Source organism: Scomber scombrus, chromosome 2 (genome assembly GCF_963691925.1).
Source record: "Scomber scombrus chromosome 2, fScoSco1.1, whole genome shotgun sequence".
Classification (NCBI taxonomy): Eukaryota; Metazoa; Chordata; class Actinopteri; order Scombriformes; family Scombridae; genus Scomber; species Scomber scombrus.
The window spans coordinates 22,288,010-22,432,188 of record NC_084971.1 but is presented as its reverse complement, the minus strand read 5'-3'; the positions used below and the strand labels follow the sequence as shown (position 1 = coordinate 22,432,188).

General features: G+C 40.2%; 5 protein-coding genes across 8 annotated transcripts; 2 read left to right on the top strand and 3 right to left on the bottom strand.

Moving 5' to 3' along the window:
• Positions 1 to 39,595: 39,595 nt before the first annotated feature.
• On the top strand, positions 39,596 to 80,674 carry lef1 (lymphoid enhancer-binding factor 1). 4 transcript variants are annotated; one of them, XM_062431125.1, is made up of 10 exons: positions 39,596 to 39,796; positions 41,937 to 41,997; positions 43,252 to 43,379; positions 61,631 to 61,763; positions 65,832 to 65,922; positions 67,871 to 67,990; positions 68,838 to 69,000; positions 69,823 to 69,930; positions 71,759 to 71,807; positions 80,595 to 80,674. In XM_062431125.1, exons 1-10 carry the CDS (start codon positions 39,596 to 39,598, stop codon positions 80,672 to 80,674), a joined length of 1,134 nt encoding a protein of 377 aa, XP_062287109.1. The 4 variants fall into 4 exon arrangements, with proteins under 4 accessions (XP_062287109.1, XP_062287110.1, XP_062287108.1 ...); XM_062431126.1 differs by having other exon boundaries at positions 39,596 to 39,800; positions 41,941 to 41,997; XM_062431124.1 differs by having other exon boundaries at positions 39,596 to 39,805.
• A 2,389-nt stretch (positions 80,675 to 83,063) lies between these two features.
• On the bottom strand, positions 83,064 to 88,250 carry hadh (hydroxyacyl-CoA dehydrogenase). The gene is made up of 8 exons (XM_062429116.1): positions 88,091 to 88,250; positions 86,694 to 86,822; positions 86,450 to 86,607; positions 86,162 to 86,288; positions 84,126 to 84,215; positions 83,963 to 84,035; positions 83,524 to 83,640; positions 83,064 to 83,376 (listed from the first exon to the last, which is right to left on the bottom strand). Exons 1-8 carry the CDS (start codon positions 88,205 to 88,207, stop codon positions 83,258 to 83,260), a joined length of 930 nt encoding a protein of 309 aa, XP_062285100.1. The 5' UTR covers positions 88,208 to 88,250; the 3' UTR covers positions 83,064 to 83,257.
• Positions 88,251 to 91,024: 2,774 nt separating this feature from the next.
• On the bottom strand, positions 91,025 to 95,606 carry LOC133996166 (cytochrome P450 2U1). The gene is made up of 5 exons (XM_062435740.1): positions 95,059 to 95,606; positions 93,572 to 94,222; positions 92,798 to 92,959; positions 92,001 to 92,168; positions 91,025 to 91,350 (listed from the first exon to the last, which is right to left on the bottom strand). The coding sequence occupies exons 1-5, from the start codon at positions 95,483 to 95,485 to the stop codon at positions 91,169 to 91,171; spliced, it is 1,590 nt and encodes a 529-aa protein (XP_062291724.1). The 5' UTR covers positions 95,486 to 95,606; the 3' UTR covers positions 91,025 to 91,168.
• Positions 95,607 to 97,572: 1,966 nt separating this feature from the next.
• sgms2a (sphingomyelin synthase 2a) lies at positions 97,573 to 106,969 on the bottom strand. Its single transcript, XM_062426064.1, has 7 exons — positions 106,965 to 106,969; positions 106,286 to 106,369; positions 100,751 to 101,248; positions 100,238 to 100,355; positions 99,578 to 99,731; positions 98,834 to 99,000; positions 97,573 to 97,758 (listed from the first exon to the last, which is right to left on the bottom strand). The coding sequence occupies exons 1-7, from the start codon at positions 106,967 to 106,969 to the stop codon at positions 97,573 to 97,575; spliced, it is 1,212 nt and encodes a 403-aa protein (XP_062282048.1).
• Positions 106,970 to 107,089: 120 nt separating this feature from the next.
• Positions 107,090 to 125,100, top strand: papss1 (3'-phosphoadenosine 5'-phosphosulfate synthase 1). The gene is made up of 12 exons (XM_062437416.1): positions 107,090 to 107,338; positions 108,579 to 108,693; positions 108,808 to 109,043; positions 109,532 to 109,670; positions 112,865 to 112,983; positions 113,270 to 113,383; positions 113,572 to 113,683; positions 115,708 to 115,913; positions 118,376 to 118,511; positions 118,853 to 119,121; positions 121,054 to 121,283; positions 123,846 to 125,100. Exons 1-12 carry the CDS (start codon positions 107,270 to 107,272, stop codon positions 123,982 to 123,984), a joined length of 1,884 nt encoding a protein of 627 aa, XP_062293400.1. The 5' UTR covers positions 107,090 to 107,269; the 3' UTR covers positions 123,985 to 125,100.
• Positions 125,101 to 144,179: the final 19,079 nt, after the last annotated feature.

Here is a 144,179-nt window from a genome sequence, read left to right as displayed (position 1 = left end):
GATTTGCTTTATTTGTGGAATCTTATCTTATGCTACATCATGTTAGGAATCAGCCACTTCTGGACAGTAGCTGCTCCTATAGCGAGGTCTCACTTCCTGTCATCCATCTCGTGTCTCTCTGAATGAACTCAGTGATATTTAAGAGCCATGAAGATAAAGGCACATGGCTAAATTGCTAATACCATGAAGCAGTTTACTGGCTTGGACCGTGCTCTCTTGATGCTTTGATGTACGGACATACAAACCTTTATGGCTACTGGTGGACACACCACCTTAGTCAACCCACGCTTCAGGACTCAAGTGTTTGCGCTCCTGCTCGTAAATCGATGTGTGTAACAAACCCAACAATGAACCTGCTTTATCCGAGCTGTCCGAGCTGTCTGTTCCATTCAAATTTGACAGATGAGGAGGTTGCGAGGCTGCAGCCCTGGCTCTTGTGGCCCTACCTGTACAGGAGAAGCCTCTCCCTCTGATGTCTGTCTGTAAATTGACTTGCCTTTTCAGGCTTTGACCCTGATGTCTGATGTAAGACCCAGACACCCACACATCAAAGGGAACTGGGGGAGGGTGGGAGAATGGACTTCTATTTTGGAAGAAATATTGACTTTAGGCATTGAAGTGATGAAGCATCCAGCTTTTCGTATCCTATGTGAAATTACTGAATCTAAAAAATTTTTTTCTTTAAATCAAACCATCATAAACTATCATGGAGAAGGTGCAGTGTTTTTGGTTGCCAAAACACGAATTGGTTCTGTTTTGCATTATTTGGAAATTTCTCCTGGATGGATGTAAGATCAAGACCAATGATGGGTTTATTTTGTTTTTATATGCTTGGAGATTTGTGCTCTGGTTCATTACATATGGTTTATTCATCATTTTAACCATCCACAGTGCTGTGGGGAGATAGATGAAAGATGTGCGAAGATGTCATAATAAAAATTAAAAAAAGAAAATAGTGAAAAAAGGTCCTTCATACTTTCCAACAGTCCAAGAAGAGATCTGTAAATCTCCTATTTTGCTAAACAACAGTCCTAATCCAATCCACGTTCACTTTATAAAGATGAAAGACACATACCACTAAATAAGACCCAAGCATGTATTTGCATCCTTTACAAAGTAAAAAATATAATAAACAATTTACTGAGGTAAAAGTAGAAAAGTATTATCAAGAAAATCTACTTTAAGTATCAAGAGAAACCTGTTTGAGTTACATTATTATATATGATACTATTTGCTATTGAGCTGGTAAAGGTAGATCTAATTTTGGCATTTTTTACTGTTGGGATGTTTAATCTTTAACAGTGCTATGCTATGCACAGGGCAATTCTGTAGGTACAATCTTAAATCTGCAAGGTGTTGTGTAACTATAGCTGTCAGAAAAATGTTATGTAGCAAAAAATAAACATTTCCCTCTAAAATGTAGTGGAGTATAAAGGAGCAGACAATTGGAAATATTTAAGTACCTGAACATGTTCCTTAAGTAAAGTAAAACTAGTTTCCATTTGAGAAGCTGAAACTTACAAATATTTAGCAGTTATGTCATTTGGTGTCAATTGACAAAATCAACCAAACGACTACAAGTTTCAACACTAGTTTACAGTGTATACACTCTGAATAGATCTTTATCTGAATAACCGAAACCAACCTCCTGCAACTCTTTTTTCATGGATTTGGAGTTTGAGAGGCTGGATTGAGAGTGGAGGAATATTGAGCCTCTCCTCCTCCTGCAGTCCAGTATCAACAAACGGGACCCAGCTGTAGTCACTAGAGACAGAGGCCACCTGCTGCTTGTCCTGCAGGCCCACTCTGCTGCAGCGTAAACATACCTGCACTGCTTTGGGACCGGGACATCAGGGAGAAGCGGCACACACACACACACACACACACACACCGACACACACACACACACACACACACACACACACACACACACACACACACACACACACACACACACACACACACACACACACACACACACACACACACACACACACACACACACACACACACACACCACAGTGCACAGAACAAGTTACTGAGGCCTACAGGTGCTGATTTCCCTGATTGCTTAGGTCAGAACAAGGATTTGCTTCGCTAGATTCCAGTAAAGTCTTAGTGAGAGGAACTGTGGTGAGTCACACACACTGCCAGGAAAGGCTGAACTGGCAGTGCTGTAATATTCGTCGAGTTAACATGCAGTTAACGAGCACATCATTTTAAACTTTAAGTCACATTTACGATAGATATATACATAAACATTCTCACATCAATTAACATGCAGTGGTTTTTACCAATAACAGCAATTTTCTTTGCTGTTAAGGCATTTTCTTTCTTTTTTTGTATTGCCTGAGTGACTGATGAATCACCTGAACCAGTTTAGAGAGTAATTAAAAGTGGTGAGACTGCAGCCGCCTCCACATCACCACCTCTAGTGCTACCACACACAAACAGTAAGAGAGAGCTAGACTAAAAAAAACAAAAAACGTAACAGCACCAAAGATAACACTAAAGCCCCTGATGACGCGTCTTTACATGCTCACACACACACACACACACACACACCAATATGAGCACACACATCTAATAGTAACACTAAAGCCCCTGATGACGAGTCTTTACACACGCACACACACACACACACACACACACACACACACACACACACACACACACACACACACACACACACACACACACACACACACACACACACACACACACGAGCACACACATCTAATAGTAGTACTAAAGCTCCTGATGATCTTTGTTGTGAAAAGTTAGCTGAGACTCTATAGCCATCTTCAAGGTTCAGTCAGCCGCTGTGCTCAGAGAGGAGTTTGCGGGATGGAAAAGCATTTAAGCTGGATTCACAGTGGGGATCTCCACAAAGCACGCTCAGTAGACAGCAAAACCGAGTATTATACAGCTTTCTTTGAAGAGTGGGAAATACCAGTTGTTATGTTTCCCCAAAATAAGCAGCGAGGCACACTGTGGGTTTGTACCTTCAATTTTTCTCCTTGTACAAATAAAACTAAACATGGGGAAAACGCAAACACACACAGCCATGCATGAGCACACAGGAAAACTCTTTTAGATTCAGGGGCACGCTGCATACATGGAAAAGCCTCAGTGATTTACTGCACATGTACACACATACACACACATGGCAAACCGCTTCCTAACCCTTTACCGCTAACTAGAGTGTAGCAACCTGAGAGTTATGTCCCTCCTCTGACTGCTCCTCACATAATCGTCAGCTGGCTGCTGCCTCAGCCGCAGTGCTGCCTTGCTCAGGAGCCTCCGGGAAAATAGGCCAGCCAGCCACCTGTGAGGTTGGCTGGCTGGCCTGTTGCCAGAACAGAAAACAGATATGAAAGCTAGTACCTGTGAAGGCGTCGCACTCTAGTGCAAACCATACACACCAACACTTGAACACACGCACACAAAAGGGAAGATAATTCCCTTGCCCACATGAAAGCGGGAGGCGGTGGGCAGAACGCCAGGCAGCACTACCTGGAGACAAAGGAGCAGCACCTCTGGGGGGGTTTGATGTTCATCTGGGATTCAACATGCTGATGGATCCTGCCTGTAAGGGGGAGAGGGAGGTTGGGCTTGTGTGTGTTTGTGTGTGTGTACGCAGATGAATATATTTGAGCCTGCAAGCGATGTGTGCTCCCAGCATGCTGCAGCTCCGTAGTCTGCAATTAATCTCTCCGACATCAGGCATTCCCCCAGGGGGGGCAGATTTCTCTCTGCTGCTACTGATCTCCGCCGCACAGTGGGCCTGGGGGTGTGTGGGCGGTCTGAGAGCTCACCCAGTCTACTCAGGCAGGAGGGGATCCACCTGAGACATGAACACTGACACAACTCACCTGGCTTGGCGTGATAGATAGTGTGATGTAAGATTAGTTTTGATTGTTGGTTAATAAAGTGTAAGAAAGCACTTTAAGTAATGTCATGACATTGTTATTTTCCTCATTATTATGAGTCATTTAACTTGATGGTTTTTAACTGACCTGCTTGTTGAAATGAAAGTCTTATTTTTGAAGTACAAATACAAATCATTGTCATGTGATCACTTTGGCTCTCCAAAATACAGTTTCTTTTTTCTGAAGCTAAGTCAAACAACCCAGATTTTAGTTTGATGACAATGCATTTTGACATTATCCGATGGGTTTTAAAAAGGCTTTTATGAACCCCTTAGAGTTTGATGGTGTCTCAACTTTTAGCGTTTTCTTCAAATGATCCGTCAACATGAAAGTCACCAGGATTGGAGGCACAAAGTTTTTACACATCAGCAATGAAAGACACATTTGTAGGAACAAATATGAATCCAGTCGTACATATTTGTGTATATGATCTATCTTTAATGTCTTGAAAAGTACACACAAATTCACATGTTACAAAGCATTACTTTCTTCAGAATAACATTATAATTTTATAAAAGTGGTGAGTTGAAACGAGATTGAGCAAAATGTTGCAGTCGCCTTTAATCAATAGGTAAAAAACCTGTAAACATTATTCCTTTTAAAGAGAGAAAATACTGTTACAATACATGTAGGCAAAGCTCTCATTCAAGGCTGCAACTTACAATGATTTTCATTGTCATTATTTTTCTCCATTAATTATTAGTGGGTTTATAAAATAGGAAAAATAACAAATAACCAAGATGACAACTTGCGTTGTCGAACTAGCAGTTCAGTACTCAAATATATTCATTTTATTAACCAGCAAATGTATAATCGTTCAGCTGTACTCTCATTCTTATAATATCAGTGATAGCGTTATACTGAGGAGTGCAAAGCTAGAAAGTTTTAAAACCAACTTTCTACAGGCTAAAATACCAGTGATGGGACCTTATCACCTCTCTCTGTTTAAAGGCATTGCTTTGGTTTTATGGATGAGCTGTGCAAGAGGGAAAAATGACCTTTACACAGTTACATAATCTGAACACGAGCAAAAATTGGATGATGCGCTGGGAAAACAATGCACCTTTCTGCCTTCCAAGACTCTTGGTTCTGTTCCACATACGGCACAGCTGACTGATAGCACCAGTGGAAACAGCGGTGGTGCTGCTGCTGCTTCAGCTGGTGCCAGATAATCCTGTGTTTATGTTTACATGTGTATATTGAAACATGCACAGTGTCACTCCACATCAGTACAAAGGACCTGTGATGTGAGGATTACCACACCGAAGCCACGCGGTGCTTTTGGTTTCATGCGGCGGGACGATGGCTGGCTGCTGCACACCACCAGCTTCTACACTGTCCTAATGATGTTGTCTGAGCACTGAGGGGTGGGGATGTAGGGGGTGCAGGGGGAAAATGGGGGAGGGGGATGTTACTTATCTCCACTGCTCCGCAGCATTTCTCTTAATTAAAACTCCTATCTGTGTCTTTGAAGTTCATAATGAGTCAGTTTGGTTACGTGGAGGAACAGGGAGAAAATAAGGCCAGGGCTGATATTTATGCTGTTATTTCTCCACCTCCGATTCCTCCTGGTATTCAACACCATATCGAATGTATGTTATTGCATGTTGTGCAAGGGAAAAGGGTATTGTTGCCTGTGTTGTAGAGTCTCTTATTTAGTTATTTACATGAAAACAACCCAGAGGAGCGACGATGTAAGAAATGAGGCTGATAAAAAGGAGCTAGTGCTGCTCATTTTTCATTATGGGATGTGAATGGGTTTAATCTTATCACTGGCTGCTCCTCACAGCTTGTGCTGATCTCTCTCTCTCTCACTGCACACTCCTGCTTTCACAGGCCTTTCAGATTACAGTCAAATATTACAGCCCGTGACCAATCTCCAATTAACCAAATGTTGTAGGGGTATAGTATCACCCTTGGCTCCTTTCATGCTCCTTTAACGCCTTTTCAACGGGCTTGAATATTTTTCACTTCTGCACTATGAAATATCGTTCTGTTAAAGCCTCCTTACTCTTCCGCACGGCACCAATGGAAGCTTAACCTAAATAAATCAGTCTTCCTGTAATGTATTCTAAATCAGCTTGGAATTAATTGAACCTCAAAATTGTATTCCAATCAAGTAAATTACCACAGTATCCCAGTTTTGAAAGGCTGACCAAGGAATTTTAGTGTCTCTAATTTTCGTCGCAAACTACCAGGCATAATCAAGCATTAAATGAGCTGATCTTTTGACAACACAGTCTACATGCATCTTGCTGGTTTACATGCGTCTCCTTTGTGTGCGTTTTGACGTGCCTTGGCAGTGGCATCACCGTGACGTTTTATATCTCTCCTCTCTCCTGTTTATGCTTCACCCTTGTGTCCATATCCTGTCAGTGTTTTAAAGCAGATAGGAAAATAATTAGAGGCTAAAACGCTAAGCATCATGGGTAGGATAAATCACAGCCAATAATGACAACCAAGATGCAAACTGCTCTGCCAAAATTTGCATTTCACATTGATGAACAGATTGAAGAATCTCTGGCTGGGAGACTATAAATGTTTTTAACAGTGTGATTCTTGTTGACCTGTATGAGTTGAAAGAACACAAAACATTTCGTTTCCAACTATCTGACAGTCTAATTTTTCTTCAAGTCTTTTTTTTTTTCTCACAAAGAGATGAACCTCACAAATAACCTGAAATCTTTCGCCCACTTCTATCCTAAACTCCAGCTGTTCAAAGCTGGCATCTTCTCTGTTTTCTATCAAGAAAAGAAATCAGAACCTTCATGTCCATACACACTGGGTGTGAAACTCCAGATAGCATTTTATTTATTTCTGTATTTTCTACTCGAGTCGAGAGAACTTCAAAAGGACACTGAGATAGTTTGAAGCACGTTTGATGTCACCAGGGACAAATATTGCAGCTGAGACTGTTGCAAAGTTTGGTGAGGTGAAAAGCTCAATATGAGACTTACTATACAGCATATGTCTTCGGGGAAAAACAAAATTATGTCTTTGTGCTTGAAATGAGTTTGGATTCAATTTATAATATAGCTGAATTTACTTTTCAAATAAGCATGTCTATTTTTTGTCTGTTTTTTGAGTCAGCATGTCAACTGAGAGTCACTGTCAGAAATGTGGTTGACAGACTGTGTAGCTCTATAAAGACTGAGCTCAAAATGATTAATGCAGGAAGGGAGACTGTGAGAGTTTTATGGATTTCAGGCAATAAATTAACTATTTGAACTTCTATAAAATATAGTTATTGGCTACAGTATGTGGCTCTTAATTGCTATTCTAATTGTTTTCCATGTTTGATGAGTTCAAAGGCAGATTTGATCAGTTGGAGCCACTGAAGTTTCACATTTAGAAGCTTGAACTGTCATGAATTATCTGTCATGATGCTGTAAATTTACAAAAGTCTATGAACAAAGTGTAGAGTTACTAAATGACTCTTAATGCAGTCCCGCATAACAAAGCTTTAAAATGTGTGTATGCTATTGTGTGTATACTATTGTATTTTTCAGCATGCAGGCGAAAGAAGAGTTTTTGTTTAGATTATATATAACATTTTAATATAAGGGAGTACAAAGATGTTTGTAGTTTGATAACGCTCAAAATGTTTGATAATGTTCAAAGTTAAGTTAGACATATTGTTGTCTTCTCGACTAAGTTAAAAAAAAGTTGAGAAAAAAATAGAGCATGAGCGAGCTGAGAGCGAGAGAGAGCAGCGGTGGTTGAGCAGGCTTCATAGGTTGCATACTAAAGCACAATAAACAGGCCGACTCTGTTGCCCATGCAGGAGGCTGCTGCATTACCAGATGTGGTGTGATTTTTGTGTATAAATGGTACTAAATCAACATCCTCTTTCACACGTGTAGTCTGTCTCTGAAATGTTCAGGAACATTTCCAGCATGGGGTCATGTTTGAATGGCAACAGGGTTCGACATACTGAGAAATATTTACTGCCAATTTTCCACCTTAAGACTTAGTAACATTTCTAGTAAAATACCTATACGGCTGTGTTGTGAATGAAAGCAGTTACGTTGCAGGGAAGGGAATGTCCGTCTGACAAAAGATGCATTCACATGTAGTGAGCAAACCCATCATAAGACTCCACTGAAAAGAGATGTTGCTAGTTTTTGAATGTTATAATTTAAGTAACATGTTCACACTCTTTTGTTAATGTTTATTCACGTGACTTTAACAGTATTGCTTTCATAAAGCCACATTGATTATTCAAAGCTCTGTCAGACGCTCAGCCACATTCAAGCTGATTTTTCAAAATCTTCAATCTGATGGGGCTTTCACAACCTCACCTAGCGGCCCACACTACCAGCTCACAAACTCAGATCAGACTATCAAACTATGCAGTGCAGATCAAATATGGATCATTGCCTATTGCTGGCCTTTAATGTTTTCAGAAACATATTTTAGTGTAATGGTTAGCTGTAATATGAGAAAATTTGCGACCTAGCCATCATGGTCAAGATGGTCGTCGGGAGGACAGGGAGGGACACGTGCACTAAGATGCACATTTACATTCACTCACATGTACTAACATGAACCAACTTCCAAAACAAAGCTTGGGTAACACACAAAGAGGGAGTGTGACTTCATTCTCTACTCAGGACGTCATTTCTTCACTATATCTTTACATTGCATATAGTTATTTGCTGACGTATAGTGGGGCTGAATGTCATATGTTGCACCTTAAAGGTAGAAAATAGTGATTATTGCAGCTTTAAGATAATTAACTTTGTACTCAAAATTAAATTTTAAAAATGATGGACAGAAGAAAGCAAAGTTGATATGTTTATGGTTGATATCTCAAAGGCCAGGGCTCCAGCCAATACCAGATTTTCCAGCACCTCTATTACTGACACATACAGCCCAGGGCTGGAAATTGCCTTTTTGTGTCCAGAGGCAGAATTCAGTGGAGCATCTTGAGAAAATGCATCTGCAAGGACACAGAAGTCCTCTTCAGGTCTAAACCTTTGATCCTTAAGAGACCCCCACCTTCCTTTTACCCCTTAGGTACTGGCATCAGTGTAATTGAAGATCATTACCAACCCACAATGCAACCCTCTCAGCGACCGTCTCCATAATGGAAATGAATTGTGTGGCGCAGAGCAGCTCACAACAGCAGAAAATGGAAGCCAAGAGGTAGAAGGAGTGAGGGACGTATTCCAAATTGAAATGAAGTGGAAATATCCTGTCCGTGGTGCCATTGGTTAGCCAAGGAGCCGAAACGAGCAAGATTACTGGCTTACATTTGTAGCTCCTCAGTGTTTTTGTTTTGTTTCGCTGAAGTGGGGTGGTATAGGGGGGTTGTGCGTGCACTTCAAAAGAATTTGTAACAAACCTAATTCATCTGAAGCGTAGGATGAGCTGGTAAGAAAGATGAAAGATGAAAGTGAGTTGGCATGGAAACAGAAAGCACATCAGTGCTCGCTGGCACACAAAAGGGCTGCCTGTGTTGCATGTTGCATTTCTGCGGGAAGGGATCCAGAGAGGCTTTAAGTGCTATCATGACCTTACAAACAAAATTAGCCAATTATGACTAACTAGGGTGCTCAATTTCCACTTTTTTATGAGACCGTGCTTATCATGTTTTTCTCTATTTTTACATAGACCTATAATCTGGAGCATAGAATCAACATTTTTGTTACACACCTTCGAGTATATTTTCTCCACACTTGTTATGTTGGAGTGTAATGATCAACATGAGAGCAAATCCAAGACTTCCAAAACACCTATTAAAGTCATTCCATCTCAGTTTCACTCTTTCTTCCAACCCGTCTGTCCCCATCCCTGCTGTTATCACTTTTCATCTTATCTTAGACGCAGGTGAAATATTAATTGGAAAGCAGTGAGAGGCCATATATCTTTTTTTCCCCATTTGATCTCAGGTAGGGGGAATTCCACAAGTTGCTGGCGCACAGACCTCCAGTGCTGCTGTTGCTGCCACCACCCAAACATACAAGCACACACATGCATGCACATGCACGAACATACAAACCTAAAGAACACACTTAAGTAAAGTCACCAGAATGCAATAAAAAAGTGAACATCACAGAGAGAAAGTTTTTTCTGCTAACTACAGCAGCATTCACAGAACAAACACAGTCCATGCAACAACAACAAAAAAGAAAAGAAAACATTAAAGCAAGACAATCATTTCCAGAAAAGCAAACATTGTACAAGACTGTTGCCCCAAAACATTTGTGGTCAGAACATTTGAAACAAAGAGGGCTTCTAAACAGGTAAACCGCCAGGACACAGTGTTTACCTTTTCATGTTCTCTCTCCGCAGAGGAGTTTGATCTTTTTCTCCTGTATATCCCGCAGTGTCACAAACACAATGCAGTGTCTCGTAGCTTCAAAGGCCCATTGGTGACAGGTTCAGGGGGAAAAGATCAAATATTCATTTCTAAGACACAGAATGGAAATTTAAATGAAATACAGTGAAAATAGGAAAATAACTGCTTGTGTCACTCGTGACAGGGACTCACTCGTGAGGGAAAAACCTTTTGGCTCTCGTATTTATAACATTGTTCATCGTGGTGACAATGGCTGTTTTTTCTTAAATTTGCTTGCACAGAGTAATTCATCCTCAAAATTAGTTCTTTGTTCGCAAGTCAGAGAGGCAGACAGACTGTGAGTGTGATTTTAATTATTACTTCCATCTAAAAACCTTTTTCATCACGTCATGAAACCTTGGGGTTTCTCACTCCTCACTGTAGCCAGCTCTTTGTGTGAAAGATTGCAGGCTTGTTTTGCCCTTAATTAAAACTTTTCGGTTTGTTGCTTGTTATGGCACCAAATGTTCTCATCATATCATCACATTAACTGGCAATCCTCTCACTTTTCCGCTTGCTGCATACCATCAACAAAATATCCCTCTGGGCTTCCATGGCACGCCCAGAGAAGAGCTAATTGAATTAAACTGCATTAATATGACATAGTGTATGTCCCTCCAACCAAAGAACATCACTCTCTAATGCCCTCATGTTTATGATTATATGAGATATTGATTCCAGCACTTAAAAGAGATGTGTGCGTTTTATCACATCTCCCAAACAGCTCTCTCATGATTGCTTGTTTACAGCGAAACCCGTCTAAATCGTAAACACAGATAGCAAACTTATGCATACAAAAATTCCCACAGCAATTTGAATACCAATCCTCGGCAAACACCCTTTTACTCCTTCTATGCTCTTGCAGAGGGAGCAACTTAATCTCTCTCCTTTTAAAAGGAGAGCCGGGTTGTCAACTGAAAATATGGGCGGGCTGCGAACCGATTGCTCGCTGAGTGTTTCATCAATATGGCAACGATAACAGCGGGGCTGACCTCATGAAGCCGCCAAAGCCCAACTTCACAGAAGGAGGAGGAGCTCCCTCCACTTCTGTTGAGTGTGTGAAGAGGTGGAGGGCTTTAGTGGATTATTGTGATCCCTGCCTGGCTGGCACACTCAAAGGAGCGTCAGTGCCGCAAGTCAGGATGTAAAGATGATCCGTCACTGCTGTCATTGTTTTCCCGATGTCAATTTGAATGTATATTTTCACTTAAATGTGAGCATCATTAGCCACAGGTATAGGTAAGAGCTTAAAGACATTTCTTATCCTACAAGTTGCAGAACAGCTTCTAAAAGTCACAAAAGTAAAAGAAAACACCAGAACAGTTAAAATTAATTTGCCGCCTCTTTTTCTACTGCCCTCTGCCCTGTTCTCATCTTCCCCTCACTGCACTATATCATCCCTTTCCCCCCTTACATTTTGTGTATGTGTGGATGCATCTGAAATGCGAGAGACTTGCTCCAGCAGTGGGGAAAGAGGAAGGGAGACCAGCCGGCACATGTTGAAAGGCATGGCTGCTCTTTAATGTGGCTCCAGCTCGGGAGTCCTGGGCCTAATGAGGTGCCGTGGAGCTCTGCTGCTCCATCTCCCATCGTCTACCCAGCAGCAGCCCACATACTGCCACCGATGCACCATTCAGGATCATTAAGGAGGTGCTCCCAAATTCCTCCAGGGACTCTGAAAGAAAAGCACAAAAAAAAGAAAAACCCTGTCCTGAAGATTGGCACACAGGAGTTTGAGTGAGAACTACGCTTCAGTTTGCCAGCAGACCCACCCTACTGCCAGCACACACAATCATTTACACACAGACTCATCTTTGACCAACAGTCTGCAGCAGCCCTAGTATTTGTCTGAGTGTAGAGAGGTGCAGCTGTGGCATGGTTCCCCTCCGCAATGTTTATTATAAAAACATCAGAGATATAGTCTAGATATCATCAATTTTGGTCCTGCTTTTTGATTATGGTTCTTTCTGATTCTCTGCTTCTTACTTGAGTGAGAACAGAAACCAAAATATTTTGAAAGCCACAATAATTTTCAGCAGATTTGAGCACTGAATTGATTTTGTAAGTATTGTACATACAGTAAAATAAAGGAAAACATGAATATTTTCTCCCCATTTGGCAAGTTGAATCCTGTTATGACTATTACTGATTGCAACTAACATTTCCTTTGATTATCAATTAATCTGACAACAACATTTTAATTAATCAACTATTCATTTAGTCTAAAAGATGTCAGAAGAGAATGAAGGGTCCGCAAATGTCACATTTTGGAGTTTAAGTTGAAATGCATTGTTTCAATTCAATACTTTTTTGTCCCCGAGGGGCAATTTAAAAGGCATGAGGAGCAGCATCATTAAAAAAGGACAAACAGAACATCAAACAACATAAAATCATACAAAGTGCTATAGTCAGTATTTTCAGTTTTTGTTAAACCAACAGTCCAAAACCAAAGAAAATTCACTATTTACTATCACTGACAATAAAGAAATGCAGCAAACACTCACAATTGAAAAGTTGAAACTGGAGATTGTTGAACAATGCAATTTAATTATTTTTGCCCAATGATAAAATAGTTGTGTATCACTACTCTCAGTAGAGGCTTAGCTACACCTATGCTGCCACTATCTCCTGTCTGCCATAATGTACTCCACTGATAGATGAAATGCAGCATGTCCAAACTTTGTTTTCAGAAATCAATAATCATGCTCCTAATAAATCAGTAGTAAAATTCATATCAATTTTAGTGACAATCCAGTTCGAATGCCATACTTAATAACAAACCCATTGCAGAAAGAATACCATGCATTGCTAAACAGCTCAAAAACCTGAAAACTCTCTCTTTCTTTTTGTTATTATCTAATTGTATTAGGGTTTGAGCAAACCAGTGTTGGAGGCTTCATGAGAACATTTTTAATATAACATTTCAGTATGGTCTAATTGCTGCTTTGTAAATATCAAGTGTGTGTGTGTGTGTGTGTGTGTGTGTGTGTGTGTGTGTGTGTGTGTGTGTGTGTGTGTGTGTGTGTGTGTGTGTGTGTGTGTGTGTGTGTGTGTGTGTGTGTGTGTGTACTCTGACAGTACTCTCTCAGATTGTTGACCTCCATTTGATGATTTCCACAAATGTATAGCTGTAGCTAAAATTGTAGAAGTAAAATTATTGCACCACTTGATGTGCTGTGAATCTACTACTGCAAAACTTTACAGTGTCTCAACAACAACATCAAAGTCTGACAGTGTAAAAAGTAAAAAATCCTGAGTAGAAAATATTGCGGTTATTTTTCAAGACTGCGCCCATATGTGTATGTGTCTGTATATGCATGTGATGCTGCTGCTGCTGCTGCTGCTGCTGCTGCTGCTGCTGCTGCTGTGTGACAGTAGTATACGGCCCAACGAACAGGATGAATAATCCCCAACACCATCAACACCATCAAAGGATCCTCAACTAGGGAGCTCAGGCCATGACAGCGGCACATACAGCGAGTCTCCTAGCCTGTCTCATACCCCCTGGGGACAGCAGAGGCCGAGGAGAAAGGGAGAGAGAAATAGAGAAATGAGGGAAAAAGACGAGAGAAGAGAAGGGGGAAGGAACTGAGAGGGGAAATTGGAAAGGGGGAGAAAAGTGGAGAAAAGCAGAAAAATAAAAAATAAAATAAAGAGAGTTGGTGGTTGAAGGAAGATGATGTGAGCTGCAGTATGTTCAGGAGCATTTAAGGGCTATTCCTCCGGGTGATGGAGATAACATGTGGTAGATAGTGTTATGTCAGTTTTCTATATTAGAGAGTCCTGACAAAAAACACTACACCATGTCATTATAAAGAGAGACTTTAAGCAGTTTACTGAGCAGGCTTTTCTCTGTGATTTATTTCTCAGTGATTTCATAAGATTATGTGCTCTCCCTGACACTGAATTAGCTATAAGCCATTTCACAGATGTTTTAACTCCTTAGCAAGTAAACATGCTCCCTTTAGGAAATACAGGTCAAAAAAATAGATTCAATCTTTGGTTCACACCTGAAATCTCAGAAATGGTTAAGGGTTAAGGAATGTAGCATGGGCAAAAGCACGAGGCTCAAAGTCCTCTACGGACTGGCAGATCTGTAGACAGGTGAGAAACTAATGTGTCAGGGCAATTATAAATACTAAGTTATGTTATTTTGTTCATACCCTGCCCAATTGAAATAGTTAACCAGCAAAATTCACTAATCATGCTTACTTCATGCCCAAGCTTTCTCGAGATGATGCGCTTGTCTCAGAAAAATAACAAATCTGTGACATTTTTTATAGTAATTTTATTTGGTCTGGTCAATCCAAATCTATCTACAGTTACCTTAGTCGAGGATGGGAGCAGTTGTAATAGAAATTACCCTTTTGGTAAAAAGATTTCCGTTAGATAGTTCTCTCTTAAGGAGGTATTTGATGCTTTGGCCTTAATTGACCACCCCCCAAAAAAGCTCTAGAAGCAGACCTCTTGAATGCAAGACTCTTACTATTGGTTGCAGCTATTATAGCTTATCCTATAACACATATTTTCAATTTAACTCTTTTATCAGTGAATATTCAGTGTGGAAAGCAGCACATGTACCGCCTCTGCATAAAGGGTGGTGACACCAGTGACCCAAATAACTAACATCCAATCTCCAAACTGTCAAGTTTAGCCCAAATCTTAGTAAAGCTCATTTATAATCAAATGTGTCAATTTCTATCTGAGCATTGCACTTTAGTCTGGTTTCAGACCTGGACATAGCACTTTGACAGTATATAAGGTAAATTATACCGTTTGTTCTCTGGATAGGAAGGAGTGTTGTATTGGCCCATTCATTGATTTGTCAAAAGCATTTAACTCAGATCAGTTGGTTTTGACACAAATGTAACTGGTTTCACTTTGCAGAGCATCATTGGAAATGCTCTCAGTTGGTTTCCCCTACTTAAATTAAGGCTACACACACCTACCTACCTACCCATCCGTCCATCCTGACTGTGGACTCCTCAACCTTTCTATTCCCAAGGTTGACCAGCTGAAAGTAGACAAACATAAACATCATAAATCATGCATTTAACCTGGGCTTCTAACCAAAAATCGTGGATCCACACTGAATTAAACGAAAATAGAACTGATAATCACACCTAAACTGCACCAACAAAGCTTAAGATAGCCCTAAATTACCAGATGCAAAGGTACAGTGACACAGTAGAATACTATTTTCATGTCAGATGCCAAAACACAGTGTATAATACCATTAAGGAAGAACTACAAGGCAAGACATCTCTGTTTAGTTATCACAACAACAAATGTTTTATCCCCCATTGAGGCATTTTCCAGATAAATAGAAAACACTTTTCACCTTACAAAGTAATCTACTACAAATGTTTGCTTGCATGTGGTTGATCCTCTAACACAGAGCCTTGCCTGTTTAAGTTGTTTTGCACTCGTATAACTTTTTTGGTGGATGATCCTGGGTTTGCTTTCATGCAGTATTGTTGTTTGAGCACAGCCTAAGCAGGTGTTCAGACTCAAATAAGCCCTGCATTAAAAAAAACACAAGTGGTTGCAGTGGTGGGGGCATGTTTCTTCAGGTACAACTGAAACATGATAGACGATCCAGGAAGTCCAGTTTGAGAGAGAGCTGCATTTTTTTCATGCAGTGCTGTTGTCTGTCTGGACACAGCCTAAAGCTGTCAGTTTTCCATTGTGGAAAGAGTAGTGAGCTAAACTACCAGTTACTCTACATTACAATAAATTAAACTCCACTACACTGAAGCTATCACCCAGAGAAATGTAGTGAGCTAACCTACAACATGGCAAAAGTAGCTTGCTTCATCTAAGCTTCATTATGCTTTATTATTATTATTATTATTATTATTATTATTATTATTATTATTATTATTATTATTATTATTATTATTGTTGTTGTTGTATTTTATGAGTGCCAGTTTATTTTAGTATGCCAACCCTAATAGCTATATACATTTCAAGCAAAGAATTGAGACTTGATTTCTCACAATTTACTGCTGGTGAGTGATAAAAAAACTTCCCTAAGTATATTTCAGAGGAATCCCCCCCCCCCCCCCACCCCCCACCCCCCCATCTCTCCCCTCTATATGCATTTACTTGTTTTTGTTTGTATCTTGCAAGGAATCAAGTGGCTGCTTGTATTTGCAGTTACTGTCATAGTCAGAGTACCAGTTAAAACTGCAGTAGAGTGTAGAGGGTTGATCAGAGCTCACTGGGTCACTGTTGACTAATAAGGACTTCCCGTCGCTCATACAAATACTAATAATGTAAATGTTATAAATGAGCTCCCATAATTTGTTACAGTCACAGTCAGATGACAGTAAAAAACTCACTTTCAGATATGCAATATTAATGTTATCAGTCTCCTATCAATAAGAACAAATTAATTGTCAATATTTGGTGATAACCATCTGTGGGGGTTCTGTCATAATTTAGCATTTGTATATCAATATTAATATTCATGCTAATTCCAACTCATAGACTTCAACTTCTTTTTGTCTGTTAATTATTGTCAGTCCTACAACCAGCCGGTTTGGTGTTGTGCAATACAAAATGGTGTATTGTGTGTTACACTTTGTGATTATAAAAGCAAATAGTGATTTGTTTATTCTCATTTGTATGCCTATCGCATGGAGCATGGAAAGTTAGCAAAGAACACTAGCCCCAATGTTAGATCATGCTAACAAACTAAACCACCTAATAACAAAGGACATCATGATCCTACTTACTGTGGCAGAACGAGGACCTACTTAAGTGAAATTGGAAGGATTACATCCATGACCCAACCAAGATTTAGGCAATGTTTTGAGATGTACCTAGCTGCATTCGTTGCTGTCAAGAAACCGCTTGGGTGATGAAGCGGTGCATGTTTTAACTTCATATTTGATGCAGATACGGACAAGATGAAACTGGATAAAATAATTGAGAAGTTTGCGGCTTACTGTATACCTAAAAGAAACGTGATATTTGAGAGGCACAGATTCTTCACATGGATCTACAGAAAATGGTAGGAACAGTTTGTCAATATGTGGCTGAGCTGAGGAACAGAAGCAAGATGTGTGAATTTGGAGGACTGACAGACTCATTGATAAAGGACAGACTGGTTTGCGAGATTCTAGATAATAGTCTATGGGAGCAAGATTTGGACCTGGAAAGAGCAATAAAACTGTGTAGAGCAGCAGAGACAGTAAAAACACAACTGTTCAGTGAACAGAGATGAGACAAGGAAAAACGTGGTCTATGTGGCACACAGCATCCTTCCAAAAGATGTCAGCATATGGTAAAATATGTAACAACTGCAACAGAAATAACCATTAGGTCCCGTGCTGTAGTAATCAATCCCAACAAAGCAAATTCCATACAGTGGACGAAAGTGATAAGTGACAAAAAAACAAAAACAAATAAAAAAGGACTGGATAACGACACAGTTACGAGGACACATTGGAGCAGCACTACTTCTGAAAGGGAAATGCGCGGTGAGAATGACAAACTAGGACAGAGGGCACACACTTCTATTCATAGTGGTGACAAAGAATGTGCAGGCCATACTTGGTTTATAAAGACTGAACCTAGTAGAAGAAGTGAAGGAGATACAGAATATGACAAACTTATAAAACAATACAATGACCTATTCCAGGGTCTTGGCTACTTTCCCGGAGAACAAACAATCAGTGTGGAAAAAAGTGTGCCACCAGTCATTCATTCAAACCAAAAAGTTCCATTTGGTCTTCTAATGCCACTGAAAGCAGAATTGGACAGGGTGGAAAGTCTGAAAGTGATACAAAAGATTGATGAACCGAGCAAGGTAGGTGAGTTCCCTCGTTGTTGTGAACAAAAAGAATAGAAAGCGTAGAGTCTGCATGGACAGAGCAATTAGGAGAGAACACTTCAAAACTCTCTTTCAAGAGAAGAAATATTGTCACAGTTTGTGAATGCAATGTACTTAAGCAAGCTGGATGCATAATAAGGATTTTGGCAACATAAGCTGGACGATGCAAGTTCAAAACTGTGCACATTTAACAGTTCATTTGGCAGATACAGATTCCTTCAATTGCCATTTGGCATCACTTCAGCGCCTAAGGTGTATCACAAGGCAGTCCACATGATCTATGAGCACCTGGAAGGAGTGGATCCATCAATGGATGACATCATATTATGAGGAAGCACAAAAGCTGAACACAATCCTGAGCAGAGGGCATCAGACTAGATCCAAAAGAGGTGTCAGCAATTGAAAACATGCCAAGGCCACAATGCAAGATGACAAAATGAGCTTTAATGGAATGATTATTTACATGAGTAAAGTTCATACCCAACCTCTCCAAAAGGATGGCACCCCTGACACAGCAAATTAAAAAACTGAAATCATGAGCATGAGAAGTCAAGGAGTGACCTAAAGAAATTGTTCACAGAAGAACCAGTTCTGAGGTATTATGACCTGGCGAGACCTATCAAGATTTCATCAGATGCATCACAGAGTAGGCTCAGAGTTGTTCTTTTGTAGAAGTATGATGACTGGCAACAGATGGCATTAACATTGTGGTCAATGACAGATGCGGAGACACAATACGCCACAAGTGAAAAAACTACTCAGCATAACATATGACAGTGAAAGACTCAAGACAGGCAATCAACCATAAGTCACTGCCCACTAAAAAATCCAAAGAACGATGATCAGGCTGCAAGCTAGACACCCAATGTGATGTCCATGTAAGAAAAGAGCACGTGAGGTGATGTACTGGCAGCGGATCAATCAAGATGTGGCAAATGAAGTGTCAAATTTCATGACATGCCTGAATTATCAAGCAAACAATCCTGCCGAGCCACTGAAGCCACACTCAGTACCAGACAGAACATATCAGTAGTTAGGCACTGAACTGTTTGTTTCTTAAGGGAAAAACTACACTGTGGTTACGGACTACTATTCCCTATATCCAGAGGTCTGTAAACTCTGTGATAAAATCTATGAAAGCCATATTCTCCAAACATGCTGGGCCAAACGAGGTCTTCACAGACAATGGATCGCAATTTTCCAATACGTGTTTTTGACACTTTGTTGAGGAATGGAATGTTGTGCACACAATGTCAAGTCCTCACTGCTCACGGTCTAATGGTTTAGTGGACAAGTCAGTCCAATGGACACAGAAAGCAGTCATTCTCAGTGAAATCCAACCAAGGGCATATACCATCAAACAGAAGACAGTGCTAATCTGACATGGAATCATCTCATGGGACCACCGCAGATCAGAGGATTAATGCTGCCGAAGAACCACAACACACTTGAGAAAGTGTCACCTAAAACAAAACAAAACCCTCAAAATATCCTCAAGGCATGTGAAACCACCTAAGACACTCATTGAACAAACACTTGCTTAGTCGTAAGGTTATGATGTCAGTACTACTATAGTTGTACAGCTGTTAAGCATTACTAAAGTTGCAGACTACAGTTGAACAGACTAAGCTAAGAGTAACTTGCATTGATGGTGATACATTAAGAGTTTAAGCGAGTTCAAACAGTTGAAAAAAACTTTATTTTAAGAAAGGGAGATTAATTGATAAGAGAATATAGTGTGAATAATAATTTGCTTATTCTTATTTGCATGCCTATCAGATGAAGCATCTGCAGAGAGGGGTGCTCGTCTATGTGATTTAGGTGAACTGCACGGGTATAGTTTGTGTGTGGAAATAAAGAACAATCACTTTCAAGAGACAAGAGACATTGTTGACATCAGCCCAAGAACTAGTAAGTGATATCACCGTCATACAGATGTGCCTCTGTCTGGAAATCTATTTGATTCAGAAAACAGTGACGCGACTAAGAAATGTTGTTGAACTAGTAATGCCACTACTTGTAGTGATGCTATTGCCCAACAGTCAGTTTCACAATAAGGCAAAGGACTGTTCACTGTTCAAAACTGAAGCATGAACATGTTGGTAGTTGCATAGAGACGTTAAGTCAGGCTATTAGTTGTCACCTGATACTCAGGTATGACGAAACTGTCATTAATAGCCAGTGACATCCTGACAACAAAGAAGAAAGAAGTGTAAATTCTGATTCTTCCACAGCTGTAATTTTCTCAGAACTCAGAACTAAGGTCATGGTCAAACAATCTGTAATGGGGAATGAGCAATTAGGTGCAACATCATTCAATACAATTCCTTTGTGCTTCATTCATTGTTAATTTCCTTTCCCTTGTCACCTCTACTGTTCACAACTCCTTTCCTTTTGACTTCCCTGTCTCTGTAATGTTATATACACTCCCCTCTCCTCTCTTTGCATCAGCCTGCTACTGGCCTGTCAGACTGGGGAAATACAGTTGATCACAGCTGGCTCAATGCCCACAGATAGAGAAACTCCCCTGTGTCCTCACACCACTGCCTCAGATCCCGGGCCAATTCTCCTGCCCCGCCTCGTAGGTCAACCTTGGCTGCTTTCTACACCCTCACACTCCGTCCCCTGAGCCGATGCCCATCCCACCACCCCTGGCACAGATACTCCTGTCTTCACTGCCAACTTTTTACACAAACCAAAGGCGATACAATGCAGTGTTTTTGTTAAGAGATGGACACGTAATTAACCTTCGTCCATGGGTGTTTTTACTCCGTGTCAAGACTTGTGAAGAGGTATGGAAGGCAGGTTAGCTAACATCCAGGAATGTTAACAGTTGCGTGACGGGGGCTAAATTAATGAAAAAGCCATCCATTAACCTTTGTGGCTCGCTGGCTGCTCCCTCAGCCCAGGCTTCTGGATGAATCAAAGCAATATAAACTGCAAATAACAGGACTCAGACTGTGTATTTATACCATATGTAAGAGTAAGCACAGATCACAACCTCTGCAAAGACCACACCCACGCGTTGTCTTTACCTTTTGCTACTGAGCAGCTCGTGAATTGTCTGAGAAGGTATTACAGTTAAATTTAGATTTGCACAGTCATAAGCCTCAAAAACTGCTTCCAACATAAAGATAGTTCTCATCACATGACTCTCTAAGCTGTCCCTCCCCCAATCTGCTACTTCTGTGACATTGTTCACCAGCAATTACATAAAGCCCTTACTGCTGCTGCCGATGTTAGGCAGGATCTATTCACATGCAGATGTTACTAAATCCTCTTCTTGTTTTGTTTTGTACATGGCTCATTTTGTTTTGCCCCCAACCCCCTTCCACAGCTCCCTCTCCTCTTGTGTGTGTCTCCTTGTTTGTGTTTATGGCCAAAAAACAAGGTTAACCCAAATGTGGATGGTACAGAAATGTTAATTGGTTGCATGCTCTATATAATCAACCCTTGCACGCTTTGGGTGACTGTAAAGATGACGACTGATAAATATTTCATTGTAGGCGTGAAGCTGTATGTACAGCATCCCCCCATGTGCTCAGTAGCATCTCTCTTTTTAAGAAAAATCAGCTGAACAATAGGTCTGATATATTTCTCTCCATTCATCTATCCCTCTTTTCCTTCTCATTCTCTGCCATCTTGTCTTTAAAAAGAGGCTCACAGCTGCCCTATCAGCAGGGGCTCCCTTTCATCATTCGCTGCTCACCATTTTTTTCTTTCATCGCCCTCACAATAACTCAGGAATCATGGCGACATTACGCAACACGCTGTAACACTATTACCTCATTGTCACATTTAAGCATTGTCGTGAAGGCGGGTACAATGTCTTCCAACATTGTAATCCAATAAATTCAAATGTCCCCTCACACGAGAGAGACAAGCTGTGACTTCCTCTATTGCCAGACAACCAAGTCACACTGTGGTTGGTTGGCCATCTCTAATTATTTCATGCCCCTTGGTTCGGCATGTACAGGACGACACAGCATAGTGTTGGAGAAGAATGTGGGTGATTGACAGCCGGCCCCCATCCCACAGGAACTCATTAGGCTTCCTGACTAAAAGCTAGTGGGCACGCTCATGCTGCTCTTGCCTTCTTCTTCCTCTGGTCCTCCTTTTAGTCCTATATTCAGTAAGTTGGAAAAAGAAATGCCTGAACTCAGCTGCAAGCAGAGAGTGAACTTACTGTGCTCTTATCTCATCTGATCAGAGGATCAGCTCAGAATAAAGTTTTTTTTTGGGCTCAGTGCTCTTTCATTTCGAGTTTCTTTCTCTCTGCTCATCTCAGCCCCTATGATTTTTTTTTTGCATTTTGGTTTTAGAGCGTTCTCCCTCTTGCTCGCTGTCTCTTGCGTTCTCTTTCTATTTCTCTTTGGCCCTCTTTTCTCTCCCTCTCCCGGGGTGATACAAGGCAGTGGTACGGGTTCTAAGAAGCCCTTGAAGTGTTGGCTCCTCTGAGACTACTTTAAAAGGCCATTTCATCATGTTCATGAAGCAGCACTTGAGACCAAGCTCAAATATGACTTATGTGAAACTAGCATAAACTCCCTGGAAAGTTTTGTTGCACCCTTTACAGTAACAGTACATACCACTTTTCTGTGCTGTGGATGTCAGCTCTTGCTGCTTGTTTGTGATCTTGCAGTCTTCAGATCTTTCTGTATGTTCATAATGTTACTAGTTCAAGGAAAATGAAGAGTGAGTTACTGAATAGTGATAGGCATTAATTATGTTCAATTGTAACCCTGATCTGAGCTTTCTGGTTTCCAGAACTATTGAATCACAGGTTTCAAACATCATATTTCTTCACTGAAATTGCAGACCGAAGAGCGTGGCGTGGACAGACACCTACTGTGTCCTGACTTCACTGGGCTTTGTGGAGTTACAATTATGACTTGCCAATTAGACAGAGATAGAAAGATGGATGTTCAGCTCGCCAGTTTCTAATCCGCTCCCAATCTTGGAAATCTACAGACCAAGTGTATCTGATTTGGTTCACTTTCCACCCTTCATTTAACACATCTATCATCAAACACAGGCCCAAGTGTACGTATGAATGACACACGGGTAAGAGAAAGTTGATTCATCTAAAAATTTTAGTTAAGTGAATTGTAAAATTCATGACCTCTTAAAAAATATAACAAGTAGTGTGTAGACATTTACCGTTCTCCTAAATGTTGTTTTTTTAATTTTATGAAAATGAAATATGGCATCTTCCACCTGTCCAAATTTGCATCTAGAGTGCAAATTTTCTTTTACATATCTGTGTAGCCTAGTAAATTTTTTTCATCTACACTTGTTCGCCAGGATCCGTACACACTTACACAGTGCATCGTCCAAAAGGAGGCGCAGTTCTAATAATACTTCATTGGATGTGTTCACACATGGTTGTTTCCGCAGATGTTCTGTGTGTAAAGCCCACTGTCATACATTTTGGTCTTTGCTTCATTAATTAAAGGTATACTATGCAGGATTTTTCGGTCGCTGTGTGTAGACGCACAACATTAAAAGTTGACTAAGATAGAGTGAATGAAGAGAACGAGAGATGCTGGCAAGAACAAAGCAGTGAATCAACTAAATAAAATGTTATTATGTGATTGTTTCATGATGATTATATTCTTAAACACTCACAAACATGCCCACATCTCTGCACAACCCTGTGGGAAGGTGCTGTATTGCCTGATTTTGCATGAAGTTTCATTTTGTCCGCTGTGGCCTCTCTGCTCTATGTCTATGTAGTTCAGCTCCTTCAGACACTCTTTATAGATCATCGACACAGAGATAGAGAGCAGAGCGGAGCAGAGGAGAGATACAAAGACATCGATAACCTGGTCGCTACAATATGAGTCCTGATCTCACACCCTGCGTTTTGACTAGAATGTTTAATTTATTCATTCATTTACCACCCCTACACAAACATACTTGTCTGAATGGATGCATTCAGTATTATTTAAACGGAAATTTATGTTGTTTGAATTTACAGTGACCCAACACTGTCTACCAGAGCTGTTTGCTGTTTCAGTCTCCCAATTAGTTTCCAAACAGATCTGAGCAAGTTCCCATTTGAGCTCATGCAATTCAATGTAGACAATTACTTCTTCTACTCGCAGTGTAGCACCAAGACTTTAAGGCTCAACAGCTTGTTGTGGGAGCTGGGGTAAATATGCTTCTGTTTGAGGAAATGTTGATGGTGAAATCACGGTTTTATCTACGATTAACATTATTTACGACATTGTTTGGTCTGGGTTTAGCAATAAGAAATTAATGATGGATTTTAGAAGGCCATAAACACAATCTTTTTTGGTGCCAAGCCAATGGTTAAATATAAATTAAGAAGAAAGCGGAAGATCAATAGGGTTTCTATCACTCTCAAATCCCTGTTGCTTTGCGTTTTGTTTGAAGTCTCATGTGAAGAGCTCATTCACACTAAAATCAAAGACCTGTCATCTTGCTTGCAGTAAGAGCAGATAATATCATGGTACAGGATTTTGGGCATGGGTTCATTATTAATCCTTTATTGTTGTTTCCACTGGGAGGTTTATTTGAGCTCGCCTTTGACTCTGTTGTGCTCTGCCTGCTGACCAATACCTTTAGACCACTTATTGATTGTCATTAGTGACCACTGAACAGCCTTTTGGGATTTTAAACATATTTCTAACTGATTCTGCACATACAGTATGATTGACTGCAAGTGATTACCAAGCAAATGGGAAAGATCTGCTTGAAAGTGACCTAGATGCTTAATTCCTAACATTTTGGATATTTTTAAATGAGTAACCTAAAAGATAATAGTAATCCTAAAATATTACAAACTACATCATAAAAATGACAAATAAACATAACAAAAAGATGATTCTTTTATTCAACTAGTTTGACTCCACTTACCAGGGAGAGATTAGGTCAGTAATAATTCTCAGTTTTGTATAATTGTTTAAAAAATACTTACATGTGTTATGAGGCAATCAGCTGAATGACTCACTAAGTATTTGTTAACAGAGAACCTGGAGCACATACTGATGTAACATAATGAAACAGACCAGTTTGTGTTTAACTTGGTTCCAACACTTTTATCCTTACTATACATCACTATATAGTCAATATGATAATAGCATTGGTTATGAAACTTCTGTTTCTTTTCACCATGGAAATAGATCATAGTCATACCTTGAAAGTCTTATACGCCATTAGAAAGTTAAATATATAGCAATGTTTTTTGTAATAAGATTTCGCCAAAAAACATTTCAAACCCTGATGTTAAATTACCCCACAATAACATATAATTTTGTCCAAATAAAATGTCTTTTGGTTTTAAACCTGGTTACAGTATATCACGTATATAGTCTACATATATCATATATATATATATATATATATATGTATATATATATATATATATATATATATATATATACTACTAAAATAATTCTCTTAAGGTCAGGGAAAACTCATTGTTTGAATGCTAACAATGTCAGTGTGCAAAGCAGGACATAAACCCATAAACACATAAAAGCTAAATATTACAAACTAGAGCAGCAATTAGTTGATCAATTTCTGTCAATTGTCAATTGGCTAATCGATTTATTCGACATCGTTTTAGGCATATTTTGAGGTAAAGGAACATCTTTGGATATCTTTGGACTTTTAATCAGACAAAAACATTTGAAAACGACACCTTGGACTCAATTATAACAGGACTTACACACCATTTTTTTCACATTTTTAGACAAAATTACTCATCAATTAATCAAGGAAAGAATCGTTAGTTGCAGCCCCACTACAAAAATCTGCAATTACTTTTTGCTGAACTATTTAGAAAATCACACAAAATACTGCATGTGTTTCTAAATGATACATTTTCCCAAGTGATAGATTGATAAAGAGAGAAACACGATTTTTATCGATGAATTCTTATGACGCTGTGGAGCAGGATGTGGTCACGGCAGACGTAAAAAGTGTTACGGAGGTTATTGCGCAAGCCTTAATTTATATTACGCATGTGAAGCCATAGGGGAAACCCACACGCCAGAGTAACAAGATGAGACAAACACAAACCACAAGCAGCAACAGAGACATTCTAGTCCTGTCAGACGTCACGACAAGGCCACTCAATGTAAATAAACACTTGTGTGTGACAGAAAGAAGGCAAAAGAGTGTGTGTATTGCTGTAATCGTGTGCGACCATGGATTTTGATTGTGCTGAATGTCTTGACCTATCAGATCGCTTACTTGGGCGTGCTTCAGGGTGACCGCAAAGGAACAAAAAACAAATGCTGGGCAAACAAACGAGCCCTGATCTGAAGCCGCTGAGCCCATCCTGTGTTAGCAGAAAACAGAGATGTCACGAGGCTTTCGGGAACAGGACCCCCATTCCTCCAAGCTTTCTCCTTTAAATTTTCCTCTTATGTTTTTCCTTTTAGCCCCATTTCTTAATCGCATCCTTTCCCTTTTACTTTCCTCTCTTCTTCTTAACTTACTCCTGTGTCTCCCTCTCTTTCTGGATGCTCTCCTTCTCCCTCCCTTCTTCTCTCCTTCTGTGTCACTCGGCCCATCTGGGCTGTCTGGTGGAGTTGGGAACATCGGTCCCTGTCAGGGGAGCTCAGTGGGGCCCTGTTGAAGACACAAAGGGCGGATTACTGCAGCTGCCAGTCACACTAAGACCCACACAGCAGCTCTTCGGAGTCTATACCAGTGTCCTCAACCCTCACACCCAGCCCTATCACAAAGGGACATCATTAGCTCCAGCACAAAGGAGCCCCCTGCTCACCCCGTCTTAAGCAACACTGCAATCAGGCTCACAAATAGCGTGATTAGTGAAGATAATATGCATGTGTAATGTATGCTAAGGCAGTGTCATCTGCTCAAAATAGGAAGGGTGCGTTTGGAAGGGAGTCTTTGTTTTTGATGAGCATCTTTTCACTCTGCTCATCGATGCGAGTTGTTTCACTTTTCAAATATCTTAAAGCATCAATATGCCATATTTTTGACAGTTTTTGCATTTGAGCAATCATATATTAGAAGCATCACTACAAATCGGATAGATTATGAGATATGAGAATCTAGATTCAAAAAATACAAAAGGTTAATGCTTATGTTTCAGTGTGTCCTTTCTTTTATATAATTTTGAGGGTCAGTAGATTAAACATAACTTCTTAAAAGGATCATGCTCAACTGAATGGTTATATTATATATTCACCAGTTTTAATTATACATCAAAAGATGTGTTTTAATTGGACTTTCCAGTAGACTTTCACCTGACTTGATGATGATGACACGTGTTGAAAAAGTGTTTTTGTCTCTGAAATAATTACATTTGATCTTAATTGCAAGAACAAAGAATTCCCCACTCATCACTCTCTCGCCGTCAAACAACCACAATACAGTTTCCTTTTGTTTTTTTCTTCTTCTTCTCATTCAGTGATTTCTCGTATCATTGAGGAGAAACAGTTGTGCGATGTCGTGGTGGACCAAGATTATTTTGATTTTCCCCCACTGTGATCCAGCCCGATCCCCTATGACAGATCACACTGAGCATCTGGCTTGATCTGCTAATGCACCGAAGCCAAGCAGCATGCAGGGTGCCTGAAACACACATTCAGTGCTCCAGCACACATGCTGGGTCTCCAACACTGTCCAGTACGGTTATAATATTGGCTGTAGACTATAACTAATAATGTCTCCATTCAGGCAGTTTGGCCAGTGAGAATACTGAAATTATTGCAAAAATGGATAACTGTTTTCTTTCTCTCAGCACAACATGAGAATGTTTTGCTGTTCTGTCTGCCAAGTTATTCCACTGAAACTCTGCATCCAGACAGCATAATAGCGACCAAAGGGTCAATAGAACTGGTGCTCATGTCAATGCTCTCAAGATAGCCTTGAAATCTTGGCAAAATGTCTCCCTGAGTAGATGTTACAGTTCCTCTGGATGTCTGCTGGGTCTTAAATACCAGGATGAATACACCATGTAGTTTTCAAGTACTAGAAAGGATGGAAGGCATATGCCTGTTATGACTTTCATTTACCATAACTGATCAAATTATAGCAGCTCTTGTGTTAGAATTGCATTGCACATCTTCCCCTTTTATAGGTTTGTTGATGATGTAGACTTTTCCATATCAATTGTTTTATCATTGACAAGGGGAATTCTCGTAACATGCGAACAGTCTTTGAATTTGTTGGATTAAAGCAAGGAACGATTTAAAAAATGGGGCTCAAAGGCTCGATTAAGAGGTTGAGAATGCCTTTTAAGTCTGAACCTGGTCCAGTGGCAGTCCACAAAGAGAGGAAACATTCACATGTTTTATGTGTCGTGGGAGGGATTTCTGTCTACGGAAATTCGCGAACATTTTTAGTGTCATCTCTCTGTAGTGTTGGCCTCTTGTAAATCATTATCTAGGTTTTCTCTCTCGCCTCTCAGCCTCTTTGTCTTTGCATCTGACATTGTGGTGACTGAAAAAGGTGACCCTAACAGCATTGGCATTCCCAGACATATCAAACGTCTAGGCAATGACTGTACTGGACGGAGATGAAAACAGAGAAATGCACAGGGGAGGCTTGTTTATGAGCATCACTGCAAGTCAAAGCCAAGGCAAGTCAACAGGAGCACTGAAATCAGAAGAGGACAAATGACATTAACAGCAGTGGGAAGGCACAAACACTGGAACATTTTTAGGGGCAGTAGGTCACCACACCCTGAATAAAAAAGCCATTCTGATACATTTTAATTGCACGCAAGGAAATTTGGAAAAATAGCATGAATGTTTACAGAATGTGGCATTTCTTTAAGGTGTGGTGGTACTAAATCTCAGCCTTTCATGACAACACTTTATGAAGCAGATGGCGGGGCGAGGCAGGGCAAGAGGGATTTTGGCACGGCCTCTTCACTATACATCCTCTGGGATTTTACTGTTTCAATTTTGGCTCAAATTGGGTCATGGCTTGGGTGAGACTGAGGCCAATAGTTCAAACCCTCTCCTGTCCACATCATTTTAGCAAAATAAAATTAACAAGAAGACAAAACAGTTTTTCAGTAGACTTTATGTCTTTGGCCTCCCATAATACATACGTCGCACTCCTGAAGTATTACCTGCAACCACATGTTGGAGCGCAAAGGAACTGGGAGGGGAAAATATGACATTTCCAGTTTAGAGTCGGTCCAGAAATGAAAGCCAGTCACAGAGAGACAAGGCCTTCCTTTGATCTCGACTCCCACACCGACAAGAACAATAACACACTCATTTACCAACACATGAAGTCATGTATGCACACAAACATAAACCTCAACACGCATTTTCCAAAATCTTTTTGAGCAATGCCTCTACACACAATTACTCACACACAATCTCGAGACAGAACTTTTGAATCTGTGTGTGTGTGTCTAAAACAATATGAATAACCTTTTGCCAGATTTTGTAGATGTCACTGGAGATATTACATAAAATAAATTTCAATATTAGTAATCATCACTTTTATCAGAAGTAATTAAAGCAGTGACAGGAAAAGTAAATCGCTTTTGTCTACTCAAGAATATGGCCATTCTTTTTTTTCTCCTTTGCCTGAGGCCTGCCAAGAAGAAATGACTCATTTGCAACAATTTTTTCATGTTGGGAGACGTGGGGGAAAAACCCTTAGACAAAGGAAAGAAATGAGTTGTTTCCCCACTCTGAAACAGAGTCAAACAGCCTTCTTTCAACAAAAAAAGAAGCTTTTTAAATACAGCAAAAGAGTGGAGCCAAGGTGCCTAACTAAACCCGTCAAATTGGCAGCATGTGCCTGCGTCTGGAAATGCTTTCCTCTCTAGTAACAACTCCGGGGAATTGTGGACTTTTCCTCTTGTGAGAATAGAAGAAATCAATCAGCAGGAGTAAGTATCACACTCCAGTGGTTTTAACAGTTATGTCCTGGTGGTGTAAGCCGGTGAAACAAACAAGACAACTAACTGGCGTGGCTCAACTCAGATGTCTTCAAAGTACAATGGGTGCTGACCCAAAAGGCACACAAATAGCAAATGAAGCTGTCAGCGCTTGCAAATAGGTATGTAACTCTTTTAATAATGCACAGCAGCAAAAGGAAACGGACGCCTTTCAGCCCTAGGCTTTCCTCAGCGTTTCTGAGACATATGTGGGTGTGACCCTAGTAAACAGCAGCCAGCCAGGGACCTGCCAGTGATTATCACACAGCTGATATAAATCATCAAAACATCACCATAAAAAAACTAAGAAGAAATATATCACATTTGGTTATTGCAAAAAACAGATAAGTGACCAATTTATTTACACACTAAAAATAAGAAAATGCATGTGTGTTCACTTATCATTAGCAGAACATCCATAGAAAATACAAATATATATACATCAATAGTAGCTATGTGTATTCATAAAAAACATGACTAAAACAATTGATCATTTAGGCCTCTAGGAAACTCAGTCTGTAAGTAGCGTATCCAGTAGGCCTCTCTTTCTCTCTCTCACAGGAAATCAGCTACCATCCTGGTTAAATATTGCTTGCTTTGGCTCTTTACACAGACCTTCTCCAACTGTGGGAAACATCTTTGAAACATCATAGGACTGCACAGACTGATCCAAGGCGTCCTGGTGGCCTAGTGGTTTTTGATGCATACTATGTAGTTGCATCATCCCCTGTTTCATTCTGGCTGATTCCAGCCTCTCCTCTCTCTCCTTTCCTGTCTGTATCTTCGCTGTGATCTGTCTAATAAAGGAAAATGCCTAAAAGTAATCTTTAAAAAATGAGCACATTCACAGTGATAAGCTATCTAGGGACGGCTTTAAAGTGAAACTGTCCCAAATTTATAAAAAGCAAGGATTCGTTAAGAAACTTTTTTTTTTTTTTGGGTTTAACTTATTGATTTTTAAAAGCTTTTTAAAAAAAATAATAATTTCATGCAAAGGAGAGCATTTATGACAAAAATGTACTGTAGACTGATGCAAGAATGTAATGTGTGTAAAGTTTTTGATGTGACAGCTGTAGTCACAATGCTAAAAATTAGAATCGTTAGCACATCCAACTGAAGAAAACAAACAACAAATGAACAGCTCATCCAATATGGACGAAGCGCTTTTACAATTTGCCTCTCATTCACCGATTCACACATCATTAGCACCACAGCTGCTGTGCAAGGTGCTGGCCTGCCAGTCGGGAGCAACTTGGCGTTCAATGTCTCGCTCAAGAACCTTTTGGCGTACGGTCGAACCGAGGAAAAAATAGAAAACTGCATTTGCAGCTTCTCTGTCAGAAGAAGATGTCATCAAATATACCACTCAATACTGGTTAGGGGAAAAAACTAATTACCCAACCTCCCAACAACAACATCAACACAATAGTGGAGCAAAGTAACTGCTACAAATGACTGCTTATTGCAGCCTAAATTTGCTGAAAATAAAGTTTTAAAAATATATATACATATATTTATACACAGTATTTAAGATTTTTTTTCTTCTTTCAAGTCAAGTAATATACCAAGAATCTGAACTGGATATTATAAGAACTGGAATCTAACTCGGAACTGATAAAAAAGTGCAGTCAAGCACAGGCTTCCAAACACACACACACCCACACGCACACATGCACACACACACACACACACACACACACACACACACACACACACACACACACACACACACACATGCACACACACACACACACACACGCACACACACACACACACACACACACACACACAAACAGTGAGTCAAACCAGGCTGGCTGTGTTTACTGTTTAGCCCTGCGTGTTGATGTGATGAGACACCCAGGCTGATAACACAGGGCCAGAGGTATTGCCGCTCTGTGTTTGATCTCAGGCAGCTGAGGCGGGCTGTGGCTGGGCGACGGGCACAGACAGAGGAGCGGGGTCACCGAGGTGTGCTGTGTGCTTGATTACAGACTGGATGGGGGCCCCGCAACCTCTTAGCAGGTCAGCTCTGACCCCTGACCCTGACACAGCAGGCCCTGACGCAACGCTCAATGCTTTCTCCAATAACACAGTGGGATGAAAGGAGTAGCTGTGTGCGCTGAGAGGACTGGACCACTTCCCCTTTGGACCTGAAGAATGCAGCACAACACAGCGGCGCACAGTGGAGGACGGCTGGTGGAGAAGCTTGGCCAGTTTCTGGACATATGTAGTCCCTAAGCTATGAAAAGGGAGCCTTGTCATGCCTCTCTAACCTCATCAATTATACCTTGCCCTTTCCCACAACGTAGCTGAAGGAAAGGCCTTAATACTTTCACTTACTGTCGAAGCATTTTTTAGCCACTCTAGAGGTGCGGCTCCATGGCAATGTTGATCTGTCGGCAGGTCCAGACTAAAATATTTCACCAACTATTTTACAGATTGCACTTGAAATTTGGTGCAGACGTTCACGGTCCCTAGAGCATGAAGACTACTGACTTTGGTGACTCAATAACTTTTCCTTTAGCTTTCACTTATCCGGGGAAATATCTGAACATCTACTAAATGGACTGGCACAGAGGTTGGTACAGTTGTTCATGGTTCCCGGACTATCTCCTAATGACCTTGGTGAACCCTGACATTTCCCCCAGTGCCACCATGAAGCCTACATTTGTGGCTCTGAGTGAAATGTCTCAACAAATGTCATGAAAGTTGGCACAGATGTATCCCTCTGGATGAATTGTAATAACTTTGGTGATCCCTTTGTACAGCTCACAGAGTTACCCCTATCAACAATAGAAGTCCATGGTGCCAATAGGCAAGCTCAGCAGATTTCTCATAAATTCCTGCGAACTGAGAGTCCGCTGCAGAGAAGGTGGCCGTCCCAGCTGGGTGAAGTTTGTAGGTAAACACCCTCACCATCAGTTTCCCTCAAGGCAACTGGGTCAGCCAAGTGCTAATCTGCCCATTAGTCTTTCCCAGGTGACAGCAGGACAGGGCTGCACGTACACACACAGGAGGGAAAGACCGCCTGTCATGATATTATATGCCCCAGAGGATTTTTCTTTTGGCTGCAGTGATGCAACACCTACAGCTATTGGTGCTTTATGCATATGCTGTACGTTGAAACACTGTGGAAAGGCAGACAGGAGAAAGAGATTGTGTCTGTGCATGTTTGTCCAGTGTTGTCTAGCAATGATGGCGGCATGCAAGCGCTCAGGTTTTTGAAGTTTGGAGAATGTAAGTTAATACCGTCTCGCCTGTGAGAGTGAGCCAAGTCTCAGAGGAAAAGTGATCCCTAACTCTCCCTCTTTTTCTCTGAGAAGCTTACTCAGTGCCTTTCTCTCTCCCTCTCTTCTGTCAGCATCACTGACTGGTGAGGATAGCAGGGTGGAGTCTGGTGCCGCTTGGCGTGAATCATTCTTTATCTCTGCAAGTAAGACAAAAGAGGAGTCTGCTGATTGGATTTGGTAATCTGTACAGCGTGAGGAGTGGATCCTCCTGAGAAAACTTGTATTTCAAGTACATTACTCTCAGTGTTAAAATAATGCTGCTAATCATTTTTAATTGTTCTACAGGAGTAATTGTGATGTTTGTTATCTTGCCTGTATTCTTGGATTTATCTCTTTCTTTCTTCCAAATTGGACACATCCAAAATGTATACAAAGCCTGACAAATTCCCCTCCTGTTCCATCAAGGAGATAATTTCATTTTAATGACAGTTTGTCTGAGACAGCCTCCTGACAGTGTTGCCATAAATCAACAGATCACAAGTCGGCCCCTCTCTTCCTTTACCTTACCCCCAAGACACTTTCCTCCCAGTCAAGACAGTGACTCATCTTCCGCCAATCAAAGAGCTGCACAAATAATCACTCACCTCGGACCTCCCTCGGTTTTTGATTTGCACGTTTGATAAATGGTGTCTTTTTGCAGCTTTAATTGCAAGCTCTTTTCATCATAATTTGATGTTTGTTTCCTGTCGTTTTCTTGGAGATGGCTTCGAGCACAGGGCTATAATTTCTACATCAAGGAAGTGGTTATGGATGACTAGCAGGTGGAAGAGACAGCAGAGTAGTGGATATTGCTGCTGAACTCACCTGGCAAGTGAATTTAGGAACTGATATTGACAAATCATCACACTGAACACACCCAGACACAGAAACAAACACGTACACACGAGGCACAAAGAGCGAACTGGAGATAATTAGGGTAATTTTTTGTTTGAAGTATTATGCATTGCAATGAAAATAGAACAGATAAAAGATGAGACAATAATAGATCTAAAGAGGACCTTGACTGAATGCTGTTCCAACAAAGAGCATTTTGTTTGACACAATTCACATTGTCTGCTAAACTGATATGCTCTCGCAACTTTATGAGAAGGGGAAACAAACATCATATAAAACAAAATACGCTAAATATGCATTATGTTCATCAACATGGTGTCTCAGCACCATGTGTGGACCATTAATATATTTATTTCCTCCTTCGGATTGACTACCGGTCTTTAAGGAGGGAGATAAGGAATTGAAATCCGCTGGTGATAAATTATGCCGTGTGTATAGATATATTCCTTCCTTATATAACATGCAAAATGTAGTATCTAAAGTGAGAGACAACTGAATTCAGGTCACAGCGCAGCAGGAAATCTTCCTTTTTATGTGAGATCCAGAGGGGTCACTCTTATGAACTCATTAGGAGAGAAATGCTAATGTAGCTCTGTTTTTCTTCTTCTTCTCCCCTCCTTCCGTATCTCTCTTTTCTCTCCTCTCCAACTTTCCTGGTTATTTTAACAACCGGGGCTGCGATACACAGAGGCTCGCTGGAGAATATACTGTATTTTGATGTCAAGAGAAACAGTGTTCTGACAGTGTCATCATTAGAGAGGCTCTCGTTTGTTGCCTTGTCATCGAGTCACTAAACTATATTTGTTACACAGCAAACAAAAGCCTTTATCCGCGCCAGCTTATTACTGATGAGCTGGTCCACCGCTGCAAACAATATTCATTAAATAAATGAAGAACAAAATCTATATTGCTCATTGAAATACTTTACGTACATCGCTGTAGTATCCCGGTGAAAAAATGACCCCTCCACTCACGCTCTCTAATCAAGAAGATGGACTTCTCTGCAGTGGTCTCTCATCATGCAGCAGAGGTCATTAAATAATGAATCTCTCACTCACCCAAGACTTCCACAAATTGCACAAGACCAGAATATGAAATTACAGTAAAATGTGGGTTATTTGGGATATTTTTCATGCATCCAAGTAATCAAATTGAAGTTCTCATCATTCTTGATATGTGTTTTCAATGTCTTCATTTGTTTTTTTGTTTTTTTTTGGTATCTTAATGGCTAATTTTTAGCCAGCAAAACTACATTATGTAACACGTGCAGCAACATCAATACCAGGTTAGAAAACATAAGGTCCATTCCCTGCATTGATTTGTTTTACTTCTTAATTCTTTGATATTTTCACCTTCAATATGATCAACCGTTGTATTTTATGAATTGTTTGGGTATCTGGGTAACCTTCTGTGTTTCTTAAAAAAATGTGTCTGTTTTGTGGGATTCAGTTTTCCACTTTTTTTCTTCTTAGTTTCCAATATTTCTTCGTTTAGACCTGGAAAGACATCTTGATTAACCTTTGTATTTTTTTTTTAATTAGCTTTACTTCCTTCTTGTTTTTGTTTCTACAGACACTGTATGTGTAATTTTTATTAGGTAGAATAAAAAATTATCACAAAATTGACATTTTTTTCTGTTCATATATATTTATCTTTTTATTTTGACCTCACTGTATTAATACCCAACATTTAGAAGAGTGTTGCAGTGATAACCCTTCCATTTGCCACAAACTGGCACATTTGGTGAGGGTGAAAACATATGGGAAAAGCAATAAAGCATTGTTAAGTTCTAACAAAAACTCATTCACAGACAAAGAGATGTACAGTATCAGTGTTACTTATGTCCAAGGTCAATTTGGACCACAGAACTCCCTGACAGACCTCTAATAAACATACTGTTATAAAGAACAGAAAGTTCAAATTGTCTTATTTGGGATTTAGAAGGGGTAGAGCTGCATAAAAAGTATTATCAACACAAATCTTAGATCTTAAAATCCATTGGATTGAACCAAATTTTACAGCGCTGCATCTCTAAAACACAGGTGCTTTGTCATTTTCTGTAATGGTATCAGTTAAAATTACATTTAAAAGCAATTCTCATTCATTTATGAAAGGTTTTCGAGCTATAAAAGAGCAACTGATCTCCAGAATCCCAAGCACTACTTTGGGGTTAAGGCTGGAAAAAAGCAATGATTGAAATAGGTCCAAGATTTTATCACTCTATCCGTGACAAAGTCTGATATGTTGTATTTTATAATATATTAAAATGCTAATAACCCAAAACTGAAGCCAAAAACCAAACATGAAGCATCCAGGACCTGTGATTTATTTAATCTGCTTCATTTGGATCTCTTCAGTCTTACCTCAGGCCCCGCAGGCCTGCACTGTCTCTTTTTAGTATCTTAATAGGCCTATGATACCAGAATTCTTTTTCCCCCCCTCCATTCTCCTAATTTTACGATTTAAACCGAATCCAAGGTGAATGCAGGGAAAAAAACACAGAAGAAAAATATATTTTAAGGGAATGAGGTTGTTCCTATTAGCGTGGTTTTAGGGTGGTGGCAGTGGTGGATGTAGGTAGGTAGCATCATTTCAAATTGTGCCAGAGAAAAAGTGGCGGCTAATTAAATTAAAGAAGTGCGGTAATAAGGCATGAACTGACAGTTTCTACAGAGTGGGAAGGAAAACAGCCACCTTGTATCGCACACAGATTTTTTTTTTTTGGCTGGAAACAAGAAATAAAATGTTAAAGGGTTGTTTTTTTTAATGAAAGGTTTGGTTGTTCGGGTCTGCCTGTGTGAAATCTTTCTAATTAACTCTCTCTCTCTTTCAGTGCGCGTGTGCCTGTATCCCGCTTGCGTGCGTGCTCGTGTGTGTGTGTGAGTGAGTGAGTGAGTGCGCGCTTTCCGCTATACTCTGGAATGCAGCCAGTCTCGGCTCTTTTGAATCCACACTCGGCTTCCAAAACCCCAAAAGCCTTTGATCTTTTTTTTCTCCGCTGTCTCCTTACCCGGAAGAGAACCCCTTCAGTCTCTCTCTCTCTCTCTCTCTCTCTCTCTCTCTCTCTCTCTCTCTCTCTCTCTCTCTCTCTCACTCACTCACTCACTCTCTCTCTCTCTCTCTCTATCTCTCTCTCACTCTCTCTCTCTCAGCTGGGATGAACGCACACGTGGAAATGTTGGCCCTGCTCCACACTCGGACCAAATTTAGTCATACAAAGGCGAGGGAGAGCGGGGAGGAGGAGAGGGGGGAGAGAGGGAGGAGGGAGTGATGTGGGAGAGGGGGGGTTGGGGAGAGGAGGGGTGGGGGGGGATGAAAGAGCCAGCCGCTGCAAGATCAAAGGCAGCCGCGGCTCCGCCCCGCTAACCCCACCCCCGCGCTTTATAAAGATCTGCCTCCCCATCCCAACTTTGATTCTCACGCAATCTCTCGCTGCTCAGACAGACACAGAAAGCACGCCACTTCCACTGTGTGTTTAGTCTCTTTTGCCTTTATTTCCTCATGAAGTATGTGAGACTCAGGCACCCCTAAATTCTTCAGTTTTTTTCACACTTTGCATCATTGATCAATTACTTTTTATTTATTTATTCAGCACGTGCGTGTGTGTGTGTGTGTGTGTGTGTTTTATTTTACAGAAGAAAAAAAAACGGCTTGAATTTTGCCTTGCTTCTTGTCTTGTTTTTTGTTTTTTTAAATGTGTATATATTTTGGGGTTGATAGCTAATGAATGAATTAATATAGTTATGAATGTTATATGAATGGATACAGTTTTATCCTTCCAGTCCTCACACATTTAGGATTACGTATCAGATATTTTAAGCTTAAATCTGATTTATTTTTGGGGGCCAATGGCATGCGAGAGTTTAAGGACCCTTTGGCCTATTATTTCAATTATTTCGTTACACCATAATGTCACATTTCGTTGTCATCTCGCCACTGTGGTAGATAGGCCTCTGTGTATAGATATAGATTGATGTATAATGCAACATTATTTTTTCTGAATATGAGTGACAGACTTTATGTATTTGCACACATTTTTAGAACAAAATTAAAAACAAAATACAAAACATCTTGGGAAACCACAAGTGTGCCTTTGATATCGCTACACTGACATATAAACATATCTATATGTACATGTATCGCCAAATCTACACATAGGCTATTTTAATAAATAAAAAACGACCAAGGAACGTTTTTTTCTGCTATTCTGGCCTCAGATGTTTTTTAAAAAATATATTTCTACTGAAAATTACGCTATTGCCAATTCTTGCGTTTAGATTAAATTCCTCTTCTCTTGCCTCCGCCAAATAAGCTTCAGCTTGTCTTTTTTTTCTCTGTGTGATTTTATCATTTTTATTTATCGTGATTGTTTTAACCCATCACACTCAGTGCGTGTGTCAGTCTCACCTCTTCTTCTCCTTTTCTTCTCCTTCCCTCCTGTCTGCCCATTTGTTGTGAGCAGCTGAGTATAAATCTCTCTCTCAGGAGGAGTGTCAATCGGTGCGGTGTCAATCTAAGCCTCGGCTTCCCTTTCATCTTTCCTTCCTCCCAGTGACTGAGAGAGAGAAAGAGGAGGAGGAGGAGGAGGGAACACAGCTACATTACCAACACACACATACACACACTGGTTACATTACACTGTGGAAGCACTGCGGGAGCAGTGGGAAGTCGGTCCACGGCGTTTCTCCTCTCTATCTTCCTTTTTTGATTGTTTTATGACTTTTGCTTTAATCCCTCCTCATCCGACCATCTACGAGGATGTATTTTTAAAGCATGAAAGCGATCCACTGCGAAGCTTATCGTCTCATCTAAGTGTTAAAACTGTGTTTTCTTCCAGTTGCACATCCATCAGTTACCTTTTCACCTCCAGACGGTGTTTTGGTTTTGTTAGCCTCCTGTTTTTTTCACTTTCAAGGACGCCTCAGCTCTTCACTGGACCACCGAGGAAATATTCGTTCTCTTATAAATGCACTTTTTTTTTTTTTTTTTTTTTTTACGTTGAGACATTTCTACACTACAGGACCATTTCCGTCGTCGGTTGTGTGTGTGTTGACTGAAGTGATGAGATTTTAACTCGTGGTTTGTCTCCCTTTCTTTTTTTTTGTTTTCCCCTCATGACATTGAGGCGTGCACCGGACATTGATTCTGACCCTTCACATCTCAAGTCTTTCAGGTGTGACTTTCAGTCCTCCTAGTTAAAGTTTGCTGGTGAGAAAGGACGCCGACTAAAGCCTCACTCCTCCTGTTGCTCCGTTTCAAAACACACCGGCAGCGTGTTCACGGTCGACGATCCGGTGAAGCAGAGGGACGTTTTCCCACTCGGTTTCGGGGGATATTAGTGGGGAGTTTTCCCTCTATAGTTTGGGACAGTGCTGGCGCGTGTGTTGCTATTAGATTTCTTGGTGAAACAAACAGAGTAAAAAAAAAGAAAAGAAAAGAAAATTAAAAATGCCACAGTTATCAGGCGGCGGGGGAGACCCGGAGCTGTGCGCCACAGACGAAATGATCCCGTTCAAAGACGAAGGAGACCCACAGAAAGAGCAAATCTTCGCCGAGCTCAGCCACTCGGAGGAAGAGGGAGACCTGGCGGACATCAAGTCATCTCTGGTCAACGAATCGGAGAGCAGCCCCAACAGCAACAGCCACGATGTGAGTAATGTGTGTGTGTGTGTGTGTGTGTGTGTGTTTTCACTCGTGGTGAATGATGAGGGAGAGGGGAAGGTGTGTTATCAACTCTGAACTCCATCAGAGAGGGGAAACAGCCTGCAGCGGCCTGTAAACAAAGTTATTTTAGCCCCATCAACCATTCAAATATCTGCCTTTCATTTAGCTTTCAACACTGTGATATGAATGACTCTGATGTTGTCTGAACAGTTTGTTTACCTAAAAAGATTGCTGAAAAATGAACAAAAACAGGCCTAAAATTAAATTAAAACTCTTCCTTTGAAGACCCCTGCTCATTTAGCCTTTATCACATCTGAGGCTAAAATAAAATTCAAGCTGACTTTCAGGTGCATTTACGGCCTCCATTGTCTCACTGTGTGTATTTCATTTTTAGAAAAACAAAACAGCTCTAAAGATGCCACTTAAAGTCTGCAGAACCAGGTGTACAAGCTGCACCTTCTCTCCTGAAACCATGAAGATGCTCGTCTAAATACTGCATCCTTAACACCCAATCATCTCACGAGTGGTATACTAAAGGCCTAAGTGTGTGCTTGACCCTCTGAGTCTGAATTTGCCAGTGCAATTTAAATAGGAAAGAGTAGAAAAGATATTTTAAAGATGTCAGGCTTAGAATTGGGGTCTCGTGTGCTGCCAGTGACAAGCAGGCTAATAGCTGTGTTTGCTTTGGTATAACCCTCAGCAGCTGTAAACACCAGCACACAAATCTGTTCAGCACATGTGGCTTAAAACCTATTGACAAACAGGATGATTAATTAACTTACCTCAAAGGTCCTGAGGACAAAAAATAGCAGTGAGTCATTTTACTGCCAGGATGTGATGTTCGCATTTATTCCTGCTAATTCCTAATAATATTATTCTTGGTTGCTCACAAATTATTTTTGCATGTTTTTAAGACTGAGAATTTTAACTAAACATTAAACATTTTGCCTGATCTTATTTGGCCAGATTAAAGATATTACGAGGCTATGTGGCAGTGAAATTGTTAAATGTATAAATCTGTATGTGAATGCATTAAGAATCTCTACGGAAGAATTATTAATGATGCATTTTTAATATTTCTAAAATTATAACAAAGTGATCCACACTAACACTTAATATTCCAGTGACATAGATTGGATTTTATTAGCACACACACACACACACACACACACACACACACACACACACACACACACACACACACACACACACACACACACACACACACACACACACACACACACACACAATGTACATGAAACATCACAGGTAAAAATGTAGTTTTTCCATTTTCTTTCTGCATCCATCTGGCCATGCACTGAGCTCAGGATGCAGGCTGCAGCCTCCCCATCGTAAAGTTTAGTCGGCTGTTTTGTCATTAACCGCAGTGTTAATTGAATTTTTGGGCACATCCCAAACGAGACGGCACACATTCACCACTGAATGTCCTAGAGATGCACGAGACAGAGGCTGAATGTTAATTAGGAATCCAGTGAAGTTCCCTCGCTCAGCTTGAAGCCATCCTGAGGGGTCTTAACTCCAAAAAAGTGGTCCCTTTCCCAATTCACAGTCGAGAAGAGAAAGAAAATAGAATGTGCAAAGTGCAATGGATTTTTCTTTTCTTTTTTTTTTTAAAGGGTAAAAACAGTCTGCACAATTTCCTCCTTTTTTATGGGATGATTTTTACTTCACTTTCCACAGAGCTTTTTAAATTATAACACAAATACACTCTATTTATTTGAATTTAGAAGGAGGCTTAAAACCGAGAGATGAAAATGAGAGTGGACCTATGGTATTGAAAACAAGTTAATTTGTAAGCTCCTTAAGGACATGAAGCTTAATTAAGTGGTTCTTTTGAAGCTTTGATGCAGGCTGCTCCATCACCCCTCTAAAGATAGTGGTGTGTATGTGTGTGTGTGTGTGTGTGTGTGTGTGTGTGTGTGTGTGTGTTTGAATGTGTTCTGCTTTGGTGACAAGCAAAGGGAAGTGACGGCAGTATTTGTCCCAGCAGTATTTTTTGGGTGTCTGACCGTATCAGCAGGTCTTGTGTGTGTAACTGCGTTTGAAGGCCCTCCTAATTGATTCACCCATCACTTATTTTTCTTTTTTTCCCTTCTTTTTACAGGCAGCTAGACAAATACCGCAAGATTCATATCACGAAAAACACAGAGACCATCCGGATGATGGTAAGTGACACAGCCTTAAGCAAGAGCTTGTTAAGTCAGCGTGTTTTATAGGACAGCATGCCATTTAGCTGCAATAAAACACAACTGCTTCAGATTTTCAAATAATTTCGCCGTAGCTTGAGAAGTTGAGGTGAGAGGGTGAAGAAGCACCACCTCAATTTCCTGACACTGTTGCACTATTGCTCACAGAGATAGTTTCTGATCCAAGTCTAGCCAGGACATGCTATACCTTCATGCTATACCTCATAGATGAGGGTGCCTGCAGAAATTCAAAACAAAGACTAGAATTAAGGTTTTTTTAGTAAGTGGATGGATATGCACTTTGTCCTCGTGTTTTAATTTTTTAGTGATCATTAATGACACACATGGGATAAGCTACAATTGAAGATCATTCAGAATCACATCTCTATCTGGCTCTTGTGTTTTTCATTATGCAATTACCCCAATAAACCATTCCCCCAGCTCTCCGGTTGCACTGTCACATGCAACATGTTGCTGCCGCTCGGGGCTCTTTGCTCTCTGGCTATTGTAGCCTGACCCCGCTGCTGCATGTCATTATTAGGACTTTGAGGAGGAGTGTGTCTCCTCTTTGTTCTGTCCTTTCACTCCTGAATAGCATCCCCTCAAACCAAACACTAGCTTTCTTCACAACAGGATCCATGTTGCCATCAGGCTAAATACCACAAACACTCCCAACCCCCCCCCCAGGCCTTATTACGCAGTGTGCAGTTGAGTGGCGAGTGGCGTGTATTGAGATCTCTTGTATAAAGCCCCCCCTCTTAGGTCAAAGGCATAGAGGAACAGTTGGGGCGTCTCCTGTTTTGACACAGTCTGTATGTTCTTCTAATTGGTGCTAATTGGCACAGAGGGGCTCCATTGTTCCTCTGTATAATACAACCCTCCTCTCCAAGACGGGAAGAAAGGGCACAAACAAAAGGCTGAGGCAAAATAGGGCACGGGTTAAAGCGATCGACAGCGATATCATTACCGCATCAAAAAAGCAGGCGAACTTTGTGTTCAGAGTTCTCATTATTACTTAGCTGATACGTATCAACTGAAGCACATTTAGAATTTGTCATTCTGAAGATTTGTTGATGTGGTTAAGAGAATAAAAGTTTTGGTGGTGATAATAAAATTGAAAATAACCTAATAAAGTTATTAAAGATCTGACCTTTGTACCAATGCTTTATATATATATCTGTGAGCCTCACGCTAACGCTCAATAAATTGTCTGTTTTCCACCTTTTTTATTAGGAAAGCATCAAGACATGTACAGTAAAGGCCATCCGTACTCGGGTTATCCAGGCTACATCATGATGAGCAACATGAACAACGACTCCTACATGAACAATGGCTCCCTCTCGCCGCCCATGCCCAGAACGGTCAGTACCAGCTCTTTTTTTTTTTTTTTTTTTTTACAAGTCAATCTATGATATGAAACACTGTTGGTGTAAAGCTTTGAGAATAAGTACCAAAACATAGCGGGACATCACTACACTTGAGTGTCATTAAAGAGCACAAAAGTGTGAAGCTTTACTCATTTTGCAAGGAAACTATGTGAAATTAGTAAAATCAAGATTTGTTTTTAATTTTTTTTTAAACAGGGGTGTGAGAAAAACAAAGCAAAAACAAACAGGAAGATGATGGTAGATCGTGCTGCACCTGCTTAGGTTCATCTCCAAGTTATTTATTAGTTTGCGGTTTAAAAAAACATGAGATGTAGTTAGATGACTTACTGTAAATGCTGTCATAGCAAAGCTACTTATTGTGGTAAATGTTACCAGCATCCAGTCATATCTTGCTCCATTTCATACAGAGTTGGAGGCAGAAGCAGAAGGCAGCATGCGGCCTGTTGCTCCACCTGCTCACAGACTCTTAAAACATGACTGGAAACTCTCCTTTTAAAACAAATTATTTATTGTGTTGAAAATCATTCATGGTTTCAGTTGTGTGCACAATCCATACAAAACAACTACAAATTGCAAAAAAATTAAATTTCACTCAAGTGTTGCAGTACTTTCATAGGATTTCAATACTAAAATCTCACACATTTGCTGTTTTTGAGCTTCTGGATTTTGTCGCTTTTCTCCATTTTCAGTGGTTGTAAATTAATAAATCTCATCTAAAGATATTTTGAGCTTGCATTGTTGGTTAGACACAATAACAGTTTTTGTGATATTGCATTGGGTTCTAATAACTTAAGATTAGTATTTATCATTATTTGAATTATTATAGAGACTAAACAATTAATGCTTTACATGAGACATAGTGACAAACAAGCAGGGATAAAACAGTGTAGCTTACTAAAGTTTTCAGGTAAAATGCATGCACTTTGATGTATTAGTAATTAAACTTGAGCTGTCCAACATATTTATATCACTGTTTAGTAAGAAAACCATCCCTGTAAAATCATAAAGATTTAATCAATTTCAAATCAAAGAATTTGTGATTAAAAGGCTGCATTTCAGGTAGAATTTGAATCCAAATATACCCTTCCAGTGTTCGTAATGTGTTGCTCTTTTGTTGTGTCTCAGTGTGATATTTACCCTCTTGTACCAGCAACTGTTGACACCCGTCCCCTTGACAACCATATGTGACCCTTGGAAACCAAATGCCTGCCATTCTTTCCAGAAGATTAACATGAGATATACAGTATTTCTCATCTTGTTAAAATCTTAAGTGATGCATGTCTACAAGACTCAAGTAAGCCCACTAATTAGCTCAGCATGACTGAGGAGGCCTGGAAGGCAAAGTCAAGTCTGCGAGGCTGCCCTGCAGAGGAGTTTATAGTACTGTCCAGGGGTGGGATGTGTTGTTGCAGATATCGTCCCTGTAACGGTATTAATTTCAGGCCAGCTGCAGGTCTCTCTCTCTGGCGGCTTCCTGTGTCTGTCCCGTTTGCAAATTTTCTCCTCCAAGACAGACATAAAACGCAGGGCACACCAGCAGCTGTCCACTCTAATCCTGTTTTGTCCATGCACATGTCTCTGTATCACACTTGGGAAGACAACCAGCCTCAGTCTGGCCACGGTTTGGTGCCTCCATACAGGAAACACTCACACATGCTGCAAAAGAACCAAAAGCCTTGGGTTGTTTGTGCTTTTGCATTGCGTCTGAGTTAATTTCATCAGGGCTAAGTTGTGAAATGTGAGTTCTGTGTTATTATAAGAATCGACTTTCGGCGGCAGATGTGATTGTCGGGGGCAGACGCCACATGCTGTGTGTAAAGGATCTTCATTCACACGCAACTCTATCACGGAATGATGTTAAAATTGCATTGCTTACCTTCTGCCAAAGTTGCAGAGGGTAAAGGTATGTGACATTGCGGAGCAAACACGATCCAGATTACCTCATGATTCGCCCTCTTCAGTGTACAAATAGAATCGTTTATGAAATGTGGGGTATGATGCTTTCCAAATTCTCTTTTTATGGCTTATTTTCTGGTCAATTTTATCAATTATTCCATTGTACACACTGAAAAACTTGAAGAGGTCTGTATGGAGACCAGCTGACTGTATGAGAGGAAATTACCCCTCACTGCAGATGAATTAAGCCAGGCAGTTAGGCTGCGTACTTGCTGCCAAAACTTTTAAAGCCTCACTTTCATTTCATTTACCATGGCTGCTTTTTTTTTCACCCAATTTTCCCCCTCATCCTGTCTTCAATAAAACGGTAGTCATTTTATATACGTTTCTCTCACTTATCCAATAAAAAGAGCCGGGGCTTGGTGGAAGGATCACGGAACATGAGTCCTCTGGCTTTCTCACTGATGTCAGCTTGCTGCCTCTGCTGCTGGCCACCGCAGCCACAGTATCTGCAGGCCTGCGATCGGTTTTCACCAAGATCAAAGGCACATTCTCTTTCATTCTCTTCCATCCCCAGCCCCGCTGCCGCCCCCAATCCCAGTAGTTTAGATTGATTTCCATTGACCATGACATTCCTGCACATGCTGTCCAGTCATGATGGAGCTGTTGGGAGTTGCTGATTGTCAGCAGATTTTAAGGGGGTTCCAGCTTGAGGAGTCGCCTCTGCCACAAGAGCTAAGATTTTGGTGTGAAGATGCTGGATTGTGTTCAGTTGCATGTACTCGGCCACTTCAGAGAGTCACTGGTGTGTTATGAATGATGTTTATGTAAACCTATAGCTGTTTTTAGGATGTGGAGTCTGCAGGGTTTCCTGAGCAAAAAGGTCAGTTAGCACAGACTGTTTGGTCATTATGTGAGGTGCCCCCTTCCTTTAGGGGAGAAAAAAAGCATTGTGTTTAATGTAGATGATGCTTGGAACTGATGCCTAATTAGCTATATGAAGAAGTGTGTACGTTGCAGCATTTTCAAAACATTATTCACCGTCATGTTGTCATTTTGATTTACATGCACACACAAACAGGTTATTGGAAGTAATCCATTGAATGCAGGTAATCAGCTGGTATATTTTATGTGTATTAGTGATATATGCAACACTTCACTTTGAACTATTATTATATATTTTTGGATCAGAGCATTTGGACTGATGACACAGATGTGGAAATATAGTTGAATTTTACAAATGTTGTAGAGATCAACTAAACCCATTAATTAGTTCAGGTTTAGTCAGTGCTGAGATTTCACTTTAGGACACGCACAGCTATGTAAAATCATCTTTCCTGTCATCCCATTACAAATCTATTACAATGTTATCTCTGTCCTGTGTCTTTATATCTGCACATATGGACACAATAGATACCTAAGTCAACATGTTTTAAGAAATCTGATTTCTTCAGACGGGATCTGTGTTAATCAAGTTTGTCTTAATCCTTTATCCTGATTATGAAAAACATGTTGCTTATTTACGTGATGACATTAAAGAAAATGAGTCACCACAGAAAGCAGAGCATAATCTGGTCACTTAACTGCAAGTAAACACCCTAATTGTCTTCATCAGGATGAGTGTTCCCTGTCAGTGCCTGAGGATTTAGAAAATGTTAAAAGTCCACATGTAATGATTCATATTTCTGCTGTTTTAAACTTTGAACCTTTGGTGTTTTGAAACTGGGAAAGATGATGATTTGATGATAGGGGAGGATTGTGTGCTGTGTGGCTTCTGTGTCTTCTGTGTGATTGTTTTGTATTGACAAATGAAACATGCTTTTACAATTTTGGTCAGAATCATCATAAAAGCTCCCATCATGTTTTTGACGTTTAGTCTCCAAAGGGCTCAGGCTGTCATCACGTTTGGTTTGATGCGAGGAAGAAGATAACTTTGTCGCTTTGAGGTGTTTATCTTTGAGTAAGTGGCCCTTTAGCTTCCCAAACTCAAGTTAGAATTAAGAAATGACAGCTGCTAAATAAAGATCACTATGCATGTGACAGGCAGTGCATATTTTTAAATGACCTGAAATCTATTTGCCTTCAATCTCGCCACCTACCCTTGACGAAACTCCTGTTCTACATGCTCTACAATAGGTTTAAAGAAATCTTACAAACCGTGAGCTCATGACATCCCACCGGACTGCTTTTTGAGTAAACTCCTAAATGCATGGTTGACAAGATAAAAACATGGCTACGTGTTCTTAGCTCTGAAATGTTGATAGAGCAGAGATACAGTACACGGTTTTCACCTGACTGTGAAGATGTGAAGGTCGCCAGCTGTGTTTGAACTGTCTTGTGGTCTTGGTGCGACTGCTTTAGGAGAGGAACGGATAGAATCGCTGATTTTTTATTTTATTTTATTTTTTTAAACGAGTTTTGCTGCCATGATGGGGAGCGTTTAGAGAGCTCCCTCTCTTTCGCGGTGCACTCTTTTTCCCTTTGGACCGTCAATTGCAGATCCTCATGGCGAGAAAGAGTGGGTGGAGGGGGGGTGCAGTGCTTTACTTTCCTTTGATGTAGTGGGAACGTGACGGATCTGCTAGCCAGTGTCTCGCAGCGTGGAATCACTAACCCAGGCTTACCTAACGGGATTTGGTAGGACCGCTCTGGTGTCCCTCAGTGCCATGTGTGTCCTGAGCTCATGCCCCCAGCTCTACCGTGGAAGATCCCTCTTAAAGAGAACACTACATTTACCAGCAGCCTTCCATGTCCACTAAATGTTCTATATGGCAGCTTATAGCACCTTCTGTAGGTTTTTAAAAATGTCTCACTACAGGGTGAACCTGCTGCATGAAGTTGAATGTAGCATTTTGCCTTAAAGCAGCTGGACTCCATATGATCATTGCTCATCACACTGTCAGCTCATATCATTTTCTATAAGCAGTCTCCAGTACAGTACAGTACAGTCTATATGTTCCTTTATTATGGTCTAAAACAAAATTAAAATATATGAACTGTCAAAAGGCAGTAATATAATCGCCTTATTTTATGCCATATATACCAAATCAGTAATTTTCATCAGTCAGGCAGCGCATGTATCAAAGAGTCACGCTGACGTTGATGTCATCTGTTGTGCAGCTCTATCAAACAGTGAAATATGTGTGTACACATGAAGGACAGCACGGGGGACCTCCCACAGAAGAAACACTTGGCCTCTTAGATTCTTTGTAGTGCCGCCGGGTCTCTTGGTGTTTTATAAACAGCGCCATTAACGCCAAGGTTTCCTTCTCGTCCTCCACTGTACGGTGATGCTGGTTGACACATTTACTCCATATGCACGGCGCTAATGACGCCATGTGGTTGCAATCACCTGATCAGAGTGTTTCATCTTGTTAAATGGAGCTCAGCGGAGTGATTGTCTACACAGACCTGCAGATATGCGTTGTTGTGTTTTAGATGAGAACCAAAAATAAGACAATGAAGGTTGGAAGTTCTGGATGATTACTTTTTCTTGGTAGTGATTGATGTGGGAGAGCATAAAAAATCAGTGAATGTGTAGACTCTTAACCATGTGATAAATGGATGAAATAGTTTTCGTTCATATTCTTTATATCAGTGTCACTTTTTAAAATATTTACAAGTCCTATATTATTATGATTATTATTATTATTATTACTATTATTATTACAAAGCAAAAGGAACACACTAAAGAGGTGTCTTTACATTACATTTACGTTGTATTAAACAACATTTGTGAGATGGAGCGAGCATAGCATAGATATAATCAGACCTCTGACTGTCGTCTTTCTGTCTGTGACCACTTTAAAAATGAGTGACGCAAATGAAAGCCGGCTATAGGAAAAGTCATTAACAAGTGTTCAAAGCTGAAGCTGAAAATGTGTGTTTCTATATGTGTCTGAGAAAAGCAATCGGGAGTGTCATGGTTGGTGAGCATGACACTCAGGCACACACTTAACCCCCTGTTGATGTTTATTTTGGGGCATGTGTTACTGCTCAAAGCGAAGCACTCATAGATGATGACACTTTCTTCGCTCCCCCATCCTCCCACTGAATTGGATGAAGCTTAACCAATCAGGCAGTGCTTGCCTGGAGCCAGCCAGTCAGGCTTCCATGGACAGACCCGCAACACCTGCTCAGAGGGTTTCACTCTTCACCAGCAGCCTGCCGCTGATCTCCAGGGTCAGTGGAGGGCCTCGCCAAGGTTGTCCCTCATGCCCAATTCTGTTTGAATGGCCTGGGTGTGGACTTCCTGTAAGGGTGGATCAGAAATGGAGTCAAGAGGGCAGCGTGTGCATGTGTGGTGTGTTTTTGCCAGTTCGTTGTGCAACTCCTTCTGTTATGACTGTGCATAGTTTAAAGGGGTAGTGGGTGAAGTGGTTGTCTCTTGCCAAAGCTGTTTGTTGTAGTTTAAGAATGGGGCCCCAACTCTGCGTTGATTACGCTCCAAATTTAATACATTTTAAAATCATGCCTCAAAACTGGTTTTATTGTTTGTTTTTCCCAAAAATATGCCCGTACAGCATACATTTAACTTGATTGATCCGGTTTAGCCATGATTGGAGCTCAAAGCTCAACAGCAGTCCCTAAAAGCTGCTCACAGTACATCACTGTTTCCTTATACAGCCATAAAATGAGTAAAAACATGAATAGCTTGATTGACTTCATCCTGACAGCGTGTAGGTCTAATATAGAGACGAGCAGTGTTCCAGCTAGTAAACTGCAGCAAGGGGAACAATAGGACCACAGGAGTGAAACATGGGTGCAAATCCTGCCGGCTGTGTCCAGACTTCAGAGAAGCAGAAACAGCCCACACTTTGTCCAGCTAAGAAATAGAGCTATGATCAATAGCTGCTCTGTTGTATGAAGTTGGTCAGTCCGTGGCGCGCTCTCCCTCCCTCCTCTTTGCTGTTTCATATTTTTCAGAAGCTCATTATTTCTCTCTGCTGTGGGTGTGAGTGCTAAAGAGGCTCACATGCAATGTGTATCTGACAGCGTTGAAATATTAATGGTCCCCAGTGTAGGAGGTTGGTATAGGGCCTGCATAGTTACAGTACAAAGGGTGCCTTCTCGCCACCAGGCTTTATTAGCCAAGCTGTTAAATGAATAGATGGATATAGCTTGCACTCTTTCTTCATGCCTCCTTTTGTGTTTTCGCTCTAAACATCAAACCACTTTTCTTTTCGTCTAAAAAAATTTCCAACACATACGCTAAACGGGTATTAGACGCAGACTCATATGTGCAAACACACACACACACACATACACAGAGAGAGAGAGAGAGACCTTAAGAACTACACTACGCTGTTGAGCTTTCTGTGGGAGGACAAAGAGGAGGGCTTTGCTATCAGTTCATTTTGTGTGGTCTTGGCCATAAAAAACACCCTGTTCTTTGACTGTGAAAAAAGCCTGTCTTTAATTTTTGGGAAACCCATAAAAGTTTGTCGCTCCTTTCATATCGGCAGCAGAATTGAAAACAAATGCTACATTCTGCCCTCCTCTCCTTTGAACTGGGCAATTATGGAGTTGTGAAAATAAAAATCAGTCTGTAGATCTCTTTCCCCCCCTCTTTTCTTTCCTTCCTTCTCTTTTTTCCCCCCTTGCCTCCCTTTTTCTTCCTTGTTCACTTTCTTTTTTTTACCCTCCTCCCCCCTTGTTTTTGAAGAAACCGAGGGGGATCATTGATGTCAAAGTCAAAACCAAGAGCATTAAGAAAACTGGCGAAATGCAATACAGCTGCAATCCGACATGACGCTAGAAAATAGGGCTGAGGAGCAGAAAGCCTCTCTCCCGTATTCCCAGGGCGCGCAACTGCTCCCGGCCTTGGCTTTGATCTCTTCAAAGCCTCCTGCCTCCTACTAGATGGAGAGTCTTGGCTGCCGCTCGTGAGCACTGGAGAGAGGCAGGGAGGGAGGTGGGGTGGGGGTGTTTTGGGGGGGAGCCGTCGTCTTTTCCTTTCCAGGGCTGAAATCAATCACGGTGCCGAGGCAATTATGTGTAATTCAACCCCAGCCAGATTAGTGACTCTTGTTACCTGAGCGACCGGAGCTCTGTAATCTGTGAGACACACCGGCCTCACTAGCGAAGGAGTAGCCAGGAACAGGCGAGGGCACTTGAGGGAAAGGAGGGGACTGAAGGGAGAGGGAGAGGTGCTGAAAAGCAAGCTGCCATGCTGCTGTCCAGCAGAGCAGAAAATCAGAGTACAATGGGGTGATTACACTTGCAGATGTAGCCATATTTATGACGAGGTGAATCGAGAGAACGGAGAGAATGATGAGCGCTGATTGCCATGGAGCTCGCTAGTTAGCGTGCTAACGAGCCAGGTCGCTTTTGTGTTAAAACATGTGCGTTATGTCACCTCCGCTGCGGTTGCCGTCCTCCCCCACCATTCACCGCCCCGTCCCCCTTCCAGTCTTCCAGTGCCATATCTCTATCCCTCATGCCCTCCGCAGTCGGCTCCGAAATGCAAGCTTGGCCAAGACTCCTGCCCCAGGCGCCCAATTTACTATGGCTGGAGAAAAACTCGGTGGCCCCAAGTCACAGATGAAAACAGCAGAGCTGAATGCTGCTCTTTCCCTGCTGCTGCAGTTCGTCTGATCTGTGCAACTGTTTCAGTGTCTTAACACACAGCAGTGTAACAATTTACACCCCTCTGCTTTTTTATGTGGCTTACTGAGGAGATTTATCCCAATTATGTTTGCTTCTAGTTTAGGCAAATCTAGAATGTGGTAAGAGTCTGATGCTCATGACTAATACCACATAGCGTACGTTATAAGATTATTTGTTTGACTTTTTTAAGCCTATGATATTGGGATTTTAGAAACAGTTAATTGGAGGTTGCGTGGAGGGCAAAGGAAAAATTGCAGAATCATATTTTTGGAGCAGTTAATTGGAAATATATGATCGTCCTGGCTTTGATTCTTCCCCTGCGCTCTGTCTGTACCCGCTGATGTCACAGGGATGAGAACAAGGCTTTGTTTTTTTCCTCAGCAGACACTTGATGCAGGATGATGAAACCCACAAAGATATCTAGCAAGAATGTGTTTGTTCATCTGATGAGCTCGCCTTGTGTTCCCTGTTTCTTTTGATCATCGGACTGCTTGGTTGGTGATGGAAGGCACTTATTTTCCTCATGGGATGTAAACATTAAATAAATTATATATACTGTCCTGTTATAATGGCACGTAGTTGATGAGAGTCTTTATGTTTGCGATCATTTTAACAAGATAGGCTGACAGGGAAGTGGAGCTGAATCTAAAAATATAAAGGTCACGCTGAATGGATTATGCGACATCAATGGAGCCACCGTCCAGCTCAGCGGGAGCCCTTAAATCCACTAGCAGCCATAACCCTCGGCTCAGGGGCCAGGTGACGCTTTTCATGTCCTCCAATGGAGAGACATCACAGAGGCATCCTCCACTTTGAGCTGCCCGTCATCAAACAATGCATCAAAACATCAAATCAATCCACCCCCACTGTACCCCTATCTTTTATGATGAAAGATGCCTGAATGTAAGTGACCACTGCACCCCCGCACTTCCAATCTACATTTTTCCATTCTCCCATCACAAGCGACGGCGACACCTCTACTTCCACAACGAAGCAAGAAAACAGCAAAAAGTTGTGTCTGACATTAGTTTAAAACCTTTAACATTGGATATATTGGAATACTATAAGTACCTGTGCAACTTCAGGCCATCCTCTGCTGCTTGTGAACAGCCAAGATGCACAAACAGGATTGAACACAACATGTTGCATTAATACAGAACTACTAAATTGTAAAGCCTTAAACTAAAAATGAGTTACCTCATCTATTAACTGGACGACTATTTTCTCAGGTAATTGTTTTCTCTATAATACATCAGAAAGTAGTGAAAAATGCCCATAACAATTTACATTTCCAGTAAATGTTTGGCATTTCTGCTCGAAAAAATGACTCAAATCAATCAATTAATTAATCAGTTAAATCCATCATGAAAACTGTTGCTGATTAATACCCACCAGTTAATCATTATAGCTCTATCATACTCCCTACTCGAGCACATGAATGATTATTCAGTCTTAACAATAAGATGAATGAGATTACATTAAAACACATGAGCAGTCCACCACCACTAAATGCAGCTAAGAGCTGTATTACGACCACAGTGCATGTATTGTATGGTTATCGTTCAGATTTGTGGCATCAGGTGCATGAGTGTGCCCTACGATGTTGCTGTAACCATATGCCCCGAGCCTAAGGAGTCCCTTTTGTGCTCCAGAAATTCACCATTACCATTTCTTTAGAGGTATCAAGGGATAAGGAGACGATGTCCGTGGCCATGTTGTACATGGTCATTGTTTTGTATGTATTAAAGCCCACAAAACCCTGACACAAAGCTAATTGACGGGGCGGAGTTTTCACGTGACTGTTCAGATCCTTAGAGAGGTTCTTGAAGTGTTCCCTGCTTCTGTGGGGATGGAGAAAAGCCATTTGTTTGGAGGGGATCAGATTTGAATAGCTTTGTCCTTTTCATTCAGATCTTAGCAGGGGCGTGTGCGCCTGGTTAGAAAGAAACCCTAAAATGTGTGGTTTAGTTAATGACTAATTCCAGGCTGAAAGCAGTTGTTGGTAGTCTTTACCAGTTAATCCCTTAAAACGTGGAATCACACCCAAACAGTGGGCTGCTGGTATTGTTGTATGGTCCACAATGTGAATGAGCCTAAAGGTTTGCAATGTGATCCACAACCATGAATGCTTCTTAGCACCCTGGTGTGAGCCTCCTCTCATTATAACCTGTACCAAAACAGTCATGAGATTTATTACAAAACCGCTTCTTTAAGGTGATCGTCATACTGTGCACGTGGATCATTTTTGAAGGGAAAAAAGGGGCATAATGTGTGTATCTTCTAGGAGCAAAAGTGCATTGAGGTGAAAAGTGCATTGATCATGTGACTACAGGGTCAAAAGTTCAGATCAAGGCCAGGACACAGGTGTCATGACACCTGAGGCAACATGGCTTCTGGTGACCTGCAGTTTTCAAAACATTACATAACCAACACACTTAATCTGTTTTAAAAAATACGGTTTTAATGTGTGTTTGTTTTTGTAATATAAATCATCAATGGCGCCGGCTGACTAAACTAATCATTCCTTTTATTCTTTCTATTCTTACATGTTCTGTGGGTGGGTGTGCATCTGTCTGAGTGAAATACAGAAGGAAAACTAGGTCAATACTCTACAGCTCAGGCAGAAGCAGCTCTCATTCAAATCACCTCCCCATCCACATTTTCCTGGTGTGTGCCATTGAAAACGTTCCCCACAAACACAGCAGCGCCGCTCCAGCTTGCTCACCGTCTGCCTTCGCACAGCCCTCGTTGGCTAGCTTGCAGTGCTAATATTTACCCCTTCCGTTCCATAGACGTAATGTGTAAATGTTGCACTCGAGCTAGCTGGAGCTTAGTGAGAGGAGCACTGTCTCTAGCTTTCGTCTCCACAGGTAGAGACACACAAAGACCCCCACCAGACTCTATTTTCCCCCTCAACGCTGAGCTCCCAAATCCAAACTGACAGCCATTCATGCCCAGAATACCTGGGCAAAAGCTGAGAAGGGGGGGACACTATCTAGGTGTAGCAGGCAAATCCGCTCTTGTTCGACAGTTCTATGAAGCTTCTGCATAAGGCAACTCATCAGCACTTTTTCCCCCATTCTGCATCGCATTTTCTCTCCCTCTTTCTCTCGGTCTCCGGTATTGTGTAGCAGCTAAGGTTTTAGTGCACTAGCCACACAAAGTTAGCTTGTGCTGCGATTTTATTTGTGTACATCTCTCAGGGCCTTGGAGTGTTGTTGTTGAATGTGGAAGTTGGCACCAACGTGCTGCCTGGCATGAATGTAGCTACTCAGCAGACCAGAGCTGGCTTCTAATGATAAATCATGCAGTGTGTTAATGCAGCAGCGGGGTGGCTATAAATAGTGCTGGAGAGGGATGCCGATTGATTCAGGAAGAAAAATAAAGCGTGCTCCAAACATTTTCTGCTTGTGGTCAGCTTTAAAGGCTGAGTTCAAACATAGGGCCCCTGAGATTAAAACACACAGCCGGTCAGGTAGATGAACCTATGATGCAGCTAAAAGCTTTATGACTCAGTATTTTATACAGTTTGACAAACTGACAGTGTCCAGATATACCAGGTAGGCGTGCTGGTCTCTTTTATGCTACCGGTGTTAATATATAACACAATTCTGCAAGACTGCCGTCTTCGAAGGCATTGTAGGGATTTTCATTCAGCATGTCTCACTCGGTCAAGTGATGGCGCTGCAGTGAGCAGCAATGTTCTTTGTGGGGGTATAGATGCCTAGTGGGTGCTCAAGTGCATGTGCGGTCTGTCTTTGTGTATGTGTTTGCGTGTGCGCTCGCAGGCCTGCTGACAGTGGCACTTCAGCAGAATGTTTGCCCTTTCCTCAGTCCTTTGATGTGACCAGGTCCTGCTGTGATAATGAGCCCTGTGCCCCGCCGCAAGGTGAACATCCTGCAGTTTGCCCAGGGCTCTGCCAGAGCAGCGTCCCATCCCCCAACATACACATACACACGCGTACATGCACACGCACACACACTCTACAAACACAAGAGTGGAAGAGCCGACCTCACTTGATCAACTTCCAGATTACAATCCCACAATCCTCAACATTGCACGTATATACAGTACAGTACATATCACACAAGGACTGAAATCAGTGTCACAATATTGATAAGAATATCTTTCAGTTACTGACATACATCACAATTAGGGCAATTGTTTTCATTAATAATTAATGTATGCAGATATTAAATTTGAAAATAATGCAGAAAAAGAGAAAATCCTCAAATTTGGGAATGTTGTTGTAATTTTGCTCGCCTTAAACAAATAATCAATTATCAAAATAGTTTTGACACATTTTCTGCTGATGGACTGAATGTATGCAAAATTGCATAGAAATGTTTAATGCATATATCTGTGATGTGTTGCATCAGACAAATCTCTTCACACATATAAACAAAAACCATAATTACTAATTCTAAAGTCTTTAATTTACAAATTGCCAAGACATAATTTTGTACATCAATAACAGCATATATATCGTCATGGTGATATACAACTCCATAAAGACTGTTGTCATACTGCTTTACTCTTTGTGCTTAACTTACTGTGGCTTACCAATGAAGGAAATATAGCGACTGCATCATTAGTAATGTTCTGTTGCTCTTGCTTTACTTTTTTTAATAGCTCCGCGACATATAGAAATTAAGAGTTGAACACTTTAAAAAGCGGATAAAGTCTTTTCATCTGGGGCAGGCACATTTCACACAAATTATCGTCTTTGCGCGTTCAGAATGTCAGCACGAGAGCTAGCGTGATTGGTTTGCTCGGAGCACAAGCTCTTCATGCCAGCTGAAGGATGATGGGTAATCCACCTCTTCCTATTCCGTTCTGCTGGTGGTGGTGGGAAAGAAGACACTCGGCTGTTAATAGCTCCTTTGTGTTCATATGTAGCATGTATGTGTTAAATTCATTAAACGCGTGGTTATTGCAGTCTCTGATCCCTTCGCCATGTACCATGACTGTATTTTACAGTATGTGTATGTGCCTTTTTTTTTTCTGTATGTGGATTCCGTGTTTGTACACTGGCATGTGTCGGTCATGTGTGTTGATGTGAAGTGTCTGACGTATGGTTTGTGCGTCTATGTGGGTGTAACGGTGGTATTTAGAGGACAGCGTGACAAGTTCCCTCGCATGATAAATTTACACCGCAATTTAGCCACCGAAACCATAACATTGAATAAGTGGTACATGCCTATTTTTGCTCTGCAAGTCATTCGCTGAACACCACTGTGCTTCAAGCTTGTGACGTCCCACATCCCTTTGTGTTTTTCCCATTTTTACCAACTGGCCTCAGTCTTTAGTGTCACTGCTTTGCTTCAACCGTTGGACTCAGACCCAGCGCGCAGGATTTATGATTAAAATGAAAGGAGGAGGGAGAAGAAGAAGAGATTGGAGGCTTCACAGATGTAAATTTCTCTCCAGGGCAGGCTTTTCCTGTTATTCGTAGCCTCCTCCACTCCTGTCCCTGTGGTTGGCTTCGCTTGTTCGTCTCATTACCCCGGGCGCGTGGCGCTCCTTCGCTTGCTGGCGGCCCGGCTTTCTTCTCCATTAATTGGGTTTCGTTACATTAAGCCCCCTGGCCAAAGGGCCACCCTGCCAATAAAACATTCCATTTTTAGCACTCTACTCGAAGCTGGTGGGGTTCAACCCGCTCTGCGAATGGTAATTGGTTATTTATTTAAGCTTCCTCAGGTTGGTCTCCACTGGTTTTGGTAAAGAGGGAGGGGAGGAGGGAGATGCAGTCCCTTTCTTTCCTGTGCTGTAAAGCTACTATGGAAGACTGTTTGCTCACTTTTGTTGGGAAAAGGTCAGACAACTTGCACACAAACACACCTGAGAGTGAACACCTGGTCTGAGGTTGGCTCTGTGCGATTTCAGTGCTGGGCACACCCTCGCTTCAATCTCCAACTTTGAGGCTTTCCATCTGTAATCTTGTCCTCTTTGTGGATACAACGTCAGTGGAAACAGTAGCCAAAGACTATATTTAAACAATCAGAGGAGGGTGTGTGCTTTCTGCCAGTGATTCACAGCTGCTTTAAATGATTTCCTCAGGTATGAATTGTGTCATTTTATTGAAGCTTTACAGCAAAAAATTTGATGATACAGTTTCTATTTTTTCTTCTGTTAATATCCCAGGCCTTATTTTCTCTGTGCATCCCCTTCCTCCAGAGTGCAGAAAATCCCGTGAGTAGGTGAGGTTGGGTTTTGGAGGAGAAGGGGTGAGAAGGGCTTCTTAGTGAAAAGATTTAGCAGCATGGGAACCCACAGCCACTGCACGAGCTGCCATCTCCCCAGCTGTTTGTGAAACACCTCACATGGTTTCTACACACTTGATTGTAGCTGCAGGCGCGAAGAGTCCTCATTGCATATAAATTACAGTAGTGGGAAGTGATTATTATAAAATTCCCGCTTTCCCTTTTTTCCACTCCACTCTGCAGAAGTGGTATAATTGAGTGGAGTACAAAAGCCGTGCTGTGAGGGGAGAGAGGGAGAGAGATGCTAAAAAGGCAATATAGCAGGAATAGTTGTTCCATATACCACATAGACACGCTTAACAACACACATACACACACACATGCGCTCATGCTCAGCAACCATTGCAGGATGTTGGTGGAATCTGACAGAAAACAAGCTCAGACACTGGTGTGCCGTCAAGAAATCCTCCCTCAGAAAAAACAAAAAAAACCCAAAAAGAAACAAAAGCGAAACGTTCATTTCCCTTCCCCACCCCCAATTTGAGACTGCACGCCAAGTCACTGGCTCCCCGTGCTGAAACACACTGGAGTGTCTCCTCCATGGAGGGCTCCATGCCAGCTCCAGTTCCGCACAATGAATTTCTCTTAAAACCACATCTGAGGGGTTCTTTAAAAAGGCCGGCCAAGCCTGGATATGAAATTCCAAATGGAACGGTTTTCTTTTCAATCCTCGCTGCCTCTCCTCTTTCGCTCTCCCTGAAAAAATATGAATAGAAAGATCCTAAGCCTATTATTTTTCCTATACAATAAAAGGGACCTCCAATATGGCCGCCCTCCATCGCGACATCGCTGCCTCTGCTGCTGCTGAGGTCGTTTGTAGAATGATGATGGCGATGAGAGGGGATCAGATTGCTGCGGCATGTCATGACCCTCACGGTTGTGGTCAGTTGAGTGTCTCCAACTACTTCCTCCAGGAAATTGGTAAAAGGGTGTCGTGCCTTTTTGTGTGTGCGAAGCTGCCAAGAGCTGCAAAGTGGGCGCAGCAAGCCAACAAGTCTCCACCTGGAAAAATTAAATGTAGACTCCGTGATATCTCTTAGCACGTAATGACCATAACTTTAAAGAGAACATGTGAGGATTTTGTTTCACCTCAATGTAGTTTTCTTAGTGCGCTATTAAAATGTGAGAGAACACAATTCAGGACTCCTCTTTTCTTCCTAAAGCAAACCATGGTTAGTGAGGGCATGCAGCTTGTGTAAATGTGCGCCTAAATATCCATAAATTCTGTATTGGTCACAGAGGCCGGCAGGTTTTTGCCTGGTGGATTTTGCCACAATGGAGGCAGTTTATTAAGAAATTGAGAAAAACAGGATTTGACAGCTGTAACTGGGAAAAGCACAAAAGAGGGCTTCTCTTCTGTGGCAGAAGCCTCTAGTTTTCATAGGTCCCAAAAAGTCAATCACCATTTTTTTCCCCGTTTTGCTGTATCTTAGTTAACATATGTGTGAAAAAGAATGAGTGATTAACTTTTGTCACTACTCACTTTTTTTACCCTCCTCTCTCTGCCACAAGTTGGAGAAGACTTCCAGCTAAAATGATAATCCTGCAGGTTCTTATCTCATTCCCACAGGATAACAAATGGGAGTGGAGAGGCGTAAAATAATATGGGCGAGAATGCTATCATTTAGCCCCTGGTGTAGGCATGTCCCAGCCTCCTCGGTCCTGGTGAGCCCTCCTGAAGGGTTAGCGGCCCTACTAATAAGCCGTCCCCTCTGGAGGATGAGGTCTGACACTCCCACATTAACAGATTATCCCGTCACCTTTGACTCTTGTCGACCCGGGTCAAAGAACCTCTCTCACCTGGGCTAGTGTTAAAATCCTCTGCACTGTAGCCTAATTAGTTTGAAGGCAGGATTTGTCTTGTTTTTCCGCTGAAACAGGACAATGTGGAGTTTTAGATGATGGCATATGAGGCTCATATCAAGAGGAGAACTGGGGGAGAAATTGGCCCTGGGAGATGAGATTCTCGGCCTGATAATGAGTCTGATGTGGATGATGCTTCATGTGGTCGAGGAAATTTTTCTACACACACACACACACACACACACACACACACACACACACACACATAAACACACACACACTGCACTTTGTGTTCCCGGCTAGGACATTCCCAGAAGGTGGGGAGAGTGGGGGGGGGGGGGGGGGGGGGGGGGGGGGGGGGGGGGGGGGGCAGGCAGGCAGTCTTAAGTTGAGTGTGGTGCCAGTCTGTGATAGGTTCGGGGAAACGCAGACATTCCAGTCACCCCTGTGTCCGACGGGTTTTGTGTGTGTGTGGTGGGAGTGGGTGAGGAGGTGCAGCAATCACCACTTAACACCGCAGGAATGTCACCTTGGCACACACACGTCAACAAAGCGAGAGCTAATAAAGAACGTTCCCTTGATTATATCGTCTCTTCTGTGTTTTATGCTCTCACTAAATTTAGATGAGTATCTTCAACAACATTATTAATCAGGCGACTTTTCCCCTGAGAGCATCTGATTACGATTTCACAAAACTCTTTGATTCAGAGCTTGTGGGAGCCGTTCGGTGCAAGACGTGTCTCACCCAACATTGCACTGATGTCTCTCCGATTAGCCATATATCCTGTGGAGGTGATATTTTGACTCCAGCTCAGCTCTGGGCTCAGATTGTGAATAGTAGATTTAGCATGGCTAAGCATTACCATGTGTTCATTGCTGCTGAAGCATGTAAGCGCTGTTGGCTGGGGGTTGGGGCCAGAGTTTTTTGGGCCTGGCTCGGTCTATTTTAGTTGTCATGAGGCAGGTCTCTTGAGTCAGCCGGGGATGGGGGGCCTGTGGCCAGGCCACTGTTGACGTGATTACCCCTGCATTAAGTACCGCTGCAGACATCTGTCTCACTCGCGCGCTCTCTCTCTCTCTCCATAGCCAGCCCCCCTTCTCCTCCTCCTCCATCCCTCATCTCTCCTTCCCCCGGCTCTTGCTCTGTAATGAACTCCCCTTATTCACCAGCTAATGACTGCCTTTGATCTCCCGCCTAAGACCTCTACTCTGACTCTACCCTGCGAGTCTCTCTTTTCTCTCCCTTCTCTTTGCTCTATCGCTCGCTCCTATTCGCTCCTGCTCTGTTTTCGTCTTTCTCTCTTTTGCTGTCTCAAACATGCTCATGCGCCTCTTTGACTTGTTTTTCCTCCTTTCTTCCGGGAATAAGGTTTTCAATCCTGCTGACCTAGACATAACAACATTTTTTAAGGTGCTGGGCTCAGGCTAATAGAATAAATGTTCTTTTGTTACTTTTTTTTTTCTTGACTCTACTTTTAAGCTTCACCCACAACCGCCCACCTGTACAGCATATGTCATACCAGTCCCCTGATCATGTGACAGAGCGAGAGACATATTTCACACGGAATAATGCAACTGAAGCTCATGCATAATGTCATCACTCTCTCATATTGTTTTTAAAATCTCCCCTCCCTGTCTATTTTTCTCTGCAGTCCAACAAAGTTCCCGTGGTGCAGCCGTCCCATGCAGTCCACCCACTCACTCCACTGATCACGTACAGTGACGAGCACTTCGCTCCAGGATCCCATTCTGGTCATCACCCCCAAGATGCCAACAACAAACAAGGTAGTGTGGAGTCATGTGTGGCTGTCTTTGCTTGATCTCTAACAGCTTTTACACCATGTGTGTAGCAGCGCAGTGAAATACAGACAGTACTAAGTGATATTTTATCATGGTAATATTCTCACAAATATAGAAAGGTGTGGGCTTTCAGGTTAATTATCCCGTTATTACTAATGTTATTTGTTACAAACAGTTATAAGTGACATTTTGTGTCTTTTTTATCTCTTATGTTCTTTTGCTTAACAGAATCAAAATAGTGAAAATATTTCCATATTTGGCAACAGGACCTTTTGAATTGTAACTAAAAACATAAATTCTGTTATGGGATATAGTTTTTGCATCATTACCACCTCCATTATACTTCAATATAATTGCCAGAAATCAATGACACTGCTGCGTGAAAAGTAATGTTACATTGATGTCATAATGTGAACGGCAGGGCTTTAATGGAGACCTGTTAAATTTTACAGTCGCAGATTATGTCAATATGAATTGTTGAATGTTATTAGACCTGGCATTGAAAAGGTTCAACATCGCCTAAAGAAACAGTGTTAAACTGGATTCTTTCAGCCCTCGCTTTATGCTTTGCACGTTCTAAAATAAAGTGTGATTTTATTGAAGATATTTCAACAATGCTGAGCGGTAAACTCAGTAAAGCTAACGCAGTAAACACAGTATCACAAACCAAAATGTGTCACAGCGAAGTCATCCTTCCTCTCTGCTCTAAACATGAACTCATTTGAAGGAGCCTGTGGGACGGCGCGCTGTGCTCTGCCCTCTCCCTCTGCACTCTTTGCCTCTCCGAAACAACATCAAGCTCCGTCTCTGACAGCTGTAGAGGAGCTCTTCAGCACTTTGGACGAGCTCCTCAGCCCATCGCAGCTGGAGACTTTGGCAGCTCCCCGCAAATACAAAAAGACGTGGGCCCTCCGTAGTTTTGTCCCACACCTTTCTCTCTTCTCCTGGCTTTCTTCTCCTGCGGCTGCCAGTTGAAAAGCAGGAGAGGGATCAGACAGGATGTAGGCGATGATGAAGATGATGATGAGGCCTGGGAGGTTCTGAGGGACCGGGCTAAAAATAACAATGTAGAAAACTGAGAACAAGAGCACACAGCGTAGTGAGATGAAGGGAAGTGAGACGTGTAAAGAAACTGTGCTCCACATATGTCAGAGGAATCATGCATCAGACACATTTTGTTGAATACTTTTCTAATGAAAGCAGGAAAGAACTGTGTTGACACGGAATTGAGCAATTAATACACCCTGCACGCATACGATTTCAGCAATTTGTTGTCATGTAGAACGATTTATGAAGTAATGTGCTCTATTTTTACTGTTCGTGTTGGTCTTGCCAGTGTGTAGAGATCCACTAAGTTTCTGACAAACACTGAAGAACAGAAAGCGCCCCTGGAGGTCTTTTTCTTGCTGTATTTGATCTTTGCACTCACAGCCCAACAGAAATCCATGTCCAAGCGATCCAGTTGCAGAATTAGCTGCAAATGATTTCCCCTGGCATATTCATGTGTGTGTATACCAGTAGAGCTAAGCTGAAGATGCTTAAAATTAAATCTCTCTTATTCTCTTTCGTGCTGTCCCCCTCTCTCTCTCTCTCCTTCTCGCTCACTCTCTCTCTCTCCCTCGTATCGACCAAATGCTGCTCAGCCTTCCTTAGTGGGCTCAGACTTTGATCTGCTCGTTAATTATGAAAAACAATCATGGATTTTCTCATTATGAGCTCTAATATGCACAGGGCCACAACGCGGGGATGGAAGGTCGAGCATGGGGCCTTTTGAATATTTTACATTTAAACCTTTTATTTTGCTTTGTTAAAAAAAAGAAAAAGAAATATAACACAAGAACTCCAATTTGAATAAAGATCATTTCCAGGTTTTACAATAAGAATCGTGTTAGTGTTGCTTGTTTTGAGAGGATATGCAAGTGTGTAGCGTTTTTGGGTGTCAACGGGAACTTGTGACTTCGGGGGGGAGTGAGTAATTAGCCACCTCAGGGGTGTGAGTGACAAGGTTAACACGCTGGGGCTGACCCCCTCCTCGCTCGCCGACTCCCCCTTTGCCTCCTTCCCTTCTGCCCTCAGGAAGGCCCTAAGGAGTGTGAGGTGATGGATTAGTGGGCAGGGGGTAGTGCTATGCTCGCTATGAATCCAACGTTGCAACACTGGCTTTGCAGATATAAGCCCCCTGCGCGTCCTGCCTCTCCGAGGAGGGAGGCCCCTTCAGACCACAGCCTGGAGAGAGAAAGAGGAAGAGAAAAGATAGAGGCAGGGAGAAAAGGCTGGCTCCAGCAGGGATTAGAGGATGCTGCTAATCTGGAGGCATTTGCCCTCTTTACTCTGTATGTGTGTGTGTGTGATAAAGAGAGAGAGCACACGTTTAGGCACATTCCACTTGTCCATGTATGAACAGTATTTCCTGATATTGTGATTTCTGTAGTCTCTCAGTCATGTCTTTTACTCCACTTAAAATCCAATAGATGTTAGACAATAAAACACGAGTCATTGCAGGTTTTGTCAAATTTTACTCGCCCCATTCTCGCTAAGTCCTCTTACAAAAAGGGACCCCTCGCCCTTGAAACCCAGAAGGAACAGGCGAGCTGGAGATGGAGGAGCTTAGTATTGAAGATCCACCGACAGTTAGTCCAAGTCAATCCCGTGTCTACAGGGAGAGCTGCAGCCTCTGCCACAAAGAGGGAAGCCTCAATTAACCAGCTTAAAGGCACTGAAACACACTGGAAAGGACTTTAACGGAGCGGGGAAAATATGATCCTTTTCTACTGGTTGATAATATGAGGTCAAGAGGCATGTTAGAGCCCTGTGCACTATCCTTGACTTGGAGTAAGAAAGAGTAATAGGTTTTTAAAACGCTTCTTCTTAACCAACCACAGATCACCGTCTCCTGGAGTTTGCTCAGTTGCTGTGGAACGAAAATCTAGAAAAAGCTAGTAAGTGTTTGCAGTTTCTGAAGTCAAGAGTAAACTTTCACTAATTCTTTCTCAGTACAGACTTTCACACAATACCTCAACTCTTATCTATTGATACAGTGAACAGATCAGATGCCAGTGCTGTTTCTTTCCCAAAATTCAAATATATATATATATACAGGGTGTCCACAAAGTCTCTTTTACAATTTAAAAAAATTCATTACACAAGCAATTGATGAGATATGTTAATCAGATTTGTTATATGTACTCAGTGGTTATCAAAGTTTTTAATCACATTGCATTTGTGTATCGTGTATCGAATAAAGATAGAGGACTTAAACGACCGGAAGCAAAAGATCACTGATGACATTGCCACCATTGATGAGTCTATGCTACAGCGAACATGGCAAGAAATCGAGTACCGTCTTGATGTGCTTCGTGCAACTAATGGTGCACATATAGAGGTGTATTAAATGATTACCTTTCCACAGATTTGTCTATTCATTTGCTTTTGTAATAAATTTGTTAAATTGTAAAGAGACTTTATGGACACCCTGTATACATATGCAGCACTGGCGTCATATTGATGTAAGGTAACAGGAGGATAGGGAATGATGTGAGTTCTATGAGGACATCAATGAAGAGACAACTTAATGTGGGTCAGTCACACAATAGCTGATACCTGATCAGATCATCCTTATGCAGCTTTTCGGTTCGGTGCATCTTCAGTTTACTCAGGCTGAGAACAGTTTGAACATTTTGGAGACTCGTGTCAATAACGATACCCGAGTTCCTGCAACAGAATCAAAACAATGCTTCTTTTTTTTTAAACTCTAAACACAAAACAGACATTTCCCCCTAAACTTTTTCTGTTTATTTAAAAAAAGCCAAACATTTCAAACGCAGCATTGTTTAATGTCATCTGAACGTAAGCAGCTATACAAGAACGTTGTACAACTGACACTTCAGGAAATATTTAGTCATAGATCATGTAAAGAAAACTTTTGGAATTTGATACTCAAGGCTTACAGGCAGAGTAATCTAAAAGTATTGAGGTTGGTTAGCCAACCGTGTTTTTTCCAACATATCTGCAGCCTGTGGATCTAACATTTTTGTTCCGTTGTTGTTTATTAAGGAATGCCGAGGCATCACCCCGGACCAGACATGACCAACTTCTACTCCCTGTCTCCTGGAGGAGTGGGACAGATCACGCCACCGCTGGGATGGTGAGTCACAAGCAGACAAAAGCAAAAACATCAACTGTTTATTCATGTAAACAAGGTGCAATTACTGCCCTGTCTCTTCACATCAGATGTACACTGACACTGCACTAGCTTTGTGTGCTGAAAAGAGGAATGCTGGCCTGCAGCAGCAGCAGCAGCAGCAGCAGCCGACTCAGGGAGGTCTGCCTCTGGCTGTTCCTGCTGTGCTGCTGTGGCTTCAGCCACACCACTCCTCTGTGTGCCCAGCACATGTCAAACACATCACAGCATACGTGCCCTTGCATAACCATATGGCTGCTTTACCCCCATCAAAGCTTTCTGGAAGCACTTCTCTCTCTCTGAGGTTCTCTTCATGGTTGTGAAACATTTTTTTAAGTGTCTTTTTCTGCTTTTCTTTTTACCTTTTTTCTTTGCATCCTTGTCACTTGCATTTCCTGTGATTTTTTTCTTTCCTCAACATACCGTATCCTCTTTGTTCATTTTTAACTATCACTTTCCCTGTCAGTGTGATGTTTGTAAAGACAGGGCTTCAGGCATACACTGAGTGAAGCCAGATGTCAGCTTCAGGCTCAGTCTCCTCCTGAACCCCCTCTCAGAACCCCTTAAATTTAAATAGCTACTATATATTATCCCATTTTTGATTTAGGTACCTTTCCCAAACTGTATATCAGCAACTTTCCTGCTTTTCTACTCAGTGATGGTTTACACCCTGCAACAAGTCCCTGGGATTGAAAAAGCAGAGAATTTTCAGGATTGAACATTAATCTTTTCAGCAACATGTTGATTGAAATGCAAAACCACAGCATGTTGAAGCCAGTGTTGAAACCAATTGAACAAACTGAAGAAAGTGGCAACCAAAGATGCAGACAGCACGGACCCATTAATGGACTGATGACAAGACACAAGCTCTGTTTATTATTTCAGAGGTGGAGTTACAGAGGAGACGGTGACCGGAATTCAAAAGCATGTCCAAAGATCTCCTCTCAATTAGCAGAACTGAAAGAAACCCAAATAGAAACTGTATTTTTAATGTCACCCAATGTTCATATTTTCTTGAGGTGCAGTTAGAAAACCAACACAACAAACTTACCGGTCACCACAGTTGCTTGGATCTTTGAATACACAGTGGCAGAGTGTGTGAAAAAAACATTTAATCCCCACAAAATCATATAAGCAATCAACATTTTAAAGGACCATTGTGTAAGATTTAGTGGCATGTAGCTGTGAGGTTGCAGATTGAAACCATCTGAATAAGACACCTCCCTTACAAGCATTTAGGAGATTCTACAGTGACTGCGAAACTTGCAAAGAAAATGTGAAGGTCCCTCTTTAGATCCAGTGTTTGGTTTGTTTGTTTTGGGCTACTTTAGTAACATGGCTGTCCAACATGGCAGACTCTGTGGAAGAGAACCTGCTCCCTATATAGATATAAAGGGGCTCATTCAAAAACACAACAATCCTTATTTTCATGGGAGTATATACTGATTAAAACATGAATATTGTATTTTATTTCTGCCAAGTCTGTTCCACTCAATGCCACTAAATTTTACACACTGGCCCTTTTAAATTTTTACTGGTTTGTGGTGATATTCATGTGGTCTTGTTTTCTGAATCCAGCATAATATTGAAAGGAAGAGATCAATGAAGTCAGTGCTTACAGATGTGTGTGAAAATAAAAAATAAACAATCCAGAGCTAAAAGAACGGGAACACATGCCACATTCAATGACGATATCACTGGCATCATCTCTTTCTTGACTGTTGTATTGGGAAAATGTCTTTCTAAATATTAACTGGTTAACATCTAACATCAAGCAAATATGGATGGATTTGTTTCTGTATGCTGTTGTAAGCATCTTATTATTTTTTCCCCCTCACTTAGCGAGCTTTAACATGCTGCTGACGTCCTTCACCCTCCTAATCAAAGTATACGTTGTCTGCTGCTGTTTCAGGTTCTCACACCACATGGTGCCAGGACCCCCAGGTCCTCACGCCACAGGAATCCCCCACCCAGCCATCGTCAACCCCCAGGTCAAACACGAGCCTCTGCATGAAACAGACATCATGCACATGTGAGTCCCGTAAACACAAAATACCCTTCTCAAACACTCTTTCGCACTTTTTATTTTTATTTTTAAAGCTTAAGCCTCTGTTCTTCCCCTCACTCCTCCATGTGCAGTATTCTGAGACAACATACTTCCAGGTATTTGTGCGCTCCTCCACTACAGTAGGCCATTGCTGAACAAACCCTCTGTCAGAGCCTTGTTCTCATTCCCTTGATGTGAGCAGATAAGCAGCGAGGGCCGTGCTCTACTGATAACAGGCCTATGCTTCATTTGGCCTCAGGGATCACAACACACTTAGCCAGCAACAGATACAGGTCCTAGATTAGTGCTCAGATGAACTGAATTCACATCCCCACTGTGTGCAGTGGGAAGTGCTGTGAGCGCCCTGAAGTGGTTATCACTGATATTTCCATTATTCATGGCCATCCTCGTACCAAGACTGTATTAGTATCAAAAAGGTTATTAGAAAGTAAGTTGAGAGTGGGAGCAGACTGTCTTTCAGTGTGTGAGTTTGAGCATTTGGTTTTAAGCGATTGCCAATGTGCTGTGGACAAGAAGGTTTGGTTGCCATTACTGGTGAAGTAATCTCTCCGCTTGATGGACTGCGACTGTACAACTGCTCATGATTAAAGAGGCAGGGGCCCGTGGCGTGGCAACCCCTCTCACGCTGCCTCACCATTGGCTGAGAGCAACCAGACCCTCGCTGCTTTTGTCGCCATCGCTGCACCGCAATTTCCCTCCTCTCTGGCTTTTATCCTCTCATTCGTCAACCATTTGAGATTCAACTATTCTGTTTTTTTTTACTTCTTCTTCACCTCCGCCTGTGTTGTTGTTATTTTTTTCGTTCCTACAGGAAACCCCAGCACGAACAGAGAAAGGAGCAGGAGCCCAAAAGACCGCACATCAAGAAGCCGCTAAACGCCTTCATGCTCTACATGAAAGAGATGCGTGCGAATGTGGTCGCCGAGTGCACACTGAAGGAGAGCGCTGCCATCAATCAGATCCTGGGACGAAGGGTAGGTCACATAGTCGTGTACCCTGATACACCGTCTCCTTCTCGGTGTATCTCATCTTTGTTGATTGAGTAAAATCACCAAGAGATCACAGTCCAAACCGTGGATCTAAACGGGCTGCGTGCACAGCCTTTCCATGCCCAATTAGTTTAAAAAGTACAAAGATTCCTCTCTCTATTAACATGCAGTCTTTTATGAACTAGTTGTGATTATTGTCATAATGATTGCCCCAGCCAATTACTTCCCTCTCAGCGCCACAGATACAGAATGCCTATCTAACTGACATTTAATCAAATTGGCTTTAATAAAATATGCCTGGATAATGGCACGGTTGGAAATGACAAAATTTGTTCCTTTTGAGGATTGGGAAAAGAGTGGAACCACAGAGCCATGTTAAAAGCCTTAACGAATAGGCCTGGCGGTTGAGGCAGCCAGCCACAGCAAAGCCTAGTTTGTGGCCTGCATAGGGTAATTGCTCACTGACATAGTTTGAATAAAAAGCGCTGCTAAATTGGAACCAGTGTTTTGATATGAAATCAAAGTTTTTTTCCTTCTCTTTTACTCCTTCTCGCTGACTCTTGTGTATGTTAATCTCTTCATCATGTTTCCCCCTTCTTCTTTGTCTCTCTTTTTCCCCCCCCCCCCCCCCCCCCACCCCCTTTTTTTTTTCTACACCAAACGTTTGGAAGTTGAAAAGGATTTTTTTTTCTCCTTTTTTTTACCAAAACACCAGCACACTTTTCTATGCAGGGAACATGCAAGTGCATGCCAGTAATTGACTGTATGCTATTTTTTTCCCCTTAATCTCCTTTTGTACTGAAACAGTGGCATGCTTTATCTCGGGAAGAGCAAGCTAAGTATTATGAGTTAGCCCGCAAGGAACGGCAGCTCCACATGCAGCTCTACCCAGGCTGGTCCGCTCGAGACAATTATGTAAGTATCAACAGAACAGATTTGCAGAGGTGCGCGTGCGTGTGTGTGTGTGTGTGTGTGTGTGTGTCGTCTATGTTGGTTTATGTTGTTGTTTATGTCAGAGTTGCATGACTTCTTCTTTAAATGGCACACAGTGACACGCACACTAATTCACACCAGTCCGCTCCACACTAATGGGGTCCATTTGTGGACCCTTTGTTTCAGCCTAATGTGTAATTCATAACACTGTGATTCACGGTTACATTACCATCCACACTAAAATGGATTGTAGAATCATGGACATTCTTATTGCCACAGTGAGTGAAAATTGCCTGGTAATGGTTATGGTAGTCTTTGATGTTCCATATCAGCGTGCAGCTTTGGATGTAAAAAGCACAACTGTTACACTGAGTTGAGGAGGCTGCATCGTGCATACAGCATTCAGCAGCAGCAACCTTTGCTCCTATAGCGGCCCATTTTTGTTTGTGAATGTGGGAGGTTCAGCTGGATTTAAGATGCAGTCTGTTTTTCCTGTGTGTATCACAGCGCGTGTGTGTACGTGCATGCGTGTTCGTGTATGTGGCTGGAAGTTGTCAAATCTGTCCCTGAGAATGTGGTGTGTATGAATTTGTGAGAGAGAGAGCACCAGCCTTTATTAAAAGTGTGGCTCCGGCACTCACATTCACTCCACCACCAAAGTGCTTTGTGGTGTTTATCTGCCTCCCCTCGGACACCGACAGCATCCCTCCTCCTTCTGCCTCCACTGCTCCACTGCCAAAATGCCTCGCTGAAGGGGAGACAGTTTCACAGCTCTGCTCCCACTGAAGCACAGAGTAGTTAAAGATACACAACATCAGCTAGTGACAGTTAGCCCAGCTTCCATTTAATTTCCAGCTTTGTTAGTACAAACATTTGACGGGTAGGAAGGTGGAAAAAAAGTAGAGGAACTGCTTTCTGCTCGGCATACCAAAAAGATAAAGGGAGATGATATGTTTAACGCAAAACATTTCTCACAAGTAAATTTTGTGTCTCTGTGCGCTGCTCTGTGACCCCTCCCACAAACAAAATCTTTAGCTGCATACAGGCAGCACATCATGCCCGGAAACACCAAAATAGGTAACACACTGGCATGGAGAGCGTGTAGCATTCATAGTTTTGCTGTGTACCCCCTCTCTCATCCGTTCTCTCACCCACTCTCACTTAGTCTCTTCTTCCCTGTCTGCCGCAGCAGTAGAAGGCAGATTAGCTCATGAATAAGTGGATTAGCAGACTTTGCAGCAGGAAACCAAAGTGCTGCTCATATTTGACTAGAACGACTCTACGCTGCTATCTGTATCTATAGTCTCCCCCCTGGGGATTTAGCATAAGCTATAAATCCTTACACACTCCCACCACCTCGCTGGGAAAAAAAAGTGGCGCTCTTCACAGTTGTTGAGCTAGACTAGCCTAATTACACTGAGCACTTTTAATTGCACTTCATGTTAATGTTTGTCACTAGAGGGACTTCAAAGCTAGTGGCGGTGAGGAAATCTGACACAGACTGGTCACAACAGCAGGACAAGCTGCTTCTGTGCAGTTAGGGATGATCACAACTCCAACAATGATAGAAACAGAGATACTTGAAAGCACTTTGAGAGTAGGAACAACACACTTAACATCACACCAGGCTGTAGAGAAGTCTGTCCCTCTCAGCGTTGCAGTTTGCGGTGGACTCCGGAGTCCGGGGGATGCTGGTTAGATGCCCAGCAGGGGATGAGTGAACATGGCAGTCAGCAGCAGGATATCAGAGTGGTCTAGTGAGCGTGAGTGCTGGAGCCACACTTTATGTGTTCCTCTGTATATTTTTTAGGGAAAGAAGAAGAAGCGGAAGAGGGAGAAGATGCAGGAAACGGCCACAGGTAAGCGCTAGCCCTTCCGGGTTCTCTCTTTTTGTTTATTGATTTATTTTGTGTGTCGCATCTTGAGGTTGTGAGTTGCACCATCTTTCCATAGAATACGCTTCATCTTTTACAGTATATTGCTGCATTTCTACTGACACTCTGTGAAGCTGTAAAAAAACTAATCTTCCAGCAGACAGGAACAAACTTCTATAAAACTGACATCAACTAGAGGCAGACACTAACCAAACCTACTATCACCTACTATCCCCATTCAGCCTTCAGTAGACTGGCTTGCTTATGTCTTTGCAGACAATATAATCAGAGTCATTCATTTAGTATTCCTAGAGTCTTTCCTTGTATACATCCCCCCATCTGTTTGTCTCTTGCCTCTCCCTCATCCCTGTCTTCATATATTACACCTACTTTGGGATTAGTCTGTCCATTCTATACAACTACTTACCGACTCCGGGCTTTGCACTATTTGTTTGCCTGCTGCACTACAGTATGTCTTTCTGCTGACCTTGTTTAGCTGCGCTTTTGAGCCTCCTCTCAGCACTGCAACTCTAATCCATTGAGAATTACATCTTAAGTACAAATGTCAGTATTTTTTTGGGTCTGTACACTGTGTAGGCCAAATGGACAGCTAAGATCTATGCTGTCCAGACAAAAAATTTTTTTTTTAAAAGATGCAATTTTCTGCAGGTACAGGCCAGAGAATGAAAACGGCGTACATCTGAGAAAATGGTAAGACAAACCCCTCTATCCCCTCCCTGTCTGGTCCAGTTCAATATATGTCAAGTCTTTTTAAACTGCTAAACACTGACTTGAGAGTATGTACTCACAGACTAATCCTAAAAAGGTCCACCCTAACCTCGCCATAGTCATTGTGTCAGTGGTGTGAAGGCCTGAAGAGGGATTGTGCTTTGTGTGGGGAGTTTGCTCAATGGCCTCGGCACAATGAGCATTGGATTTTGTGTGTGTGTGTGTGTGTGTGTGTGTGTGTGTGTGTGTGTGTGTGTGTGTGTGTGTGTGTGTGTGTGTGTGTGTGTGTGTGTGTGTGTGTGTGTGTGTGTGTGTGTGTGTGTGTGTGTGTGTGTGTGTGTGTGTGTGTGTGTGTGTGTGTGTGTGTGTAGCTGGTCAATTGTTTGCGCACTGGTGGATAAAAGGTCAGATGTTGTGTAAGCACTTTATGGCTTATTTTTATAGCATCAAGTGTTAGAAAAATGTCCAAATAAAAAGGGGTTTTGAAAATTATACCTCATCCACTCTGTTTTCTAAACATGGGCTAAACAATACATCTGAAAACAGTTTTCCTTGCCTAGAACATTTTTTTTCACCGCTAGTGGAGACTTGAGACGTCAGCTCAGCCCCATATGGACTACATGTGTTGTGTCTCTCTGCATCTTTGTGAAGCAGAGCAGGATTCAGCAGCTTGTTTGGCAGGAACTTAATGAGATGCTATACCTTAATAAGATTTCATGGTATCCGGGGTTTCAGGGTGTCTATAATGCCTCCATAACAAAGGCACTCCATAGTCTTTTTTTTCACATGTGAAAGATATGTTGAGATATATAGATTCAGATGACATGTCAAACCTTCACTGAACTGTCACCTGTCCCTTCTTTTTGTTGTTGTCGAAAGAAGGATTAACGTTCCCAATATGTGGCATAGGCAACTCTATTTCCCCTCTTTCAGTCTTTTTCACTCTGGATCTTTTTCCGTCCATCTCTGTCCTTCCCTCTCCCTCCCGGAGAGCCTGGTAGCATCCTGTTATTCCGCTGCCTTTCTGCAGCAGAAAAAGCCGGGCAGATGTGACAAATCTGGTCTTAAGTCGAAATCACCCCAACCAGACAAAGGTTTTCCACTTGATCGATTCCTGACCCAGTGGCTCTCTCTGAACCCAAAAAATTGGGCTGCTTTTCTTTCTTTTTCTTTTTTTTCCAGACGGTTTTCAAAGCACAGAGAGCGAGCGCTAAAAAGCACTTTATCTCTGATCCAATAATTAGCAGCGCCTAGCCGCAGCGGGATGGACACCCTTGCTGATTCTCAGTGACAGCCTTAAACTAATATGCATAATACCAAGGATACTGCCACAACTCCCCAAGCCCTCAATTTATGCAGATCCCAAAGAGCTGGATTGAGGTTAGCTTGGTTTAGACGCCAAAAAAACATCTTTAAATGAACTTGTTTGTCTATTTCTTTTTCATCTGCCCTACCCTCTACCCCATCTGTCGCTCCCCTGTATGAAAAATCTGAAAGGAAATTTGTTAATGAGTTAAACACCTTTCTGTGCGATAGTTAAAACACACTGCTTTTTTTTCTCCATGAAGAATATGCGGCATACCAACATGAAACAGTCTAGGTAGATTTTATGAAGGGAAACACATATTTTTTATATTAACATATTTTATGGCTTCAGCTGAGTTTTTCTGCCTGTGAGGCAAACCAGGAGTCATTGAGCAATGTTTTATGGCTTGACGTTGGTTCTCTTTGTTATCTTTAGCATGTCAAACACTGGGCCCGCCACACAGCTGGCTCTCGCCACAGTGGAACAGCACTCTGAGAAGTCATTACTCTGACATTGTGAAATGAGGGTTTCTTCCCCCTCGTCACTCCATTTTTCCCAGCTCTTTTTCTCACATTGACTCAGACTGTAAATGTTCGGTATTTATCTTCTCGCTCCCGCTTCCCTCACCGTTTCTGTGCACCCGTCTTTTATTTTGTTTCTCTGTTCATCGCTTCCTCTTGTTAGCCTTTTGTCTGACGAAGCCCGCTGACTCACAACCTTTGAGATAGTTATCTGGCCGAGACACATACATGCCCGCTAGGCTTTCTCCCGTTTCAGCCACTGCACTTTTTTTTTTTCATGGGGGTGGGGGGGATACTCCTAACAAAGGTGGCATTTTAATCCTGCTAGCAAGGGCCACAGAGTTGCAACCACTTGCAAACCATCATAAAACTGCATGTGAGTCATCTTTCTCCGACTTTTATGAAGGTGCTCTTTTGTTGACATGCAAAATGGATGGGTTTACAATGGAAGAGCTTGTATTTTTAACCAGTTTAGTGCAGTATCTGTTTGCCATTTTTTCAATGATAGTTAACTGTTATTAAAGGCATGCGTTGCGGGTCTCATCGTGGGTCATCTCTAACCACGTATCCTGGTCCAGAGACATGAAAGACAGCGTTGTTCAAGCAGCAGCTTTGGTGGCTCGTCTCTCCTCCTCTCTGTGTCTCATTCGTGGCCCGGCTCTTCTCTCTCTGATGTGTGTAGCCAGAAGTCAGCTGTCAAAAGACTTTGATGAGCGAGGAGGGAGAGAGAGAGAGAAAGAGAGAGAGAGTGAGAGTGTGTATATGAGTGGAGAGGGAGGGTAAGAAAAGGGCCAGAAGAAAATCTTTCATTCTTGAGAGTTCTGAGTTTACCCAATCTCGCTCAACTGCCACTCATCCTTCAGTCTCCATCTCTCATTTCTTTTCCTTTTCTCTCTTTATTTGTTGCCTCTCATCTCTCTCTCTTTCATACCCTCATCACTCTCTCTTTCTCTCACACTCACTCTCTCTCTCTCTGTCTTTCACACACACAACCACACACACACAAACACAAAGGCCTGTGCAGCCAGCCACACACTCCGGCTGCAATTAGGCAAGATTCAGTGTCTGCCTCCATTTCCCGAGTCGTTTCAATTTGGCACCGAGCCTCTAGGCCACTGCGGCACAGCCCAGTGCGTCCACACCCCGCCTTATTAGTGACCTAGGATAATTGGGGAAGGGATCCGGATCGCAAAACTGACTCTGGGTCTTGCTCTGAGCAGCGCACGGGAGATGAGACGATGTTTTTAAAACTGTGGGGGGAAAAAAAAGAAAAAGGGGAAAAAATAGGTTGGGCTGGGAGGTTGGGGGGAGAGATTTGGGCTTAAATCAGAGCGACTCCCCGGCTAATGTTTCTGTGGGTAGGAAATAGAATCGGAAATGTTCACCCCCACAGTCCTCCTGTTATCCCACTCCTCTGACCTCCACAAAGCCTACTCTGTGAAGAAAAATGACCCTCTCAGCACTTAGTGTTCGGACTTCCAGAGGGTGGCAGTATGTCAAACTCAATTTAAGTATAGCGATGTGGTTTGAGCTTAGGTGCAGCAATCTTTCACACTGAAGGTAGACTGATCCTGGAGGGGAAACCCTTTTTGACACTTTTAAGAAAAAAAAAGAAGAAAAAAAAAACGTTAAGAGGGGGTATAACCCTGTTACAGGTCTGTGTTTACATGGGAGAAAATGCAGCTATATCGCTCCCATTGTTTAGACTGGGGCTTGAAATTTGTTTTGATTGAGTCACAGGCCTATTGTGCCGTGGTTTGGCCAGCTGCAGTAACAGTATGAGGGTCCAGTCTCTCTGCTGTTTTGTGATGTCTTCTCCACTTCCTCTCTCCCCCCCCCCTTCTCTCTCTTTCTCTCTCTCTCCACCTCACCCTTCTCCAACTTCCACATCACCCCTGTGGCTCCTCGAGGCACTGCAGCCCCTCGGAAGAGGCGGAGATATGTGACCTTATAAAACGTTCCTCTTGCGAGATGCTTATCTCTGAATGAAAGGCCCCCAGGTAACAGGGGGGGCACAGACAGGAAGAGGACAGCAGGGCCGAAGGAAGTGTTTATTTTTATTTTACTCCGTCTGGCCATTGTTAAAGGAGGCAAAAACCTCCACCCCAGCATCTTTTTTTCCCCCCCAGCTTCTTTCACTAATTTTCTGCCTCTTTCCTCACTCCTCCTTTTCCGGCTCCTCTGCTCTGTCTTGACGGTGAATGTGAGTGGCGGTGGAGGCCTTTGAAGCCAGACCACAGCGGAGGGGAGCAGTCATTGTGCAGGCTCTTTGAATGTGCCGCAACCAGCCCTCCCCCCCTCTTCCACTCCTCCTCCCCAACCTGCAGCGGCTCAGACTGAGCTGCGCGGGGGCACACGGCCAGACTTCAGCTGCCCGGGCCCCCAGCGATGCCGCCTCAGATGTGGGCAACGCCTCCCACTAGCCCCTCTCCCCCCCTCCTCCCACACCCTTCTATACTCCCCTAGTCTCACCCACACATGCCTGAGGTTTGGGGTTTGGGTGACTCCCCCCTCCCCTTTACCCTTTTAAACCGCAACCAGACCCCACCCATCCCCTCTCTCCAATATTGCACACAGACCCCGTCTTCCTCCTTCTTTCATTTCAATCTTTAACTTCCTTTCTGACTGTTAGTTTCTGATGAGCCCCCTGTGGAAAAGACACAACCTCACCTGAGCTTTTTTGAAAATTCAAAGCTCTTTTTTTAAAAGGGGGGATTTCTTTTATGTTGAACTTCTCAAGGCCGGAGAAAATGCTGACAGTGCAAAACATTTTGTTTCTTTCTTCCAGGTGCCTTTTTTTATTTTATTGGCCCGCTCCTTTTTATTTTCCCCTCGCGTCTTCAAGAGCGGCACTACCACAACTTTTATAGGGAGCAGGCTGCTTTGAAAAGGTGTCACCAAAGCCAGCTGTGCGATCCAGACCAAGGTCAATGCCAAGACACTCCAGCACACCAGATTCTGATCTAAACGTGTGGACATTTCCTTACTAGACCTCGCAGACCTGCTAGTCTGAGCCAAAATCTAACTGAGCCCAGTGAATGATGTAGAGAGAGGGGGGGAAAAAGTTGACACACTGGAGCTCAGACTGAAATAAATGGTTTCAATTGATCTATTAGTCGTTAACCAAAGAAATGATGAAGCAAATTAAGTAAAAATACCTAAATTGTTAACAAGTTGAATTATGCTTTGTCAGTCAGGGGATACAAATATTCTCACTCATTTTTTTACTAATAATTGTTTCTGAGAGTAAAACTATAGCCACAACTATTTTCATTATCCATTCCTCTGTCAATAGTTTTTTGAATTAGTTGACTGATCTGTCTATAAAATGTCAGAAAGTAATTAAAGATACCCATCACAGTTTCCTGAAGTCTAACGTAATCAATAGTCCCGGATCCAAAGATACTGAATGTACCTGATAGAAGACAGAAAAGCAGTTGAAACTCTGTGTACGTTTGACATTTCTCTTTGTAAATGATAATCAAAATTGTTGGCGACTAATGTTCTAACATTATGATTGTACTCGTTACTTTTATTGCTGAGATCTGATAACGTGGCAGAATTGCTCAAAAGGAGGATGATTGAGGAAGAAATGTGCAATCAGGTGATCAGACAGGTTGGAAACAAATCCTCAAGTTAGGCAAACTCTAAAATTTGACTTATTGTATTTGCCGTATGCGTGCATCCACACAATGTTCCTGTGCAAGAAGAGATTACCAGCTTCATTTCAAGTGTACTCATGTTCATTTGTTTAAAAGTGATCTAATTATGTGACTATATGGTTCTTGTCCTATTGAGCTACCAACACATTCCCAGACCTCAGCAGTGACAATTGCTCTAAATCATGTGAAGGATGAATTATGACCAATAGACATAAAGGTTAAAACCAGAAAATAAGCCTAAATTGTAATAAACTAATGACTGTATGAATGTTTCTTTGCTTGTATTGGTTCTATCTCTCAGCTCCTTTGCTCTCAGTCTTTCCTTCAATTTTCCCTCCAAATCTCCCCTCTTCTCTCTGCCATGGTAAAGTCTGCACCCCAGCCTGCACTGGAGACACATCTCTCCACTTGGCTTATTTTTGGAGTAATTTGTCGGCGGTGTTTTCCTTTTTAATGGCACCAAAAGAAACCCCAGAGCTCCGTGTAGGGAGGGAGGGAGGGAGCTGAGGAGGAGGAGGAGGAGGGTGGGTAGGTGGGTGGTTGGGTTGGAGGTTAGGGGGCTATAAGGCGGGCGGGCCCCAGCTGCGGCCGCTTTGATTTGGCCTGGGAGGTGAAAGCGGCGATTGAGACGCGAGGCTGTGCCAGTTATCTTAACCTCCCACACTTCAAAAGCGGGGCGAGAGCTTGTCCGACTTCTTCCCCTCCTCCCTCCCTCCCTCCCTCCATCCATCCCGTAGAGGGAAAGGAATTGGGGAAGAGAAGGAGGAGGGAGACCAAACCTTCGCTAGCCCTCTGAACAGAGGAGCGTTTCATTTCCTGCAAAAAAGTCCAGCCGGCATTCCTGAGCACTAATGTAGAGGGAGGAGGAGGAGATGGAGGGAGGTGAGGGGAGAGGAGGGGTCAAGTTGCTCCTGAATCCCAGTGTTTGTGTCGGCTGGACCTTGTGAAGCGCTGGCCTGGTGCCCCCCTACAACCAACCATCACGCAAGCACACACCCTTGCTGTTACCACCATCCCTTTCTGAAACTTACGCACACACACATCCACACACTTCACACACACACTTCTCGCCCGCAGCCCCTCAGGCCTCTTCCCCAGGCAGGAAGGCCAGTGCTTTTCATTTCTGTGGTGGGGGAAGGAAAAATGCTCCCCAGGAAACAGGGTGCAGTGCCGGGCGTGCGGGCCCGCTTTGAGATCCTGGGATGAAAAGAGAGAGGGCGGCGGAGGTAAATAAAAGCGACAGGGGCTCTCTCTTTCTCTCCGAGCGCCGTGTTCCTTTCAGTTTCTACTCTGTGCGGCTCAGGGTCAGCTCTCCTTGGGAAAGGTGGCCTCTGTCCTGTTCCCTTTTATCCACATGTGGTAAAGCAGTCTTCTGGGTGGTGTGCGTGTGTGCATGCATGTGTGCATGTGTGCGTGCGTGCGTGCGTGCATTAAGACTTGAGCGTTGAGATGCAGCAAGCAGCAGGGCTCAGCTGACTCCTCTCCTACAAAAACACACTCTTGGCTTTGCCACAAGGGAGAAGCAAACTAATACCGTTTCTTTTCCTTTTTTCGTCTTCACAAAACATCCATCTTTTTAGTCGCAGGAGGCATCCATCCACCAAAGTCTCTGCGTCTCCACTTTGATCACAGATTCTATTTGATGCTGCTCAGGTCTAAAATAACTCTCCTTGGCTTGTCAATAACTGAAGCTAACTCTGTTATGTTAGCTCAAGCCCTGATCACGAGAGGGAAAAGAACACTTTTGCAGCTTGACAAACAATTTCCCTGTCAGGGAAAGAGGCCAATTTCATGAGTCCTGTGAAGTGGATTGAGCAGTCAGGTAGCATTTTTTACACGGCAGGGTCAACGTGCACGGTTCAGATAATTACTAAAACTGCTCCATGAACTCTGCTAGTTTTAACCAACTTGGTCAATGTGATGATCCTCCTGCGCTGAGAGTATTTCCTCATCTTGTTTTCCCATCGCCCACCTGCAGCGGCATCCTAAATGTCAACCAGAAGCTACACAATTGGGTGCTCGCCTTGAGAGAGTAAGAGGAGGAATGAGTCAGAAAGGGGAGGGCAGAGAAGAGCGTAGCACTGCCAGCTGGGTCACGGCAACCCCCATGTTAGAGTAGATCAAAGCTGGCCGGCCCACATCCTGTCACTGACCTGTAACCCCCTCTGTACTTCAGGGCTCGGCTCAACACTCCAGCAAAGGCTTTCACTCAATCAGCTATAACACTAAAGACAAGAAAAACTATGGTTGATTACATTCATTGTAGCAAAGGATCATCTGCCATTCCCTTTACTGGGAATTCATGCCTGCATGGTGAGACACTTACGAGTCACTCTGAGTCATGCATCTGTCTGGTTTTTGGTAATGTGGTGTAAATCTGTGATCAGTGTTTCGGTGTGGGTTTGATGTGTATGATGTTTCTAAAAAAAAGTTATTTTCTCCCCTCCCCCACCACCACCAATGAAGGAAAAGATCTGCAGTTTTCCTGTTTGTATCCAGATGCAGTTACTTCATAGTTAATGTGGTTGACTGACCAGTCTTTGTTTTCTTGCAGGAGGAAAACGGACTAATTTCTCCACATGCAAAGCGAAGGCAGCAGCTACGGGCCCTCTGCTAGAGATGGAGGCCTGTTAGATTCCATGAAGACCCTTAAATCTCCAAACTGAAGCCTCCAGTTCTCAGAGGACCCCCCCCCCCCCTTCTCCTCCACTTACCCCCACCCTCCCTCTCTCCTACCCCACATAACCCTACTCCCTTTCCTTCAACACAGTCACATGCCGCCACCACCACCACCACCACAAAAAAACACTTCCTTGTTTGACTCTACTCCCTTCCTAAAGGCGCCTGCTATAGAGACACTGAACTGAACTGAACAAGACAATCATGATGAGTAGGAGCACCCTCACAAGTTCACATTCTACCACCGAAAACCCAGAAGACATCAATTTGACATCTGTGTTTCTTTCTAATCAGCTTTAAGGCACTGCACTGAAAAACAGCAGCAATTTTGATGTGCGCACAAACGTCTCCCTTGCACCGCCCAGACACTCCAAACACCTGTTTCTAAGTTATTGTAAGTTATTTGTCACCTCTGTTCCTTTTTTGTATAGTGCATTAGGCCAACATTCACTCCCTGAAACCCTCCCCCCACCCTCCCTTTTCTCTCTCACTGGATTTTTTGAGACCATTTGGGATTTTGCCCGACCGACCAAACACCTCTTTTAGACTGCACTAAGGAAGATGGAGGGATCTCATCTTGTCCAAGAAACGTCCTCAAGACGCCATTTTAGTTTGTTGATGACCAGTTGGTGCAAAAAAGGATCAACATGATGATTTGCTTTTCATTTTAGACTGAATTTTATTTTGAATGCTTTTTTTTTTTGTATCTTGAATCCTTGTTTTAATTTCTCGGTGTATATTTTAGTGATTTTTTTTTTTTTTTTTTAAATATTGTTTTTTTTATATAGTGGTATATATGAAAAATAAGCTTTGGACACAGGAAAGCCATTTTTCTTGTTGAAGCGTCTTGCAGAAAATTGAAACTTAAGGCTTCTTTTGATAACTATTTGTAACAAATAGTGACCTCGAGTCTTGCTCAGATGTAAAATAATGCTCAGTATGTGTACTTTTTAAAACTGTCAGGATATGTCAATTTTCTTGGTATTTTTGCAGGCAACATTAGGACAAAGGCGAGAGTGATAGCTCAGAGGCCTATATTTTATTGTTCTAAAACATGACAAATGAAGCAGATATATATATTTACCCCAGCACTTGGCAGTCTTTCTTTTATTGCAATGGACCTTCGTCTTTTCTCTCTGGTAGCTAATAGTGTGGTCTTTACCCATGTTGTTTATTCCATGCAAGCATCTCTGTAATATTTTGATTTTAATGCTCTATTTTAGTATTACTTGATGAATTCCTTTTTTCTTTTTTTTTAAATTCTCATATTTTGGGTCACTGTCATCTTGGTGTGGCACTTTGCTTCCCAAGTGTTCATATTTGAACTGTTTCAACATGTTTTTGTTTTTTTTAAAGAAAAATAAAAAGGCACCATTGGCTCACTTGATCACTCGTGTGGTGGAAAAAACAGAGCTAGAAGTGCCAGATGTAACAGTCTGTGTGTCTTCCTTGGAGAGTATAATGCAAGTAACCATAGGCAGTAGCGCCACTTATTAGTGGTGAAAAGCAGGGGTAACACATTGGATGGAGCGTGTTTTAGTCTTTTGTGGAAACTTCAAAAAGCTTAAAAAATTGACAAGCAATTAAAACTCAGAAAGCATGCAACGCCTGGGGGCTACATTCATAGAATATTATTGCAGTGATAATGAAAAGAGAAACCTACATCATCTGAGTATATGAAAAAAACAAAACATTCAGTTGGGTAACGAGTTGATTTCAGGAGTCATGTCCATCTTTTCTCCTGGGCTCCTCTATATTAATTGTCAAGAAAACAGACTTTAACATCTGTAAAAATTAAGGCAAAAATTACATTTTTTGAAGTAAACATTTTTTGATGAAAGAGGAAACATCAAAGGAAAATTCTATTTAGGCGAATCTGACCTGTGCTTCTTCAATATCCTTATTTCAAATGTAACAGCACCACCTTGTGTTCATATTGGGTTAACGACATGTTTTGGAGAAAAAGTAAGTGGTCGTAGTAAAGCTAAACATTTCCGTAGTGTGTCCTGGGAAGAAGCTGACCAAGCATTCATAGCCATTTCATTCATTGACATATTGAAGTCACTTTTTCTTATAAAGCCCAAAATCACACAGAACACTTAATCTGAATGATTATTCGACAGTTTTAACTAAGACTCTTCCCTATATAATTAAAAAGCCCTTTAACATGTACAGAAAACGCTATAGTACAATTGCAATGTTGATTTAAATGTAATACATTAATAAGAAAACATGTAAAAGTTCGATCCTACTTTTATTCAGAATGCATTTTATTAGATCCTGGTCTTTGTATATCCGCAGTCACACATTTAATTTCATACACAAAAGTGAGAACAGACACGTATTTCAAAAATCTATTTAATCACATAATCTTGACTTATAAAAAGATGTGATTCAGGTAATGCGAATGCCCACAACAAAATGGACTGACAGACAAAAGTCGACCTTTAAAGTAGAAGGCACACAGGTTAAATCCTGGGGCCAGATGCATTAACCATGTATATGCACAAAAACCATATGGCAAATTGACAAACTGGATTACTTGTACTTGTAGAATCCTTCTCCTGTCTTTTTACCAAATTTGCCCTCTGCCACCAACTTGTTCAGCAATTCACTTTGGCCAAAGAGTGGGTTTCCAGGGTCCATCGCACTCCAACCTAATGATATGCAACAAAAGAAAGGACTTAACGCCTCAAAATGAGGATTAATTTAAAAAAAACAAACCAAAAAAAACTGTTTTATCTTAGTTTTTCCATGTTACAGCTTCACTTAAAATTAAAGTAGTATAACATAGTTTTACTCACCATCCATAATGAACTTTGCTGTATCTAGTCCTACATAGTCCAGGAGCTCAAAAGGTCCCATGGGGTAACCAGCACCAAGTTTCATGGCGATATCAATATCTTCTTTGGATCCATGACCTGAGGAAGAAAACAGAAAAACTAAAAGGTAACTATGGCTGTTGAAACAGGAAGAACCGGTTTGAGATTAGGCACTGGCTATGAACCGGCCCATCGAAGTGCCTTGGTCAAAAAGGGGTATGTGACACCGAAGACAATCCTGCATATCTCCTTTTCAGTCCTCCCCAAAATGTCACTCTTTTACAGTTGTATATTCCCAATTTAAATCCCAAATAGTAGTAGTGCAAGACACGTTTTTTAATGATCAATGATTCCAATAAGAAAAACATAGCAACTTGAGTAAAGTCACTGTCACCTCTCGTGGTCATGCCTGTATACATACCTCTCTCATGCAAGCGGATGGCCTCCATCATGTAAGGAACAAGTAAGCGGTTTACAATGAATCCAGGTGTATCCTGAATAAAAGAAAGTTGGATACTGCTGAGTGAGCTGTACTTTGTTAGAGACTGCAGCTATAACATAACATCAGACAAAAAAAATCTAACCTTGCAGGACACTGGTGTTTTTCCCAGTGCTTTGCTGAAGTTCAGGAGGGAATCAAAAGTCTCTTGGCTTGTTGCTGAGGTTCCAATAACCTGTGGAAGATGAATACTTCTAGTTTACAACATATTCCTGGTATTATACAAGACTATGTTGCACCAGCTATTTGCAAAACCATCAGTAAGTTTATCTTTAAAGTCTTTCTTAAGTTCTTAGCAACTACCAACCAGTTTCAAACTCATTTGCACCATTCAAAATGTCTGAACTCTTTTGCTAGGAAACATCTGTCACTGTAGCATCACAAACTGTAACTTAACTAATAATAATATTATAATAATATAACTAAAGATATAATGCTTTAAGTGCCAAAAGATCAAATTAACCTTATTGTTAATCCTTTGTAGGTATTAATTTGTTTTACTGTGTATCTGCATACCTAGAGTAATATGTGTTTTAAAACTAGTAGTATTCACGCAGTTCACAGTAAGAGGGAAAAATCTGATTATGTTAGCTGAGCTAATCGTTGTTACTTGATAATTTAGTCCAACTGATGTTATTGGCATTATTTGAGGTAGTATGTTTTCTTTCTGTGACATTTAAAGTGATTTAAACAGGTCAGATATAAGATAGATATAGTCTTTACTGTCATGCAGGAAATTTGTTTTCACAGCCTGTACATACACAGAAATATACAGATAACCACAGCACAACATAGAGGTATACAAACAGACACAAACAGATAACATTCACTCCAGACCCTAACCCTGAGTTAATGACAAATTATTTTGTCCACGCCTAGTTGTTTGTAGTTTTCAGTGCACTACTGCGTGAAATGAAAAATGGAGTGTTGATAGGCTGTGATGGAGTTAGCAGTTGCTAATGTTAGCTTTGTTGGTTGGTTCATTTTGCTAGCTTACACAACACTTCCACCTAGCAGCTAGGAGGTGTAAATATTTACTAAAACTATGTATAAGAACTAGTTTGTGTAGTGCAATCGGTCAAATTTTGAGCAGAAAAAGAAGTTTTAAACCACAAAATATGTGTGTTATATAAATTAAATGGTGTCACTAACAAGAAGCATTCATCTTTCTTTAAGTTAATTTTTTTCATATAGATTAGCAGAGTCACTAACGAGAAGCATTCATCTTTCTTAAAGTTAATTTTTTTCATATAGATTAGCAGAGCAGCTAGTGTACAGAAAAAGTGGCCCAACCACCAACAATATACTTTGAAATTAAATGTCGTACTAGCTGTTAACAGACTGCACAGCCAGTGTGATAACATAACTGTCCAAGCACTTTGGAGTATCCATCAAATATATTTAGTAGCCTACAGTTAGTACAAAGTAGCGGAGACTGTACAAAAGTAGTTTAACGTTATCTATCAACAAGTACAAAAGCTGTTCAAAAAGTAACTGTAAGAAAAGTGAATGCTTATTGCTGGCAAAACATTTTAATTTATATAGTAGACAAAAATGACCAGGTGAATATACACTGATCAGCCACAACATTAAAACCAGCTGCAAAATATTGTGTAGGTCCCTCTCCTGCTACCATAACAGACCTCTGAAGGTGTCCTCTGGTATCTGGCAGCAAGACGTTAGCAGCAGAACCTTTAAGTCCTGCAAGTCACGAAGTGGGGTCTCCATAGATGAGACCAGACAAGCTAGCCTTCGCTCCCCACATGTATCAATGAGCTTTGGGTGACCATGACCTGTCACTGGTATACGGCATACCAGGAACACCCAATAAGACCTGCCATTTTGGAGATGCTTGGACCCAGATGTCTAGACAATTTGGCCCTTGTCAAAATCGTTCAAATCCTTACACTTGCCCCTTTGTCATGCTTCCAATTCAATAGCTGACTATTCATTTGCTGCCTAATATATCCCATCCCTTGCCAGGTACCATTGTTACAAGATTATTATTATGTTGCCATCAATGATCCCCTATCAGTGGTTTTAATGTTCTGGCTGATCAGTGTATATTTAACATTAAATTCAAGGGAATTTACAAGTTTTTTTTTTTCTTCAGAGCCCTACCTCTACCAGCTTCATCATAGGGACAGGATTGAAGAAGTGAAGGCCACCGAATCTGTCCAGTCGGGTGGTGGAGCTGGCAATGTCGGAGATGGGCAAGGATGATGTGTTGCTGGCAAAGATGGTGTGTCTAAAAAAAAAGAAAGACGGTAGGTAACACATAATATAGACAGCAAATAATAACAGAAGCACACATGTCCCACACTGAACTTTTTCATTTCATTGCCTTTTTAAAAAGGCTGCCAAATATCTTACAGCTGAAAATAGAAAGAGAAATGAGCCAGTGCTTACGCTGGTGCCAGCTTGTCAAGTCCACCAAAAAGACCCTGTTTGATTTTAAGATTTTCCACAATGGCCTCCAACACAAGATCTGTGCTCTGAACAGTAGATCCAGCATCTGTCGAGTATGACACATTCTGCAGGACTTTCTGAATGAACTGCTCACCTGCCTGACACAAACCAAATGGAATATCTCCTGTTAAAGGCACACATTTCACCCTTTCACTAACCTTGTTGTTCATTTTGTGTCTCTCACCTCTGGCTTGTCAGCATATTTCTTCTTGACCACTCTCTTAAGGCTCCCTTCAATTCCTTTGATGGACTTCTTCAAGATGTCTTCAGATGTGTCCACCAGTGTCACAGAGTGGCCAGTTGATGCAGCAACCTTCCAGAAATAAATTAGTTCAAGATAATTAGAAAATACAGCAATAACCCTAGTATATGTGTGTTATTTTGTTGAAGCTCTTTCTATGTAATTGCTGCGTGAATGTGTTTTTAAAAAATTAAGCATACTCAAACAAGTCAGTATGGATACTAAAAAGCATATTATATTTTAACAGTATATGACAATTAATATATCATAGCTGTACACACTTGGAACATGGTATGAAATTAGGACACAGCTCAAATTCTGCACCAAAGACAAATGTGGAGGGCGACACCTTGTGGCAAGTTTTGATACTTCCATCTTCTAAAATTCCCTGCAGTGCATCTAAGTTGATGTATTCCTAAGTCTTATCTTATGTCACACCACAAGGAAACAGCTGTGCAAGAGGTGTGTTTAATGAATGACAACTGAACTATTTCATTACACAACTTCCTTATGGGATCAATGGGCGATTGTGTTGTGATGGCAAAACAAGTAAACCTTTAAAGACAACTAACATTACAGGCTTTTATGGTATGGAAAACTAAAAATATGATAACTGAAGTTTAAAAAAAAAAAAAAACTCATTCAAAGGGACTAGAAAGTGTATTTTCACGGGTACTGTACATTTGAGCTATGTAGCCACATTTTTCAAAATTGTGATTATTTTTGTCAAGCATGCTTTTAAAATATTGCTTTATTTCTTCCTGTTGTACCTTCTCAAGACTTTAAAAGTTATTCAAATAAAACAAAATAATTCATCTCTCTGGAGCTGCGATTGACAGAATATTAATCAGCAACTATTTCGATAACTGAATCACTGTTTTAGTAATTCTTTAAGCAAAAATTAAAATAAAAGCTGAAACAAATTTCAAGTTTCAGCTTCTCAAATGCAATTTCTTTATTTTTCTTCGTTGAACAAGGTATCAACTGAATATCTTTAGGTTTGGGGCTATCCCCTTTTCTCCTGTTTACACAAAATGACCAGTTAAACAGCCTCAGGAGCAAATGAGGTAAATGTTTGACAAAACTAATGGTGTTTGTTATGATTAACATGGTCTTTAACACGGATTTAAAAGGTTAAGGGTTTCATGTTTTTTCTAAAGTGCCACTCAATTGAAGCTAACTTCAAGGTCGTAAATACTGTGTAGTCTTTACCGATTAGATATAACCTATGAAATGTGTTTGCAGCCCTTTGAGTTAAAGTGCAGCATGTCAGCTGTTGGCTGCAATGAAGCTAATCGCTAGCTTGGTTATCCAGAGCCCGAAAGCTTTCCGTAACTTACCTGTGCGATTCCTGCACCCATCTGTCCTCCTCCTATGATCATTACATGCTTAATAACAGTGTTTCTGAGAGCTGAAGAGGAGAAACCTCTGCAGATTTGGTGAGTGAAGAAAGCCATGATGTGACAGCAGCAACAGAAACAACCAGACAGACAGGAGAGGAAGGTCGGTGGTCACGTGATCTAACCAACACTTCATGACCTTTCACACAGATTGGTTAGAAAATATGTGCAAAAACTAAGGTCACCTCAAATGTGAAGTATTAAAAAGCTCCCGGGGGCTGGTTTCTCCTGGAGAATATTTTAAATATTAATCAAATATTCACCACGATTAAACCAGTGTGGACAAACCAGCAAACCACTATGTTTGGAGTGCGCAATAGATCAGAAATTTACGGTAATCTCATTGTTTGGCATTACATATTCAGCAGCAGCAACACAAACATGTAATAATAATGATAATTTAAAAAAATAAGAAAAAACCTCAGTCCATACAAGTGAAAGTTCTACTTTAAAATATGACTTAAGTAAAAGTTTAAAAAAAATAAATAAAAAAAAAATCTTGTTCTTGTTCTGTTCAGAACAAGCATGAACCACAGCATGTAAGGGAGGCATGGGTAGGTCGGAGTGCTGGTACAGGTATAACCTGTCCCCTCCCCCATAGTGAAGTTGGAGATAAAGTATCAACAAGCACAAACAAAAAAGGTTAAAAATCAGCACCAAAAAAAAAGTTCCTCAAATGCACATTTTACTATGAATGTTTGGTAGGTCCAGAAAGTCCCAGATTGTAGTCAGTGTGTTTTCCAGCATTGATATATTTTTACTGACTGGATTACAGAGTTCACTACCAACAGTCTGATTGTAGCTACACTGCACTGTATGTGTCATGTAACAGTAGTGCTTAATGCTGTTCAATGAAAACCTCGGCCCCCACTGTACCCGTGTAAAGTTTGGACACACCTACTCATTCATGGCTCTTCCTTTTTTCTTTTTTCTTGTTTTACTATTTGTAGCAGAATAGACATCAACATAATACAACAACACAAATAGAATTGTATAAAAAAACAAACCAAAATGGTTTTTAAATTTTAGATTCCTCATAGTAGCCACATTTGCTTTGATGACAGCTTTGCTCACTCTTGGCATTCTCTCAACCAGTTTCATAAATTAGTTACCTGGAAAGCTTTTACAGCAGTCATAAAGAAAGGGTTGGTCCAACACATGCCAAGCTCAATGTGGATACAGCACTCCCACTCTACTTGGTCTAATATCCTTAACATGACCTAGAGGTGTGTTTTGGGTCATTGTCCTGTTGAAAAACAAATGATGGTCCAACTAAGCACAAACCAGATGGGATGGTGTGTAGCTGTGGAATGCTGCGGTAGCCATGCTGTTAAATGTGAGCTGAATTTGGAATAAATCGCAAACAGTGTCACCAGCAAAGCAACCCCACACCATCACAGTGGGAACCACACATGCACATCCGCTCATCTCCTCCGCATATCACAAAGACACAGCTGGAACCAAAACTCTCAAAGTAGATTTCCACTGGTCTAATGTACATTCCTTGGATTTCTTAACCAAATCAATATTCTCCTTCTTACTGGTCTCTTTCAGTTGTGGTTTCTTTGCAGCAATTAGACCAGTAATGCCTGATTCACACAGTCTCCACTGAAACAATTGATGTTGAGATGTGTCTGCTACTTGTTGAACTCTAGGAAGCATTTATGTGGGCTCAAATCTGAAGTGCCGTTAATTGGCAATTTCTGAGGCTGGTAATACTAATGAACTTATCCTCTTCAGCCGAGGTAACTCTTGGTTTTCCTTTCATGGGGCGGTCCACATGAGAGCCAGTCTCATCATAGCATTTGATGGTTTTTGTGGATGCACTTGAGGAAACTGACAAAGTTCTTGTGACTTTCCAGACTGACTGACCTTCATGTCTTACAATAATGATGTACTGTCATTTGTCTTTACTTAATGAGCAGTTCTTGCCATAATATGGAATACTACAGTGATCAATGATTTTGATGTCTTCAGTATTGTTCTACAAAAAAAATAAAAAAAAGTAAAAAAAATAGTAAAGAAAGAAAGAAAGAAAGACAAACCTTTAATTAAGTAGGTGTTTCCAAACGTTTGACTGGTGCTGTATATATTTTTTTCCTTTGTAATGACACTTTGGGATCAGTTTGTCATTTCAGTATAAAAAGGGTTATAAATAATATTTATGGGTGTATATTTTCAGTGGCTCTATTTCACACTGGCTTTGCGCTGAAAGCACAATTGTCATTCTTAATCACTGACACCAGCATTTCTCAGCAAACAGATACAATTAATTTGTCAGTAACATTTCTCCCATAGTTCTCATAAAAAGTCTTATCTCTTACTTTACAGAGCTGCAAAGATTCACAATGGAAACCTTGAAAACACTAAAACTATATGTTATAAGTTATAAAATTATATACTTAATTAATCTTTTTTATTTAAAGGTTGCCAATAATCCAAACATGAAGTTCAAAAGAAAATGTATCTACATGTTGAGGTGGGCTGCAGGATTTGCTGGTCAGTCTTTCTACAGGGCCTTCAAGCTCCTTGGCATCACAGGGCTCCACAATATTAATAAAAAAAGAAGCCAAAAACATCACTGAGGCTGCAGAGAGGGAATCTAAATGGGTAAGAATCAAGAGGGGATCTCCCTACACTATACAGGCCACCTGGCCACATGCTAGGGCCTAATCAATGAGAAGATCTACAGCTGTTCTGGATTATATCATTGTATATTTGACACCTTAAATTAAAAGACAGACAAGCTGTTTCAAGAATTGCTATGGATTGTAGAAATTTCTGATGGGTATTTGTCATTACCTTTTAAATTTTACGGACAAAATAGTGTACTTGAATAATTAATAGAAAAGAATGACAAAAAGAGACACATTGCAATCAAAAAATACTTTTTATATTCTGCACACATTACATTGTCCCTCCAGGAGACACTGACCAATATCTTTGGCTTTCTGCAAGGTCGATATCAACAAAGCACCCCGTTTACAGCCAGCCTGCTTAAACCAAGTTTCCACTGTTTCAACCACGAGGGCTCACACACACAGTGTATGGGCAGGGTGCAAGTGTCAGGCCAAAGCGTCCGTGCAGGGAAGGAGGTGGCACTCCCTCTGGAAGACTGAATTTGAAGGCCTGCAGTAAGCTGGTAACTGTCAGGAACAGCTCCATCTTTGCCAGCTGTTCCCCCATGCACACTCTGCGACCTAAGGGATACACGGGAGAAATCAGTACATCAAAGGACAGCTTCACAATTTGTCTTAAAACAACAGTCAGGTGCCCATGTGAACACCGAATAAGGTTTTCCTCGCTGTAATCATTCCTCCTGTTCACACTAAACATTAGAATATCCTCTGTGCTTTCAATGTTTCCCATGGGGGCCCAAAATCCACAGTGTGTCCACACAGTCATTTTGTGAAAAATTGCAATTTAAGGTACATCTGAAGCTTTTATGAGACACTGGCAGTCTGATTTTGTCATATCCAGTGTATAGCTACCACATTTATAGTCTTTTTAGTTAAAATGACTGTAATGCTGAAAGATCTACGTGACTTGACACATTGTTTCTGGTTGAAGCTTCAGATTATCTTAATAAAAACTTTCAAGTGAATTTTTAAATAGGAGGAGGCTTGTGGATTATGTTTCCCATCACTTACATTGTAAGTGCATTATTAGGGCGTCTATAAATAACCAATATGAACAGGAGAAATGATTATCGCAAGAAAAACCTATTTCAGTGTTAATTTGGACTGAGTATAGATTTAAAACAAACTTAAAATGATAAAACCCATTTTAAACATTTATTTATACATCAGTGTTTCAAACATTTGGCTCATATGAGTAAGCAATAGCATACCAATCCCAAATGGTATGAAGCACTCCTTCCTGAGTAACTTTCCCTCGTCATCCAAGAATCGTGCTGTGTTGAAAGAGTCTGGGTCATCCCACATAGTGGGATCCCTATGGACAGACCACAGGTTGGGCACAATAATTGTTCCTTTGGGAATAGTGAAACCTCTGAACTCTGCCAAAAGGAGAAAAAAACATGATAAAGGTTAGGGTTAGGTACCGAACTCGGTACTTTTAAGGATACTGACTGAATTATGTTGGTATTACTGAGTACATGTTCATGTTAGATGAGTGCCAGATTTTGGTACCTTGAGAGCCGGTGGTGTTGGGAATTCAAATAAATACAGGCTAGTTAACAGATCAATAGTGGATAAATATTTAAACCCTGCATTAAACTCTTAAACTGAAGGCCAGAATTTGATGTGCCGCCCGTGGTCACCGCTCCTGTCTGTTTGTAGTTGTTAGCCAGCTAGCATGGTGTTAGCAGTGTCCAGCTAAAGAGGCTAACAGATTAGCACACTAACCAGTTACTATATACAGATAGGCTCAGCGAGTGTGGCTGTAAACCAATGTGCTGTGGCTAGGGAGCAGCAAGCTAACAAGGGCCATGTCCTCTGCCAGGATGGTGTGAGTTTAGAGCTGGACTGAGACTCTCTGCAGGCTGTGCTTCTGGAGGTTGTAGGGAAGGTTTTCGGAGGGGAGATGGAAGGAACGGCATCCACCCCTAATAATGGCGTTACCTCGAAATCAAAAATTCTGAATGAAATCAATAATGCTACAATCTCCAGCTCTATTTAAGGTTACCTGTTGTCATGGAGGTCATGTGTGGAATACTCAGAGGTACCACCACAGTCAGTCTTTGGACCTCCATGATAGTAGCCTCAGTAAAGGGCATACTTCCTTTATGAGTCAGAGACACGACCTGATTTCTGCCCACCACTTCATCGATCTCTGCTTGGACCTTATCTGAAATCAGAACAGTACAGGCAAAGCAACATTCAATATTGTCCCCCCAAATATAGACAATGCTAATATAACCTCAGTTATCAATCAAGTCAGTGTCACTTCAGGACACAACTTAGCCAATCAAAATAATTTCATTTTCATTTTCTAGAATGCATGTGATGTGTTAAGCATTGTGGTTGTGAGACTGTTGGAGAAGTGGTCAACCGCATTATTGAGCCAGACATCTAACTGAAATATATTTTTCTTATTTTTTGAACATAGTGTTCATACAGCAGAGTTCCAATTCCCCTTTTTTCTTCAAAGGGCTTTCCCTTCATGCAGAAAACAAGATCTGTGGTCAATGTTTGATTTTTCCTACGTAAATTCCACCCGTCATTTATATCAGTTATAACTATTGAAGTTCTACACTGCTATATGTATGATCTTGTTGCAAAAAATTATGATTATAAAAATGTATGTATTAGTTATTATTAGTTGATTTCTACACACTTTATACTGCACTGGAAATCTGCCGTGGAAACTCAGCAGAAGTATCATCCTGCTTGGCTGATAAAAACAGATCATTATTTAAGTTTGTAAAGTATGGACTGAATGCACTGTTGCTACCTTTACCTTGGACATCAGGGTGTAAAGCCATGTAGAGCAGAAACCACAAAACTGTACTGGTGGTGGTGTCAGTGCCTGCGATAAAGAGTTCTCCTATTATGTAAAAAAGATAGTCCTCTGTGAAGTTTTTGTCCTCCACTCCAGCAGCTTTATGGGCCAACATCTCTATCAAGTACATGTCTATAAAATCCTGTGGGTTTTCTCGATCAAGTTTTTCCCTGTGCTTTGCAATAATCTTTTTTAGAAACAGTGTAATGTCTCTTTCCACTTGTCGTAACTCCTTGAAGGCGCCAAACGGTAAGTAGTACAGCAGTGGAAAGATATTGATGAGGACTGCAGAGCTGTTCACACAGATCTGCAGCCCACGTGCCATTAGGTCCAGCAAGGTGCGGAACTCGTGGTCTTCATGGTGGAAACGTTGACCCAGGGCCAGCGAGCAGATGACATTTGACACTGCAATGCTGATCAGTGGGGCAGGGTCCACACCGGTGCCACCTGACTCCTCATTCAATCGCAGCAGCTCTGTTTTGATGGTAGCCAGGCCTTGAAGGATGCACGGTTCCAAGCTCAACTTCCCCAGGCCAAAGTTTCGGAGTGTGGTGTGGCAGAACTTGCGATGCTTTCTCCACACTGGCCCATAAGGTGCAAACACTATTCCTTTAGTTCAATTAAACCAGAAAAAGAGAAGTTTACTCCTCAGCTCATCAACCCCTATATTTAGAGCATTTAGGTCAAGGTATATTCAGACAGTCAAACTGTAACATAAACACAGTAACACTTTCTGACACAAAGTCCTACCTAAATCCTACATTTGATACTGAAGGTTGTGAACTCTGAAAAATACTTTTTTTTGTCTTTGAGACATCTCAGCTTTGTCTAACCTAGTTCTAACGAGACTTTTCTACCATTTTTTGCTCAACCAGTTTAATGAATAACTCGAAACAAAACAGTGTTTAAACAGAGTCTGTGTAGAAGTTACAGCAATATTGACAAGTGTACTCTGAGTCAACCGTAACATAAATTTCTCACAACTGTCAAACTGATGTAAAAATCTACCACAGCAGCCCTGCATTAAACCTAACACTTACAGGGTTATAATGTTCAGTTCTGATAGTCTGTTGTGCTGTTCAACTGTCTGCCTTCACCTAAACTGTAAACACATTTGGAGGGGATCTTAAAATAGTCAGTGCGAACAGGAGGAATGATTACAGCAAGAAAAAAACTGACTGTTGTTTTAAGAAAGACTTGAAAAACTGTTAACCTATCTTTTAATCTGGCAGTGGTTATAGCTTAGGGAGAGATGTTTCAAAGGAGTCCACCCATCATTACAGCATTAAGTTGAATAAACACCTCTCTGAAGTTTAGACAATAACTATAGTTATTGCACTACTGGAAACAGGTTGTGTTTGTGCATGTGTGTGCTCACCAGCTCGTGAGTGCATATAAGTTAAGTTAAAAAAAAGAATGAAAGTGTGCTTTAATGTAAACATTACCTTTGCGTTTAGTCATAATGACGACTGCAGGAAGATCTGGTCTGTCGGAGAACACCTCGGGATGGTTTGAGAGAGCATCCTTCACCACTTCATAGCCATTAAGCACGACGACCAGCTGACTGCCAACAAAGAGGCTGTATATATTACCATAAACACTGGCTAATTCCGTCAAAGCAATCACAGGGCTTTTGACGTTATTGCCTGATTCCCCTTTAAACCTCCTCAGGATGAAAGACGGAATGAGAAACCCGCCAAAGTTGCCGACTATCGGCAGCGGCCTCGGACCGGGAGGGATATTTGCAAAGTCCCGACGATTTTGATAGAAATTAACTAAATTATAGACCATTACAAATACTATTAAAATTACAATGTTTACTTGAGACAGTAGAAAGCTGCTCAGATTGTCTGGCCATGACAGTGGAACCATCGTGTCGGAGTTAAAATAAACTCAATTAAGTTATCTAACAATGTTATCCCATAAACAGGATTATTAATGAAGTCCCTGTGAGATCATTGATGACATACAACATGACGGAACTGTTTAAGAGATAAAGGTAACCCTCTTCCTGTTTTGTTATTGAAGGGAAGGAGTCAACGTGGTACCGTTACTGGCTTCCTATTGGCGGATAGAGCAGGGACCTGCTGTGATTGGTTGGTTTTGAGAGTTAGAACTTGGGCTTTTAATCCCTTTAAACCGTCTCACAGGCACCATCCTGGCACACTAAACTAAACTAAACTAAACTAAAAACTACTACTATTACTACCGCTACCACAACAACAACTACTAAATAACAACAACAACAACAACAATAATAACTTTATTTGTGTAGACCTTTCATACAATAAAAGCAGCTCACAGTGCTTCACAACAAAAGAAATCAGATATACCAAGTGCTTCACATAAAAGGAACATAAAAGGAACACAGAGCAATGTTTAAAAAAGAGCAAAAACAAAGAGGAAAGAAATAAACACATTCATGGAATATAAGATGGAATATAAAAATGTAAAAATGTAAAAAATGTAAAATAGTAAAAATAGTACGTTGTGAAAGTAGCACAAAAATAGTATAAAAACAATATATGAAATCAAGTAAAATACAGCTATTAAAAGAAGTGTTGTAGTGACTGATAGAAAAACTGAAGAGAAGAGATATGTTTTTAGCTTTCTCTTAAAAGTATTTAGTGAGCTGGCTTCCCTGATATCTATGGTAGTTTGTTCCACAGTTTTGGTGCATAATTGACAAAAGCTGCATCTTCGATCCCCGACAACTAAACTAAACTAAACCAAACTAAACTAAACTAAACTAAACTAAACTAAACTAAACTAAACTAAACTAAACTAAACTAAACTAAACTAAAAATGCATAGATAGATAGATAGATAGATAGATAGATAGATAGATAGATAGATAGATAGATAGATAGATAGATAGATAGATAGATAGATAGATAGATAGATAGATAGATAGATAGATATTTGTCTTAGTATTTCTAGGTTTTTATATGTATTTCACCTGCAAAATAAACTTAATGTATGTAGGCTATTTGTTGATGTAAACATGAGACACATAGACACATTAAGACAGAAGACAGAAGAGACAGTGTTCAATATTTAATCCAACTTTAGCAATAGATTTGTCAGGTTTATAATGAAAAGTCAGGGCTATATTGTACATATCAAATGCAGACTGGTGCACAGCTCTATGCATTGTTGTCCTTAATGGGGATGATTTCACATTAATAAGAATAAGGATTAGACTTTATTTTCAGAAAAAATATATATATTTCTTGTGTCTTGTGAGAAATAGAAATTCTGTAGGGTTGAGAACTAGTCCCACTGAATGTAAAATTGCCCAAAACATTTTGTAAAAGTGTTGTGGCATATAGAATAATGGCTGACTTTGATTGATGATTTAATTAAAGCAAAAAACACACTTAAGTAATAGTATGGTTACATTTTAATACAATAGTACAATGTTGAGACTACAGCTAGGATACTCACTTAAGATTACTAAAATTAAAACAAAATTAATAATAATAATAATAATAATAATAAAAAATCATAGAAAAAAACCAAATACACCAAGACTTATAGAGGCATTTTTGGTAGACCTACGGACATTTAACACACTAAGGCACCTTGTGACTCGAGCGCACTGATTTTGAGGTAAACCCCGTCATCAAATACAGTATGAGAGTGTTACAGAAGCAGATCCAAAATCAAGTCAAATACTGTGTGACAAATCTGCAAGTCAGTTGTGTCTGACATGTACTAGGAGCTGACACAAGTATCATTTACAAAAACAATGACAACTTTTCAGGACTTCTCATAAATAATTACAGTGGCAAAGAACACACAGAGACAATATGATTATCCTTGTAGATACAGTTTTACTGAGACATTTCTCATAGCAATGCAACTGGTACCATTATCTTTCCAATAGACAAGACTGACTGAATGAATACCACTTCAGTGGGATTATCAAACAACACTGCTTCGGGGATCAGGGTCCGCTCACTCCTCTCGTGTGCTCTGTACCATGGAGTACTTCTTACATGGGTTCTTCAGGCAGGCAGGAGGCCAGGTGATGGGCCAGCTATATGAGCATGGCACCGCGGTTTGGACGTTCCTCTCCAGGAAGTTGAACAGAGGGTTCCACCAGGTGTTAGTGAGGTAGTTGTTTGGTGAGCATTTTAGAGTCTGCATGAAAATAAAAGGCATTGATTAGCATAATATCATAATAAAATACTGTTGTTGTTTTTTTGTTTTTTTTACTATATAGCACCTTCCACATGAGGAAAGAAGCTCAAATTGCTGGTTGGACAGTGGAAACTGGAAGATAATGTATTTGGGGGGATGTGATACAGTGTGCCACTACTGTGAACATCTGAATGTCTAAACCTAACTTTGATAAAGCTGTCATTTTTCCATTTTTATTTATTCAAGTTTTTTTTCGATGACGGGGTAAAGGTAACATAAAAGTTACATTATAGAACACCTATTCATTTATGCTATAATGTAAGACACATTTCCCACAGACAAATGGCATAATATTTTACGTTATAAAATGTACACAAATTTAAAATATTGTGGTGTTCTCTTTCATGGTGGGGACAGTACATATATCTTAAATATTACATAACCATCCTTTTTATTTCACTAAAATAGACGGACAAGAGGAGCTGGAGAACATCATCATATTTGAACTGAAGTCATTTTTGTGATATGTTTACTTGTATCAACTTCGTTTGTAATCTAATTTGTGGTATATTGGTGAACAGATTGTAAGTCCCTTTGAGGCAAATTTGTGATTTGTGATGTTGGGCCATGTGAAAAATGTTTTAATGTTATTTAAAAGATAATTTAGCCTTTTATCACTTCATATCAAATGTTTGTACACATTTTGACCAGTAGAGGGAGTAATTCACCATTTTTAAAAAGCCACAGTGACGGCTCATGGAAGTGACACCCACACAGTCAAAAAAAAAAAAAGTACTTACTTCAAGTATATAACCATATGTAATTGATAGACCATTGCTTTAAACATAAACTGTAATAATGTCTTGTGCTGGTATGTAACATTTAGTGAGTGCACTTGATTTAAACTCCCTCAACGAAATACAGCCTTATTTCATCATAGAGAGTATGCATCATACAAGTCCGTCATGCATAATTCATATGTAACAAGGTTCAATGAAAGTGGAGCCTTTAGCTCTTAACGCTTTCATTTGCTCGCTTTTATTCTAAAACACACACAGATACGCTGTCTTCACACCTGTAGGTTGGCCATGGTGTGGTACCACCAGAATAGCCGGGAGGTGATAAAATAGGCCACAACCACATCCACACTGTAGTGCTCATGTGCCACCAGGATGCACACCACACCTACGGCACTAAGCAGCCAACACATCAGATGGTACCACCAAAATGACCGCGGCGAATCTTGAAAGAGACAAAAAGGAAAGACAAGAGTGTTGACAATATTTATAAAAACATCCATTTGTTGTCTGTTGTTCCCTGTTTCCACTGTTAACAAAAATGCTGTCTTTGGCATTCCAATAAAATGTGACAGGAACAGAAGAATTTCCTGTAAAACACAGACAGACAGGGATATAGCGAAAAATCTCATTTGTAAAAGTGGAAACTAAAACATTGCAACATCTACCTGTAAATGTCATCCAAGCTACATGTTTTTGCATGTTGAAAAACGTTTAAGCATTTTTATGGCCAACTGTCCATATATATGCAGACATATTCAGCTTTACAAGATATATGATAAAACATTTTGTCAAACTTTGAATATTTGAATGTTAAAAAAACAACAGTAATAGTGGCATCACATGTCAGTTATTTAGTTTACTAGTAGTCTATTGAAGGTCCATGTGTAGCTGTATCATACAGTGATGTGAACTGTATGGGATGGGAATGGAAACAGACAATATCCTTCATATATTATTCATTGGAAGTGATCAATTTTCCATTCAAGCAAAAAAACAAGAGTGTTGCTTTGAGTACTTACATTCCTTAATGAACAGATAAGTGAGGGTGAGCATCACAGTGTGTCCACTGTAGAGAAAGTCTCCACACATGAGATGGGAGTTTGTAATGGACAGACCTCCACCTGAAATCAGCCTCAGAATTCGCTGGATTTTTGCCTGGGAGTCTCCATGCAGCTGATAGAAAGCAGATAGTGGATGCAATTAGGGAGATAAAGAAAAACACCAGACCATTAGCAACTTGTGAGAGCATGAAGATTCAGTTTAAAATTAAAAGAGGAATGGAAGGAATAAAAACTAAGATTTGACAGGCACAAATTTTGTGCTCTTGTAACTGCTACTCAAATGATGGAGGATAATTCGCCTCTTACAAGTAGACACTTTGATATACTGTGTCCAAAACATTCAAAATTATTAGGAAACAAAACAACTACTAAACTATCCAGTCCCTGATCTTTCTGCACAACACGACCCAGCAAACAACTGCCAGGAGTGCATGTTTCCGATCAAACACTGATGCACCTCAATATTGTCAGTGTCCGGAGGCAGTAATACAGTCAAAATGGCTTTTTTATAGCTGCCTCTCTTGCGTGGCTGTGCAAAATGAGTCCCAGAGGGAGCACAAGAGTACACGGCTGAGCAATGACAGCTGATGCCTGCTCTGATTTTAGCGTTCTACTCACCTTAGGAGCACAAGTCATGTGCATGCCAGGTACAGGCAGGGTGGTGATGTACATAGTGACACAGCGGTACAAATACAGAGTGCCAATGAGGAAGAAGAACCGCCTGCTCGCTATTGACCTGTAAATGGAAAATGTGAGAGCCATAATGGAATGAATGCAGAAATGTGGTCTCCCGATTATGTAATACTACCATGAACATGCATACTTTAATTTACTCATGTTGAACAGTCACAGTGGGACAACTCCAATGTAGAGAAGAGATAAGTACAGTTTCATCATGATGGCTGCCTGCACACTACATGATCATTTCCTGAGCAGAGGAAAGAGACTTGCAGGACATAATTACAACATATGACCAGAAAACAATGAACTATTTCACACAACAAAACTATGGCCTATACAACTTTTTATTCAGTGAAATTCAATTTTCCTCTTTTTGAAAGACAGTTTTCTGCTGACACCGTATTAAGCTGGAAAAAAACAGCTTGTATAGTAGATGCAAAACAGCCTTACCTGTATCTGAAGAAGAACAACTGGATAATCCAAATGACCAGCAGAACCATTCCATTGATCTCTGTGACTGTAAATGCCCACTTGACTCTGTCAATATAGTCAAAAAATTTATCAGGAAGGGGTGGGCTGCTTTCTTTGGGTGGGACCCTCTCATGGACTATTGTGATGACAACTGTTGTAAGGACCAAGTTAAAGCCAGCATAAAAAAAGGCAATCATGGTCTTCCACCACTCCATGGGCAGACGACTGACCTTGGACTCTGGCACAGAAATCTTCACATAGTCATTATGCCTCCCTATGCCTTTACGAAAACCCCGCTTTGCATCTTCTCCGCCTGGGGTGTGGACAGGACAGGTTTTCCCGGTGCTGGGTACGGCACCACCCTCCATTCCAGGGTTCAGATTATGAGAAGCAGAGTCTCTCGTATCCACAAGCTCCTGTGATGCCATGGGTGCCTGCACTGTCCATCCACAGGCACACGGCTTCTCTGGGTTAAGGCTGCCATGAGAGAAAGCAAAAGGTTGGTAACTGACACACTATTTGGTTTAGAAAGCACAAGCACAGTTTGCATATAAGTAAACAGGAACTGCTTGCCTGTATTAACTATGTCAAATTGTTGCAATTGTGAAACAAGGAGGAGATGTTTATCTTTGTTTCTACTCTTTGTTATCCCAGGGATTACCAAAACATGAGATTGAGCTTTTATTGATGCAACATTCTTGTTGAAATGTCCAGACTAAAAATCTATTTTTAACAGCCTGCTAGACTAGATGTGGTTCTATGAGTTCATGTTGTGTGCTGTATTTTCCTTTTCCTGGACCAGGGAACCACTATAACATCTTTCTGTTTGGATGTTCAGTCAGAATCTAATTTTGGACTTCCCTAAGTCTTTCCCCCCGCACTGCTTTGGCTTTTTGAGTTTGTCCTCAACACGCTGTTGCTATACAGTCTGCTCATTATCTGATGCATCAGAGGAATTTGCATTCTCATCATAAAAGTTAGGAGCTGTGTGAATGCAGAATCAACTAACCTAGAAACTAACCTAAACTAAACAAGACTGAAAGTTCATGCCCTTCTGGACATGCAATATGATCTCTGCATATGGAGTTTGCCCATTTCTCATGGATTTTTACAGAGTTTCCATTTTTCTGAGCACTTTAATGACTTCTTGTCTATGTTGAAACAGCAGCTAAATCAGCTGCAACTATATAAAATAAAAGCAAAACAGGCTTGTTGAGAGATTGTTTCAATGATTTTATGAATGACACTCAGAAGACAGATAAAGTTGGAGAATAGCTAGTGCAATGTTTGTTGTTGTGCTCTTTCCAGTTAACGACACGAGAGAGCACTTCAGCAATGGCCATTTTCATTCTTTCACATTTAGGCTTCTAGATCCTTTAACAACTCCATTAATGGATTTGAGGATATTGCTATTAGCCCTAAAATGCATTACGATAACTGTCATCTGGGATGCATGCATACTGGCAGGTTTACTTGTAGGCAAGCATGGCATTAAGACAAAAGATGGGACAGAAATAGAGGTTGGATACAAGAGAGCTGCTGAAAGTATCAAGTTCCTCAGAATCAATTTTTGGGAAAATATTATTACAGCTCGGAAAGGATTATTGTAGAATATCTTCTGCCACAATAGATTCACCGTCTGTTATGTAACTGATGGATGGCTACAGACAACTAAGTATGACAATTTAAGGAGTCATAAGGTATAGTAATACTGACCAAGGCGGGAAATAAGATCAACAAGAGCAGGCAAACAATATAAGTTAATTACAATGTCATGTCCTCTCTATTGTTAGTGCAATGATGTTACATCTCTGTTGCTAGTTGTACTTCAAGTTGGGATCCCTATCAACATACTTTTGTTATTTGTAATGAAAGCAGAATTCACACAATACACTTCTCTAATATTGAACAGCTCACTTTTAACTTGTGTATTTGAGCAACTTACTGCAAGATGAACAGCAGGTACTCTGAATTTGTTTTTTATGTTTCTAGAGTCAAATTTTGATGCAGCTTTATAGACAGTGATAAACGAAACACTATGAAGGCACCATTAGTGATTGAACTGGTATGCGGGGAAGTTTTCTGACTAACACAATTCATTTGAATCTAAAAAATGTACCTAAAAGTATCCAATAAGCCCTCTAACCTAAAGAACAAAATAGGTTGTCTGTCAGGTTCTCACGTGGAACCCCTATTGGCAGTGCCCGTTTTTCAATCTGCCCCCTAAGCATTGCTTCATTTTAACAAATTAAAGCGATATCAATAGGGTTAGATAAAGATAATGGCAAAGGTTGAAAAAATACTTTATTAAATGGAGCAGTTTTTTGTGGGTGCGTTCCCGTTTTGTTTGTTTTGTGCTTACATACATTTGCATGCAGGCAATGTGATACACTTGCATTGACACTCTTACAGGTGGCTGTGATGCACTGAGAAATGCAGCTCTGCACCAGCAAAGGCAGAGAAGATCACTGCAAGCTAATAAACAGATGTAAAAAAAGCAGGATTTAAAATATTTAAAACAAAGTTTTGCTATTGTTTTATGAGGCAGGAAATTGATTTAACATAATTCGTTTTGGTGAATAACAGTGAATGTACAGTGAAACACAACTTTTGTTTGTTTACAAGAAAACACATGATACCTTTAAGTTTGACAAATCAATCCAGACTCAAGGTTTGCTGACTTTAACAGAGCTTTCAACCGCATAGTCAAGTGATCTGGTGGAAAGCTCATAAAAAGCTAGTAGGTGGACTAGCTAGAGCTGGAACTGTTTTGTCGAACTGCTGCTCACTGGGTAAAGAAGGTGATGAATGTTCATTACTTGATTAAAATTACTGAAATCTTCATAGAAAACAGTTGTTGTTGGTGGGATTTGTCCAGTGGTCTTTGTGTCAAAGTCAGATACTCTCTACAACCAAAAACAGATGCCTTTGCAGTGCTGTAAAAATGTCACACTTCTTCTGAGAGACATCAGTTATTGTTCACAAGTTTCTGTATTCAGTTTCCGATGCTGTTGCTTTTCTGGTAATGAAAGTCTTGCTGCTCTAGGTTTTAGTTTATGGAGAAAATAGTTGTTGTTGTCCAAAACTGTTAACACAGCACAATGTTAATTCAGTTTTGGGGGGAATTTTTCCTTTAAAAACCTACAACAAGAGTCCTTATGTTCTATATTTTCTTGTACCTTTGCATATGCTGTGACAGATCAGTTTGACATTGAATACAAAAGAAATAGGAGGTGTTTATTTTCCAGTGTTCACTGTGAGACTGTACTATGTGTACTGTACATGGGAGGTCAGCAGAGTGTCTCCCTCAGTTTTCCACCGGTCTGCTCCTCCCCAGTGTACACTACACAGTGTTTTCCCACCAGCCAGTGCACCCAGCTCTCTAAAGGGATGGGTGGTGATGGAAAACTGGCAGAAAAACCTATTCCACATGGTCACAGACTGTAATGGATAACTTGGCTGCCTCTACTCACCCAAGCTATTTCAAGAGAAGCCACCCAGTTGCTGTGAAGGCTGTATTTTACTCCAGGGGAACCAGGGCTTTGACTCCATTTTGGGGCCTTCATAATAACATGCTACTATAGCAGTCTACTCATTTTCTTCTTGGCAGCATGTGGACTGTCTTCATCAAAGGGAGGGATAAAAATAAGTCACATCAGAGGTGGCCCTGCCCTCTAGGAAATGTTGACTCTACAGACAAGAGTTGACTATATATGCTGTACTTGCTCTAAATACCTGAAACTGCAAGTTTTGCAACAAGCTTACAGCATGTTTCAGTTTTAGTTTTGTTTTGAGATGGGAATGATTATTATCATTATTATTATAATTTGATTTGATTATTAGATTATTAGTAGTACTATCAGTAGAAATGGTGGTGGAAGAAGGATTCAGATAATTTATTTAAGTACCTTTACTTAAGTAAAAGTAGCAATAGTAATATAAAAACGTACTCAAAGTGTAAAAAGTAAAAGTATGTCAGATACAAAGAAATGTAGGTGTTATATTACTATCATATTATCAGATTGTTGATATTGACACAGTAATGTGTAACTAGTATTTTTTTGTTGCATCTGGTTCTGCTGGAACTAATTTGAATTACTATACAATGTAAATAAGTTTGATCTAAAACAATGTATCAGCTTATACAATACATCATATGTAATCTTAGTAAACACTTCATCTAACACCAAAGTAACAAGTATTCATACACAGCTGTCAGCTGAATGTGGTGAAGCAAAAAGGAAATGTTTGCATCTAAAATGTATTTCAGAGGAGTACTCGCATAAAGTAGTCTGAAATGAAAATAAGTCAAGACTGTACCTACGTGTAGTGTTTGACTAAATGTACTAATGTTACTTTTTACAACGGATTAGCAGTAACAGCAGTGATGGTAGTGTAAGTAGTATTTCTTGTGTTAATAGTAGATGTTGACATCATAGTGGCAGTAACATTAGTGCAGTAAGTAATTTGCCAGTAAACATGTCATAACAATAATGTGAATGACAGAGGGCAATGTTTTGAAACCAATGGTTTTACCACTATGATATTCTCTTCTTCTACTGGAATCCATGACCACTGTATAAAACTAGCTCACTGCCCACAGCTGTACATCAAAACACACAAATACATATTCTTTCCTGACAGAACTGATTCATTTTGTTGTATTTCTGCAAAGTGATCCTCTTCACAAGTTAAAATTGTCCCACTGTATAGAACCAACCCAACTCTTCTGGGTGCCTTAACAACATGTAGGGTGGATCCTGGCAAGGTAATGCAAGGTTCAGGAAAGGGAGTCTCCCATGTTTCCCATATATTACAGGGCGGCAGTGGCTGTCACCAGTTTTGAAGTTTACTTTTGCGGTGTAGTACATTGGCCCCCCACATGGTGTTAAATACCATGTTCCATATGAAGCTACTGGGTGGGGCAACAGGTCTTTGCATGTCCTGTAATTAATCCCTTTTGATTTCAGTGAAAACTATTGGAAACTGATAGCTGAATTATTAAAATGAGATGACAGGAAGGAATAATTATATCACAAGCATGTACAATTTGTGTATTGGCTATGATGCAGAAATAATGGGGGATTAGCTTTTAAAGGTTTCAGAGCTTATATGTGACAACTTGCCTTTTCATTTTCTGTATATAGCCTACCCTTTTCTGGAGCTGACATCATCACACTGTAAACACGTAGGCTATCTTCCAGTCAATCTCCAATCATCCACCGATAAAGAAAACTTTTTGCATGAATGTAGACGAATATACGGGCCCAGTAGCTCACTACAAATGCAAATGCACACACTGGCGAATGTACTAGACTTCACGATGTATTTCAGCATCTGTAAGCAAGACTGATATAAAAGTTGAATGTCATCAAGAGCATAACATCTTGTGTGGCTATAGCAGCCTGTTACAGATCACTTGTCAATGTCGCAATCAATGCGTTCAGCACAACACATAGCGATAATAATAAAATGTATCCATATTCACATGTTGCACAGTTTGTAGCATCCTACCTGCCTTGCTTGGGCCTCCTAGTGTCTCCTCCTGTAGTTGCAGTTCCTTGAATCCCTGATGCTGCGCCCTGTTTGATCGCTGCCCTGCTCGGGCTGGACTGCTACATTATACTGCGCTGCCGCTCGCTTTTGAGGGAGCGCTCCTCCCCGAAGCCCTACATATTCTTAGATCCATCCATCCTCTGTATCCAGTCCCCAGCCCTGCCATCCCCTTTAATTCAGAGTAACTGTCCTGTAATCAGCACAAGCATCGCCCTCTAACTCTGCTCATTTAAAACAGGTGTTCTCTATCTAATAAGCGCATCTTTAACCATAGGCTACTGAACGAGTAGTAGTAGGGATAGTAGTATTTTATGATTTATAATTCTGGCGTTTTTATTTTTATTTTTTACATTTATTATGGAGACACGCACTATACTAGCTATATATTATAATATTTTACAATTATATAAAATGTAAGCACAAAACAAAATAGATCATAAGAACATTTTTGATGTCTTTTTATTTGGTTATGTAGCCATGAGTCATTTCCACTCTAATTTCATTTCATATATTTCTAGCAATTATACAATATTTTTCTAATTATTATAATAATTAAATCACTTGCAATCACGAATCCTGCACATAATAAGTACTGACTGCAGATCAGTTGAGTCAGGTAGCCTGTTACTTTGATTACGTCATGACACAGAAACAAAACTGACCTCAGATCAGTATTTGTTTTTCCCCCCGTTAACGTCCTCTGAGGAAATGCGTCACCACGTCCCCGGTGACGTGGCTGCGTCTGAGAGACCTCTTCCCGGTTCCTCCTGTAGCAGGCAGGCTTCTTGGCTCTGGGGCTCCTCCGCTCACAGGAGATACCTGTGCCAAAGCAAAGTTTTAAATAAAGTAGCAGATACGTGCATTAGCAAGCAAATAGCCGAGCGGTTTGTCGTGTTTTGTGTGATTTAATACAGGTTAGCCGGTTGAAATAGCCGCTGGCTAATGTCGGACATGGAGACGTGTGGCAACTCGCACAAGAAACAGAAGCTAAGCAACACTGCTGAGAGCTGGGTGAGTTTCTTTGGCCAAGTTGTGTAAATTCATCACGACGACTCATCACGTCCGTCCTCCAACAACCCTATGATGAGCTAACAGGACATACAGCTAACTAATTAACTTGCTTAGCCTCATACTGTTTTACAGCAAAGCTAGCTTTTCATATAAAGCGTCGCTAGCAGCCTGTGACTGAAAAGTGGCTAATCAGTAATGCAGTCAATGCAAGGGCATCACTTGTTTGTTTAATGTAGCTCTCATAACGCTAGTGGTTCAAGCATTACGGTCAGCAAATTACCGTTTACATAATCTGTTTTTCCTTTTACCGCCTAGATCCACAGCTGCAGGAAAATAGTTGATTGAATTTTGTTTGGAGCATCCTGATTTTTCATTTCATTGATTTGCATTTTAGTCGTCCAACAAACAAACAAACAAACAAACATAATAACACCAGACAAACAGAAGTTGAAATTATATACACCTTCCTTCATTACATTTTTCATTCAAATAAGATAGACATTAGCTGCCCCCAGCTTCTCAAATGTGAGGATTTTCTGATTTATTTGTCATAATGATAGTAAATTAAGTATCTTTGGATTTATAGACTGTTAGTACAGATTCTGTGAAGTTGTGATGGCCCTTTCTCATTACTTTTTGATATTTTGTTAGGTCAGCAACTAACAAATGTTTTCATTATGGATTTATCAAATATCAGAAAATGATGACAAATTTCCATCACAGTCTGTGGTGATGTCTTAAATAGCTTTTGTTGTTCAACCACCAGTCCATAACAAAACAGACAATCAGGTTACAATGACATAAAATGGAAAAGAGCAGAAACCTCTCCAACTGCAGGAGCAGAAATCAGAGACTGGACTTAAATGATTATCAGAATAGTTGTAGATTCATTTTTTGTCAATTGATTAATAGGCTGTTGTAGCTCTACATTTCATATACTACACTATTAACAATGTAAACAGCAACACCAGACAAACACATGCTGACTAACGTTGATTTGCTAAGCTTTTATCTTACAAGCTGTTTTCTTAATATAGAACAGGCCACATATTACTGTGAAACTGTGTTTCAAGGCCACTTTGAAGATGTCAATGATGGGGTTGACTTTTAGTTCAGTTAATCCACAAGGCTTGATCTGTTCATGTTGACATTCTGTCTATTAATTTAGAATTGTATATAAATCTGTGTATTTCTTTAACTTGTGACAGGTGAAATCACAAGAATATGTGTATCATTTCAGGGAAAACAACGTGCAACTAATGTCACTTATCAAGCTCACCACGTGAGCCGAAACAAGCGTGGGCAGGTTGTAGGCACAAGAGGAGGATTCAGGGGATGCACCGTTTGGCTCACTGGTATGTTGAAACATGACAGCATTTATATAAAAAAAAAAAATTTCAATGTGCTGTCTCTGCACCGTTGTCATGCCATAGCTGTTGCACAATCCTGATGTTTTCCTCTGTGTTAAGGTTTGTCCGGTGCAGGGAAGACCACTGTAAGCATGGCTTTAGAGGAGTACCTGGTCTGTCATGGGATCCCCTGCTACACCCTGGATGGGGACAACATCCGCCAGGGGCTGAATAAGAACCTTGGGTTCAGCCCACAAGACCGTGAAGAGAACATTAGACGTATTGCTGAGGTGGCCCGGCTTTTTGCTGATGCTGGACTGGTCTGCATTGCCAGCTTCATCTCTCCCTACAGCAGGGTAAGTGACTCTCTGTAAGGGGCTCAATGAGAGAAATGGACAGTTGAGGACAGGAATACATTTGGGATGGCCTTGAAATGAGAAGAAACAGGCTAGTGTCTACAGGATTGCAAAATTCACATCAATTTTTAGATACTGGATACTGGACTCGATCCTGGATGATAACAATGACATTACTGACACTGACCATCATCATCCTATTCAAATTTATGATGCCAGTGAAACATTTTCTCTTTACTTTCATTAGAAGCAAAGTCAGAGGTGTGAATTTGCATGGCCCTAATTTACAGCATAGACCAGTGAGCATGTCCTCTTGCATCAGAAAACACACATTTTGGATGTGCAGGGCCAGGGACATAAAATCTGAGTCCTTTATGATTTTAAACCAATCTAATGCTCACATTTTTCTTGAATATCGTGTTTGGCTAACTTCTCTTTGGCTAAAACCATGTGTTCACCTCACTGTGTGTTTGGTTATATTTTGCCAGGATCGCCTTAATGCCAGGAAGATCCACGAGGCAGCCGGGCTGCCTTTCTTCGAGGTGTTTGTGGACGCTCCACTGGATGTGTGTGAGCAGAGGGATGTGAAGGGGCTTTACAAGAGAGCGAGAGCAGGCGAAATAAGAGGTAGAGCATGCGTTTTTTCTAATGTGTGTGTGCATTGCATCATCAAATCTGAGACCTAGATTCTTGATAATGTTTGACCAAACTGTCATTGAGATCATAACAGTGATTCCGTTTTATACTTGGGCTGGAAAAGTACTTCAAAATGTACTGCCATATTAAATGTTGATGTTAAAAACAGAACAATGGCTGAAAAAGAAAACATTTAAGTCAGGATAGTTGTATTGTTTTATTCATTTGAAATTTATTTCGGTCTGAAATCAATAACAGAAATAATGTAAGGTATTAATATACAAAACACATAAAAAGGAGGCAGGTATTCAAGTACCACAGTTGAAAACATGCAATAACACAACTTAAAAGATTTCTGCAGTCTGAAAAAGGTGAGGAACTCATTTGCAACAGGGCAACAGGCTCCTGTTACCTGGGCGAATATTTCCATGAAGTGAGTGCTGTATGTCCCATCTTGCCATCTAGCTTGCTGAACTGCCGTACACGTGCGCAGTGATATAACTGTAGCACGAAGCCAGGTGCCTGCCTGCCAGAAAAGAAGCAATGGTGTGAATTTGTTGCAGATTTTCTTTTCATGTGGCAAAAAGGTAGGATACAGGAATAGTTGATTAAAAAATTATAACCGATTACCTTTTTGTAAAAACGTAACTGAACAACTGAGTTAGGGCTGGGCGATATGGACAAAATCAAATATCACGATATTTTAGACCAAATACCTCAATATCGATATTGCAACAATATTGTAGAGATGACTGCGGATGCTTTCACAAAATATTTACACTACGACATTTTTGATAAATAATCATCAGTAATGTGGATATAATGACAAAGTGGATAAAAAGGTACATAACAGAACAGCTAGAACAGTCTGGTAAGTTCAGAAAATTATATATTTTACTGTAATGCAGCCTTTTAAACCAGGAAAAGACAACTCTGATGACATATTGTTATAAAAAAGTAATCCAAGAACTCCAATGTGTTTATATGTGGCCTCCATAATAATTATTTTTTTCTATTATCACTCCAAAAAATCTAATTTCAGACACTCTTTCAGTTTCAACATCATTTATCATGAGGTTGCTTTATGATTGAAATGATTACCAAAAATAATTTTAAACAAATATAGTTTTACTTAAATTCAGTGGTATTTTGATAGTCAACCCATTTCCTTTTCCACTGTATCCAAAAGTTGTTTCAAATTCTTACTACAGCAACACAAAAAAAGTATCATCTGCAAGTACTGTAATTTTTAATATTTTGTAAATCATAATTTACACAATTTATGTTTAAAAAAAAAAAACTAATATCGGACTAACACTCGGGAAGTAACCTTCAATAGTTGTAAATTAAAATGATTTATTTGAACATATTGATCCCTTTTCTCCAAGTTGACTTAACCAATAGTCCTTTAATTCCAAATCTTTTTAATTTCTTCATAATAAGGGATGTTTTTTGGGATCCAGGAATATCCCCATTGTATATTATTTATTTTCTATTCCCATTGGTTCTTAACCCAAATTGCTCTTCACTCTGTACATTATGGGCCTGATTTACTAAAGGTTTGCATGTGTAAAAACGTATGCAAACTTGACATCACTTGCAAAAAATGTGCAGGCTGGTCTACTAATACGGCGCACTGAGGCTTGCGTCTTTCGAATGTGCAAGATAGTACGCGCTGTCCATTTAGTACGTTTGCCATAATGCATATGCAATGTGGGGCGTTTTAACCCCAGTGTGCAAAATACAGGGAGGAGAAAATGCAAATATGCTATTTAGCACACTCATTGTGATTTACCAAATAATTATTTATAATAATAGGGCAGGTATTAACCGGCTGCGCACAGCGCACAGATGACTGCTGTTACTGTGGAGAGGAGGAGACGGAGGCACAATGACAGAATACGCACAGGACAGATTTTTTCCACCTGTGTTAATATTTTTGGAGTGGAATATTTTTGGTTTTATTAACAGCTTGGACTTTGTCAAAAATACTCTCCGATATGTTGGTTTTTCTGGTAATATTTGTTTTTGTTATAACTCTAATATATTTGTTAACCTCTTCCACTAGAACCTGATCACATTTCATTTTGCACTTGAAGCTTTCTGCTCATCCACCCTGTTGCACCTGTTTTCATTTATGCAGTTATTCTTAGTAGATCACACACAAAACGCACGCAAACTAAACACGCAATCTATTGCACTGTGCACACAATTTAGTACCCTTTTTTTGGGATCTTAGTAAATCAGGCCCTATGTATTGTGATGAAATCATCTAGTTTTATAGAGTATTTTTTTAAAGAGAGCTCAGAGAGTCTTCATTTTGCTAGGAAATGTACCAGCTTGTAGAGAATGTGTTAGTGGTTTCACCACACAGTCAATAATGTTTTTAACCGCAGACATATCGATCCCACTCCACTCTGTAGACTTCTGCTCTTAAATGTTTTAACAATGTCAATTATTACTTTTGTTCCCCATTAAGCATGAATTGTTTATTTAAATTAATAGCTTTACTTTTCACATTATGTTTACTGTTAGGCTTAATGAGCTCCTTAGAAAAATTAGGTGCAGTATTAAACAAAAATCAGTAAATTCATCTGCATCTAAATCGATATCATTAATAGTTGCGTGTTCTGCTCATTTTGCTCTTTAAAAAAAAAATTTCTATATATAATGTATTTTTCTACATTTTGTATACCCTTTAACTTTTCAGAAAATTTCTATTTCAAAACTTTCTTTATTAAAGGACATTATTTTCATATAGAATTTTTTTCATGGAGTACAAATCTACATTTTAAAAACAGTTGTTTTAAGAGTACTCTGTTGCCCGTGAGTTCTGTGTAATTTCTGTAGAGCAGATTTGGCCTTTTCGTCCCTCCTGTCCTGGGTGGTTCAAGATTCTGTTTTTAGGCACCATGTGTCAGATAGTATTTCCTTCAAATGCGATGGAATTCAGCCTGTGAACCATCCTCTGACTTCCCCCTCAGTCCCCATGGACACATGATATATTCACAATTATTTAAGTCAGTTTTTTTTTTAAACAATGGCTTGGATATCTACAGATTTTACTGCAATATTAATAATACAATCAGGAACATGATGGAACAGGAACAAAAGTAGACTTTTCATATGCATAGTTATTGTGTGTATTTAAGATTATGTATATAATAGTCAGTATTATTTTTCAGGTTTCACTGGGATTGACTCAGAGTACGAAAAGCCAGAGGCTCCAGAGCTGGTGCTAAAGACTGACTCCTGCAGTGTGAATGAGTCCATACAACAGCTTATTGACCTGCTTCAGGAGAGGGTAAGAGAGGAAATATCATGCTTAGACAGGCTTGGAATAAATGTAACATGTTTTTGATAAGTGTTGTCAGTCACAAAGCTGTGTTGTCATTCCTCTAAGTGCCACTAGGGGGCAATGAGGCCTAATATTTGTAAGGATATTGATGCCAATGTTTTCACCCAGTATCACCCTGTGAATTATTTTTTGTGACTTGTAAACCTTTACTAAAATCTTGATTGAGAAGGGTGTTTTCTAATGCTTTAATAAATGCAAAATAATTAATTAGATGCTCTTTTTTATTCTGCAGGATATAGTTCCTGTTGATGCTTCTTATGAAGTGAAAGAGCTGTATGTTCAGGAGAACAAACTGGACCTGGCCAAGGCTGACGCAGAGACTCTGCCCGCTGTACAGATTGGGAAGGTGCTACTGATTTTCTTGTTAATATTGATCCATCTTAAAATGAAGCTTAACAACTAGCCTAAGTATTTATGGAGAAAATATTAGACTGTTCACTCATATATTTTCTGTATCCTTTTATTTAGATGTAAATGTATGCAAAGTTGCAGGTCAATATGTAACCTATATGATTCTGTATGTGTGATCTCCAGGTGGACATGCAGTGGGTGCAGGTGCTGGCTGAAGGCTGGGCCACTCCTCTGAATGGCTTTATGCGAGAGAGAGAATTTTTGCAATGTCTTCACTTTGACTGTCTGCTGGATGGTAAGATGTTTAAACTTATTGCGCAACATTTAATTGAGAACAGTATTGCTATACTTGAGAAAAGGCACTAGGTGGCGATGAGAGCTCACAAAAGAAGTGGCAGAATGTCATTGATATAATCAGGAATGAAGGTGATCCACATGCAGATTTTCAAGAATGATGGTGCTGTACTGTATCTCATGATGGTGAAGTAATAAGTCTGTTTGCACCCAAAGTTTAGGAATGCATCCTTTTTTCTTTTTTCTTTTTTGAGAAAATAACAAATTTGTTGTGCAGTGCCTCTGTGTAATTACAGCAATTTATCATGTATTGTTTGAATTTCCAGGAAAAGTCCATTTTCTTTTATTGCCCATATGACCACTCAACCCTGAGTTGTGTGTTGTTGTGCCAAATATTTTGTTACGCACACACACAATAAAATGAAAAATAGATAAAAGAATTTAAAGTCAACAAAGCCTGTTTTTCATTTTCAGATGTTGGCAGGTATGTATTACTACAGCTGTCCTCACTGAATGATAAAACAATCAAATTCCAATGTTGAGCAAAACCGCAGATGATTTGAATTTGGTGCCCGGAAAGATGACTAGCCTGAGAAACTGAACCGACTGAACAGAAGCAGCAATATGTATTGATGTGAAAAGTCTAGTTTCTATTTTCCTCTGTGTATCCTGAGGGAGAAGGATGCAGAGGAAGAGGCTCCTGTATTGATTGACACACACACCACCATTTTGTACATTTTGACTTCCTTTCAGGGAATTGATGGTGTAAAAATGATATCATCCTGAAAGGATTGATCGCCCACACTGTAACACTAAAACTGTTTGGGAAGCAGAAAACTGCATGTTTTACTAATCAAATAGTCTGCAAAAATAAACGGAGACCTAAATTCAGGCTTGTCTCTCCCTCACTTGGACGTTTGGCAGTCTCTTGTGTGCGCTTTATTGGAACCAGCTGTAAGCTCTGCACTGTGACAGTGGGGACCAGAGGAGGGTCCAGGGGGAGGTCGGAGCAGCAGTCATAGTTGCCTCCTGTCTGCACAGTATTTGATCTGATGTGATGTGAAAAGCGTGCCAGTCCCAGCTTTTTCATCACACTGGACGGCTAAATGAACCCGCCAACAAAACACTGTCACTGCACAGCTCAGAGTTAGTATGGAATGAGAAAAGGGTCATGATCCAGCTTAGCTTAAGAGGATATTTTTCTTCTCCTGCTTCTAAAATTGCAGACTTGAAGACTCACGTAGCCTGTGGTTTAACCATATATTTCACATTTAGCCGGAAGGGGGACAAGATGGAAACTTATCTAGAATGGTCAATCTTTTCTTGCTGCATATATTAACCTTTTAACATGTGTAATATGTCTGACTACTTTTCACTGGGGTCCTTTTTATTCTTGTTATTTCATGTTTATCTGAATTATCTGTTAAACCTTATCTATTAATATTGCTTCAGTGGTGGATTATGCTGTTTTACTTTTCATACTATGTCTAGTCATAGGCCAATCTGGTTATTAATTCACTGGATATGAGTATTACCCTTTAATTTATTTTGGAGCTATAAAGTCAGTTAATCAATTTAGTTCAGTATTATACCTGATAGTAAGCGGGGTGTCTGTAGGTTTTAGAATGTTGGTTGAACAAAACAAAACAAGTCTAGTCAATATGTATTTTTATAGCCCAATATCACAAATCACAAATTTGCCTTGGGGGGTGGGGGTGGGCGCTTTACAATCTGCACAGTATACATCATCCTCCTTCCTTGTATCAGGAGGAACACCCCCCATTCTTTAACAGGAAAAACAAGGAAGAAACCTCACGAACAACAAGCAATTTGAATATGTCACCTTGCATTCTGGAAATTTGGCATTTGTCTCTATTTTATGTCATATTTACAAAAATAAATAAATTAAAAGAAAACAACCAGCAGATTAACTGAAGTAATTGTGAGTTGCAGCTGGTATATTTTCTCTCTGCATAAATGTGCCTTTTAATCTCAAAATGTGTTTTTGTTTCACCCTTGTCCTAGGTGGTGTAATCAACCTGTCAGTGCCTGTGGTGTTGCCGGTGTGTACTGCAGATAAAGATCGTCTAGATGGTGCGACAGCCATGGCTCTGGTGTATGAGGGCAGGCGTGTGGCCATCCTTCGCAACCCTGAATTCTACGAGCACCGAAAAGAAGAGCGCTGTGCTCGTCAGTGGGGCACCACCTGCAAAGACCACCCCTACATCAAGGTCAGTTCCTCAGTTGACACATTTAGGGTCACTGGGTGTGGGTAAGCATGCTGTTGTCTGAAAAAATTAAATTACAGCATGTGCCAACAATTTGTCGAAAATCTGAAAGCTCCACCTTGGTGAAAGTATTGAGTGGCATCTGCAGAGCACCAGATGGTCTGTGTCAGTGTGTTATGTGATAAACACTCTGCATGTGAACGCAAACGGCCTCCCTGGATTCAGTGCTGATGGAACACAGATCCGAGCTGGCCTTTTCACATTGCTTATGGAAAGACTGAATAGGTGGAGGAGCGAGGCTTTTCTCACAGTCTGTCAGGAAGCCCAGTGTAATCACTTGATCTTTTTGGTCCACCCTCATTTTGCAGGTGTTATATTTGGATGCTGAGTCTCTCGCTCAGCCTCCACCAAATGCGTTTGGGATTGTACTGCTCAGCTGAACAGGCTACGGAATCCTTGCCAGCAAATTGTTTCCATCTGTCTCCTATCGACTCCTCTGGGGCTCAGGTAGACTCGGTGGTGAGATAACGTCCTGAAATGATCCTTCACACCCTGCGGAAAGTGGCATCGGCTTGTAGCTGGAAAAGAATAGAACTGTCTGCAGACAAAGATAGTCCTCAGATTGTCTTTTTATAACTCCATCTGCACAAACTGATGCAGTGCAAGGTTACTTTTAAAAGTTGCCTGTCTGGCTAATTTTAAATCCCATTGTTTTTAGGATTAATGCAGTTGGTCTGCCATTCATATACCAGCAAAACTAATAGTAACTTACATGTAGTGATTTCACTCCCTGGGATAAGACATACTTTAAACCTCACTGGCTCATTTTAAAGCCCTTTGCTGCTAAAAATGCTCTCACTGCATGGAGGTGAACTTGAACACTAGACAGCAGCTGTCTCAGTATTTCAGCGCAGTTGGCAGTCATTTTTAATTTTAGCAGATGTCTTCTTCGTCTCACCTTGTTTATGACCAGATCTGGCCTAGCTTCACATTGTAAGATGCATTAGAAGCTGCCAGTTTCATAAATTGGTACCATGACTCTCCAGTGTCAACACCTGATGCCTTAACACTGGCTTTAAGCACATGCTGAGTACTCTATATTTCAAAACTGTCATTCTTTACCAACTTTAAGCTGTCACAGCTGAACATGTGTATTCAGCTTGCTGTAATTAAGGTGTCACTCATTAAAGAGTATGTGTATGTATACATAAGTGTATGTTTAACTCCCCGCGCCGGAGCCAGTCTGTCAACACACCTCGATGCTGGTAGCTGCAACTTTTTCTTTCCAGCCAGAAACGTCCTGCTCCATATTACATGTAGCTAATCCACTTTTTCCTGTTTACCTGTCTGTCAGTCAGACAGGAGCCCCCTTGATCGGAAACTATGGTGTGGTGGTTGTTTATTTGGCTGGGGCCCTTTTTCACATGTGAAGTCGCGGGGAGCATATAATGGTTAAATAGAGCACATGTGTATGTGCAGCCCTGCTCCTTTGATTTATCCACACAGACATTATATTTTCCATTCACTTATGTTAGGAAAATAAATTGTGACTGTCTATGTTGATCTCCCCAAAGAATAAGACCATTAAGCATCTTTCATGACTCCTCTCAGGCCAGCAGTAGACAGGTTGGATTAATTTGAGTGTGGAAAACAGATCACAACACGATCCTGAAAACGTAGAACGGTGCCAAGTGGTTATTGATCACATCACGTAGACATGAATCTCAGCTCTGTTGCTGACAACCTTCAGATTTTTACATAGAGTTTGCCAGGTGAACCTGTAATCAATCTGTAAAGTATAGATATCAAAGAGATTGTATATTTCTTTTTAATTATATACATGATGAATTACATGTCAATCATCCAGATCTGCCTTTTGCAACACCTAAACACTTCAGGTTTCATTTGTAGCCTTTTTGTCTCACTGCTGGTCGTGTGCTTCCTTTTTTTTGCCCAGCCTGTAGAGAATTGTCACTTTGTATCACATTAACATCTCACAGGCCTGTGTTTTCAGTAACTCTAGCTATGCTCTCATAAATGCCACAAGAGACAGGCCAAAGATATTGCCTGAAACAATAGCAGTTTTTGCGTGGATCCTGAGCTCTTAGGTGACATTATTAGATGAACCCTGTGAGGGGAAAAATTCTCTCCAGTGTGGTCATGAGCTCATCAGCAGGTTTTATTATGGAATACAATCTGATTTTGTCTCTGCTCTGTTATTGAGATTAAGAAAGAAGAGTTGTAGCCAAATGCAGAAGAGTGGTCCGACCAGAGTTTTGTTGACTGTTTAACGACACATAGAGACTTTGATTTATGCTGCCGTGTCCCCGTTGCAACTAGGTAATAACTCGATTTCATCGTGGCCGAGTTCCAGCACAGTGAAGTTTTTATGGACTGCAGTGTCTTAAGCCTGGATTATGTTTGAGTTTTGTTGACTGTCACGATCATTTTGGCTCCTATTTCAGATGGTGATGGAAAGTGGCGACTGGCTGGTCGGCGGAGACCTGCAGGTTCTGGACAGGATATACTGGAACGACGGACTCGATCAGTATCGACTGACTCCCACTGAACTCAAACAGAAGTTTAAAGAAATGAATGCAGGTATGGGGCCAAATACTGTTCACTTTGGTGTATTCATTTACTTAATGAAGTAGTAATGAGGTTTGAATCAAGGACTTTTAAAGAGAGTATTTATAAACTGTTTCCATTCTGAATAGTACATTTCAATACTTTGATTATTTCTTTATACTTTAGGAAAGACGTAAGGGAGACACAGTAAGGAAGTCAAGAGTCAGAACATTTTGATGTGATTCACTCCTGTATGTGGTTTCAGTGGCTGGGCAGTTAGTTGCTTGATTATCTCTGGGTACATTGTGGCCTTTTGTTTGTCTTCTACAGATGTTCAATTTAACAAACCCTACTTCTCCTTTCTTTCTATTCAGATGCCGTATTTGCCTTTCAGCTCCGAAACCCAGTCCACAATGGTCACGCTCTTCTGATGCAGGACACCCACAAGCGTCTCATAGAGCGTGGCTACCGCCGGCCCGTGCTCCTGCTCCACCCACTGGGAGGTTGGACCAAGGACGATGATGTGCCACTGCCTTGGCGAATGAAGCAGCATGCCGCTGTGCTGGAGGAGGGTGTCCTGAATCCAGACTCCACCATTGTTGCGATCTTTCCCTCACCTATGATGTATGCCGGGCCAACTGAGGTAATGATTATCAGGAATGTTGTATTTGCATATACATGCTTGAGGTATCTTTACAAAAAAGGCATTATGTTGGGGGGTTTTTTTCCCTCCAAAATTGACAGGGAACAAAAAATGTGGCTGCAGCAGTAAGTAATGACAACAGACACAGGGAGGAGGAGTGTCACATACTTGGTGTCTGCAAATTTTTGAGAGTGAAAAATGGCAGGAAATAGGCTTTACAATTGTCTTGGGGCGCTCTGTTTAGTGTTTCCATTCCATACCCCAACCTCTCCGTGTGACTGAGCGTAGCTGTGTAGCTGGGAATCTTTTAATCATTCACTTGTGATAATGGGAAAGCTATGGTGAAAATTATTGAGAACAGATTGGAAGCTGGTAGATGTCTGACACTGAATTTTTTCAATTTGTAATTCTGAATTGGAGTTTTAGTGAACTTCCCTCAGCCTCTGCCTTAGTATCATAGCTCTGAGCTTGTTTACCCATTAAAAACATGTAACCTTGGTCTGCTTGTCACTCAAATAATCAAACTACCTCTCCTGTGTTCCTGTTGCCGGGAGGTTTTTGAGCAACACACTGAAAGGCTGCCATTTCCACCTTGAGCTGAAACCACTTGTTTTGTAAGCCTAATCTAAAAATTGTTGATCTTTAAGTACACAAACTACAGGCAAGAACCTAATGGCAGTAGTATTTGTGATTATCAAGAAGTAATGTGCAGTTTTAGCAATTATTCATAATGAGAAACAGAAAAAGAGCCTCAGTGTTTATGCAGATTCCCAAGGGCAGCAGTTGTTGGAGACTTGCTGGCGCTATAGGTGAATTAGGTCCGCCAAAAGTAAAAATGTTTAAGTTGCTAAGATTTTTTTGACTAGTGGTTAGTTTTATATACTTCTTTTTAGATAATATTATGAGTTGGAGTGATTTTATGGTACAGACAGCCACAGAAAGCAAGCCCCAAACTAAATTTGATTCAGGACTCCCTGTTAAATTAGAAAAAGTAACCTTTACAACACAAAAATATAATTTTTATAATCAACTTCAGCTGAAACGGCAAGTTGAGCATTAAACATCTACTTGTCAAGTACCACATATTGCTCAGACATTTCCATATTAAGAGAGTAGTAGGATTCCTCATCATAGTGCATGAGGAGCTTGCAGTCTGTACACCATTAAAGGCCTTAAACACCACTTATATATCGCTGAACTGCAAATGCAGTGAGGTAGAGGCTGAGTACAAACTAAACCAGTGTTTCCTCTATAATTGTACAGGCCTGTCTGCCCGCCAGGCCGACGAGAACCCCCGCCAGGCTAAAAAATGTTTTTTTTTTTTTTAAATGCCAAAAAGAACGCCAAATATCCATTCATTCGGAAATCAGCAGTGTTTGGAGCCTCTGTGCAGCGCTGTTCCAAAACGTGTCGTTGTCTGTGAAACTCTTGGTTGCGTACTTCCTTTCAGCAATAAGCAGCACGTAATGTGTTTGTAATGTGTGTCACACCAAAGGATGTTTCAATCTTTTGTGTCAGTTAATGACCAAACTAACCTGTCACTAGCAGTTAACAAGACATATTTGCAAAAGTTTCAACAATTATTTAGTTTATCATACAGTTTTTAATAAAAAAAATACAATTTGGTGTAAATGTTAAACTAAAGGATACAAAACTGTACGCTTTTTTTTTTTATAGTGGTTCAAATAAAGTTAAAAACTTCAAAAAAAAATTTACCATGTGCACATGACATGGGCTTCACAGGGGGCTTTCGACATGGTTTTCAGTGACAAAATGTATCAAGTTCCTACACTCCTACATGTGGATGAAAAAAGAGGCACTTTACTATAGGAGGCACTTTACTATAGGAGGCACTTGTAAATTTATGCCTGAGGTATTTGTCAAGATTTTTATGCTTTCCTTTTTTCCTTTTTAATTTCCTCTTATATACAGGTTCAGTGGCATTGCAGAGCTCGAATGGTGGCCGGCGCCAACTTCTACATTGTAGGTCGTGACCCTGCAGGCATGCCCCATCCTGACACAGGAAAGGACCTGTACGAGCCCACTCACGGGGCCAAGGTCCTCACCATGGCTCCTGGCCTCATCACTCTGGAGATCGTACCCTTCAAGGTCGCTGCTTACAACAAGGTCAAAAGAGCAATGGACTTTTACGATGCCAAGAAGTGAGTACCTGTTTGTTATTTCCTTGTTTGAGGATGTCTGGGATTTATCACTTTAGTGTGTGCCTTTCTTTTTGTCACCCATCATTTCTCCTGGAGTCTTAGTCTATTAGGCACATGGAATACAGGGATGGGTTGAGTCTTAAGTGAAAGTGCTTGCCCACACAAGGTTGAGGTTCAGAGTAATACCTCACATTCAGACCAGCAGCCTAAACAGAAATTACACTCACTAAATTAATAACTCACTTAGCTTGTCTTGTTTAAAAAAAAAAAAAAAAAAATCCTTTCATCTGTTTGCTTTCCTTCTTCGATTTACACCAAGCCAAGAACAACATGAATTGTTTTTCTTTCCCTATACAGTTAAAAGGATTTGTGGCTTAATACAAGCTTTGAAGTTGCTCAAAAATTACAGAGTGCTGCTATTAATTAAAGTCTGTATACGGACACTGCACATGACGACTAACAAAAATCATGCAATCTCACCGCCTCTCCTTCAGATTCGACTCAGCCTCCGCCATCATGCAACTGTAACTGTGTTTGGCTAGGAATGTTAAAACTAAATATGGCCAGATTAATCAAAAGATTTGCTTTGTTTTCCATGATGCATATTTATGACGTTGAGTCCAAACTGGATTGTTGATCAGAAACATCTAGTACTTATGTGGAAAGAGGTAATAGTGCAACTACAAATAGTATGTTTTAAAATGTAACCAACATTTAGTTCATCTACCCAAGACAAATTATGAAATTATGTAAACGTGAAACACCTGAATCAGTCTGAGAGGCTGTTATTACCACACTGTTCAAACTGAATATCACCTTTTTTTGCATAATGTGATGGTGTGAGTGTTGATCATAAGTTAAAATATAATAAGGTTATATTCTGTTAATAGTGATACTAGTAACTGTCAGTCTACATTATTGACTAAAGTAGAGAAGAAACTGAAATAAAACTGTTGTCATCAGTGTTAAATTGCTCCAATGTAGTAAAATCACCTCACTGACCTTTAAGTGACTTTTCAACACATTTCGGAATGATATGCAACAACAGTTAACCCATCTCTTAACTCATATACACTCTACAACATTTTTATATGAAATCTCATTGATCCATTGACTCAATCTGCATAAATCTAGGGAGCAAATGCAAGAGGTTCACTGGATTTCCAAAGTCTGTAGTCATCACTCACCCAGATTTATGGCATTACATTCTCTCATGCACGCTGACGAGGGCCTTGCCAAATTTCAGGAGGAATATGGATGCTCAGCCTAATCTCCAGCAATACCCCTTAGTTTAAAGTCTAATGGCTCAGATCACAGCAAGCTGTTTCTAATTTGACACTGTATAAAAATGTTCTCTGAAGAATTTTGCCTGGAGCTCCTTTACCTCACACCATGTGAACCGCTATGTCTTCTTCACAGATTCTTAACATTTCAGAGCCACAAGATGTGCTCTGTCATGTGATAGCAATTAGAAAATTTAGGACTCGCAGACCCTCCTTGAATGTAATTTTAAGTGGAGATAAGTGTAAATATCTGCTAACAAGATGTCTTCAACTGTCTTGATGGTCCCAAAACACTGCCAGTAATTTATAGACCAGTCTAGTGAGGATCATGATGTTCCCATCTTTTCTGAACCAGGTGAACTTGAAGTGCAGTGAGAAGCCAGAAGGCAGTAAACCGAAGAAGGCCTTTAATTATTTTTTTAAAGAAAGTTTGGACAAGGGAAATCCCAAAATCTGATTATTGGAAAGAAGCTTTGGGACACTATTTAATTTTCCTATCCTTCATCCTGAGTAGGCAGTTAGTTTGATGGTGGGGGTTGTTTGACAGGAGTGTCTGGCAGCATTAAGTCATCTTAAAACTGGTAATTCAGACTTCCAACTAACCTCGACTGGCAGTGTAATGTGCTAATTTTAACGCCATTGCTTTATTATTGATAGTAAAACTCAAAAATAAACTTGACAAAAATGTATAATTATAAGATTATTATAAGATTTAGATCGTATAGCCTACATATACATAAATATATTCACACTTACTATATATATATAAAGACTTGGCACCAAAATGTCATGTTTGAAACTGTATTGCTGGCAAAAGCAGAAATGTACATCACTGCAAATGCTTTAGATTGACAACCCATAAAGTACATTGCATGTTTTTAGGCATATAGATTATGTCTACCCCATACAACTAAGTTTAACATTTCACATTCTAAATATTGATTAAAATGTATTTTAGCGTACTGGACGCCCCCTAAAAATCTGGTGTGGTGGTCTGTGGTCTGGTCTGGTGCTGGTGTTACTGGATTGTCACAGAAAGTCTGAGGTGACTGATTTGGCAAGGAATTACTAATAAAGCAGTGGCCAGAAATGGTCAGTGTGTGAAATGAAGGGTTTGGTTTCATACTGCAGGCAATGTTATGTTAATGTCAGGCAAATGTCAACAAACTTCCACAGCATTCCTAATTTTTTGGATAAGCATCTTTTCAGTGATTGAAATAATTCTTTAACTAAATTTTTCCCCCCTCTTTTTCTGTATTTTTTTTTTTTTAAATTGCAGCCATCAAGATTATGATTTCATCTCAGGCACACGCATGCGCAAGATGGCCCGCGAGGGAGAGAATCCTCCTGATGGCTTCATGGCTCCGAAGGCCTGGGCTGTGCTTAAAGAATACTATAAGTCACTGGAGAAGGCCTAAAAGTTGAGTCACGGATGTAAAAACACGGGAACACAGCGGTCTCTACTGATGTTTAAAATAATGAATGTAGGGACCACTCAGCCTACCACGCTCTGGCTTCTGTCTTTATGCCACTTTTACGCTCAAATGTCAGTCATCAAACTTGTCTCAAATTTTAGTCTTATCACATTTGTGTTTTAACTATGTGTACTTTGTTTAATTTACTTGGACTGTGAAACATGGTAGGAAAGGTCTGTATACTGTGGAGTTGGTATTCAAGAGCATGAACAAAAAAAAAAATCTTTTAAGTAGATGTTTGTGTTTCACACTAACTTTATAACTGTATATTCTGATGACTGGTTGCAAATATGTGTAAAAGACTTAAGATCTAAACCCTCAATGACCTGTATGGAAAGTACTGTTGACCAGTACTTAAGCAGTGATGAATGTTGAGTATTTGTGATGTCTCCATTTGAAACATTACTGCACCTGCTTGAGTTTGTGTGACTCACTACTGAACCCAGAACAAGTCGCTTTGTACTGTATGTTTGCAAGTGGCAGTGGTAATTGCTCGAACTTTGGTGTACAAAAATATTTGATGTAGAAGTCGAGTGCCTTGGTCTTTCTCAAATTCCTGTCTTCAGAAAGTGGATTCACATCATGACTTGCTTGAAACAGACACACACACACACACCCACACACTCACCTGCTTTCTGTCCCACTTGTCTTATTGTTACACTGAAACGGTCCAGTAGTTCCAGAAATGACCTGCAAAACAGATCAGCATTAAAACAGCTTGAAGTGTTTTATTAGGTTTCACAACCCTAACCTTTCTAAACTTCTAGGAAAACTTTCAACTTCTTTTTGTTTATTTATTTGTATTTGGTCCTAACATTGCGACATTTTATCTTTTTAACTGTGTTGTGCATGTAGTTTTGGTGCTTTAAGCACTCTCAACAGTCTTGATATTTTGTTACATTTTCATTTGTACTTTTTTCCTCCTTGGTTTGCTAATATTTTCCATGTGGTAATTCATTTTTAAGAGTTGGGCTGTATAATCAGATGGTTGATGGTTACCATCAAGGGATCAGATTTGTAATCTTCCTTGTCCAATAAACCATTTTTAGCAAAAAAGAACACATTGTTTACTTTTGCTTTCTCTAAGCTTCAGGTTTTGTTACACACTGTACAGGGTATGTTGTTTTTCTTTTTCAGCACACCAGACTTTAAATACATTACATATTCTCAAAGAATTTCACTTAATTTCAACTGACAGCACTGAACTGAATATATTTTGGAAACTAAACTTACAGTGATGAGATGTCACCAAGTTTTAGTTGCCTGTGATCTCGCTGCAACGCAGTTTGTATTCTGACATCTCAATAGCTCTAAATCTCTTCATGTCTTTGTGGCTAACCTGTTTTAAGTGCACTTTGTCATCTGCATGAACAGTGCACTCTTTAAAATTAAATTTCTCCAATATCTCTGACTGTTGGAACTTGTGTGACCTCCCAGTTGGTCAATCATCTGTATATTGAATGAGTCAGACCCTCTAGTGACCCCAATCAGTCTCAGACACACTCGCACACTGTATACAATGAGCTGCAGCTGGCTCCCAGATGCAGTGGTGCAGTGAAAGTGGAACCTAGAGGGTTAAAACCAGGCCGAGAAGAGTGGCTCTGTCAGAAATACCCTGGATACTTCATCTAATCCAACTTCAAGATGTAATGAAGAGACCTGCCAGCAGCAATTTTTTTTTCTACCTTTCGCCAGATCTAGTTCAATCGCAAATGGTAATCAAGCTGGGACCTCAGTACAACTTCAAAAGAATAGCTGTTTTTTCGAACAGAAAATGATCAAATGATTTCGGAGAGGTTTCTTTATGATTTTTGTTATTCTTTTAACTGTCTGGACAAGATCAGTGCTCTCTGGGTAATGCAGGTGTCTGTTACTATGTGTATTACTAACCTCTTGATGTTATCTTGTGTTTTAGCATGCACAGTGTATTTTACTTTTGGGTCCATTTTCAGCTTGCTCTCCCCATAATCAGATCTTGCTTTAAAACATTTTTTTTTAATCCTTCTGAGGGTGTTGTTACAGTGTGGCACGCTGCCAGAGGAAAAGGTTGAAGGTGCCAGAAGAATTTGTAGTGCTCTGACTACTGTTTACGTGACTTATGCCTCCACTCACCTGCACCAACTCATTTAATTAACTCAACAGGCTGCTGTAGAGAATTCAGATAGTCAAACACAACATTCATTTAAACCATTTTAACTGAAGCGTTGTTTTAGGATCCCACATCCAAGGCCTGGCTACAATTTGCAACCAGGCTGTCTTAGAGAAGCTGAATGTTATTTAGTTATACGGATGTTTTTGTTTGAGATAACTGTCATACATTTTATATTCTTGCACTATGACCTGTTAAAAGAGATTTTCACTGGGGCTTACATGACCTTTACTGTCTTCTTCACTGTGCAAATCGATGCATGTGCCAAGTTTGAGACTTGAAAGCTGATTTCACATCCAACTCCTGAAGGTGAGTTTCTCTGCACTTACTTTCAATCAGAGTTTAAGACATCTACCAATAGTACAAGCATCAATTTGTGACATTGCAACTAGTTTGAAGCCAAAAGTGGTCCAGGATGCAACTTTTATGTAATAGTGTAATGTGGAAACTTGAAGCCTCCAGCACACATACACTGGAATATATATCAATACATAAATAATGTATACAATATTTGCATACTTATAGATTATATGGAGTTGATGATAAACTTTTTTATTGGGAAAAAAATTAGACACAAATTACTATTCCAAACAAAGTATTTTTATATATTAAAACATATCTGGAGGGGTTCTTAAAGTGTATCAGGTATGACTTTATTTTCATGTATCTATTTTTCTGGTGCCATAGCTACACATGACGACTACAGTGTATAATTTCCTGGTCATTTCTCAAAAACTCAAATAAATCCAGTGATGTTTACTATGTCCAGTAATACTGCCTATTTTCTTTTACTACAATTACCAAATCACGTTCTTGTCAGGAAACATCCTGAAAAATGATTAAGAAGTTACATTAAATTAAGACGTGTCACCATGAGAGATGCCACTTATAAGAAAGATAAATAAAAAGTTGTGTCTGCATTGCAAGAGCCATTTTAGTAAATGTCACCTACACATGTAATGCTCTACATGCACGAAACATCGTACATTCTATGACATCATCGCTTTCTCATCCCATACCAGCGAAAGGTTCTGCTCTTACATGGACTCCAGCTGCATTTATCTCCAATTTCCTTCCATCTGGTTTGAGTTCCATTCAAAGCAAGTCATGATAAAAAACGGCTTTACTTTGCAAAACACAATTCAGTGATACAGGACGAGGTTAACATTCAAGGAAGCCTGTGATCCTCAAAGATGCCTCTGAGGTGTGTGGAGGGCAGAGTCAGTGCTCATCAGCAGTTCTTATTTTGTCTGATTATCTGGAGCTTTGTGATGACAGTGGAAAGAGCTGTCTCACATATCGTTTCATAGACTCCAGTAAAAAGTCATTTGGGTTTTTAGGGCATTCTTACATATGGTTAACACACAGCATTGCTATACTTTGATCCTATATTGTTCCAATAAAGAAGACATTTAGCCACTGTCTGAGTTTTGAAAGATTAAAATAAAAACTGCTTGGACCAATAAAGGAATATTTTTTGGTTCCCATCTGGTGAATGAATCCCACACAACTGCTGAACCAGAACAGCATTTCACTTGAGGTTTCATTTATCTTGTCCACACATAATTGTCACATTCTGCTACTAAATTTTGTACTGTATATTGTTGTAGCTGCTTGGAAAAATCAAATAAATGATAATGATCATTTGCTGACTCAACATATTATCATAATGTGTTGTCCTTTATAATTTAGAGTTTTCCAATGGCTCTCATCATTATAAATTAATGTTTAATATTCATTGTAATGATCTGACAATATCCTTGTCTTGTGATGCACAGACAGATGAATGTATGTCAAACACTTAATAAATCCTTTGATATTTGTGCACAGTACATGATGGTAGCCAGACGATAGCCACAAATCATTAGTCATGCCACCATCATATATGTTGTACTTCTCCCTCACACATGCCATTGATATAAGATACAGAAGAGACTCATTACTCCAGGATTACCACAGCCTGATAAATCCTATTGCTTTTCTTGTCAGCGCACCTTGTCAGAATGAGCCTAGACAGCCTCAGGAACATTACCTCAGGAGCCAGAGCCTCAGTATGAAGAGATCATACAGAGAGAGAGAGAGATCATGCATCAAATAATGATTCAAAAGCAGATCAAAGGAAAGCATCTGTTTCACAACCTTGGAGGACTCTGGAAAAGAGGAATTCCAGGATCTTATACAACAGATACACCATCAGGCACAAAAGATGGGCTATAAGCCCATCACATCCTCTGCAGTTTATAAAGGCATCCTAGTGAGGGCCCTACTTACAGGCTGAGCTGAGAAAGAGGAAACAGTATATCTTTACCTGTCTCCGACAGAGAAGATAGACAGCTATGTACAATGTCAACAGATATAAATTACAGGGAGCATGAGGGGAAATTAGATGAAATGATTAAAGTAGTTTTTTGTTTTTTGTTATCGCGAGGCAGTGATAGGTAGACTAGATGTTAAAACAACTCCCTCAGGGAAACTGTGTTTTTTAAGTCTACTGTGTCGGCTGCTTTAAAGAATTTGCCAGAAAAATCTGGAAGATGTCTGTGGTATGGTATCCGTTTAAACATCATGTTGGATAGCAGGAAATATCTATAAATCTTTAAAAATCCATGCAAAATTAGCCTTGGGTAAAAAACATGCTTAGTAAGGAATTGCCCTGCAAATGATTTATACGAAAAATATTTATTGCTGTCAACTTTTACAATGTATGAACGCACCATTTGAAGCACATAAACAGCTATAACACTATATATAGCATGTGAAAAAATGAATAAACAATTCTGAAAATAGTTATTATTACAATATCCAGAGGGTCCATTTTCTGTGACAAAGCAGCCACTCACTGTGAAGGATTGCAGATGCTTGTGGGACCTTTTAGCATGGATACACACACCACTTTATGGTTGATGAATAGCAGATTCACAGCAATCAATAGTCTTTGCATCCAAGTGACTTCACAGTGAAGGGACATACTGCTATATTTCTTTATGCAGACATTTTAGTTCAGTCTGTTTTCCAAATTCATTATTGTAAAGCGTTTCAAGGTTTTGTCTCTTGACTGTGTTAAAGACTGTCATTCTGGTTACTCTGGTTTCTATCTTTAGGACAGTGTTTGAGTTTTAACAAACATTGGATTGGACTTGATTGGATTGAATATTGGAGTAGCTCTCTGTTTTTGGTGGTTTTTGGATATATACTTTGAATAGACTAAACCTCTGTCAGGCCCTTCAACGTAATTCCTTTTTATTCATTATTCATGCCAGCTCCTAATTGGAATTCAATGGTTTGTTGAACTTGGACAGTTTATAGTAGTCATTGTGTTTCTGCTCTTTACCAGAACCTTTTTTAATACTATAATATATGTGTTCACAGGTGCAATTCAATGGAAGAAGGACAGCCCTGATCATATCTTGGGCTTTAGGATTGTTTTATTGCAACAGAGAATTTCTCAGTTAGGGACTGAAAAGTCATTGCATGTTGCCAGAGATTGTTACCCTGACTGGTGCCTGGCTTGGATTTACGGTAGCCAAGCCAGAGATTTATTAGATATCATGCCGTTTTGACGAGATCTGCCATGTGAGAAATGCAGTGAGCCTGTAATGTCTCAAACTGAATGAAGTTTTGGAAAGATGCAGTGCAAATCAGCCATAGACATACTAAAAAATAAAGACATGAGGTTGCTGTGGGCTACATTATCATTACTGAGCAACCCTCTTTGCCATTCTGTACACTTTATACCGCACTCAAAGGCAACAAAATGTCTTATTGGTATGTATGTAGGGCAGAGTTAACTATTGTGAATTTTCAATTTGTAATATATTTTATAATAATAACTAAACCAAAAGAGTTCAAATCTTTTCTTTTCTTTTCTTTTTTTGCTCTCTAACAATCATATAACAAAACATACAAAACACAGTTTTATGATATTTTTGTGGAAACTCTGACGGGTTACCACTGAAGACACTGTTTATTTCTATAATCATTGTAATTATTGCATATTAGGAGGGATTTTAACAGTTAAACAGAATTCTGCTCCAATGTGCAGATCAGTTTTGGTAAACAAAGACATGATGAAGATGAGTCCAATAAAAAATATGATAGTCTATGACCTTCATGACTCTGCCCATGCACATGTGAGGGGGGACATGTCCATGTGTTGTCTATTTGTGCCTATGAGCGGTATGCCTTGCTGTTTATGTTGGTACAGCACTTTGGTCAACGTGGGTCATTTTCAAATGTGCTTTATGAATACATTTGACTTGTTGTGACTTAGATATACTGTAACTGTGAGGGCTTGCCTGATGTGTGTTTAGTAGTCTAACAAATTACAGTGAAGGTTTTATTGTTCAGCTTCATCATCTTGGAAAACAGTGTCCACACTATAAAGAAAGCTTAATTATAACGTTGAGTAAATTATTTTATCTGACTCATGCGGGTGATGGGAAATTCAAAATACTACTCTATTTTGGGAGAGAATAGATTACATTCGGTATGCAGTTGTTTGTCCTTTTGAAAATAAGTGAGGTGAGAGTGGATCAAAGGGGAAGGAGCTGCTGAGCAGATGAATCTCAATGTTATTCAAATATACTTTACTATAGCTGAGTTTACTAGTGCAGCATCTGGACACAGAAGTGCATGATTTCCGTAGAGGCTGAAGGAAGGACTCACAGCGTTCAGTGAATATAAACTTCTAAAGCATTTTGGATAACACTGCACTTTAATTCGCCCTTTTTACCATTCATAAACTTTTAATAAATTATACATAACACACTATCATGTAAGCAGACATATGGATAGTTAAAGTGTTAATTAATGCACAGTATGTGTTCTCCTATAAAGACACAATTTATAGTTTTACAACTTTTACTACATTGTTATTCATTATCTGATTATAAACCAGCATCCACTTATTGTTCTCCACAGGAATTATAGTTGTTAACAAACACATTAATGCTTTAATAACACTTAATCTGCTAATAACTACTTTATAGTGTTTTATAAACCATGTATTAACTGTTTGTATACTGTTTATGGATCTTAGATAGAGGGATTTAAAGTGTTATTGCAGATTGTACCAAAGCCTGTCTAAGTTTAATTACTGAGTTTGTGTTGATAATTTAAAACTAAGTCAGTAAAAGTGTATCGTCATTGTTTTAGGAAAACTACCAAAAACATTGATCCAAATAGTCAATAGAGTAAATGGACAGAACATGGGTCAAAGAGGAGGGGGATGAAGAAATCAAACACTGGGTAAATTGCCCAGCCTTTTTTGTTGACAACAGCATACATATCTGCTCTGTAAATCATGTGTCCTCCCTTCTTTGAGAAAAAAAACCTGCAACCACAAGGGAGATATTTATTTTATTAATTCTTTGATTTTGTGATTGTGCCCCCTAGTTTTTCATGACTTATATGTAATACCATTCACTCATCTGCTTATGTTTCCAGATGGGAAATGTTAAAATATTATACCAGAGGATTAACAATGTCATATTTCGAGGAAAATGATTGTACAACAGTCCTAACCAAGCATGTAATAAGCATGATAATAGGTTTGATATGAACAACTTTTTGACACTGCCTAAAAATCTAGCCACATTAGTGGATAGATAGATAGATAGATAGATAGATAGATAGATAGATAGATAGATAGATAGATAGATAGATAGATAGATAGATAGATAGATAGATAGATAGATAGATAGATAGATAGATAGATAGATAGATAGATAGATAGATAGATAAAAACACTGGATGGAGTCCTTATCTTGATAGGCAAATCAAATTTTTACATAAAATGATAGTGTGGTTCAATCATAAGAAGAGGAAATGGATTGAGCCTGATAGCATCCTGCTATATAACACAAGAAACTCTGAAAAATAACCCACATGATCTTTCCTGCTAAAGCCTCCTTCTGATCTAATTTACAAACATAAATGTCCTGCAGTTTAGTTTGTTGAACGAGCCACCAAATTAACATTCACCAAGGAAAAGTGCACTGTTAATGTCAGTTAGTAGGCTAGATAGCTAATTAGCTAATTAGCTGTAAATGTCATTTTGGTCTGCTTAAATGCTGGCTTGATCACTGCTCTTCAAAATTCCTGTTATTGACACACTGTTTGTCCATGACTTGTAGCAACGGCAGTTTGTTTATTTAGTTTGCGTCTCTTCCACACAGTGTGGCAGCAGTAGCCTGCCAGTTAATGTCAATCAAACAAACCACCAACATGCCAGCTGAGACAAAAAGGAACATTTCTAATATTTTTCCTCTATCTATTAATAACAATATGTTTAAGAACGTTTTTTTTTACTTTAAAGAGGGATGATTAAATATTAATCATCCCTCTTTCCCTTTTTAGGCTATTAAAATTGGACTTTAATAGCCTTTAAGTTGTATGTCCAGCTGTACACCAACTAATAATCTATTTATTTTGGCAACATTTTATAAGCCTACATTACACGTGTCAGCGTTTTGATGAATTAGTTTTGGCAGGATATAAACTGGAGGATCATTTTGTGCTGAGTCAGCTGACAGAATGCCCACCACATCCATCATATCTGACTGTGCTGATCTGGCAGAAAGTCTTCACTGTATACTAATGTTTGCTTGTTGCTGCTGCTACTGCAGGCAGAATTCTCCTGCACCTTTTCTGTTTTGTTTTCCTCAGTTGCATAAACCTTGCAGTGTGTTTATGTCTGGCTTTACATGCTCCCTGTGTGATGTTTACAATGCTATGTATTCCATGTTTTTATGTCATTTTGTCACAAAAGGAGCATATTTGGGGACAGAATATGACTGTCAAGTCAAAACAATCTGCCAGCTCAATTTTGGAAACATATTTATTACTGCCATTAATTTGTGATGAATCTGTTTTCCATTTTATGCCTTTGTCTTGAACACTATTTCACATTATTCAGATCAGAGCAGCACAAAGTCATGCTGTCTTATCCAGGAAATGTTAAATTAATCTCTTAAGTAGATTTTGAAGATTAGCCTGCCAAGTGGCCATCTGATACTCAGCATGTTATCTGATTTAGTTAACTCGCAGGAGTGTTGGAGATAAATTTCTTACAGTCTAATTCTATCTGGAATTCTATCTTTTCATACAGTCACAAAATACATTTGTTTTTATTTATTTTAACAATATATTTACTTTTAGATTTGACTACTTTAAATATATTATGAAACTAATATAATAATCATAATAGAATAGATGAGATTGTATACAATGTATACAATTGTAACAAAACTTTGCAGGGAGCAACTGTAAATAAATGTTTGTGTCCACAAACAGAAATTCAAATTGCTCTTTGATTAACAATCTAATCTTGTCAGTGGCTTGGGGGTTTAGCTGTAATGTGCCTGGTTCAAGTGTACCCAGAGACATTTGTTGTATGTCATTCACTGTCTCTCTCTCATTCTCTCTAACATAATACAGGGGTCTGATTGGTCCCACATTTGTTCACCAGCATGACAATGACCCCAAACATACAGCCAGGGTCATAAAGAACTATCTTCAGCAACAAGAACAAGAAATTCTGCACCAGATGTCAGATTGGGACTACACGAAGAGACAGAAGCAATTGAGACAGTCTAAATCCATAGAACAACTGTGGTACATTCTCCAAGATGCTTGGAGCAATCCACCTGCCAAGTACCTGTGTGCAAGTTTACGGATGAGAATTGGTGCTATTTTAAAGGCAAAGTGTGCTCACACCAAATATTGATTTAATTTAGGTTCCTTATGTTTAATGAACTTTGTACTAAATTAATTGAAAATAAAAACTATTCATGGGATTACTTCTGCAGAGATAAAGAGGTGCATTAGCCCTGAAAAGGCTAAATTTGTTTCAGAACAGACCTGTACCACACTTTCTTCTCATATTTAACACTATATGTTAGTTGTGCTAATTTGCACAACAGCATTCATATCTATCAAATTCTGTGAATAATAAATCATATGCTGCAGTTCACTTTGAGTTCATGAGGTCGCCTCATACATGAAGACATAATGAGTACCTGTGATTGACTTCCAGCCTCTTTTGCTTGCAAAAAAGTGATGTGGTTTCAGCTTCTCCTTGGCACAGCTCACTCAGGCAATCTCAAGTTCCCCCATATCATCAGATGTACTGCTATCCGATGCCACGATTGTATTTGTCTTGGACATTGTTCTAGCTTTGATCATAAATTGCAGTAATTACTCCGGGCCTTATCCTTCCCTCTGGAAACAATGCGTGGAACAGGAGAAGGCAGCGCGTACATAGTACTGACACAGAGGCCTACAGTATGAGGGAGCACCGGTGAGAGGATAAATAGCCTGATTAAATGCAGCCTTTATATTTTTCATCCACAATGCACTTTGCAGCTCAGCTACCAGTGTGTAGCCACAGTGTGCATCAGATCACCTAAGTCCGGATATGCTAACAAAACACGATGTTCTCAGTAATTTAACCAGATCTTTTTCTACCTTCTCCTCCACCTTCCCTTTCCTTTTATCCTTACTATACGTCTCCAAGCACAAATAAATAAATGAGAAGAACCTGAGACGTGACTACAGGGAATAGTTCATTATGGATTCTGGAAAACAGCAGCAATCAGGACTAACAACAGGCTGCGTGACTCATTTTGGTCCTTGTATAGTACAGGGTCCGCAAAATTAAACCACACTTGCCACATGGCCTTTCATCTACTTCACGCAAACATAGTGTTTTTTTGTAGCCTCTCCTCAACAGGAAACAAACATGTTTGAATTCCAACTGCGTACCGTGATAAAAGATTTGTAATTAGAATTCCTGTCATACTACACGCTAACTTCCTGGAATATCATCGTCCTCCGTCTCTGGGAATCAAAAATCAGGCTGTGGTGGAACCTCAGTGTGGTTATCCAAAAATATTGTGACAGAAATTCCATAAATTCTTTATTTATAACCATAAAACTTTTAGTGATATGAGATCTCACCCATCCAGTGGTGTTAAGACATGTTTTTAAGGCAGGGAAGGAAAACTCTGATCTAGTGAACATGCACAGTTCTCAAATATGATCAAATGTTAACATGGCTGAATTTGTAACATTGAATAAAACCCCCCCCCCCACTAATCTGCTTTATGTTTTAATTGGGTATATTAGGGTACATAAGATGAGATAAACTTCATTGATCCCACGCAAGAAAGTTGAAGTGTCACAGCTAGTAGCAAAAGATCACGAAAAGATGATCTTTTGCTATTAGATTAGTAACCTTAAAAAACCCAAAACATTTTATGCATTGTAATGGTACTAAATCTAAATACACTAAATATAAACAAAGTAGTAATTACCAGACAAACTATTTGTAGAATAGTCACAACTAAAATGAGGACATTAGATATTTGCAATAAATGATCAAACTCAAAAATTGCGCATGAGAGATTGGAATTGGGTGGAGGCTAAAGCGTGACAGGTGAGGTGATATTTTATAAATCGCTCAACATAGCCCTTCTTGAATGTAAGCCATTTTTTCAAAGAAAAATCCAATATCTGTTACAGTTTTAATGTGTGGTGACAACCTGATAAAAAGTACATGTGCATGACCCAGAACTAACCAACAGCTGAACCATGCTGAGAATTTCCCACGTATTACTCATTCAGCCACAAACTGAGACACAAGATAAGATAAAATGTGCCTTTATTGATCCCCTTTAGGGGAAATTCAATTTGACAACGCAAGACAAAGGAATGTAGTTAACATACATACTGATCTAATGTCAAAAATATGACTGGGATTTGACCATTGTTGCTGGGATTTGAGCCAAAAGGGGAAAACGGTAATCTAGGGAATGTTATACTTCCAGGAAAACCAAATTCCATACACATTAGTATGAGATAAAATGTTCAATATATATTCAAGACCGAGCTGCTCGGTTTGGACTATGGGAGTATTTAATTTTTAATAAAGGTTTACAGGAACTCTAAAGCCTGACCAAAGGCAGAGCTTCAAAATAAGATAACTGTTGACAGAGTAAATCTACACAAGCTTTTTTTGACCGCAAAAACAAAACTGAATGTTGTTTCAGAATCAACCCCAGCTCGCAGTGAATTGTGCAACACTTGGTCTCTGTTGATTTCCACATTTCATATTGGAAAACATCCTCCGTACACAACGGGGGAAATATGCACCCACCAACAGTATCAAATGTGTGTCCCGAGGGAGGTCGTTACTTTATGATGTGGTATGTTCACATGCCAACGTGTAATGATCCACCTCAAGATGGTTTGTTCACTGTCTTCTGCAAGCGAACACTGCTGTTCAACATAAATAGTCCTGACATTTCCAGGGCCAGGTTTTAACGTTGTTCACACAGATCAATTCTGCTTTTGCCTGTTACCATATGAGTAGTGAGTAGTGTTCTCATGTCAGTGTTAACTTCAGCAGTCTTGTTTGGAACTAATATTTTTTATCATGAAAGCCATCATGCCAGCTGATCACAATCTTATTCCATGTTCGAAACACCAACATTTTTTATTAGAAAAAATGTTTTTTCCCACTGAAACAAATCAGAAAAGTGAAATGTAATATATTTTTATTCCTTAGGCTGAATAAATTGTGTGACCTGCCAAAGGACTTCTGATGAAAATGAACTTTAAGCTAAATTTTGCAAAATGATAATGCATTATTTAAAATACATTAAAAGGTTACATTTATGTTTAATACTGTACATAATATTTTACAAATGAATAAAATAAATATCCATCAATTACCACTGATTTGATGATTTTAAGGTCAACAGATGTCTAAGTTAAAGCAGCATTATTGTGTTTTTTTTCTTCTTTTGGGCCACTTGTGCTTGGCAGAACAAGCTATGAACTAAACTAAACTGTTTTATAAATATTGGGCTCTTTAAGCTGCTAAATGCTCCACTATGTTCACCAGCTAAGTGCTAGGCTTATCTGCATTTTTGTGCTGAGCAGGTATTGTAGTTGCATCAAGATTTTTTTTTTTTTTTGGGGGGGGGGGCTGAAAACAGCTGCCTGTTGCAGCTGAAAACTATGCTGATGAATGCAGTGGGAGTGAACCAAAACAGTACATTTCTGGGCTGTAAACCAAGACAATGATCTGAATGTTGCTTTAATGCTCCATAGAGCTAAGGGAAACACATAGTCGGATAATAATTCTTTGTGGGCTTGCTATAACAAATGACCCATTTCATTTAACATTACAGTTGTCACTTGACCCATTGCTAAAATGAAAAATATCCATTAGTGGAGCTTTAAAACTAGCTTGAATTTGAGTCTGGTGCCTGGAAGGTGAGTGTTTTGTTTTTCAACAGCATTTAAATTGCTATATTCCTTTGTAAAGCAGGTCCTAACCACACATTGACATACATAAAAATGAAATCTAGATGCTGATATAACAATGGTCATATGTAAACTACTATGTCTAAAAATCTTGTACTTTTCACTGCATGCTTAACACAAAGTGATCTGCACTTGCATAAAACCGATCCAAACTCACCCAAATGGTTCTGTGTTTTTCCATGTTCTCCGTGGCATCTGAACATCAAACAAACTCAGTTGTAATAAACTGTCTTCATATATTTATTTTACAGTACACGAAGGTGAAGTTAATGCGTCGAAATATAATTTTGGTTACTATTCCCCATAAAGTCAACCATTTATCCAGCTCTGTGTGGTTGGATTATTTTGCCACAGGCTCAGTTTGCTCTTTCAGTCCTCAGCTGTGTCAAAGCCTAAACCTCAACATTATAATATTATTCTGCATTGGCCTGCGGGTAAGGACCTCCAGTAGATGAACAAGTCTGCTGATGTGTATATATATATACTATACTGCATATATATATGCAGAGTAACATCATATAGAGTGCTAACATTTTTAAAAATCATTTATATTTTTTGGACACCAGGAACCCAGTTAATTTATTTCTCTAACAACCCATTCAAAATGCTTCTTCTTTTGCTACCACTGTTTTTTTTTTTTTTAAACTTCACTTCCATCTGGCAGGTTTGTCGACCAAAGCAGTGTTCAGTCTTGTCTCAGATATAACTTAATAAATTCAGATGAAACCTCATGATATTTAATCTGGGTAATAGGTGGGTTTAACTGTAATAGATAATGATCTCTCATGCTCTTCAAGATCACTGAATGACTCACTGATAGTAACACAATGAACTTACAGTGCAGTTAAAGTCATACAAAAGTGTACCTTGATGGTCTCAAACCAGGGGTGTTGCAGATATGTAGAATGTACCATAACTATTCAGCTACGAGGGCACGCCAGGTAGTTAAATTTTAAATGTTCAAATGAAATAACAAAACATAGCTCAAAATTCAGCCTTAGTATTTCGTAAAGTATGTATCCTGCTAACAGTTTGACAAAACTGTTAGCAGGATACAACTTACTAGCTTTTTCTGGATCATCAACCACATTTCATATTGATTGTCATCAATAAGTATGGAACCTCTATCATGTAATGACAGGTCTTTGTGTAATGGTGACAAACTGAAACTTCTGTCTCTGTCTTTGATTTTTCCCCGGCCGTCCACTCACTCCCATCCCAGTTGATACAGTGACCAGTGTTAGTCTGGTGTGCACAAAAAACTGATTGTTCATTCAGTCTCTTGTCCAGAGTTGCTGCAATTTAACCAATAAAGTGTTCCCCACAGTGGTTGTATGTGATGTTTGTGGTTTCACGGAGCGTTATGTTCTTGGCATTATGTTTCTTTGCCATACACAGTCACGTCTTGTCATCATTTTGAGGCGAGACTACAGGAAGTTACTGCGTCTGGCGAAGAAATCTGGCACAAAAATGCATGTAAACCACATACTGCTGTACTTACACTTTTGCTTTTGTACCTGTTAAACAAACAAGATATAACATGTTCATTTGTGAGCTTTAGAGGTATTGGTATCCAGATTTTGTTAACTTTGGACTGAGCCAGTCTGTTTTCCATGGTCTCCAGTCTAAAATAAAGTACTATCTCCAGCTTAATATTGAATTGACAGATAGATAGATAGATAGATAAATATCTAATTGATGTTCTCATCTACAGTTATATGTAAGGGTTTGGGCAAATAACACTGTTAACATTGCCTCTTTAAGATATGAAACATAAAACAATATTTTCAGCAAGCATTAATGCATAGTTACTTTTTATGTCAAAAATTGAACAAAAATAAAAAAATAAATAAAAAACATGGTTGCAGGCACAAAAGCCTGGGCTCTTTTTACAAGGTCTCAGACCTGAATCAGCTTGTTAGGTCTGAGACATGTCAACAACTGTCAGTAGGAAATGTCAGCTGGTGCCAATTTTTAAAAAAATACTCTGACTCTTTAAACCTTGTGCCAACGCTCAGTAACTATTGGTTCCTCTAAGCAGCTGCGTAAGACTTAGAAAATAAAAGCCATTGATGCCGCCAGTGCATGGGAAAGGCTACAAGAAGACAGCAAAAATGTTGTCAGCTTGCAGTTTCCACAATGCAAAATGTAATTAAGAGAGGGCAGTGTAGGGGAACTGTGGAGGTAAAGTTGAGATCTGGACCACGATCAAGAAAACCGTCAAAGAGAACTGCTCTTATTCTGGTCAGGAAAGCAATTCAAATTCCCCATTTGACTGCAAAAAACCTGCAGGATGATTTAGCAGACTCCTATTGTGCAGTGATGCTTGCATAAACAAGACCTTTATGGAAGAGTCAGTAGAAGAAAACCTTATTTGCATCCTCATCATAAAACCCAATGTCAAAAGTATGCAACAGAACATCAACAGAAGCCTAAAGCATTTGTAAACACATGTTGTGGACTGACAAAGTTAAAAGAAAACTTTTTGGCCACAGTCAGCAGTTTGGAGCAAAAAAAAGCAGCATTTCATGAAAAGAACACCTTGCCAACTGTTGAACATGGGGGTGGATCTATCATGCTTTGGGGTTGTGTTGCAGCCATTGGCACAGGAAACATTGCACAGGTGGAGGGAAGAATCAATTACACTAAATACCAGCAAATTCAAAAAGTAAACATCACATTGTCTGTTTAAAAGGTGAAGCTGAAAGGAGGATGGCTTCTACAATAGGATAATAATCCTGAACATACCTCAAAATCCACCAAATACTACCTCAAGAGATGCAAGCAGAAAGTTTTGCAATGGCCATTGTGTAAAAATGCTCATGACAACAGCTTATAACCTGAACTTAAATAGTTTTTCTTTTGTCAAATAACCCAACATATTATATTTTCAGTAAATGCGCGTGCAACCAACCACATTCCCAGAGTAGTTTGAGATGTGAAACCTAATTTACTGGCTCTCTCTTCAAACTATCAAATGTAACCATTTTAATGAAATACAGCTTGTTTTGTGGTCAGAGAGTAAGATTTTGAAGCTACTTGCAAAACATATCCAAGATCTTACTATTGAATCATCAAGTATTTAGTTGAATATTATATAATAATCAATAATGAAAGGTTTGTCAAGACCATTTCTCACAATTAACAACTACAGTGACCGAAACAGCAGGGATCAATTGTGAAAATTTGTAATAAATTATGTATCCAATGCAGAGACATTCAGTCAGCAGTGTAACCATTGCTGATGAAATGACAATGACTAGTGATTCCATTGTTGTTGCTTACAAGTAAAACACTGATCCAAAATGTCAGCCTTTCACAAATTAAGAATAATAACTTTCTTTTTAACTCGATGACAGTAGATCTCTGACTTTACTCAATTGGTTTTGAAAGGATTTTGTAACCCAAATATATAAAGAGAAAGCAGGATTACTTATAAAAATTACAGCATGACAACAACAATATGCAATATGACACACGGAGAATGGGCTTGCCATTCAACAAAAAACTATTTTATGTTGGGCTACAAATTAGTTGTTGGTGTGCCGCAAGCTGTTTCTTCATATTTTATTCATTTGAATTGTTGGAGTTTAACCAGCACTGAATGAATGAATCATACTGCTAAGATTTAGTTATGATTACTGATTTACTTTTTGTCTGTTTTATCTACATGAAGAAAAGGACAGCTTTAAGACCCTGTCAGAACTAAAATGGCAAACAACAGTTACAGTGGACAAGCAAACCTAGACAAACAATTTATTCTTTCAAATATATTTCAAAAGTCATGTTTAATTGACACCTGTCAAATCACTTTAATAAATAAAACCTGCATAGGAAATTGTACTACAGATAGAGGGAGGGTCCTACTGGATGGCATGACAGTTATTTAAATGGCATATTTGTTGATTCTTGCTTGTGTAAATCTGAGTAAATGTTAGTTATTTACTTTATGGTCAAACTGATTGAAAACATGTCAAGTAGGAGTCTGTGTTAGATTCTTCTTAGTTACACGGGGAAAAAAAGTTTCCTGGAAAATATATTTCCAGTTTTTTCTTTACAAGAAATAAACTGTCTTCGAACTCATGTGCTGTCACAAGCTTATAAACTGACCTCTCTGTAACATCAGAACCACAACACTGACACATCATCCCCTCGTGTAATTACTCTGCTGGCATCACAGAAGGATGTTTATATATAAGCCCTGTAATCTGCTTTGTAGGTTTATTTGGCAGGACTGGTGACGGTCAATGGTATTTTATGATACAACATTTTACATGTTTCAATTGGAATTCAGCTGTGAGAAAGGTCATTAACTAATTTCTAATTTCTTGTTCGACCTAATTTTGACACCTAAATTTAATCCTGACAGCCCATGACGCTTTTTTGTTTTAGGGCTTTAATGTAATAGGTAAATGGATCCAATTCCCCATGGCCTGAAGCTATTATGTTCTGTTATGTTGTATGTCTGGGTGAGTGTCATTTACATGCAAGAAAAGGGGACATTTTGTTCTTAGCTGTTGCCTGAGGACTGGATCTTCTCTTTGTGACATGGTTTTCCCCACTGACCGCAGACACTTTGTTCACTTTCTCAAGGCAGAATTCTAAGTAACGTCCACAACATCTGTATGGTGACTGAGGAACAAAACATGCCCACTATGCTTCACATCTGCCCCCAACAAGTCCCCGGGGAGGCAATAGGTCAATATTGCTCTCAGAAATTCCCAAGACCCCTTTAGCATTTGAGTATTGTCAAAACCACCATGGCAAATGTGGTTGTGCACCACAATTAGGTCCAACTGAAATTCTACCAAATATTGCAGAAGACTAAAGTACATTCATGACATACTCTCTAAAAACGAGAATTTAAATTAACTTTCTTTGACTTGGTTGTGTTACTCTCCTGCCAACCCAACCACTGCAGTTTAATTTGGTTTGAGTCAGTGCTTTTTAGAGTCTTTCTAAAGTTTTTGGGACAGTCAGTGTAAATCAATGGTCTTTTCAAGTAGCAGACCTCCATGAAGTCTAACATCTGCTATGTAAATATGCTCGCCCCACACAGCTCGGCTTCACATCACTCATCACGTTGTGGAGTCATCTCATGCAGTCACAGAAGCCGTCTTGTATAATTTTCACCAACCTTGCATCACTGCAGCATCACTAGCCCAGTGCCAGCATATTTTCTCGTTTGTCGAGGTCAGCTATCAGGTCCTTTATTGCTCTTCTACGTGAGAGTGGTTGAACACCTGGCATCCATTACAGCACATAAATAGATTCACACATGTACAGAGAGACAAAGGTAAACACACTGAATCACAGAGTTTGTATAGTCACAGTTGTCATAGCTTCCCTGCTTGCAAATGGATCCGATTTGTATAACCGGAGTCAACAGGCCTTTTCATCTTTTATCTTAGGTGGAATTTTTTCATTACGTCTTTTTTGTCAGCGACACATTGTTTGAAATCAGTGGCGCTGCTGGAGGCAACAAGTGTTTTGGCTTTGACTTTCACGAGGGAAAACAGAAACCTCATTGCACACAATTTACACATGATGTCTGAAACAAGCTTAAAGGAAAATTCTGGTATTTTTTAACCTGGGTCTTATTCTCATAATTGTGGCCATCCTGACTGCAGGTCATTATTTGGCACTCGCCACCACCTTTGTAGAAATTTTGGAACGTCTCTGGCAAAAAAGTGTATATCAGGGCAAACAGGCGTGCCTCCTAAAGCTTCATGAATAAACTTCGGATTTACATAAATCATTTCAAATGCTTTTTTCTGAATCTGACAGAAAGTAAACACAGAAATTAGCCCTTGGATGTTAGCTGTTTTTTATTGTTGCCAGCTGGATTTAGGATCCATTTCCAGGGTTCATTACCAGCTACCCAAACTAGCTGCCTGGTTAGCTAGCTGCCTATTCATCTGCAGCAGATTTGTTTACATGGGTGAGGCTGTATGTCATTGTGGATATAGCATAGAGCAGTGGTAAAAAAGAGGCAAGCCTTGTTTATGTTATTGTCTTGTCTTCTAAGGAAGTTCAAAAAAAGTAACACTGTCTTTAGACAAAGTGAAGCCTATGGGTTTACCTTAGGCACACTTGCACCAAGCCAAGGATGTAGTTGAAGTGCCTTTAATTGGTTAGGGTATATCAAACTTAAAAAAGATTACCAAAAGCAGAATGCCGACCGGTTTGGGGTCTTCCTCAGGTTGTAGTTAGAAAGAAGAGTCAACCAGAATAGAATGTCGAAGAAGGTGGGAGGAAGTTGGAAAATCTCGTCCTGAGGATGTAAAATTAGAAAGAGTGATCAGCCTGCTTGCTGAAATGTGTGACAAAACATATACCTGCAGTGTCTTTTGTTTGTCCGTTTAATTGTTGTAGGAGGTTATGATGTCCAATGGAAGATGACTCTGTCCAATCAGTGGAGATAATGGTTTAACCAAAAAAAGGCATTTTCACAACATCCTTGGCTGGGTGCAAGTGTGCCTTAAATAAGCCTAGAGGCTTCACTTTGTCCATAGTTGACTAGGTTAACTAAAGCATCTTGCATTTACCTGGAGTTTACTACTTTATAACTGTGGGCACCCTGTATTTCTTAATGTTGCTTTTGTAAAACTGTGTTTACGCTGAAAGCGTTTCAGCTGCAGTCACCCATCTCTAACCT

Bases quoted from the DNA above. Each gene is read 5' to 3' on its own strand.
- lef1 (XM_062431124.1), top strand. From the start codon at position 39,596: ATGCCACAGTTATCAGGCGGCGGGGGAGACCCGGAGCTGTGCGCCACA. The intron at 41,998-43,251 runs GTAAGTGACACA...CTTTTTTATTAG, and splicing joins CAGAGACCATCCGGATGATG to GAAAGCATCAAGACATGTAC. The intron at 65,923-67,870 runs GTGAGTCACAAG...CTGCTGTTTCAG, and splicing joins ATCACGCCACCGCTGGGATG to GTTCTCACACCACATGGTGC.
- hadh (XM_062429116.1), bottom strand. From the start codon at position 88,207: ATGGCTTTCTTCACTCACCAAATCTGCAGAGGTTTCTCCTCTTCAGCT. The intron at 86,289-86,449 runs GTAAGCACTGGC...CTTTTTTTTTAG, and splicing joins CTTGACAAGCTGGCACCAGC to ACACACCATCTTTGCCAGCA. The intron at 83,641-83,962 runs GTATGTATACAG...TTTCTTCCTCAG, and splicing joins CATCCGCTTGCATGAGAGAG to GTCATGGATCCAAAGAAGAT.
- LOC133996166 (XM_062435740.1), bottom strand. From the start codon at position 95,485: ATGGTTCCACTGTCATGGCCAGACAATCTGAGCAGCTTTCTACTGTCT. The intron at 92,960-93,571 runs GTAAAGGTAGCA...TTCTGATTTCAG, and splicing joins TTTACACCCTGATGTCCAAG to ATAAGGTCCAAGCAGAGATC. The intron at 92,169-92,797 runs GTAACCTTAAAT...TCCTTTTGGCAG, and splicing joins CATGACCTCCATGACAACAG to AGTTCAGAGGTTTCACTATT.
- sgms2a (XM_062426064.1), bottom strand. The intron at 99,001-99,577 runs GTAAGTACTCAA...GTCTCTTTCAAG, and splicing joins TTATCTGTTCATTAAGGAAT to ATTCGCCGCGGTCATTTTGG. The intron at 97,759-98,833 runs GTGTGAAGACAG...ATTTTCATGCAG, and splicing joins ACACCATGGCCAACCTACAG to ACTCTAAAATGCTCACCAAA.
- papss1 (XM_062437416.1), top strand. From the start codon at position 107,270: ATGTCGGACATGGAGACGTGTGGCAACTCGCACAAGAAACAGAAGCTA. The intron at 109,044-109,531 runs GTAAGTGACTCT...ATATTTTGCCAG, and splicing joins TCATCTCTCCCTACAGCAGG to GATCGCCTTAATGCCAGGAA. The intron at 115,914-118,375 runs GTCAGTTCCTCA...CTCCTATTTCAG, and splicing joins AAGACCACCCCTACATCAAG to ATGGTGATGGAAAGTGGCGA.